Here is a 131126-nt window from a genome sequence, read left to right as displayed (position 1 = left end):
AGACACCTAATGTCCTCTTTTGGCTTACATACACACACTCACACAGACACACACTCACACACACACACACACATACACACACTCACACAGACACACACACACACACACAGAGAGAGAGAGAGAGAGAGAGAGAGAGAGAGAAACAAACACACACACACATACCACAGACACATACACACACACTAAATAAACAAATAAATAAAACTAAGCATTACTCTCAAAGGCATTACCAAAGCTGAAAGTGTTGAGCCAGTTGAACAGTTTGTAGAGTTTTGCCAGGCTTCTCTCTAACAAGTTGTATCAACTCTGTTCTGTGCTCTGACTTGGAGTTCTGCCACTTCCTGGATGCTGTGATGGATTCGAAGTGACACTGGGAATTTAGCAACTCTGCCACAAAAGATCTTCAGGATCCAGAATACAGAGGAAGCCCTCTCAGAAGAAGGGAAGGTCTCTTAAGGAAGCCTGACACTCAGGCTAGCTCTTAGAGAAGAAGCAAGAATTTTCTCCTTGACAAAGACAGAAAGAGCTTTCTGGTAGGAAGTGAGAGAAAGTTACTGTGAGGTTTTTTTTTAATTGTCTTTAATTTTATTATTATCATTAAATGATTTGTTTATTTTTTTTTTTTTTACTTAATGTGTGTTGCTCTTTGCCTGCATGTATGTTTGTGTGAGGTGTCAGGTCCCCTGGAGTTGAGTTACAGACAGTTGTGAGCTGTCATGAGGGTGCTGTTAACCACTGAGCTATTTCTACAGCCTCGTATTATTGTTTAATGTGATGCTGATAGTGAGAAAATTAGGGTTTCCTCTTGGGAATCTCACTAATAAAAGAATATAAGAATGGACTCAAAGGGAAACTTGCCAGCAATATTATTAGAGTTTAAAAGGAAAATCCCAGAGCAGGCAAGCTATAAATCCCAGAAGCTGCCTAAGGGGTGGATAAAGAGGAAAAAGAAAAAAGGCCATGTCATTTGAGTTAAGCTGGCATGGGCACATGGTGGACGAACAGCCACGTGGTGTTAGAGAAAGAATAAGAAGCTCAAGGTATCAGTGAAGGCATCTAAGCTTTGGCCAGGACACGGAAAGCCAGGCAGACCCAAAAGTACTTCATGATAGACCTGGGGCAACTGAGCTAAGGGGTGGGAATCCTGGGTAGGAAATATACACTGTCTCATTAAAGACCTTATTCCTCCTATCTCCTTAGCATGGCTTCAAGCAAACCCATCTTACTGAGGGTGGTCCTTTGAACAGGCGATGGACTTGTCCACCTGGATCATCTCTTAAAAGAGGAGGCAGTAGCATGTCTCCATCCAGATGTAGATTCCATTCTTTTGGGTCAGTGCTAATAGCTTTCCCTTAATAGTTTTACTTCAATGCTGCAGTACCAACGTCAGATGTGCTCCCAAAGGGAAACACAAGCGAGGTCCAAGACCTACTGGTTCTAGACACAGGAGATGGAGCATTGCCACACAAGGCCAGGCGAGGCTCACCAAGTTTTGTGCCTGAAGAGTGGGTACTAGGGAGAGCTGTGTCAAGATTAATATGTGAAAGGAGCCAGCTGATAAAAAGACCAGAAACCCTTAAGAGCCCACTATATATAAACCAGGAAGAAGGCAGATGCTGGGACTGGAGAGGTGGTTCAGTGGTTAAGAGCACATACTGGTCTCGCAGAGGCCTGCCTGTAATCTAGGGGACCTTCCAGTAGCTCCAGCTTCAGGTGATCTGATAGCTCTTCTGACAATCTCCTTACACACGCACACACACGCACGCACACGCACATACACACACGGACACACACGTCACAAAATAAATAAAGGAAAGCTTTTTAAAAAGAGAAGGCAGGCCAACCTTTTGAGCACATACTTTTTCTCAGCTCCCCAGTTCACCCCTGTTCTCAAGAGTACTTTCCCTTTCTTAATAAGCAGCCCCTCGTTTTATTTCTAACCATGTGGCCCTGGTGTGGTGTACTTCTTTGTCCTGGGAAGCAACCTCAGTAGTACCTCTTCCTCATCTTCTGAGACAGAAGATGGGAGTGAAGGTATAAACCTGAACCTATACTGCTGTTACCCTGACAAAACTAAGGCAAGGCAGGGTGGATGATCAAGGACTGCCTATTTTGACTGTAAACTATAGGGATGGTCTCTAATTGCCTGGCACCTGCCCTGGTTAGTGTTGCCACCTGATAGCCAGATAGAAGAGCTTTGATGAGTTCACTTGCATATTAGCTCCTGGCTAAGCCTTTGCTGCCAAGAATTTGCTAGGGTCAGATGAATTGGCACCTGGGAGCCAGAGGTAGGCTGAGCTCTGTGAGTTTGGGGCCAGCCTGGCTTGCAAAAGGAGTTCCAGGCTAGCCAGGGCTACATAGTGAGACCCCCATCTAAATTAAAAAAAATAAAAAACTTTGCTAGAACCCAAAACCAGTCTCTTTCCAGCCAGAAAGTTTTTTGTTTTTTTAAAAAGATTTATTTATTTATTATATGTAAGTACACTGTAACTGTCTTTAGACATCCCAGAAGAGGGCATCAGATCTCATTACGGATGGTTGTGAACCACCATGTGGTTGCTGGGATTTGAACTCAGGACCTCTGGAAGAGCAGTCAGTGCTCTTAATCGCTGAGCCATCTCTCTAGCCCCCCAGAAAGAGTTTTTATTTTTATTTATTTTTATTTTTTAAAGAATTATTTATTTTATGTATGTGAATACACTGTAGCTGTCTTCAGACACACCAGAAGAGGACATCAGATTCCATTACAGATGGTTGTGAGCCACCATGTGGTTGCTGGGATATGAACTCAGGACCTTCACAAGAGCAGTCGGTGCTCTTAACTGCTGAGCCATCTCTCCAGCCCTATTTTTTTTGTTTTGTTTTGTTTTGGTTTTTGGTTTTTTTTTTTTTTTTTTTTTTTGGTGTTGTTTTGTGTTTTAGCTGGTTTTTATTTCTGTTTCGTTTTTGAATGTCAAAACATGATACACAGAAGGTTTTTTTTAATAATGTAAATAATTTAAAAGCCAACTTGAATTAGTGTTAGACTCTTTTGGCAGGGACACTGGGTGGCTGGAATGAGGACCAGGCTGCTGCTTCTTCCCATTGTCATCCTCGGAGGACAAGGGTGGAGCTGAGTCTGATCCTGTGTTCCCATTTCCTGGATGTGGGGTCAGCCTGCGTGTGTTGCGGAGGCGGCTTCTGCAGGTCCTCCAGAAAGCTGGCTCATGCAGGAAGTCATCAGCACCACATTCCTCGTGTGTCCCCTTCGTGTGTCCCCTTCCCTGACCCGAGATTCTGCTTCATCCTCCTCCTCTGCACACAGCCAACGGCGATCCTTGGCGCCAGGAAAGATGGGAAGCTGTGTGCTTGGCCTCCCCCGTACCCTTCCTTAGCTTTCTCAGGTCAGTTCCCTGATTTTCTATTCCCTTCACCCCTCGTATACTTACCTCCAAGGCCTCTCTTTTATCCACTGGGTCTCATGTCCCCTGTGGCTTCCCACGACTGTGTTCCCTTGGGACATGATGTCTCAGCCCCTGAGCTTCAATGGACTCCTCTTGGAAACCCAGTGAAAACGGAACCCCAGACAACACCTTGCATTGCTTGGGTCAGTGGAAACCCTCTGTGGGTTCCAGACTTGTCCCCCAGCCTCCTTCCTGCTAGGTAGCCAGTGCTAGGGTAGTAGGAAGAGCAGGCGTGTCACAAAAGATACTCAAATCCACAGTGCCTTCTGTAGGTTGCTCTTCCATACCCCACATCCCCAAGGTTAACCTCAGGCTTTCCATATCCGACTCTGGTTCCTGCTTGGCCATCAAGCAAGCCAACTAGGCTGCAGGCTAGATTGTCTTAATTGCCAGTACCTACTTAAACCACAGGCTGAGACAGCTGGGGTGTGGCATGGAGCTATGCCTTCCTCAGTCAAAAACAGTATCAAGAGGCCAAGAGAGAGGCTGGAAAGATGGATCAGCAGTTGAGAGCACTGGCTGCTCTTCCAGAGGTCCTGAGTTCAATTCCCAGCAACCATATGGTGGCTCACAACCATCCATAATGGGATCTGATGCCCTCCTCTGGTGTGTCTGAAGAGAGCAATGGTGTACTCCTATGCAGAAAATTAAAAAAAAAAAAGAAGCCAAGAGAATAGACTATTTCTACCATGTACCCTGGAGAGTTAAGTGCAGGTACCCTGCAACTTCCTGGAGTTATGCCCTGATGAAAACATCCTGAACTGAGCACAACTACAGTGCACCTAAAGAAAGCCATAACTCAGCCACACAGTTGTGGGAATGTAAAGAAGAATGGCCCCTATAGGAGCTATATTTGAATGCTTGGTCATCAGGGAATGGCACTACCAGTGAGGGATTAGGTTAGGTATGGCCTTGTTGGAGTTAAGTGTGTCACTGGGGGTGGCCTTTGAGGTTCTTGAGGGCCCAAGTCCTGCTTCTTTCTCCTGATGCTACTGATACCTATGGACCCAAATGTAGAACTCTCAGCTACTTCTCCAGCACCATGTCTGCCTGTGTACTGCCATGCTTCCTGCCATGATGATAAACCTCTGAAAATCTAAGCCAGGCCCAATGAAATCCTTTCCTTTATAAGAGTTGCCATGGTCATGGTGTCTCTTTACAACAATAGAACCCTGACCGAGACAACAGTGTGTGGAGGAATATCAGTTGCCACCCCTTACGCTGGACAACTGTGACTCAGTGCCACTTCTCAGTGTCGCAAGACGAGTGGACCTCATGTGATTAGCCCAGGGAAAGGCTTGAATTCGAACTCTGAAGGATCCCATCTGCCGAGAGCTTATCGCTTTCATGCCGTTGTGAGGTGAACCATCACTGGGTGAAATCGTGGTTATGTTGGGGCCAGCAAAAGGAAAATGTGAACTGTGAACCAGTTGTGGATGTTCCCTACAAGTTCTTCTGTGGCTTGGAGGGCGTGGTCAAGGTTTTCAGATGACCATCCCTGGGCTGAATCCTATCCTACACACCAGGTGCCCACCTACCTCTTCATTTGGCAAGCTACACCCTGGTGTGTGAAAGGCCACAGACAACAGCAGGGGTGGCTGGGGCATGGGGTTGAGAGTTAAGTGGAGACAAATGGCTCAGGGGCAATACAGGCTACTCTATGCCAAGCTCTCAGAAGGCTTCTAACACTCTGCTTCCAGACAGCACCTGCAGAGCTCCCTAATTCCCCCAGTCTGGTAGGGCTAGGAATTTGCAGCACATTCTATGGCTAACCAACACTCTGCCCTAGATTTTAATTTCTGAGTTTTAGGTTTTAACCACTTTCAGAGAAGCAGGACTGGAGGACAGAGAGCTCCCAGACTCCTTCCTTAGCCACAGGTATAGCAGCATAACAGCTGTCACATGCACCCGACCCTACCCACTCAGCAGGGTTCTCCATTCTGTGTGTTGAGGGATCACTAAAGGGGCATGAAGTCCCTAAGCACCACTTGGACATTAAGGGGAGACCCTGCTCCCCACAAAGCACTGACTGGGTGAAGGAAGCTCTGTATAAGCCAGATGTATGCCATTGCTGGGTTTTGGGTTTGTTGGGGAGGTTTCTAAAGAGGACACTGAGCCTGGAACCCAGAACTAACAACAGAGGGTGCTTTGGGGTGGACGAGGCTGCGGTGTTGTTGGGGAGGCAGGGTGTGGTGGCTTTGGGCTGGAGCCAGTGATGAGCTTGGAATTTCCCAGGGCTTTTCAGAAGTCAGAGAACTGGGGTGGAGTGGGTTTTCTCTCCAATCTCGTCTGGTGTTGGCCACAGCAGGGAAGTCCTAGGTGGATGCTACAGCCAGCTGGTATACCCTGTACCAGTCACAGAACTGAGGTGGGACTGGGAAAAGTAAGGGGGGGGGAGGAGTGTCCAGAGCACCAAGATGAGGTCATCCCTGCTCAGCACTCAAGATAAGAATCGAAGGACTGGGGGCAGAGAAGACAGCTCAGTGGTTTAGAGCACTTACTGCTTTTGTAGAAGACCCAGGTTCAAATCCCAGAACTCACATGGTGGTGTGCAAAAACCTGTCACTCTAGCTGCATGTACATGCACACATGTAAACACACAGGGGGGGAGGGGAGAGAGAGGGGGAGGGAGAGAGAGAGAGGAGAGGAGAGGAGAGGAGAGGAGAGGAGAGGAGAGGAGAGGAGAGGAGAGGAGAGGAGGAGGGGGAGGAGTCATCGTCCAGGCAGTGGTGGTGCATGCTTTTAATCCTAGCACTTGGGAGGCAGAGGCAGGAAGATTCCTGAGTTCGAGGCCAGCCTGATCTACAGAGTGAGTTCCAGGACAGCCCGAGCTACACAGAGAAACCCTGTCTTGGAAAACCAAAAAGGAGGAGGAGGAGGAGGAGAAGGAGGAGGGGGAGGAGGAGGAGGAGGAGAAGGAGGAGGGGGAGGAGGAGAAGGAGGAGGGGGAGGAGGAGAAGGAGGAGGGGGAGGAGGAGGAGGAACTAAAGGGATAGTGAGTCAGGAAACTTTATCCAGCATTGTACATGGAGAAAGTCTTGACTGGGTCATACTTAGCCCCAGAGGGGACTGCTGTCTGGTTATAGGACTTCCCCAGTTGATCATTCTCTGCTACTGACACAGAGGATCTGAAGGAGGGGAAGATGGGGAAAACATTGCACATGGTCAGAGAAGAAATGTCCTTTCCCCAGTTCCAGACCCCCCCAAAAATCTGGGGTTCAGAGTATGGTTGAAACATTAGTAGGATCAGGCAAGTGGGAGCAGACTGGGAGGAACAAGGGTCCCTGTCCACTGACTCTGGACAGATGAAGGAGGGCCTAATCAGCTTACGCTGGTATAGGGACTGTTACTGACACAGGAAACAGGATGGTAGAGAGCCCAGGAAGGCTACTGAGGTCAGTGCAGAGAGGCTGCTATGCTTTAAAGTATCCCCTAAAGTTCATGTGTTAGAAACTTCATCTTCTAGACCAACAAGATGGCTCAGCTGGTAAAGGCCAACCCTGCTTACCTGAGTTTGATTCCCAGGACCTACATAGAAGGAGAGATCTGATTCCTGCAAGTTGTCTTCTGGCATCCATACACATATGAACATGTGAGTGCATGGGTGTGTATATGTACAGACAGACACAAATAAATGTTTAAAAACCACAAAAGCTTTCGACTCCCATGTAACAGTGTTGAGATGTGGGGTCTCTATGGTTAGGTCATAAAAGCTTGACTTCCATATAGAGATTGGTAGGCCTTCACTAGATGTGCGTCTCTTCTATGTCACAGCCTTCAGAACCATTATCCATATAAACTCTGTTCACAAGAAATGATTTAATCCTGGGTATTCTGTTACAGCAACACAAAAGGGACCAAGGCAAAAGCTGGGGTGAGCTCAGACCTGGGTGGGTCCCAGCACAAGCCAGGCTGCAGCTGGCCCAGAACACAGGGTCAGGATCAGGGCATCCGGAACCAGAATGTAGGTGGTCCAGCAGGACTGAGTCTCTGATCAGAGGCCTCTGAGGTTTCTTGGGTCCAGCCTCCTCCCCCTCGCATTTAAGGCCTTCTAAGTTGACATGTCTGACACCTAATAACTATTCTCATGGCCTCCCTTTAGATAGGCCAGGCTCCCCTGCCCTATAAGCACTCTTCAGTCTCATCTCTCACACTCGACTCTGCCTGAAGTAGTCTATTCTTACACAAAGCCTGTCCCTTCTCCAATTTTATCTCAGGAAGGCCCTCCAGGAAGCTCTTCTTGAGCGTTCCCAGCCAGAGGGACATGGAATGTCTCTGGAGCCTGGAACACATTGGCCAGTCACTCAACACAGGGATGAATTCCAGGACATAGCCCCAGCCATTCTGAAGAAAATGGCATCTGCTGACCTTGTTGCATGGACCTGCTGGTCACAGGAGAGAGGCAGATATCCTGGGGAATGACCAGACTCACCATCACGATGCTGGTGTCTGTGATGATGGAGATACACTTGGCCATTGAGGTCCTAGAGGATAAACTCTAGAATTCCAAACAAGACCTTCCTCCAAGAATGTACAGGTGCTGACCCCGAGCCCACAGCCCAGCTCCTACTGCATCTGAGCGCCTCTCGTCTTGGGTTTGAGCTCACATTGGCCTCTCTTGGTCCATTTTGCACTATGAATTAGATCCTCACCCACAAATCTCCTCCTATAAAATAGTGCAGTGTTTACATATAATGTATGCATGACCTCATATCCCTTATATGATCTCTATGTGACTTATATCTAACACAATATCATGTTTTATGTTTTAAAAATTACATTTCATTTATTTGTATATGAGAGTGTATATATATATATATGAGTGATTATACATGCATTGTGGCATATGTACAGAGGTCAGAGGACAACCTGTGGAAGTCAGTTCTCTCCTATCATGTGGGTCCCAGGGATTGAACTCTGGTCATTAGTTCTGGCAACAAGCACCTTTACCTGCTGTGCCATCTTTCTGACCCCATAAACAATTATTGTATTGTATTATATTGTATTGTATTATATTGTATTGTATTGTATTATATTGTATTGTTTATGAAACAGGGACAAGAAAATATTCTGTGTATGTTGGGTACAGACAAAATTTTTGAATATTTTAAATCTAGGGTTGGCCTTATCCTTAATGTAGACCTCAATATTTCTTAGAATAGGCAAGCCCTGCCTTGGGTACAGAGCAAGTGTGCTCCAATGCACTTAGGAATGTCTGGAGCTGAAGAGGGCTGGCATGGCTGGGACAGAGGAGGAAAGCTAGGAGGCTGGTGTCTAGGCTGGTGTCTGGGGCATGGCAAGTGGCCCAGGAAGGAACAGGAGAGGCTGCCCCACATCTCATGTGCTGAGGGGCTGGTGACAAGTTTGAGTTGTGTCCTCAAAGCAAAAGGAAGCCACCGCTAGACATGAAAGCGTGTCATAGCATAGCTGCCCTGGGAGATCATCCCTCTGACTTCTGACTCCTTCGAGTTGAAGGAATCAAGAATTGGTCCCGGGACATCGCTTCAGTTGAGTGATGATGAGGAGAAGTGGATGTGTTCGGGGAGCAGCATCCACCGTACTTGGGAGACAAGAAAGGGGAGTGCCTAAGGCTCTAGCCGAGGGGACCAGAAGTAGGTATGTCTAACCTTTTGATGTTTTGAAGTGGCCTTATTCACAAGCAGGTTGAACATGCCGGATACAGCATGTGGTCCACTGATAGAACCTCAGCAGCAGATGGATAGGGCAGCAGAGAGAAGGCATGAGCTCCTTTCCATTCGGGATGGTGAGTGGGAGGTAACAGTGGGTGACTTGCCACAGGCTCTGGTAACTTCATGGAAGAACACAGACAGAGCACACAAACCCAAGAGTTTTTATATCACCAAGTACACCAATATGAAACATTGCCTATCTTGAACTCCAAGTGTCTCCCATCGCCTCAGTCCCTTTTCCTGAGGCCCCCGCCCTCAACAACCTCATGCTCACTACTTTCAACACATGTTCAGAATGTGCTGGTACTTGCAGTGGTCTCTGCAGAAGTTTGAAGAGCCCAGGTGTGTGTGTGTGTGTGTGTGTGTGTGTGTAACTATTTGAGTTACATGTAGGCCTTTAGAACTCTGGAAGCCTAAGGACACCCAGTGGCAGTGTTGCAGAGGAACCAGGCAGATGCAAATGCAGGCATCTGGTAGGAGGTACAGGCATAGACATAGCATGTTAGTGTTCTGTCACTGAGACAATCAATGCACAAAGAGAAGTTTGTTATAGCATGGAGTAGCAACACTTGATAAAATATGCATACTCTGTTGCATAAAATCATGACAAGGATAAATAATAATGCATTACAAATTTCAAAATTGCTAAAGGAGCAGCTTTTAAATGTTTCCAGTTTTAAAAAGATCATAAGCATGTGAGGTGATAGATTTCATAATTATCTTGCTTTAATCATTCCCCATTGAAACCATGTATCAAAGTGTCAGGCTGGGCCCTGAAAACACTCAGTTATCATTTGATAATCTTTAAAGTGTGCATGGCTTTGACACCAAAGACTCAGATTCTGTCTTCCTGAGGGGAGTCATCATTTTAAAACAAGACAGATAAGAAGCAGAAGCAGCAGCTGCCTTGTGGTGCTTAGTCAAAGATGCTAATAGCTCCACCTGGTGGCACTCAGGGAAGTTACAACACCTTCCTAAAGGGCGAGTTCCCCTTCTTGGACCCAGCGTTATCTCTTCAAATATTCCTAACACTTCTGCAGAAGAGATTCTCACCTTCATCTTATTAATGGGGAAGGCAAGACTCAAACAGCGCAGATGACATCTCTAAAAAATTCCCACATCTGAGATGCTGAGGAGAACTGAATCCCAGCTCTGTTGTCTGTGCCAATGGCTTAGAAATCTGGCTGATCAATAAGACCATGCAGGCAGCCTTTGTGAACTGGTGGTGAGGCTGTTAGGACCACTCATATGCATGTGGATTTTTGCCTTCCTAAGCAAAAAATTAGTGTACTCACTATAGATGGAGATTGGGAGATGCCATCAGGACAGGGAGTGACTGGGACCAGAGATGGACTCTGAATAGTGCTCCAAGCCTTATTTTTATTGTCATTATTCTCTAAATAACACACTACAGCAATCAGTTACACAGCAACGACAATGTATTGGGTATTGTAAACAGTCTAGAGATAACTTAAAATCTATGGTGTCATAGGCATGAGTAAATGTATACACATATGTGAAGTTAGATGTCATTTTATTAAAAGTTTGGAGCATTCTTGGGGTTGGGTATCTTGAGGGGTGGCATGTAACCTGTCCAGAATCTCTATGGAGGGATGACTTTTGCACACATGTACATTTAACAAGCATGGGCAAGAAAGAAGAGAAATATCTGGAGGTTAGAAACGAACTCTCAAGTATCAACTGACTTAGCTGTGTGCATTGGCTTTCTGCTGTTTCCTCAAAACCTTACAGAAATGAAAGCCCAGGTATAAAGGTCCTAGGGTCCCCTGACATAAGGGGGAGGGGATGCCAGCAGGTAAAGTATCCCACAGTAATGGGGAGTGGGCAAATAGGGCTATGGCAGTATCCTTGGAGGTGCTCGAGACCTCCAACCCCGGGTGTATTCTGGCATCCTTCCCAGCTTCCTGGCAATGACCAGCAGTGCCAGCTTGGGAGAAGGGTGTCTGTAATCCCTGTCTGTGTCGTGATGACATCGTCAGTCAAAAAGTCCTACCCCAACATCCTGCTCCTTTCTTCCACGTAAATAAGAACAGGAGGAAGAGAGCCAGCCATTAACACTCGAGGGAAACCAGCTTCCTGAAAAAGGCAAGCCAAGAAAAGGAGACTCAAAGCTATGACCTTCACAGTCACGGGGACAGTTCCGGAAGTGGGAGAATAAATGTCAAGGAAAGCTAATTAGAATCCATGGGGAGATGAGAAGTGACGCTGAGTGCTTTGTTTAGCTAAAAGATGTCTGCGCCTTAATTTCTCTCTCCTGTTGGTTCTGAGACTCATCGCAAATACGTTAAGCAGTTAATCTGCTCCATATTTCTTTGTATTCATGTTACACTATGTACAGAACTGCATGTAAGTTGATTCTGGTTTTTTCCTCTGTGTGTTTATGTGTGTGTATGATGCATGTGTGTGCTGTGGATACATGTGGAGACCAGAAGAGGATACCGAGTGTCCGTTCTATCACACTCTGCCATATCCCCCAAGACAGGGTCTCTCACACTGAACCTGGAGCCAGGCTGGCAGGGAGCAGGCCTGAGCAATCTTCCTGACTCTCCCTCCTTCAGCTCCGGCCTTACAGACCTATGTCTGCAGTCATGCTAGGTTATTTATGTGTACTCTTGGGATTTGAACTCAGGTCCCCATGCTTGCACAACAAGTCTTCTTACCCACTCCCCCAGCTCCCTGGGTTTGATTTTTTGTTTGTTTTTGGTTCTATTCATAACTACAAAGGATACTTAGATGACATTTAACTTCCTTGGACTTCTATTTATGAATATTTGTTCTGTTTATAGACTGTTATTTGCAAAATCACAATGTATGATATATATTTATGATGTGGATTAAATTTCAATTCATAGATATAAAACCTTAGAGCAGCGCTGGTTCCCAAGTTGGGATAATTCTGTACCCAGAGGGCTGTTTATTTCTGGATGAAAGAACTGGCAGAGATGTTACTGTCATCTAGTAGGTTAGAGGCCAAGGATGCTAAGCATTCCATGATGTGCAGGGTAGCCCCCTACAAGAAAGACTTTCCAGAGCCCAGAGAGTGGAAGAGCAGGACACAACCATTACATACAAGTCCTTGTCTCAAAGCTTCAATGAAAGTTCTTTGCTTTATTGTCTGTATAACACAGTGAATCCCTTGAGATGATCATCTCTTCAAATATGCATGAAGCATTTACCAAAATCACTTTACTCAGCCATAGGGACATCTAAGGGAATTTAAAAACGTAGGAGTATATTATCTCCTTACCATGAGGCAGTAACTAAGAAATTAATACAAAGCTTCGCCTCACCCTGTTTCATCCTTACCCTCTTGGAACTTATGATAATTCTAACACCAGTCAGAAGTTCAAAACTCACAAATAACTTCTGTCTGTCTGTTTTTGTATTTTTCTTCGTCTTTCCTCCTTCTCCTCTTCCTCCTCACTCTTCTTCCTCCCCTCCTCCCAACCTTCTCCCCTCCCCTCCCCTCGCCATCCCCTTCCTCCCCACTCCATCTCCTTCTTTGTTGGAGACAGGATTTCTCCTGTGTAGCCCTGGCTGTCCTGGAACTCACTCTGTAGATCAGGCTGGCCTTTAACTTGCAGAGATCCACTTATCTCTGCCTGGGACAGGGCTGGGACAAAAGGTAGGCACTACCATGCCTGGCATAAATAACTACTTTCTTTAAAATAAAAAAAAAGTGAAACAGTAATTCTCTGGAAGTAATGCCAATTAGAATATTGGATGTTCAAAGTTCTTGAGTACTCCAAAACAAAAAACAAAACATCAAGGGAAAAAAATAGTCTCGAGAAGTTTTATAAAATGAAGACAATTGAAAACAAGAGAGATGACTTTTTCTTTCACTTGTAGAAAGAAAACGAGGAAGGCATAGTTACCAAGAGAGTAGGAGGAAAATTTCATAAAAATGAAATAAACACAAACCAAATGTGACCTCAATAAGGGCTGCTTTAAAATTCCAATAAAAATAAAGAATAAAAGAAACAAAACTCAGATTCCTCGTCTGACTTTAAAAGGAGGAGAAAGGCCAGAACTTTAGTAAGCATCACTGGGGTGAAGAGCAGGCTATGAGCACAGATGCACAGCAGAAAGGGCCAGGTGCATGCCTCTGTGTGGGGCCCTTGGTTCTCATGGCAGGCCTGGGTGTCACCTGCACATCTGCACAGAGGATTCTGCAAATTAAAAGCCCCATGAAAAATACAACAAAAGAATTAAGAAAGGGGAGCAACCCTCCCCCAAAGAGAGAGAATGAAAAGGGGGACACTTGAGTCACATTTGTCTTCGACTCCAAATCATATAAGCAAAGCTAAAAAAAAAAAACAACAACAACAACAAAAAAACAGATTTAAACTTCAAACTTCAGTATGTTGGGTCCAGGGAAATGTCTCAGTGAGTCAGCATGGAGATCTGGGTTTGAATCCCCAGCACCCATGTAAATAGCTAGGTATGGCCATCCAAGAACCTATAATACCCGCACTTTAGCGGGGCAGAAACACAGCATAAGGACCAGCAGGGCTTGCTGGCATTTGCTTAGCTCCTGGTTCAGTGACAGGCCTTGTCTCAATGGATTAAGGCTGAGAATGATTGAGGGACATCTGACATCCTCCTCTGATCTCTGTGCACACACAGCCATGCACACACATATCACACACACACACACACACACACAAACACACACACACACACACACACACACACACACACACACCTTCAAAATGCACATGCTGCCCTACAGACAGTACTATACAATGGACTTGCATCAGCAGAGTGGTGAAATCCCTCATTGTACCAGCTGTTCTGTTGGGAGTGATTAAGTCTCGTGTGAATGTATATTCACCCCAATGCCTAGACCCATGGCAAAGCCTTCCCTGGGTGAGGTTAGAGAGATGGCAAAGCCTTTCTCTGGCCCAAGTGTGAATGCCGTTGGTGAGCGTAGGGAGGTCCAGCCTTCTTCTTTCACTTGTTTACGGGCTGAAGGCTGTTCTGTTGCAGAGACTGCTCCTACAGAGATTACCTAGCCCTGCCTCCTTGTTCAGCTGTATGGACTAGCCCTACCCCTTGTTCAAATGCCCCCTTGCTCATCTTCCGTATAACTCTTGCCTCCTTGCTTACTGTATACACTAAACCTGCTCCCTGCTCAGCTGTATGTAATAAATATGCTGAGCATCCATGCTGTTGTCTCTCCATCAGCACAGCCCACCCGACCTCAAGTTTTCTGTACCTGTGTCTGTGTGTCCTTGTCCTCTCTTCATTCTCCCATCACCCCTAGTCAGGTTCCCAGGACCGAGCCATGGAAGGACATAGAACTGTTCCCCAGCTACAGCCCTAGCTGTGGCACTACCTGAGGCCACTGTCCTCAGCAGCAGTGGCAGCTTGGCAAGTCCCAGACCCTACTCTACAACCAGATAGACCTAAGGCAGTGCCACCAGCCAAGCTCAGTGTCTTCACGGTGGGGTAAAGAGACTAGGGCTTCTTCCCTTTCTCTCCCAAAGGCCACCTAGACAATGCCAAAGACACATGTGCCATCTGCTGTCACAGATGATGAAAGCAGGGACAGAAGGGAGGAAGGGGGACAGGAGGTGACACAGCAGTATCAGAAAAACAAAGCAGCCCAGGATGGTGCTGCAAGAGCTCAAAACACAAGCTATTGTCAGAGCTAAAGCCCACAAAGGGAGACAGAAGTGCACGCTAACCTGGGAGAGAGCATGCTGAAATAAGACATTTAAGGAGGATTAAAGGTCCTCTCGTCCAAAAACCAAAATAGGAAGGGTGCGGCAGAGAATCATTCATCAAACCCAGAACCAGGAAAACCACAAATTGCATTAGCGATGACAACCTATGCCAGCACTAACATGAATCAACTAACATGTTGGGATGATATGGGAAGGATTTTAAAGTACCCATCATAAAAGTGCATCAGTGGTCATTTACAAATTCTGTTGAAATATTTTTAAAAAGAAACATCTCAACAAAGGAAAAGGAGCTCTGAAAGGGTGGGGGGAGGGGGCACTTATAAAACTGGAAAACGCAAGAATTACAACTTCAAAGCTTACCAGACAGACTTAGTCACACCACGCGCGAGGCTTACCGATTTCAGTTGTTCTCATGTGGTGACAGAGGAGTCTTTCAACCTAAAGACAGACTGAAGGAAGTTATTCAGACTGAATAATAGAAAAAAACAGACTGCAAAGGGAAACTAAGCTGAGACTTGTGGTACAATGTAATTGCTCCCTGGGATCTCACTGTCCACGGTTTCAGCTATCCATGGTCAAGGGCAGTGGGAAAATGTTTGGGAAACATTAAAGAAATAGTTCCCAGCCAGGTGCAGTGGCACGACCTTTATTCCCAGCACTTGAGAGGCAGAGGCAGGTTGATCTCTGTGAGTTCGAGGAGAGCTTGGTCTATAGATTGAGTTCCAGAACAGCCAGAGCTACACAGAAAAACTCTTTCTCAAACAAAACAAACAAAACAAAACCAGTTTATAACTTTTGAACTGTATGTCATTCCAAGTGGCAAAATAAAACTGCACGCTGCCTTGGTCCAGCTCAAGCAGGAAACAAAGCATCCCTTGTCATATACTCCATGTGCATTAGTCACTTAGCAGACATTGGATGAACTGTCATGGTACTGCAGTGTCATGTTCAGCTAACCATTACATTAATTAATAATGGCTCCAATGTATAAACTTGTATTGTACAATATTGTTATAATTGTCCGATTTTGCTGTTAGTTCTTTTATTGACCTCATTGTGCCTAATGAACGATTTAATTTATTCATAAATTAAGCTTTATCATGGGAATGCATGTGTAGGAGAGTAAACAGTATATAAACTGTAGTTTTAAGCAGCAATGCTGTAAGTCTTGGAACATAGCTCTGAAGATAAGGAGAAGCTGTATAGAAAAAGAATTGATACCATAAAGTTTCTAGGAGGTGAGGACAAGATTTGAACCAGACACCGAATGACTGGATATTTCCTTGGTGAAAGATGTAAGTCTACAGATCTAAGAATAGGAATGACTCTCAAATAGAAGCTCTAAGAAGTCCATAAGACACATAATTAAACCTCTCAAACCAAAACCAACTTAAAAATCTTTAAAGCAGTTAAGAGAAAGGGGGCAAGTCCCTATGAAAGAACAATTAGAAACTGGTAGGAGTCTCGTCTGAAATGATGGGTAGGAGGACATGGCACCCCTCAGGTTGCTAGAAGAACCAAGACCCCCAGACCACACACAAGTCAAATTGTTGTTATGGAATTAAAGACAAAGAGGACACCCCAAGTAAAGGGAAATGAAAGAAGTTGCTGCTGGCATGTTGGGGCACAAAAATCCTGTGGCCACAGAGCCCTGGCGAACCAAGAATGTTAAACACACAGAGGCCTCTCCACAATGGAGGAGATAAAAATATCTTTTCTTCCCACCCAGAGGGCTGGGAGTAGATATTGCTAATGCCTATCTGGTGACCCTATGCCTATCTGTGGAGGCTGGCCTCACCCAGCTTTTGTTATAGAGGCAGACCTCACCTAAATCCCCTACAATGTTTATCCTAGACTTGCTCCCTAGCTCTCAGTTAACAGAACACATCCTTAGGGGAGGATGTCCCATGGACTTTATAGCCTGCTGACCTCTAAGCTAACTCAGTCAGAGAGCAAGCTGGATTCTAGGCCCTTTACCCATAGAACCCGCCGTCTTGGTCATATGTACTTTGCAAATGAGTTTCTAAGTAGTCACACCTTAAGCTTTATTGAGCACCTGGAATTGGAATGATTGTTGCCTGGAAACCTGGAATGGGAATGACTGTTGCCTGGACATTTTTTCCAGATTGCACTGTGTTTTAAATATGCTGACAATGCCCTGCCTGGCTTTAGACTCCCTGAAGTCTGATCCAGGTTGACAAAGTCAATCTGAAACCAAGTTCTCATTGTCATCTCTTCGTGGGTTCACTTCCCTGCCTGGACACCTGCAGAATCCCCCTCCTTGGCAGACCTACCTTTAAAGAATGGCTAAAGGGAGCTCTGCAGAGCTGCAGAAAGTGATAGCTGATGCTTCTAAGAGGAAAACACAATGAGGTGGGTAAGCAGACATAAATGTAACAGGTTCTTCACCGAATGAGTTCTCTTACTCACACTTTATGGTTAAAGTAGGATGATCAGATGGTCGTCTAAGGTGCTCAATGCATGTGGAGCAATGACTTGAGGAGATGACACATTTTAAGTGACAGGAGTTTGGTGATGGTGTGGCTCATTGGTAGACAGTGTATCTAGGACCCATAAAGCCTTGGATTCTACCTCTAGCACCCAATGGACCAAAGGATATAAAGGGCGAAATGACAGCAGTAGGTTGTAAGAAGTTGTTTATGGATATGATAATGCACTAGAAAACTACAATGGGATACAACTGCAACAGCTTTATGGATATACATGGAAGGCCAAGCAGCCAATAGAAGGCCTGGAAAAGCGAAGCAAAACAAACAAACAAACAAAAACAACAGTCAGACACACAGCAAACAGAAGGAATTTGTAAAACCCAAATATTTAAATGACTGACTTAACCCTAGCATTTCAACAGTTGTGCTAAATATTAGTCGGGGCTGGACAGAAGCCTCAGCGGTTAAGTGTGTGTGCTGCTCTTACCGAGGATCCAGATTCAGTTCCCAGCATCCTTGTCAGGCTGCTCCAGGGGGATCCAATGTCTCTGGTCTCTGGGCATTGCATTTACATGCACAAGGCCAAACACACACACACACACACACACACACACACACACACACACACACACACATACACACACACACATTTGGAAAGATGCAATAAATCTTGAAAAGAGAAAAAAATAGAACAATGGATTTTTAAAAACCATGGCCCAACTATGTTACCTATATAAGACACAAAAATAAAACTGTTTAGAGTTATCTTTCACGGATCCTTGATGTGATGTCATTGTTGGGAAGTGGTACAAAGCAGGAAGTGGGACCCAGTTAGAGGAAGTAGGTCAGTAGGTCGTGCCCTAGGAAGATGTATCTTCTTCCCTTACTCTTCTTTCTCTCTTCTTAGCCACCACTAGGTGGATGAATTCCTCTTCCACATGCTCATGGTCTACCTCATCCCGGGCCCAAAGTGATGGGTCCAGTAGCCATGTACTTTGAAACCACGAGCCACCGTAAGTTACTTCAAGTATCTGCACCACAGCAACACAAAACTGGCAAAGTAAGGAAAGTAAACAGATGGAGAAAGATAAAGGAGTCCCAGGCTGAAATGGAGTACTTCGCCAACTGTAAGATCTGTTCCTTCACATAGAAGAGGGGCACTTCCCTGATTTTATGGGACAGTTGTACTTTCATATAAAGATAGCACAAAGAAGAAAACCACAAATCCTTATCTCCCCTCTCGTATGTAAATATACCCATGGAAACATTGGCAGATCAAATCTAAGAATGAACAAAGGGAATGACATGCCTACACTAACTGGGATCCAGTTACTCAAGGTGTTTCAGCATTTGAAAATCAACAGGGGGCTGGCGAGATGGCTCAGTGGGTAAGAGCACCCGACTGCTCTTCTGAAGGTCCAGAGTTCAAATCCCAGCAACCACATGGTGGCTCACAACCATCCGTAACGAGATCTGACTCCCTCTTCTGGAGTGTCTGAAGACAGCTACAGTGTACTTACATATAATCAATAAATAAATCTTAAAAAAAAAATCAACAGGAAAAGTCATATGACTGTATTAACTTACACAGGAAAGCTGAAGATATCATGTATTTGTTATAAAACATTTATGATAGACAATCTCTCTGTGTCTGTGGGCAGGGGGTCTATAGTAGCTCAGTTGAGTAAGCATGCATGCTTAGTGCATTAGTCAGGGCTCTCGAGAGGAACTGATAGAATAAATAAATAAATAAATAAATAAATAAATGGAAGAATATATTAAAGATTTATTTAGTTATGTGTATGAGTGTTTTGCTTGAATGTATGTCTGTGTACCACGAGTGTGCCTGGTACCCAAGGAGGTCAGAAGAAGGCATCAGATCCTCTGGTACTGGAGTTACAGACAGTTGTGGGTCCACATGGATGCTGAGAATCAAACATGGGTCCTCTGCAAGAACAATTACTCTTAACTGCCAAGCTATCTCTAGTCCTCCTGAATCTCAATCTCTCTCTTAGATACCAGAGTGGCTAACAAGCTGTGGTCCAGCCAGGCCAACAATTGTTGTCTCCTGACAGAAAGGCCAAAGATCTGGTAGCTTTCTCCACAAGCTGGATGGCTCAGCTGGTCTCTCAGTCTGCATTGGAATCCTGAAGTAGGTTCTACTACCAGAGAAGAGATGCCTTAGCAGCACGTTAGATGAACTTGCCAGAGAGAATGAGGGCAAGCAGGCAAAAAACAAAACAAAACAAAACAAAACCCAAAACTTCAGTCTTCCATGCCCTTTATATAAGCTGCCACAAGAAAGTGTGGCCCAGATTTAGGGTGTGTCTTTTGACCTCAAATGATCTAGACCCAAAACTAGAGGTGTCCTCTGACCTTAGGAACAAGCTATGGCAATCTCATTCCCACATTCACACACAAACACATACATTTGATACACCATTTCATGCACATACGAAAAGATAAAAGAAAAAAAAAAGAAAGAAAGAAAAAGGAAAAAGAAAAACAAAACCCTCTGCTTGGTATTAGCGATTTGTATATGAACCCTCGTCATCTGGAAAAGCAATAAGTGTTCTTAACCATGGAACCACCTCTCCACCCCCTACTTATACACTGAAATAGTGTATTCAATAACAAGATCTTCTGGGAGTCTAATATTTGTGTTTCACAGCAGTATGTGAGTTAAAGTGGCATTTCAAGACATCTCCGATGTACTCTGCTTTGGGATGAAAATATAACTGGAGAGAGGTGGGTTTAGAATATTGCAAATGCACCAAATGCTACTGAATTATACATTTTAAAGTGGTTAATTTTTACGCAGTAAGATTTAGTAAAGAAAACAATATTAACTTGAAGAAAAAGACGATCTTCCTAACAACTGGATAGGTAATGAAAATGCCTCATGACAGTCAGGGGTGCTGCTCACCTTCCTGGGAGCTGTGCGGAGTTTCTCTTGTTGCTGAGAATATAGTTCAGCTCACAGTTCCAGGTTCCAGTCCATCAGTGTAGGGAAGTCACTGCAGCAGGAGCATCTGCAGTTAAGGAGCAGAGAGCAGGGGCTGGAGAGATGGCTCCGTGGTTAGGAGCACAGACTGCTCTTCTCAAGGTCCTGAGTTCAAATTCCAGCAACCACATGGTGTCTCACAACCATCTGTAATGAGATCTGACGCCCTCTTCTGGTGTGTTGGGAGACAGCTACAGTATATTTACATGTAATAAATAAATAAATATTAAAAAAAAAAGAAGCAAAGAGCAATAGATGAATGTATGCCACTACCTAACCCCCCTTTCCCTTTATAGAGACCAGGATCCCAGGAAGGAATGGTGCTACCCACAGTGGTCAGGTCTGAACCTAATCTAGATAGTCTATTGGCCTGCCTAGAGGCCCGTATCTAGAGTGATGCTAAGTTTGGTCAAATTTACAACACTCACACACTATTCTAGTTTCTTTTCTTTTGCTAATATCATGAAACTATACACTGAATAAGTTATAGAGGAGAGATGTTTACTTCGGCTTGTGGTTCTGATCAATATTGAAGGGACACATCTGGTAATGGCCTTCTTGAAGCCAGAGTCCAACGCTATCTCATGTGTGATAGTTTGGAACATATCCATTCACCAAAGGTCCATGTATGAAAGGCTTGGTCACCAACTTGTGGTGCTGTTGGGAGGTGTCGAGGCCTTTAGGAGGTAGGGCCCAGTGGGAGTAAGTTAGGTCATTGGAGGCATGCCCTTGAGAAGGCTATTATAACCCGTGAGCCTTCCTCTCCCTCTCTCTACTTAGCACTCAGGGTGAGCTAAGTAGCTCTCTTCTCTCTATGTTCCTACCACCAAGAATCCTTCGCCTTGCTTCTGGCAACCATGAACTGGTGCCTCTAATAAACCTTTTTATTTATATATAATTTGGTCTGCATAGTGAATTCCAGGCCATCCAGGACTACATAGTAAGACTCTGTCTCAAAACAAATCAAAGTAAAAAAAGAGTACCCTCAAAGAGAGCTGCCATTTAATTGATTCTAGATTCAATCAAGTTGACAAGCAAAATTAATCATCACACGATGCAGGATCAGTTTTGAGAATTCTCTATAATAAACACATTATAGACTCTGAGTTCAGGTTCCTTTAACACCTCATATCTTTTTTTTTTTTTTTTTTTGGGTTTTCAAGACAGGGTTTCTCTGTATAACCGTGGCTGTCCCGGAACTCACTCTGTAGACCAGGCTGGCCTCGAACTCAGAAATCCACCTGCCTCTGCCTCCCGAGTGCTGAGATTAAAGGCGTGCACCACCACTGCCCGGCAACACCTCATATCTTATAATAAGAAGCAATGTAACGGAAAGTGCTCTCCACCCAGGGGAGTATCAGTGATTAATCACTTGTAGGCGTTGGTATCTTACGTTTGAGGTGGAAGGAATCTCTGGGCTTTTCCAGCGTTGCCCAAACCGAACTCCAACCCCTCTGACCTACACATCGGAGCTGACACCAAGTCACCTTCTGGTTGCTGGGGCCGAGATTTCTGAAAACACTTAAATGTGTTGCATTTATGAAGAGATCAGAAAGATGATGGTGTCTTCATGCTTGCACAAGGAAGGGCTCGTTCCCATTGAGCCATCCTCTCCCCACCCTGCCCCGTCCGGATGCACCCACTGCCATAAATCTACAGGTTTCCTAGCCTGAAATGGTATCTGGTAGTGAAACAAAAAAAGTGCTGGGCATGTTGTTTGGAATGTGATTGACATACCTTTAAAACTCGCCTTGTTTCAAGACATTCTCAGCACATGTATTAAACCTCAGGGTGTGGAACCCTTAGACCTTAGAGCATCTCAGTCCTTCTCAGCTTGGGAGTGAGTACTTTGATCTGACAATTAAGCTTGAGGTTTACCCAAAATCCAAATGCTCAGCTTTTAGGGGTGTGGCTGAGGTAGGAACCAGTGGGAGGCACACTTCCTTCTTCATGCTTTCCTGCTTTTTAAGTTACAACCCCCCCCCCCCCATTTATAACTAACCATTCTTTTTATTTATTTCTAGTGAGGATCCAAGCCAGAGCCTTGTGTATAATGTACAAGTGCTAAACACCTGAGGTGCCCTTCAAGTCCCTAGTGATTTTTGTATAGCAATGGAAAATTAGCTTAATTCTTTGAAACCATGATGCATAGGTCAAAGCAGAAACAAACCTGCTGTCTCGTCCCGTTCTGGTTGATCCTCTAAGGTGAGTCTGCAAGGGAGCATGTTGAGCTCAGAGCAGAAGTCCTGTTTTCTGGTTTATAAGGTTTCCAGGCATCTTCTCTCAATTCTACCTGCTGGGAGTGAAACCAGGACAAATCAGACATCTTGAGAAGAGAAGAGGCTAGCAGGGGGTCTGTGAATGTAGGTGACCCAAGAGAGAATATACCTTAGGCTTCTGTGTCTTCCTGCCATTCCACTTCTGTTTCTCTTTCCCAACAGCATCATCTCATCTCATCTCTATCCCCCGCTGCCCCCACCCCCTATTCCCTCCATTTCTCCTGAATCTAGCCCAGTTACATGGGGTGTGGGCTAGATTTCCTCCTGACCAGAGCACGAAATTCTCCTGAAGATGGTATTTAGTTCAGGAATGGAAATGAAAGTCCGGCCCAGGACAAGGTCTCATTTTCTTGCTGGTCTTAAACTCTATAGAAGGTGACATTTACTTTGATTCAATATGGCTTCTCATGATGTAGTCACCATGGATGAGACTAGATCTTAGCATGTCATTAGTCCCCAAAGCAAGCCACACCTGAAGGGTATACTTTTCCTGGCCTTCAAAGCTATTTGAGTCAACTAATTCCCTTTCTTTTTCCTTAAAGCTGTTTGAACTGAATTTTGAATCGAATGAAGTCTAATATGCTAGAACTAGAGATAATAAATAATGTGAAGAAGATCGATGGAGACCTGTAAGTTTATAATACCAGATTCTATATTACTGTCCTTAGTACACGGTGATAAGGGACTGTATCAGCGTGTCAGCGATGGCCCTTGGACACTAAGCCTCCACCTTTCAGAGGACATGCCAAATTGTCAGAATTGAATACCTACCCTGGGTCCATATTTTTGGCTCTCTTGTTACGGCTTATCTTCCCCTTTGCTTACCCACTAGAAAAAACACGAACCTTCTATAATAAAGCATTCTGGTTCCTTGGCAGTTGAGTCTGTCAGGATTGGCTTGATCAGGCAGCCTTCATTACGTTTTTGTCACTGTAATCAGTTTGAACAATACCATGCATTCCTGGGGACCCCAGTCTTTGCAGGGCGAGTCTATCTCAATGGCGCTGAGTAAGTCCATCAGGCCGTGCGCGTACAACTGCTCCCTGGCTTGCCTCCTCTCTCAAATCCACACCGGGCTTGTGCTTGCTTGGTGGATGGAATACAGACAAAGAGGGATGCTTTCGAAGACTTGAGGGCTTCTGCTCCCTCCTCTTTAGATTCCTGAGCTGCCCTGATTGTGGGTCAGAATGACCTCCAGATGGAGGAGACGGTCCACAAAGCCATAAGGAAGCACTCTCACCATCGATGGAAGAGCGTTATTAAGGGACACAGAGGTGCCAGATATCCAACATTCTTCCACCTCTGTGAGGCACTGGCATGAAAGGACACAAGTGGGACGAGTAGAACTGTCTACCTAAGCATCTGATTCCAGGATTATAATGGAGTTGTTGCTTAATGAGGCTAAGGTTTTTGTTACACAACTAGGCTCCTCTGGAGGCATACAGTCACTGTCAAAAAGTGCAGCTGCCCTTGGGAAGATGAATTACACAAAGAAACCCTCTTCTCTAGGCTGGAGCACAGGTTCCCAGGGCACAGCACTGGAAAGGGAACAGGCCAGCAGGATGTCTACACCCCTGGCCCCTCCGCCTAGTTGTACCCTTTGTGTGAAATAGGCACTGAACAGCCTGAGTAGGTCAGGGCTTAAGAGTATCTTCAGGTAGCTCGTCTGCGCCTGTCATTTCCTCGTGTATGATGGGTGTCTCCATTGCCTTAACTTTTCCAGCGTCTCATGGCACTAGAAGCTTAGACTGACACTGCTATCCTGGCAAATAGCAGGCAATGATGATCTCAAGGCAATGCTGGGGCCAGGCAAACACAAACTGCCTTGAACAGAACATCTGGTTCTTGGAAAGGCTTTTGTCCCTCGCTGCTTTGCTCGCCTAGTTCTCTTCTGCCTTAGGCAACAGCCATGCAAGTCCCACATCCTGGAACGAAAGATGGGCTTCCTTGAGAGGCATTTTTTTTTTTCTTGTTAGTTCCTGGAAGCCATTTCACGCTCAGTTCTGGGCTGATCTGCCACGGAGGTCGGGGTAGCTATTTTCCTTCACACAATTCCTGTCAGTCTATATCGCCAGTGTATTTGAAGCCTGTTGGGCGTTACTCTTGCCCGTACACCATGACGCTGACTCGACAAGGTGGAGCTTGATTAATCCCTGTGTCCTGAATACCAGCCAAGTACTTTTTCCTGATGTAAGTATCATTAATCAGCCCATTCCTTTTCCGGTTTACCTGAAACCACATGTCCTGAGTAGACTATGTTAGCCCTCGAATGCAGCTATAGTTCGTTACTTAAATTAGGACCCCATAATTTAAAAAACAAACAAACCCTGCCTATTAATTATTTTTTTCCTGCATAGTTAGGGCAGGAACAATTAGTTGACTATTGAAGAGTGTAAGTTTTCTTTCTCGGAAGATCAAGACACTGGATAGGGTTAAACGTCTGAGAATTTAATCTGTGCTCCCAAGTGATTGACAGGCCAAGGAAAAAGCAAAATGAATCAAGAGGAGGAAAAAAAAATCAAGGGTAAAGTGGAGATAAAAGTGGACGAGAAAGAAAAAGAGCAACTAAACCGCGGAGAAACAGCTTTAGGAGAGGAGGAGACAGAAGGCGCGGAGAAGGAAAGGCGCAGAGAGAGCGGGAAGAGAGGCTGGGAGGGCGGGCAGGAGCGCGCCGGGCCGGCTCACTGCTCCGAGACCGGGGGGAACGCGGACGGGGCTAAAGCGTCGGGCTGCCAAGAGTCCACCCCCGCACGACGCGGGATAGTCGCGCCCAGCAGCGTCAGCCAATGAGAAGCCGGGATGTTGGAGAGGCGGCGGTGAGCGGGGCGTTCGCTGGCTGGGGTGGGAGGGGGACGGCGGCCGCCGCCATGATGCTTGTTTGCTTTCAATGAAAACGAGGGGGGCGCGGAAGAGGAGGCGTCGGCGTCGGTGGCGGCGGCGTCGACGGCGCGGAGGCGAAGGCGGCGGCCGGCGCGGCGAGGAGGGCGAGGCCGGGGTCCGAGAGGGCGGCAGAGCGTAGCGGCGGCTCGTGGGGTCCGGGGCGGCCGAGGCGGGCGGCTGAGGAGCGGCGGCCGAGGAGGGGGAACAAAGAGCGGCGGCGGAGGCGCTGCAGCAGCGGGCGGGACTGGTATGGTGGTTCCACAGGGCAGACCCCGCTGCACTCATCGGGAGGAGGCGGCGGCAGCGGCGGAGGAAGGCGGCGCAGCTCGAGAGGTGAGCGCGACGGGCCCGAGCGACGTCCCGCCGAGGCTCTGCTGCCTGCGCTCCCCCATCCCCCCCCAGGGGTCGCGCCCCGGCGGGGACCCCGAGCGCGCACTCGCGCACAACTTAGGAGTTCTCGGAGTGACGTCTGTCCGTCCCCCTCCTTCACACACAGCGATCGCCATCCCGTCGGTCCCCTGGCCGCGCCCCCCGCGCGGAGTCCCGGGGCTCGGCCTGGGTTGGGGGTGGGGGGTGGGAGTGTTGATTGACGGCAGTGCGGTGGCGTACAGAGGGCGGTGGCGTGAACCCTGGCTTCTCGGACCCCCGCCTCCGGCCGGTCACGCACCTCAAGAGAGGAGCTGGGGTGCCGGGACTAGGGACAAACCGGTGGCAACTTTGGAGAAGTGGCTGTGCTGGGGGGGGGGGGGTGTGCACTGTGCGGCGTGGAACTTGGCACTCCGTGGATTGACTTAATGCTCACCCTTTTTCTCCTAAAGTATTTTAAAGTCCGTTTAACGCAGATATTGGTAGGGGCGGGGCGGATTACGTGGCCAAAGAAGTGATTATCAGCTGAAGAGATTATTGGACTCAGGACTCAAGTACTAATTTCTGGAAGAAAATTTCCCTAGTTTAACCTAGTTTCAAAGACAGTGGTTATTTACTTTGGTGACCCCCCCTTCCCCCCCCCCCCCCCCCCCGCCTTGACTCTTTCTACCCTGACAACGGTCTTCAGAGACTGCTCATAAGCAACTGTAATTCTTTACTTTTAACTGTTTCTGCAAGTGACAACATTGTGCACAGGCCATCTTGTTACTGTGTTTAAATAATCTGCTAGAATTTGAGTACAGGTAAACCTGTTTTACAGGTAGATTGCCTGATTGACTACTAGGTCTAAATTCTTCTCTGCCTCTGCTTGGAATTTTAACTTTGGAGAATAAATGAAAAAACAATTCGGTGTGTAATAGCACTGTCTTTCCCACACTAGAAATTTTCACCATCCCGCAACCGTTCTGTAGGCTGGTCAAAAGATTGTGAAGGCGTATTTTGCTTTTTGTAATTGCTGCCAGTCTTTTGAAGTTGGCGCTTTGAAGAATACATTTTAGAATTAAAATTACGTGGAGCCAGTGGTCTAGTCAAATTCTCTGACCTGGCTCTGAGGAACCAAGCCTAGAATGAAGAGACTGGATCAGGATGTTAGAGTTAGGAGGGTAGTCATAAAGCAGACGTTAAGGGTGATATAGTTGTTAAGTATTTGGGGTTTGGAGAAGGAAGCGGGTATTTTTATCAGGTAGATATTAAAGTAGGTCAGGTAGCCATTTCACAGGTGCACAGGTGCTTGCTAACGTGGACAAAAATGTATGTGGCAGACATTTTCTAGTGTGACTGGAATATTCTTGAAAGAGAATCCTTGTATAAGTTGAGATGTATTATGGTTGCTGGGAAATTTCAGGCTTTTTTTTTTTTTTTGAACAGACATAGACGCTGATATACAGAACTTGGTCCTGACTACAAATAAAGGCATTATAGGAATTTGCCTACTATGCATGTAGTTTTAACTAGTATTTTGGTTAATGTTTAAACATTTGACTGAACCCATGTTAACTTTACAAAAAAAAAAAAAAAAAAAAAAAAAAGACATCTTAAAATACAGTCCCTGTTAGCCTGAATCTTTCTTTGTAGAATGGGCTGGCCTTGAACTCAGAGATCCTCCTGTTTGTGCCTCTGGAGTGCTGAGGTTAAAGGTGTCCAGCACCATGCTTAAGTTTTCATTCAATACAGCCTAGAAAGACAGTATAAGTAAGACATACTGGAAGAAATGCTTGGAGTATCCTTTGGTCCTTGTGTGGTGAGGGGTCAATATTTCCAGCACACATGCAGCCCTCTCCTCTGACAAGGTCCACTGGCTAGGAAGCTCAAGCTTGCTTGTCTTATCACTGTGGAGAAGAAAGATCTGTTAATTTTTTTAAAAAAAGATTTATTTGTTACATGTAAGTACACTGTAGTTGTCTTCAGACACACCAGAAGAAGGTGATCAGATCCCATTACAGATGGTTGTGAGCCACCATGTGGTTGCTGGGATTTGAACTCGGGACCTTTGGAAGAGCGGTCAGTGCTCTTAACTGCTGATCCATCTCTCCAGCCCGAGCTCTGTTAATTTTTAAAACTTTTTAGCTTCTACAAAATAAATAGTTTTTCTTAATTGTACCTGTTATTTAGGCTATGGAGGTAGCTATGTTACCAGAAAGTTAAGTGCTGACCAAACACAAGTATAACTGTATACCGTGTACGTTTGAGGACAGTGGAATGCAGTAGAGTTTGGTGTTTGAGTAAGTAGTTTAAAGATTAGAAAAGAGTGATTATTTGAGTCTAAGATGGAGGCTGATTCAGGCTGCCTTAATTTTACTCTTTGGCCTTTACTTTTTTGTTGTCTGTTTATATATTTCGGATAAGTTGTGCACTGAGGAATAGCATTTGATGGTCCTGGTGATGAGAATTCAGAGATGACCATATTCAGTTTCTGCCGTCTTGTCCTGCATAGGAGTGAGTAGTGGGTATATAGTGCTTCAAGGGATCGAGAAAGATTAAACTTATGGATGAGGGTGTGGTGCCGGTTTAAAACCAGTAACACTGAGGAGAAGCTGGCCAGGTTGGAGAAGGGGATCATTCTAGACAAAGGAGACAGTGAGCAGACTGAGGTATCGGGTTTGGGGGTAAGGCCAGGCACCATAAGATGTTCCTGGAACAGTGGGAGTGGATTGAGAGCAGCTTTAGAGAAGGGCTGTTTGCTGAGCTTTGTTTCCAGGTAGCAAAGAAGGGTCAGATTTTTTTTAAAAAGATTTTTTTTTTAAAGCAAGAAACAAAGTTTTAAAGATAACTAGGTATCAGCTTGGGGGTATAAAGACCATGCAAGTAAAATTGGAGTCATATTTGAAATAATACAAGTAGTGACTGTGTTTTGATTCAGATCTGGTGTCTGTGGCTCCTTTTGTAATGGGCTTGAGCAGTGCCCAATTGCTCTGTAATACAAGGCCATGTCAGATCAGAATGTTGGTGTTTTAGAAGATGTTAAAAGCAGTCAAAGCCGTGAAAGGCCTGAAATGATACACATGAAACTTGAGGTTTGTGGACTTTGTTTCCTAGAGCTCAGACAGGCTAGAGAACTTAATTGACGGTCAGGTCAACCTTGTGTGCACTGGAATCAGCAGTCAGGTTACTCAGGAAGATTGTGATGCTTAGGATATAGTATGTATTTTGTGAAATGCTGGGGAAGTCGAGTTTTCCCTCTACATTCCTGGAAGTAGAATATTGAGCCTTGGAAGCCATAGGACTCTTAATAAAGTGCTGTTAACAGGGTTTGTGTGGAAATCCCAGGGCTTGGGAGGAAGTGGAATTGGAGTACAGTACTCCAACATTAAAAGAACAGGAACTTGGTAAGTATGGTAGCATATCTTTCTCATGTTCAATGGCTAAGAAGTAGATCAATATTGCAGTAACTATGTACCTTACCTCAAAAAAACACCTGGTGTATCTGAGCTGCACATCCGCAGGGTTGCGCCTTATAAATGATTCTGAATTGCTAGGAGAGTTCTCTGAAAGCCTGGAAAACTGACAGTAAAGTTGAGTGGGTGTGGTCCACAACACCGAAGAAGCTGACTTACTGGGTGGTGTTCCTGTCGTGGTTCACCTGGGGCAGTTTTCTATCTTTGTCTAATGTGTTTTGTTTTGTTTTTTTCCCACAGATTAAAATAGCACATAAACAAGTGAGAAGTTTACAGTGATTGTTCATTATTAAGTCAGTCATGTTGGAACAAATTCACATTTTTCCAAACAAGTGTTGTATAGACGAACTAATTATACTTGAACACAGTATTTGAGCATAGTATTCAATTTAGAGTGAGTTTGCAGTGGTGCAGAGAGACAAAGAGTAATAAACATAGCAGGTTATATTTTAATTAGAAATATATAAACCATTTTGTGTGTTTCTTCTTAGGAAGATTCTAATTTTGCCTGGGAACCTTTGAAGGAGTTACCTCAGTGATGTTGAGCTGAAGTTAGAAGATGACTAAGGGTTGTTAGGCTGAGTAGGGTGTTGGAGAGAGAGTGTGTCCACTCAGTCACATACAAGGCAGGCTATGCAAGGATGCTGGATAGAAGGCAGGAACAACCTTGGCTATTTTTCTTAAAATGTTAGAGCATTTTCCTGTATACCGTGGGAGCCCAGTGAGCATTCTCGTGTGACATACTTGGAAAGCAAGTAGTAAAAATGGGGAGGAGACTAGATGAAAAGGGTCAGGACACACTGAAGAGGAAGTTTCTGGTTATGTGATGTACATAGATTAGAGAGATGATTAGGACTTAATGAGAGAATGAGGCCATTAGCATTGAGGGGAGAAAAACTAGGATACTCTGTAACAATTTTGAAAGTACTAAAATTAAGATAATACAGATACTGCATAGTAGCTGTTTCTAATTTCTCTAGATTTTCCTTTTTGAGTGTGGAGAATAATAGTCTTCAATATCAAGGGGTACAATATCTTTTTAAGATTAAAAAAAAATCTATCTCTTTATTTATATTTTTGAGACAGTCTCACTATGTATCCTTGACTGGCTTGGAATTCACTATGTACTCTAGACTGCCTCTGTATGGTATTAGAGGCCTACACCACTCCACTTGGCTTGAGGGTACCATTTCAGTGCATGCAAAGTGCCTGAAAAGTAGTGAGTGTGCAAAAAATATTCATATGCTAGTTCAGGGTGTGGCAATTATCAGCACAACTCAATTTTGCCATTATGCCTATTGATGTTTGCTTGGTTTGACTTTCTGTTTCTTATCTCAAGGTATCCTAGAACTGGTATTCTCAGTTCCCATGGACAGTAGGAAGATTCTTTTAGTCTGGTTTCTCGGGATTTCGCCTTCACCACTTGAAGCCTGGGTATCAATATTTTCATATTCCTGATAAGGTGGACCATAGCTTCTGTCTTGTTTTATTTTATTTTTTAACTATCACAGTTTTCCCCTTTGAATTTATATAAACATTGACTGATTATGACCTAACTTGCTAGATGCAGGACTTAAAAATATGCTCTACTGACTCCTCAATGATGTAGCAACCATATAGCACTTCTACTTTATTAGGTCTTAAAAGTCATCTGGAGATGGCTTATATTTTGTGATTTTTTTTTTTTTTTTAATAAGGCACATTCTGAAAGTTTTGTGTTCATTTGGGTTCCTGGAACCAGTCATCCTGGAATCAATCCCTAGCAGATACCTTGGGACAACTGTATTTAATACTTTGTCTCAGGTACAGTGAGAGTCAAAGTTAGTTTGGGGACAGTCACCAAAGATGATATCTAGCATGAATGAAGGCAGGAAGACAGTAGAACAAAGAAATAGATCTGAGACTGTGCAGATAACTCAGATAAGATCTGAAGGGGTGAAAGGCAGAGAATTGGTGAGAAATTTGTGTTAGAATTGGAGTCTGAATACTCATTTTGGCTTGGAAAATTGGGCATGCGTCATAGGAAGAAAGACAAGGTGGAAGGTCAAGAGGCTAAATTTCCTTTTAGACTTTTATTTTGTTCTCTTCCTACTGTAAGGTAAAAGAAATGAACGAGCTATGTAGTACATTTGATACGAGATTATTGGAAACATGAGTTATATTGTATTCTAGTATCTTATGAAGCAATTTCAGAATAGTCTTTGGAAAATGAATAAATCTAAGGCTGTGCATTGTAGTGGACTTCTTTAATCACAGCATTTGGGAGGCAGAGTCAGGTGGATCTCTTGAGTTCAAGACAGTCTGGTCTGCATAGTGAGATCCAGGCCAGTCAGGGCTATGTAGTGATAATCTGCCTAAAAACAAGCAAATACACAGGGTTAGAGAGAGATGGCTCAGTGGTTTAGAGCACTTGCTGTTCTTAAAGAGTACTAGTGTTTGGTGCCTAGCATCCATATGGTGACTCAAAACCACCTGTAATTTCAGTTTGAGGGGAACCAGCGCCTCCTTTTGTCCTCTGCAGGTGTCAGACATATCTAAGCACTTTTGTATACACTTGAAATGAAAATAAATCTTGATAAATCTTTAAGAATGTTCTTTGGAAGCCTGGCAGCGGTGGCACATGTTAAATGCTGGCACTTGGGAGGCAGAGACAGGCAGATTTCTTGAGTTTATGGCTAGTTTGGTCTACAGAGTGAGTTCAGGACAGCCAGGGCTACACAAAGAAACCCGGTCTTGAAAAACAAAAGAAAAGAATGTTCTTTGAAGGACATTCCACAGAACTCTGTTATCGCTTTGTCTAATCTTGTGTGGTGAGTATATTCATGGTTCTATGATGTAGGAAAATGGTTTGTGATCTACTTTAACTGTAGAAATAGTGACTAGAATTTCAGTGTGCAAATGACAAGAGTGTTTTGGAGGTGGAAGTGGAGCATATCTGAAGGATGTCAGTTTGTTTGCTGGCTCTGTCAAGAGTACAAAGAAAGGTACTAGGATAGAAGTTGAAAAGATAGGGCAGCTTGTTGGTTGTGGCAACCATCTTTATTCCCAGCACTTGGTTGGCAAAAGCAGGCAAATCTTTTGAGGCCAGCTTTTTCTACAAAGTGGGTGTTCCAGGACAGAGCTATACATAGAAACTCTGTCTGGAACACCCATCATCAATACTAACAACAACAAAGAAAGTAGGTACGGATTCTGAATGGTAAACTATGGAGTTTGAATTTCTTATCTAAGGTGTAGGGATTTAGTATTATTTGCAGTGCAAAAGAGGGAATGTGTGTGCTAAGTAGGTCCTCTACAGCGCTACTTTCCCATTCCAGCAGATCAGAAAAAGATAGAGGGGATGCCCTAGATCTTTACAGCTGACGTAGGATCAGAAGCTAACTGTAGTTAAGCTTTGCCATTTTAGATGCCAGTGAAGATATGCAATGAAGGCTGGCTCTTTAACGTAGTATAATTAGATAGAACTCAGCGTTAGGAAGAGTAATTTGAGAGTGGTATATAGGTCAGTTGTAATCCTAAAAGTGCGCATCGTCTAGAGGAAGCAAAGCAGTACAAATAAAGGACTAGAGTGTGGTTGCATTGCTGTAACGGTTTTGTTTTTCTCTATAGGTTAAAGCTTTCTGATTTTTTTTTCTTATACCTGACAAAGTGCTTAACACACTAAAATTTTTCAACAAATATTTTATGAATGAATGTGTAAAGAAATCTCCCTTAAAGAAAGCGTAGTTTGTCTAAATCAAATTACTTTCAGATTTCTGTGAAAATCTTTCTGGGCCACAGGAAGGAGTAAGTCTTAATCTGAGGTATCTGTCGTCTGGCCAAGTCCCAGTTTTCAGACAGGATAAATGTCCCGAGTTCATCGCATTAATTTCCCAGGCGCTTGGCTCTCTGCCGTCGAGATTACTAGGGTTGACAAGGAGGTGGGTACCAGAACGTCTGCTGGCTTATGCTCTGCAAGTAGATTGTAGTGCTGTTATCTTAGTAGTCTTTCTAGTCAGTGCTAATGGGTTTTCTAACCTAGCTTATATTCCTTACCTGAATAATGTTAATTAGGAGTTAAAAAATTGTTATAACTTATACATAATAGTGTTGACTTTTAAATCTTTTATACTTCATTTGCATTATTAGCTATTTTGTCTAAGGCAGGGTCTTCTATGTTACCCCAGCAGGTTTTTATTTAACATGTAGGAATGTTTTGCCTGCATATATGTCTGTGCACCACTTGTGTGCCTGTTGGCTTCAGAGGCCAGAGGGGGACATTACATTAGAGTCACTGGAACAGGAGTTAAAGACAATTAGGAGCCATCATGTGTGTGCTGGGAATGCTGGGAATTGAACCATGGTCCTCCAGAACATACAGGGCCTTTAGAGCTGCCTTTAGACTAGCCACAGTCAGGCTCTTTTAGCTGTTATTCTTTTGTAAAGTGGGGCTTTCCTTTAGTTTGATCCCTCTGAAATCCCTTCCTTTGTGAAGGCATAACTAGGTAAGCCTTTCTCTTTAGTACCAGCTCTCTGGTTAGTTGGCTGCTGGGTCTGTGCTGCTTGCTCTCACTCTTCTCACCCTCCTCCCTCTTCTTGACTTGATGGTTATTGGAGTGGTATCTCTCCACTGTTATCTCATTTTCTACATTATGCTTTTCTGCAGCACCTGTAGTCTCATGTTAATGTCTCGGTTTAGCATTCTTTCTTTGAAGTACTCATTTTATTGATTGTGCTTTAGCCTATTATAATTGTGGTTCTTTTTGACTAAATTATCACTATGACCAGTGAGAAGATTTCATTTAGTTCCTGTATTATGTTGACATGAAAATCCCATCAGATTTTGTTTTTTGACACTGAAAGATGCCCTAGATTCATGTTGTATTATTTCTTGTACCATATTTACAACTGTTTATCTTACAAGGAGCTTTGTATTGTTGGTAGCTTATTTTTCTGAAGTTTCAGTTGTCTGTGTTCAGTCTTACTCCAGAAATAATAAGTGGTAAATTAATAAGCTAGGTGGTGGTGGCACATTGCCTTTCATCCTGGCACTGGGGAGGCAGAGGCAGGCAAATCTCTGTGAGGTTGAGGCCAGCTTGGTCTGCAGTGCTAGCTAGTTCCAGGACAGCCAAGGTGTCTTGAGAAATAAGCATATATATTCATAAATTTTAGGTCACAAGCCATTTCAGGTGTATGATGAATACTTGTGCTATCCTACACCCAGAAAATGAATTATACCTTTATCCATACTGTATGTATTACCTGCTCATTAGTCATTTGGTCTGGCATATTAGATGAACTCTGATGGTACCTCAGTGGCTTGTGTTTAAGAAATGCTTATTTTACGGTGTCGCCAAGGCACAAGAGTACTGATACTAGCAGTTTGGCTGGTACACCAAAGAGAAGTATAGCAGTTCTCCCTCCCCCATATTACAGTGGAGTCCATTCTAAGATCACAGTGGGTGCTGAAAAAAATGGTACCAAACTCTTTATAAACAGTATGCCCACTCCCCCACATATATATATATACTTATTTTTAATTTCTAAATTAAGCATAATAGATTAGTAACAGGTGAACTGTAAATCTAACAGGATTTTTTTTTCTTAAGAACTTTTATATTTTAAGTCAAAGAAAACTACATCTCTTTGCTGTCTAAATTGGGAAAGTCATTCTGTCTAGGATGTGAGTCAGTTATTTACACAATCACTGTGATACAGTGACAGTATATTCTAAACAGCTACTAAGTGACTAGTGGGCAGCAGTGTATGCAATGTAGATACATTGCATGGAGGCCCGATTTCCTGGGATCCACAAGGTAGAAAGAGAAAGTGTCTTTTGCAGGTTTCCCTCTGGCCTCCACATGCGTGGCAGCTTGGTGTGTACATGATGTGTGCATGTACATACAAGCAGATAAATGTAAAAGACATTAAAAATGAAATTATGAATTCATGCAGTTGTGATTACTCATGTGATCAGATTTTCTTCTATTTGGCCAGTGGAACATTTCTTAAGCTAACAGCTATATTTTCTTCAACTATCACTTTTATTAGCTCCAGGGTTTAATCAGCCATATCCTAGAACTAAAAATCATTTCTTTGTGGTACTCTAGTTCTTTTGGGTAGAAAATCTATTTAATGATCCTAATATGTCTGCTTTTTAAAAAACCAATATTTTTATTTATTTGACTCTTCAGTATGTACTGACTGGTTTCTCTTTTTCATTTATTAACAGGCATGCCCAAAGAAAAGTACGAGCCCCCTGACCCTCGGAGGATGTACACAATTATGTCCTCTGAGGAAGCAGCAAATGGAAAGAAATCACATTGGGCAGAGCTTGAAATAAGTGGTAAGACATGTTAGCATGAATCTATGGAATAGAGATTAAAGATATGTTGTAAAGTTAGGTTTTCTAATACTACTGCATGTAGAAGAGCAACAGCGGTACTTTACAATGTTAGTTTAACTTTGGAGCTGGAAGGGCACTGAAAAGAAGTGTTTGGGTTGGAATTTAAGTCCCATTGATTGTCGGTTACTTCTCCTTGTGCGTGCGTGTCCTCTCACTTCCTGATACATCATAAGCTCTAAGGTTGGGGCTGTGGATTTCGGCTTTTTACTAGTAAGGTTACTGTGTTGTCGTAGTCTAATAAGGAAGCGGTGTGAGAAAACAGTCTGGTTGAGTTTTAGTGCGGAGACCGGGCTTTTCTAGAGATGACTTAGCATTAAGTTTCTTTCCTTTCTGGCTTTTTGAGTTTCTCTGTGTCCTGTCCAGAGCTGACTTAGAACTCAGAGATCTATCTGCCTTCCTCTGCCTCCTGAATGCTGGCTGGCATTAAAGGTCCACACCACCATGCCCAGCTATGATGGCTCATTAGTTCATTCTGTTTAGCCCTGAGTAATGTACACTGTCTGGAAGTACCATCAGCTCTTGCTTGCTTACTTCGAGAAGAACATCTTGGGTTCTTCCAGGTTTTGGCATTTTGCATATTGCTTCTCCAAATGTCTGCCGGTAGAGTTTGCTAAAGACCAAGGAAGTATGGTTGTCGCTCATATGCTAAGAGCGTGCTTAGTTTTTATCAGAAACTACTCGGCATTTTTTTTAAAACAAAACAAACAACCCAGTATTTTCTAAAGTATTGTGTTTCTACCAGAGTGAACAAGAACTCCTGTTTCGCAGCCTCCTTAGGATTTGGTGTCCTTGGTGTTTTGAGTCAAACTCATAGAGATTTGCCTGCCTCAGCCTCCTGAGTACTGGAATGAAAGGCACGTGCCACCATTGCCCGGTATTTTAGTATTTTGTAGTTTCTTAGTGACAGCTCTGTTGCAGTTTAAATGTGAAATGTCCCCCTCTAGGTTCCTGTGTTTGACTACTTGGTCTCTAGCTAGTGGTGTGAAAGTTCTGAGACTTTAGAAGGTGGAGCCTTCCTTTAGGCTTCATATCTAGTCTGGTTCCATTTTCTCTCCATTCTGTTTTTCTGACAAGTTGATGCTGTGCTGGCTTCTGAGTTTTGCCACCTTTTCTGCCTGCTGCCATGTCTTTTCCTTCTGTACTGGAATGGTGCTCAGAACAGTCATTCTCAACCTGTGGGTTGCAACCCCTTTGGCAAACCTCTGTTTCCCAAATTACGGTTCATAGGAGTAGAAAAATTATAGTTGTGAAATAACAATTAAAGTAATTGTATGGTCAGGGTTCACCACAACATGAGGGACTGTATTAAAGGGTTGAAGCCTGGAAGGTTGAGACCACTGCCCTAGAACAATAAGCAAGAGCAAACCTCTTCTTTTATAAATATTTTCTTCCAGTTTGTGGCTTGTCTTCTCATTCTCTTGACAGTTGAGTTCAGACTTTTTTTTTTTTAAAGATTTATTTATTTATTTATTTATTTAATATGAGTATGCCAGAAGAGGGCATCAGATCTCATAGATGGTTGTGAGCTACCATATGGTTGCTTGAAACTGAACTTAGGACCTCTGCATGAGAAGTCTGTGCTCTTAACTGCTGAGCCATCTCTCCAGCCCCAAGTGCAGACATTTTTAAAGTTTAATGGATTTGGTATTATATTAAATATGTATATTGGGAAGAACTGACATTTTGGCAATATTGGGTCTCAGTTGTGAACATGGGCTGTCTTTTCACTTATTTGTTCTTACTTGATTTCTTTATATGGAATTTCATACTTTTTCTAACTTTGTATCTCTCCTTATCTTAGTGCAAATATAAATAGTGGTGTTTTTATTTGAATTCCACTTATTCGTCATTGGCATATCAAACAGAATGAATGACTTTTTTTTTTTTTTTAAAGATTTATAAATGTAAGTACACTGTAGCTGTCTTCAGACACTCCAGAAGAGGGCTTCAGATCTTGTTACAGATGGTTGTGAGCCACCATGTGGTTGCTGGGATTTGAACTCCGGACCTTCGGAAGAGCAGTCGGGTGCTCTTACCCACTGAGCCATCTCACCAGCCCCCATGAATGACTTTTAAGTCTTTATGTTTTATAAACTTTACTCAAGTGTTCTAGTTCTAAGTCTCACTGTATGTTGATACTATTCCTTTAAATGTCAAAAGTTTTTAACTACCTAGGTTTTCCAGTGTTGTTCATTCTTAAAACATGCAGATTTCTTGTTGGTTTTGTTCTTTTGAAAATCTGGCGATAGGTCTTTTTTTTTAATTATTTATTATATGTAAGTACACTGTAGCTGTCTTCAGATACCCCAGAAGAGGGCATCAGATCTCATTACGGATGGTTGTGAGCCACCATGTGGTTGCTGGATTTGAACTCAGAACCTCTAGAAGAGCAGTCAGTGCTCTTAACCGCTGAGCCATCTCTCCAACCCCCAGGTCTCTTCTTTAGACTCTCGTTTATTTTGTGCTAATTTGAAAGATAGTCCAAGTGGGAGGAAGAGTTATCGTTAATGGTTTGCATTGTCAGTAGGATGCTCCGTCTCTTCTTGCTTAAGTTTCTCTTAAGACTACACTCATTCCTGTCCTTGCTTCTTTATCTATGTCCGTTTTCTGAGGCAATTGCTAAGTTCTTGTGCCTTTGGTTTTAAGTACTGTGATTATGATGTCTCTTTGGTGTAGGGTGTTCCCCACACCCCTCCCACTTTCTTTTGTCAACCTTTTCCTCTTTCTCTCTCTCTCTCTCTCTCTCTCTCTCTCTCTCTCTTTCTTTCTAGAATACAACAAAACAAAAACAAACAAACAAAACACAGGGAGTCCAGTGTGTATTGGCCAATTATGCCTGAACGTGAGGCTTATTCCAGACTCTGGTTCAAGTGTCACTTCATTGAAGAAAACTGATTTTCCCTCACGCAGCACCAATCAAAAGCCAATAGCTTCTTGGCAATCAGTAGAATTTTATGCCCACTACCCATGAAACTTTTTATAGAAATCTAAAATTTGATGTATACAAAAAAATTCTGCCTGAAGATGCCAAATAACCTACCTATCTGTGTATCTCTTTAGTTCTCATTTGAATGGGGCAGTACTGTGACTGCCTGCCTTGGAGGGACACCTGGAGCTTTCAGCAACTTTTGTTCCAGGCCTTTTGAGATACCACACAAAAACTATTTTTTAAAAGGTGCACCACAAAAGTCTGTTTTTCACTATTCTTCTCAGTGTGTTATACAGGTGAGAGGAAATGGACTAACCAGAGCCACACTCATAGTTTCCAGGAGATACAGCCTTGGATTGAAATTTACTGGTGCTCATTGAAAGATTTTTGAAGCAGGTGTCTTCTTGCCCTGTAAGCCTTCTGTAACATTTGCGTTTATTGAGTAAGCCTTATTTAGATTTACTTTTCTATGGAGAATAATAGACCATGACTAAAATTCTGAATCAATTTTTATATGATTTTTAGAAGGATATTATATGAAGTTCTTTTGGATAATTATTAAGTTTAGCTTGAGAATCAGGTAGCTTTCATTATGTAGTCACCTTAGGAGCTTCCTGCGATCCGTCCAGTGCTTATTTTCCAAAAGCTAAGAGTGGTCAGGCTAACGTAGGAGAAGTTCTAAGTCATCATTTGCTTGCTAGGAATTACATACCGCCATTCATTCATTCTTTGTTTTTATGAACCAATGAGTAGGTGATTATGTGTAAAGATTTCCAGAATTTTACAAACTATAGGAATCCCTGACAAGGTAGTTAAGAAACTGTGATAAATACAGAACAGAAATGCTTGAAGTGTCTTTAAGAAGGTTTTACTAGCCTGGCGGATTAAAGAAAGCATCTTAGGCTAGCAGTGTACTGAGATGGTGATGTAAGCCAAGTAGAACTGAGATTGAGGGCAGTTTAGGAAAGGGAACACACAAAAATTATTTTTTAAAAGGTACACCACAAAAGTCTGTTTTTCACTGTTCTCCTCAGTGTGTTACACAGCAAACACATAGACAAATAAGTTGTTCTATGTCTCTTTTTTGATATAAAATTATGTTATATGTATATTTCACTACTGTGGGGATTTTTGTTTTTGTTTTTGTTCACTTACTCAATACAACATAATCTCCAGTTTCACTGAGATGGCTGATCATGTCCACTACCAAAACCATCTCTAAACTGGAATTCAGTTGCTGAGCCAACCCCAGTCTCAGCTTTTCTTGTCAGCCCCAGGAGACACAGCACTCCTTCTGTAGGTATCCTTGTCTACCTCTCTCTCCTCTTGCAGATAACTTACCCTCTGGATCTTTGGGCCAAGGCCTGCTAATCTTAGAGTGATTGTGGCTCAGGGTGGCAGGCACAATCTCCAGAAGTAGGTGAAGGTGATCTCGGAGACACTAGACGCTCTTGTTTGTAAGGTACCAATAGAAATGTCTCCATGCAAACTGCTCCTTCATGTAGCCTTGAGACTTGAGAGACTGCATGGCCTTCATTACATGAAGGTTGGACTGTTTCTTATCTGACAGCTTGGAGTCTTAGGTATATGGGTATCTTTCTTGGCAACCATCACTGCTTCCTTAAAAAGGAGTTCATAGATGGCAGTCTGGTTCTTCTTAGGCATCAGTATCATGCCAGCTGCAGGGTCCAAGGCGGGGTTGGAAAGAAGCGAGAAGAGATTTTTTGTTTGTTTGTTTTGGTTTTGGTTTTGGTTTTGGTTTTTCGAGGCAGGGTTTTTCTGTGTAGCCCTGGCTGTCCTGGAACTCACTTTGTAGACCAGGCTGGCCTCGAACTCAGAAATCCGCCTGCCTCTGCCTCCCGAGTGCTGGGATTAAAGGCGTGCGCCACCATGCAGGCGAGGTTTTTTTTTTTTAAGTGGTACTTTTTCTTTTTTAATGGTTCTTTTGACAAACAATACCATAATTATTTTATATTGCCCTAATATCTAAGGGCACATAGATAAAGGGTATAGTAGTTAAAGGGGTATATGGATTTGTAGTTTTGACATGTGATACTTTGGAGATTTTTTTTTTTTTTTACATAAATTAGGGTGGTTTGATGGTTTTCTTAATCTTTTTCTGCATTAGTTTTACATTCTTACTATATCTACTAGTTATTTTGCCTTTTTGTTTGTATGATAAATAGGGCATTCTATTTTATTTGATTAAGTCCACAAAATTGGTTAATAATGCATCCTATATGCTAACAGGGACATTCTTTGTCATGTGTGGGCTTTCTTTTTTCCTAAATCCTTGTAAATGTATGAGTTAGTTGCTTTGATTTCTTGGTTCACTATGCCTAATCCTTTAGGGTTTGTTGACTGAACTGCTGGAAATGTGTGTGTGCTTTAGGTACAACAGTCTTTTGTTGACTTCTTACATATCTGACTGACTTGGGGTAGGGTGGGGCGGGGTGGGGTATGAAAGAAGTATGAGAAGTACTGGACAGTAGTGCTCCTCTTTAGCCTACTATGTCAACTAGATGTTTAGATTTTTCTTCCCCCAGAATCTTTCTAGATGTGTAAGCTTTGGTTTCTTGGTAGGTTCATTAATTATCCCTTAGCTCCCTTTGATTTCAGGGAGCAGTATTTCTTCCTGTCTCCTGATATTTAGTAATAAAATATTCTGGGAACTTTAGAATGAATTCACTTACTAGAATAAGAGTCTTAAATTTCAGCCTATCTTAAGCCACTAAATCACCCTGGAGGACAGTTTCTGCTTAACTGTGGCATGTTAGACATTTCCAGACCAAGGTAGTCACAGTTTGATCAGAGAATAACTGACATGCAGAAATCAGCATGCGTAGGAGCGGGAGTGGTTAAAAGCACATGCTAGTCTTGAGGGGGCCCCCAGTTTCACTTCCTAGCACCCACATCAGGTAGCTCAAAAAAACCACCTGTCACTGGGGATTGGAAACCATTTTCTGGCCTCTGCCAGCACCTGTGTTATCCACACAGATACACTCACTTATACATAATTAAAAATAAGTTCTTAAAATCAGCATTTATTTACATTGTAATAATGTAATCAATCTATTCTGACCTGTAGATGTGCCTGTTAGTGCTCTTTCCTGAGAAAGAACCTGTGATCCCTCTTTGTTAATGTGCCATTGCTACATCTCTTCTCTTATCCTATACAAGATTGGTGTTTTATAGCAGTTATATAAATAAAATCATTCAATATGGTTTTTGTTGTTTTATTTTTCTGGTAGACATGTTTTCTGGGTGTCCTCAGCTGACCTTGAACTTGCTATGTAGCCAAGGATGACTTTGAATTTCTGATCTGTCTCCATGTCCTTCTATCTGGGGCATTCCATAGGCGTGCACTATACTCCTGGTATGTGTTGGTACTGGGAATCAAACCCAGGAAGGACTGCATGCATATTAAGCAAGTACTTTGCCATCTGAGATTCATCCTCACCTCCAGTGTGGGACAAATACGGCTACTGTAAATGGTCCTGTTGCTGTGGGTGTAGCTTTTATTTCTCTGGGGTAAATATCTTTTGTCAAATGGTAGTGTAGTTTTAAACATGAGGCTCTTAAAGCTGTTTTGAAATAGTTCCCTCCCTCCCTCCCCCCTCCCTCCCTCCCTCCCTCCCAGCTTTACTAGGTGACTTTGGCCTCCACCCCCAGGGCAGTAGCATGTAGTGAATGTTTAGGACTTACTCTCTGACTTGTAGTGCTATCAAATTGTGGCTTTAATTCTTCTTCTTCTTCTTCTTTTTTTTTTTTTTTAATTATTGCTGATACTGAACATCTTTCAGTATGACTTAGCCATCTGTTTGTCCTTTTTGTTGACGTGTTTGTTTAAATCTTGTACAAAGAGTATTTTAGAGTTCTGTATTGTCTTAATCCTTTTAAGCTATACCACAGGCTAGATAATTTATAAACAGTTCAAAGTTGTTTTATGGCTTCCTAATGCTATGGCCTTTTAATACAGCTCCTAATGTTGTGGTGACCAGTCACCCTCCCCCAAGCCATAAAATTATTTTCTACTTCATAACTGTAATTTTGCTATTGTTATGAATTGTAATATAATTACCTGTGGGTTTTGGTTTTTTTAATGGTCTTAGGTGACCCCTGTGAAAGGTCATTTAACACCTCTAAGGGATCAGGACCCACAGGTTGAGAGCCACTGTTCTAGAGACTGAGGAGGTGAGGTCCAAGGGCTGCATCGGGTGAGGGCCAGCGTAGATGAAAGCATGAGGTAAAAGAGAGTGTGTGAGAGAGAAGATGAAAAGAGACTAAACTTTCATAAATTGGTTTCTATTATAACACATGGGCAGAACACTGGTGACTCATACATCTTACATCATGTCTTGCTTCTCAACACTGTTGCCAAGATTGATTTTCCAACATAGGATTTTTAGAAGGTGCGTCCACACCATAGTGTGTGTATGATAGACCCTGATGCCAGGTAGTACTAGCCCTCCAGCTTCATTGTGTTGTTTCTTTCTTTAGTGATCATCAGTTTTATAGTTGCTGTACACTTCACATATCTTCACTTAGCTATTCTTAGGACATGTCATTCCTCACCATTTTACAGTTTCTGTATTGTATATAAGTTGTATTTTTTTGGTCTGGTTTACTATTAACTTTCATAATTTGCGTAATATAAATTGTATTCTTTGTATTTCTAGTTGTTCATTATTGATGTTCAGGAATACAGTGCTTTTTAAAGGTGGTGATCTTACTACAGCTTTTCAAACCTCACTTAATAGTGGCATTTTCGTTTACTCAGTAATATTTTTGCATACATGATTATGACAGTGGTGGATGGGGCAGTTTTATTTCTACCTTCCAAAATATTTATTCCCTCTTCCCAGTGTCCTGGCTAAAACTCCACCGTGTAAAGTGGGAGTAATAAGAGGATACTCTTGCCTTGTTCCTGATTTTTGGAGGGCCCTTGTATCCCTTTACCACTAAGAGTTTCATAAGCTCTTTTTTCAAGGTCAAGTTCTTAATTTACTGATTTAAAGACTCTACAGTGGGTATTTTGTCAAAATACTGCTCAAATTTGCATCTGTTAGATAGTATGACTTTTTTAGTCTTATTAAAATGAGTTTACATTGATTTTTTTTGCAGTATTCGTCTTTAATTTCTAGATCAAAGTACTTGTTTATAATTTTTTGAAATGGAGTCTGTGTTTCCAGCTTACATATATAAAATCCTTAGCAAATCCTAGGAAATCAAATCCACCAGTGCACTAAAAGAATCCATCAGTGGGGCTGGACTCTAGTGAAGTTGGTAGAGTACTGATTCAGCCATTTGACCTGTGTGCCTTTATACATTTTCTTTTTTATGGGAATTTTTGTTGTTGTTTTTAAAAGTAATTATTTGTCTGGTTAGAGAAATAATGAACTTTCATTTATCATCAGTGTATGTGTTTATTGTCCAGAGTGATGGGCTTCATGAAGACATTTTTATTCATAGTCTCCCTTTCCTTCTTCCCAACTTGCCCTTCCTGCTTGTCCCTCCCTCTGTGTAGAGTGACTGAGCTTTTTGTGTTTGTGGGTGTATTAGTTCTATTTCTCTGCTATGTCAAACTACCTGACACTGACAGAGGCAACCTAAAGGAAGGAAGGGTTTGTTTTGGCCCTCAGTTTCAAAAAGCCCAGTCTTTCAGGATAGGGAGCATACAGTGTCAGGCGGGGACAGGTTGTTGGTTACATTGCTTCAGCAGGCAAAAGGCAGAGGGTTGTGATGCTGGTGATGCTTAGCCCCACTGTTCCTTTTTATCCAGTCTGAGACCCCAAACATAGAATGGTACCACCCACTTCCCACCTCAGCTAACCTAATCTAGATAGTCCTTCAGAGACTTGTCCAGAGACTCGATTCCATGGTGATCCTGAATTCCATCAAATTGACAACCAAGACTAACCATCACACTCTATAGTTTTCTTTGCATAAGGAACATTTTTCTGCCTCCCTTTCTTTCTTCCTTCCTTCCTTCCTTCCTTCCTTCTTTCTTTCTTTTTTTTTTTTTTTTTTTTCTTTCTGGTTTTTCAAGACAGGGTTTCTTTGTGTAGCCCTGGCTGTCCTGGAACTCACTTTGTAGACCAGGCTGGCCTCATACTCAGAAATCCGCCTGCCTCTACCTCCTGAGTGCTGGGATTAAAGGCGTGCGCCACCATGCCAGGCTCCCTTTCTTTTTCTTACAACAGCTTGAAGTACAATTTATGCATCAACCTTGTGTAGTCACAGATTTCTGTAGTGTTGATCTCAGTTTGAGAACATTTCCATTATTTCCTAAAAGGAACTCTGTTCTTATTAACATTCTTTTTTCTGTTTCTCCTTAGCGTCCTTTCCAACAGCTATTACTCTTCCTTTTTGGTGGGTTCTTGCTGTTTTGGACATTGTGTGTAAGGGCATTCACCAGCTTTTTCACTGAGCGAATATTTTCATGGTTGATCCTTGTTCTAGCGCATACCTGATATGCATATAATATTCTATGGTAGTGAACATTCACATCTATTCATTCATTGAGTCATAGAAGATTATTCATTGAGTCATCTAGATTATTTCCAGTTTTGAGTTTTTTGGTTTTGTTTTATTTTTGTTTTCTAAGTTTTTTGAGACAGGATTTCTCTGTGTAGCCCTGGCTGTCCTAGACTTGCTCTATAGACCTGGCTGGCCTCAAACTCACAGAGATGTGTCTACTTCTGTATTAAAACCTTCTATAATCATTTATCTGGACCTATATTTCAGTTTCTGTTGTGTATATACCTAAGAGTTAACTATCATACATTAACTCTAGATTGAACTTTTTAAGAAACTGCCATGCTGATTGAGTGAGTACCTGAGCCATTTTACACTTCCACTAACAACATGTAAGGTTTGAGTTTCTCTATTTACTAATAATACTTTCTGATTGTATTGATCCAGATGGGTTTGAAAAGTAGCTCATCATTGTGGTTTGAGGGGGCTACATTTCCATTTCCCTCATGGATAGTGATTGTAGGTCTCTTTTCATATGGATATTGGCCTTTTGTACATCTTTGGAGAAATATGTATTCTCTCTTTTTTTTTTTTCTTCTTTGAGTGTTTTTGAGATGAGATCTTACTATGGAGCACTGAGTAGCCTGGAAGTTACTGTATAGCCCAAGCTGGTGTCAGCCATGTGGTTCTGTTGCCTCTGCCTCTTAATTACTATAAACAAAGCCTGTTCCAGTTGTACTCAGATCTTTTCCTAATTCTATTTTGTAAATTGTGTGTGCCCGTGTGAATATAAGTACATAAGTGCCTCTATGCTTGTGTGGAAGTCAGAGGACAATTTGGGTATCGGTACTCACCATTTACCTGGTTTGAGTTAGGGCCTCTTTGTTTCTTTGCCACATCTGCCAGGCCTGCAGGTCTCTAAGAGCTTTGAAGGGTTCTCTTGTCCCTGGCTCACTTTCCCTGAGAGCTCTGAGGTTACACTCTCACTGTCTGGTCTTTAATGGAAGTTCTGTGAACTGGAATTCAGGCCTCACACTTGCCTGCTAAGTGCTTTACCCATTGAGCCAGCTCCCCCAGCCTCTCTGAGTTTTAAGAATATAAATGACTTTGCATATTTTTGATTTGCCAAATATTCTCCTTTTCTGTGAGTTTGTCTTTTTCCTTTCTAATGTTGTCCTTTAAAGCGCAAAAGGTTTTTCTTCCTAGACAGGGTTTCTTTGTGTAGCCCTGGCCATCTAAGAACTCTTTCTGTAGACCAGGCTGGACTTTAACTCACAGAGATCCTCCTGCCTCTGCCTCCTAAGTTCTAGGATTAAAGATACATGCTTCCACTTCTGCCTAGTTCAAAAGACTTTAATTTTAATGAAGTACAATTCAGTTGTTTTTGCTTGTGCTTTTCAGTTTTGTATCTAGTGTGAAGTAAGGGCCCAGTGTCTTTTTTTTTTTTTTTAACATTTAAAAATTTTTGTGTGTAGTGGTATTCTTGTGTGTATGTCTGTGTGCCACAAGATTGTCTGTGCTCAAAGAGGCCAGAAAAGAGCATCTGGTTTTCTGGGACTGGAGTCCTTGATGGTCCTGAGCTGCCTTATGGTTGCTGGGAATTTAACTGTGGTCCTCTGGAAGAGCAGCCAGTGCTTTTAACTGCTAACCCATCTTGGCAGCACCCTGTCTTCATTCTTTTGTATATGGTTATCCAGTTGTACCTCTTATTTCTTAATTTGTTTTTCTGCTTCCAGCATCCCTATTTGGAATCTCCAATTATAGATGCTTCTATTGTTAAAAGTTGTCCCAGACATTACTGAAGTGCCATGGGTTTTTTTTCCCAATGTGTTTCCTTTTTTTGTCTAGTTTTTTCTTGTCCTGCTTTCTAATCCAGCAATTTTCTTCAGTGTCTAGTATACTGTTAGTCTCATCTTGGCCCTCCCCCCACCCCACTCCTGCTGTTCTGCATCTTGATGTAAATGCAAAATTCTACAGGTTCAGTTTTAGTGTTTGAGCTGTCATTTCTATCTCAGCATAGTTGTTACTTGTCTTAGTTTTGGTTAATTTTTTGCTACATGAATTTTTGCTTTCCTGCTGATTTCCGTGCTTGCTGATTGTGTCTCTGGTGCCAGAAGCTGAGGCTTTTCTTCGGGGGATGCATGTTGGAAGAGTCCTCCGGCTAAGCTTGGGCATTGTTCAGGGGTGCAGTGAAGGTACTGGAAAACTGTCTGACTCTTTTGAGGTTTGATCTTAAGCTTTCTAGGTACGACCAGAGCAGCTATTAGCCTGGAGTTGATGTTGACCCTGTGCCCTCTGAGTTGAAAGGATTTTGTTCTCCCATCAGCATTTGGGAACAGCATGGCCTCCTCTGGCTCCGGCAGTTTGTTTGTCACATTCAGTGGTTAAGGGAAACCTCCATATCCAGACTGTTCTGCCCATTTCTCTCCTCTGAACTGGTTTTTGAATTCCTGCCACCACAGTGTCAGTCCCCAGAGCTCAGGAGCTTACTTGCTCTAACTGGGATTGCCCCCTGCCCTGTTTATTTTTTTGCAAATACTACCCAGCAAGTAAACTGAGAAAACTGTAGAGACCACCATGTTTGTTTCCCATGCCTCCTGGGTAACTGCTACCCTGGTTGGTGTCTTCTGTAGGATAACAAATTCAGGCTTTCTTACCCCATCCTGACTAGAAGTGAAAGTCCTTGGGGTTGTGTTTTCAGCCATCGGGATGTAATCAGTGCTCAAAGACTGGTATATTTCCACTTCACCTGTTTGTTTCATTCTCTCTCAAACTATGCCTGAACCATTGAGGAGATTATAGAGAAAGTTTGTATGTATTGTAGAAACTATTGACCTTAATCAAGGAATTCCTAAGTATAGATTCAATACTGTATTGAAAGAAGGCTGTATTTTTTAGTTACTGAACACTGTGTCTAGTGCTTGGCTAGGTCTCTGAAATGTTTCAGGGCAGATATTTTCACTTGTATATTAATAGTACAGATTTTCTTTTTTATTGTTGCTTTGGCTTTGTTGTTGTTTTGTTGCTCTCTTTTTTGGGGGTTGGGTTTGTTTTGGGAGATAAGCTCTCACTGTGTAGACCAAGCTGGTCTGGAACTCCCAGAAGAGCAGCTTGCTTTTGACTCCCAGTGCGAGAATTAAAGGTTTGTACCACTACACTGGGCTTCACAGCCTCAAAGGCTCCAACATGACACAGATATTGTTGTCTTATATGATGCAGTTATTACTTGAATAATTTACCCCTAATCTCAACTAATCTGAGAATATCTTAGCTTCCTCTTTTTTAAAGGTAAAATTTTTATTTTCTTGTGTATAGGATGAACAGTTTTCAGACATTATGTAATTTTGTGTTACATAAAGGCAGATCTTTTATAGTATCCAAATTCTAGATTTATTGCTTTAGATTATTCATAGTTTTGTTTATCATACCTGAGGTCATTTAAAGGATATTTTTTCCAGTGTGCTCTTAAAATGAAAATAGTTTCAAGTATTGATACTTTGCTTTAAAAGTTTAAATTTTAGCTTCATTCTGCTAATTAGAGTTAATCATTTAGTGCATTGTGAATTGTTCTAGAATGGATAAAAATCTTGTTAAGCCTTCTCAAACCGTTTAAAATAGTAATTTAAGTACCTAATTAAACCATCTGACATTTATTTACTCATGGAACCAATTTTGGCAGCCGCTCTATCTAACCCTTCCCCTTCCCCCTTTTTTGTCTTGCAGGAAAAGTAAGAAGCTTAAGCTCATCTTTGTGGTCACTCACTCACTTGACAGCTTTGCATCTGAGTGACAATTCCCTGTCCTGTATTCCTTCAGACATTGCCAAGCTTCACAATCTGGTATATCTGGACCTGTCCCATAATCAAATCCAGAGTTTACCGGCAGAACTCGGAAACATGGTATCACTCAGGTATGAAGATTCAGTATTGGACTTTTAGGTTCCTCTGAAACAAAAGGGAGCAAATATATAGTTAGGAAATTAAGCCATTTTATAATTGAGGAAAGGAGGCATGGCTTTGAGGTTTAGTTTTGTTTTTTTAAAGTTTTTTGGTAAGAATTGACTGTCCAGAGATAAAAGTCAGGTGGGTCCATTGCTTAGTTTTTTATTAGGATGTTATATATTTTGTTACATATTTTATTTTTGAATCAAAAAATTGTAAACAGTATAGAGATAAACAACTCTAAGGCACTGTTGTTTAATGTCCTTATCTGTGGCCCACACAGACATATTTACTCATATGGGTCCATAGTAGGAAAGCTTTGGCATGAACAAAGCTAGACTTGGTTACTGTGCTTGGAAGCCTGTAGTCTTATGGGTAGAATGTATAGTGATGCAGTTCCTTTGAGAGATTAAATTTGCCATATGTAAACTAAGTGATCTTGAACAAGCTTCTTAGCCAGAGGTTAGGGATGTTGGCAATGGTGAGTAAAAAGCAACGCACCTGGTCCAGCGTGAAGATTCAGCAAATGATAATTGCTGCTTTTCTTCTTTGTTTTGTTTTGTTTTGTTTTTTAAACCTTTGAGGGGCTGGAGAGATGGCTCAGTGGTTTAGAGCAGTGACTATTCTTCTAGAGGTTCTGGGTTCAATTCCCGCAGCCACATGGTGGCTCACAACTTTCTGTAATGGGATCTGATGTCCTCTTCTGGTCTGTCTGAGGACAACTACAGTGTGCTTGTATACATAAAATAAATAATTCTTTTTTCTTTAAAAAAAAAATCTTTTGAAGGTTTTGTTTGAAGATCTGTATAAATCCAAACCCAGTGTACCGGCTCAGAGCATGGTGGTTTCCATGGCTTCTCTGCTACCTTTTATTATAAGGAGTAAATACGTACAGACGTTCTTATCAGTCTCAGTACAGCTTTACTTGGCTCAGTTACTGAGTATTTACTATGACTTTTTTGCTAGTTTGATTTCTTTGTTTTGTTTCTGTTTTGAGACAAGGTTTTTCTGTGTAGCCCTGGCTGTCCTGGAACTTGCTCTGTAGACCAGGCTGGCCTTGAACTCACAGAGATCTCCCTGCCTCTGCTTCCTGAGTGCTGGTACTAAAGGTGTGCGCCACCACTGCCAGACTTACTATGACTTTTGAATCCTTGGAAACAAACTGGTGTACAGAACCTTCTTTCTGCTTAGTGTGTGTGAGAAAGAAACCCGCTACTCAGATCTTGTTTTTCCTATCCAAAGAAGTAACCAAGATTTGTATCCAGAGACAGAGATGGTAGAGATCATTCCCATTGAAACTGTGATTAGATAAACAAAAGTATGAACAACAGGGAAGCGACAATGTCTCAGGCGATGTTCAGTGTTTGGTTGACTTTTTTTTTCCTTGAAGATTCCTGTGAAATGTTAATGTGGTTGTAAGAAACATTAAAATAACCTCTTGCTTATATAGTTTTTACTTTTAAACTGAAAGTCTTGTAAGTTTGGTAAATATAACTGCAGCCGTTGTTAAGCTCACTCAGCAGTTTTCACAGTGGCTGTGTGTTAACTGCTTTTATTGTTGCTGTAACCAAAAACTTGACAAGAAATAAACCTAAAGGAAAGACTACCTCATTAGATTCATGATTCATTAGATCATGGCAAAGCCGTGATGCAGAGATGCACAGCAGCAGTCACATCGCCTCCGCCGTTGGGCAGTGGGGCTGGATGGGCTTGCTCTCTTTTTCCGTTTTATTTCGTGTGGGTTCCGAGCCCTGAGGCTGCCTATAATGAAGTATCCATGCATTCAGTAACTTGTAAAAATTAAAGCTTTCATCAGACTTTTTTGGTTTTTGACACAGGGTTTCTCTGTGTAGCCCTGGCTGTCCTGGAACTCACTCTGTAGACCAGGCTGGCCTCGAACTCAGAAATCTGCTTGCCTCTGCCTCCCAAGTGCTGGGATTAAAGGTGTGCGCCACCACGCCTGGCTATTTATTTTATGGTAATTTTTTCCCCCTGTATTTTACCAAAAGTGTTGTCTGTGGCAGTTCTGTTGTTTATTTTTAACTATATAGAGTTTGAGGAAAGCCAAGGCTAGATATTGGAATATGATGTGTAAAACTCTGTCATTCTTAGGTACAGATTTTCCTAGAAAATATTGTTGATTTTTCTGTTAAGATTAATTAACGTGTCTTCTGACTTCCTGGAATTTTTATTATCTATAGGGAGCTCCATTTAAATTACAACCAGTTACGAGTTCTACCTTTTGAGCTGGGAAAACTGTTTCAGTTGCAGACTTTAAGCCTGAAAGGTAGGATTTCATTTTTTTTTTTTTTTCTTACAGTTTAAAAGAAGCTATGGTATGCTTGGGTGGCAGTGCTGTCCTGGGCTTCATTGCTCTGCCTGTGTTGTGGGTGGGTTCCTGTCACTGTCACCCTCAGGCAACCCCTGTCTTTGGGTCCTTTGGCTCCTGTCCTGTCTGCTTTCTTTGCTTCGGCTTGGTGCTGCGTTACTTTTGCTATGCTTTCTCATCGTGTCATAAACAACTTTTCCTTTATGTTTATATATGTTTCCTATAATCAGCATACAGTTCCCATAAAATAAGAAAGAAAATTCCCCCAGTAAATAGAAATATTTGATTTGGCCCTGATACTAAAAATTACGTTTTTGAGGGTTTCTATTTAAAAAAGAAGTTGACTTATAGGTACTTAGTATTAGAAGTGGGAAGGAGAAAGGCAGTGGGAACTATTATGAAGTGGCTTAGGCCAGAAGGAGTCAAAAGTTCGATTTTTAAAGGGTGTCAAGACGTGGGCATGTTCTGTAATGTGATTGGTTCTTCATCAGTCTGGGCAGGTGTGGGCAGAGAGCTGTCACCTAAAGCAAAGGCTTCTGGGTAAAGTCCCGAAGAGTTACTTTCATACTTCTGAAAGATAATTATAGGGTCCGGTAATGTTCTCAGAAGCTCATTTACTGTATCATAAAACTGTTCAACAAATAAAAATACTTGTGCATATGTAATAATTTTTAGCAGCCATCAACTTTGTAAATGGTTCAAGTCCATTGCATGTCAGAGAAAGCCTCTCTTGTATATTCTTCCAGTTCAGAATCAGTACAAAGCACTTCTTTATTAACAGTCCATTAATAATCTTTATGAACTTTTGTGTACAGTGCAAAATTTGAGGCTGGAGACATGGCTCAGTGGTTAAGAGTACTGGCTCTTCTTTCAGGTTCAATTCTCAGCACCCACATGGCCCCTCACACACAGCCTGTAACTGCAGTCCCAGGGGATCCAACCCCATTTTCCTGGCCTCCAAAGGTACCAGGCATGCATGTGATGCCCAGATATAAGTGCAGGGGAAACACCCGTCCACAGAAAACACAAAATAAATCTTTTTTTACAAATTTTTTTTTTTTTTAAAGATTTTATTTATTCATTATATGTAAGTACACTGTAGCTATCTTCAGACACTCCAGAAGAGGGCGTCAGATCTTGTTACGGATGGTTGTGAGCCACCATGTGGTTGCTGGGATTTGAACTCTGGACCTTCACAAGAGCAGTCGGGTGCTCTTACCCACTGAGCCATCTCACCAGCCCAATAAATCTTTTTTTAAAGTGCAAAGTTTTTTTTTTTATATATATATATATAATTTTCAAAAGTGACATTTTTATTTGTTAAGTTATTAGGAACTATAGTGTAACATTGTTGTAATAGTATTTTTTGTGGTGTTAGGTGATTATATTTTCTTAGTTTTCTAAGTTTGAAACACTTTATTATCTTAGTTTACCTACTTAAATTTTCCCCAGGAAATCCACTTACCCAGGATATATTGAACCTCTGTCTGGAGCCAGATGGAACAAGAAGGCTACTGAACTACTTGCTCGATAATTTGTCAGGTACTGCAAAAAGAAGTAAGTGGCTGTTTGTTTAGACTTTTTATTAGGAAAACATGTAAGGATATCACCTAATTATTATTATTTTTTCTATATACATATATACCCAGTTTCAACAGAACAACCACCTCCAAGATCTTGGATCATGTTACAAGAACCAGACAGAACAAGGCCAACAGGTTGGTAGCCCTGTTTTTTAAAAATAATTTTTTATCAGATTTTGATAAACCTAAAAGTATTTTTGACAATGCTCCAGATTATGAACAATATTTAAGGTTGATTTAAAGGTTTTTATAAGTTGATTAGATTCGGGAAATAATGATAAAGATTTAATTCTGTAATGCATTGCTTCTTAACCAGGAAGCAATTTCTCTTTGGAGGACATGTGTAGAGTTTTTGCTACACTGCTATGTATTCCTGGATGGACACATGTGCATACTCCAGGAGCCACCCTGGGTCAGCAGATGAAAGACACACACACACATACGCGCGCGCACGCACGCGCACACGCACACACACACACACACACACACACACACACAAGCTTATTTTTAACTGTGCTTTTTTTAGCTCAGTGGCCGGACACTTTTAAGCCTCTCGCAGCTAACATGCCCTTAGCTTTACTCCCAGTTCAACACCTCTAATTCTTCCCTCAACTTAGTTGCCCAGTTATTTACTCCTTGCTCAGCACCCTAAATTTGCTCTCAACTTAGTTATGTTTCTAGTCTCCTGCTTGCTATCCCAGGCTCAGTTGGGGAAGGGGCCAATGGCCACTCCACCCAAGATCTCACATAGCTGGTGGCTCTTTGTCCTACCGAAACATGATGAATCCTGAATGCCTTTCCTCTTCTGGCCACTGCTAGCCTGCCTGTGGGTAACTGGAAGCCCTGCCTCTTCTGCCCAGCCATTGGCTGCTAGCATCTTTATAGATTGATCAAGAACCAATTGGGGAACAGGACCCTCAGCATTACTTGGCAATTCTGATTGTCAAAACTGGGAGAAATACAATATGGAGAAATAGGATTGAAGTCAGGGACACAGCTAAATATCCCACGGTACCTGACCAAGTCAGCCCCTATAAGAGAAAACTTTAGCCACCTCCGGCACTTGACCTTTTGTATCAGTCAGATTCACATCTTTCTACATTGGAGGTTTCCATGTGCTGATGGTTCTAAAGGTACTTAATAGTAGGGAAAATAAAAGATAGCTTTCTTACTTGAGAGAAAAAAAATTGAGCTGATGGCCTTTAATCTCTTTAACCTAAGTTTTATGGGAAGAGTTTAGTTCTCAAGAGTATGTTTAACAAACAGCATTTGGCTGATGATATGCCTGACCTTGTGCATGGGATTAAGACACGGGCTACTTTGTTTCATGGTACTTTGCATTATTTTGCTTCATAGATAGTTAAATTGTTTGGGCTTTTGTTGTAGCCCTGTGTCAGCCTAGTCTACCATTGCCATTCCTCCTGTAGCCAAGACAAAATTTTCTTAGAAATAAAATATTTCTTAGTCTATGTGTCTAAGAGAGTGCTGTTCTATAGATTATAATGAAAGACTTTTGCCTGCCCCAAGAAGCCAGAAGTAACTTCTGTGATTTGCTGTTATTACTCATTCTATTTTAGTGTTCTGAAGCCAAACTCACATACTGTCTCCAAGCTAGTCTGCAGTTAGTCTATCGGGAAAAGAAAATTGGGCAGCCTGTTAAGGAAACTGCTTGTCAAGTTTCTGTATTCTGCATTTACAGTTAGTGGCATAGAAGAAATAAGAAGTCTTGGTTTGTCCTGTTTTAGGTTCTATAGATAAGAAGCACATTGTATCCTGTTTGGTTCATCTTTCTTTACATCATTTATTTTTCTTAAGTAATAGCTTTTCAGTGACTGTATGTTGAGTGGTTAAGTCTGACTTAACATAGTGAGGACTATTGCTGAAATAATTATGGTTGTTTTTTTCTGCCACGTGTGTGAATAAGTTATCTTTCCTACAGCCTTGTTTTCTGTCATGTGCTATAATGTTCTTTGTGATAAATATGCGACCCGGCAGTTATACGGCTACTGTCCATCATGGGCACTTAATTGGGACTACAGGAAAAAGGCCATTATTCAAGAAATTTTGAGCTGCAATGCTGATATTATAAGTCTTCAGGTAAGACATATAGAAGACTCTTTTAAGTTACACGACCCTCCAAACCAAGACAAAATAAGAAGCAATTACACTTGAATACATTCTGATATATTTGAAATGCCAGCTTCAGCGGCCCTTAAAATCCTGGCTTTTTCTGGTTTGGGTGGTTCTGAGAAAAGTCAACTGTCCTGCTGTGCATCCTTCTGTGGTGTCAGATAAAACAAATGGGTTCAGTTAGGTTTTAAACTTTGGTAGTACCTTCCCTCCTTTGTACTGCATTTGAATTGGGTGGCAAAGTTACTGAAGTTGTGCCATTGTCTGGATATATTCTCACTTTACCAGCACTGTTACTGGAAAATTATGGTGAAGTGGGAAAAGATTGGACTGTCTGCACAGTCACTAGGCTTTTTTGCCCAAATCTTAGAGTAAGTAATACAGTCTTGGTCAGTTTGCTTTCTTTTTCTGGGTCTAGAATTACAATCTGTGACATCTGTAGTTTCTTCTTGTGTGGTCCTTGTTCCATCAGCTCTAAGACATGAATATACATGTGTAGGTGAACATGTCTTTCACTTTTTAAAAAAACTATTTATTTGTTTATTTTATATATATGAGTACACTTTCACTGTCTTCAGACACACCAGAAGAGGGCATCAGATCCCATTACAGATGGTCATGAGCCACCATGTGGTTGCTGGGAATTGAACTCAGGACCTCTGGAAGAGCAGTCAGTGTTCTAAACCACTGAGCCATCTATCTAGACTGTAAAGAACTAGCATTGGCAACTGGTACAGTAAAGTTTTAAGATTGGTTTTAGATAAATTACATTTTGGAGATGTTCCATTCTTTAATCTATAACTTGGTCTGTTGAAAAATATTACTTCAGGCTATACATACGGGGTGTATAGGACAGATCTTTATCTTTGAAGTAACTTTGCCGGTTATGATTTTTCAGGAAGTTGAAACAGAGCAGTATTACAGTTTTTTTCTGGTAGAACTGAAAGAACGTGGCTATAATGGATTCTTTAGTCCAAAGTCTCGAGCTCGGACTATGTCTGAACAAGAACGAAAGCATGTTGATGGCTGTGCAATATTCTTCAAGACGGAAAAGTAAGCCTAAGCTGATTTCTTAAAAAGTAGGATAATGTCCTCAGTATTTGCAGGGTGGGGCTAAGGGTGTAGCAATTTATTGATAAATAAGAGAAAAGAAAAGAAAAGAAAAGAGAAAAGAAAATGTTATTGACGAAAACATGACTATTTAAAAATAAAGGGTCTTGTTCTTTTGTTTGTTTGTTTGTTTGTTTGTTTGTTTTTGAAATAACTTGTTTTGGGGGCATATTGAGAGAACTGCTGTTTCTTTGGGTGGTTTCCTAGGGATTTTATTCTGCTGTTAATTGAAATATTTCCCATGTAATCTTCCTTCTTGGAAAGCTAAGTTTTGGAAAATAATTGTTTAAAAATTATGAGATGAAATATTTCAGCAGTGATGGTAAAGATGACCAGCTATACTGTACTAAGTTGTAAAGGTATTTCCAGGTCTTGTCTGTAGATCAGTAACAAACTGAATGCAAGTCTTCAGATCTAGGAATATACGTCAGCGTTTAGAGTCTGGGGATATACACCGGTGTTAGAGAATCTGCCTAACATGCACGGTGAATGCAATCCCAGTAATACAAAACAAGCCAGGTTAGACTGGAAACAGCCTGAAGTGAATTTGGGGAGCTTGGTACTGTGGAGAATTTTCCACAATGTGACTGAAGTGATTTTTGTATCTGGTAATAAAGTTTTAGAGAAAGACTCTTCCCTCAGAGCTAATGTCTTACTCCCGATCCCATGTTTATGCTTTGTTTCAGATTCACTTTGGTTCAGAAACACACAGTTGAATTTAATCAGCTAGCAATGGCGAATTCAGAAGGGTCTGAAGCCATGTTGAACAGAGTCATGACAAAGGATAACATTGGAGTTGCAGTACTGCTAGAACTTCGAAAGGAATTGATTGAAATGTCATGTGAGTGATGGCTTCACTGCCTGTAAAATTGACACTCCCGTCTTCCCAAATTTAATAGTTCCAATTAGATACCTTCAAAACAGAAATCTCAGTGTGTTTAATAGGCTGGTCCAACACCTGACTATTTGTCTTTTCTAAGTACATATATCATTTTCTCTATCACAAGGCTAACAGATGAGAAATTTGTTGCCCCGAAAAATCATAAACTTGAGAAGGCATAACAAACAAAGATGTTTTAAGACACTGAGGTAGATAGTAATTGACACAGCTGCTCAGGGGCAAGAATTCATATGCGCCCATGGTTTCTTATCAGCAAGGGTGCTTGGTAAAGCTAACTTTTTATGAGTCAGTAATTCTGCTAAGGGTCGTGAGTTTGGGGAAGGTTGACTACTTCTAAAAGTTAAGAGGGTTGTATATGCTGACAACTGAAACTTCCATCACTGAAGTTGCTACAAACTGTGATGTTCCTCTCAGAAGTGAAGAATATTGATAAAGCCTCTTAGAGTCTCAAATTCTGCTTGTGGAATGGACAGATCTGAATTCTTCTCCATTCGTTGTTGTGGAATTTGGGATATTTAATTTAAAGATAACACCTAGTGACTGAGGATCATGTCCCAATGCTAGTATTTGCAGAGTCTACACAAGATCTGTGTTCATTCTCCAGTTCTGAGGAAATAAACAGGCCAAAGAATTTATAACTGGTAAAAAGTACATATCTAAGAGAATTTAGATTTAATATGAGAGACTGGATTTAGTACTTCAAAAAATAGCTGGCATGAGCTGTCTCTATCTAGGTAGGCTTTAGTGCTGGAAGTATCAAACTAATGTAGAAATCAGTTCTTAGCTTTGTTGTGTATCAGATTCAGTGATTGGGTAGGAAATTGTTAGATACGTTAGATTATCTTCTGAAGTTTCAGTTGTTTTCAGACACTGTAAGAAGCTGTAGACCAATGAGCAGGTTATGTCTGTTTTATTTTTATCTAATATAGCTGGAAAACCACATCTGGGAACAGAAAAACAACTTATTCTCGTGGCTAATGCTCATATGCATTGGGACCCTGAGTACTCAGACGTGAAGTTGGTACAAACTATGATGTTCCTCTCAGAAGTGAAGAATATTATTGATAAAGCCTCTCGGAGCCTCAAATCCAGTGTATTGGGAGAATGTGGAACTATTCCTCTTGTGTTATGTGCAGATCTGAATTCTTTGCCAGACTCTGGTGAGAAAAGTAATATTTTCTATGGAATGGCTACTTTTTGATTTACAGATTTTTTTTTTATAAAGAACCTATGTGCATATCTGTGCACAAGTGCATGTGTGTGTCCAGGTTTTCATAAGGATCAAGGAACAGCTTTATGTAGTTAATCCTGCCATCCACCACCTCACGGGCTCTGAAGGTAGAACTCGGGTGATCAGGCTTTTGGGACAAGCACCTTCACCTGCTGAGCCATCTCAGCAGCCCTGTTACGTATTGTTTGTTTGTTTGTTTTTTGATAATTCAGAATTTAGTCTAAAGGAAAATTCATTTTGTAGTGGCAGCTGTGTACAGGTTTTACAATTTTTTTTCTATAAGATGGGCAACAGGGAAAAGACCATTCTGAAGTAGTAGTATAGAAACCTGTGGAAGTGATGATAGGTGTTGCTCATTCTCTCTGTGATCTCCCCTTCCTGATTCCTCACTCCCCACCCCACCCCTTTTTTTTGAGGCTGGTTTTTAAACTCAAGAAATCTTTCTAAGTAGGTACAACCACAGGAGACGTGTCACCATACCCCCAGATTCCAGGCTGATGACTTGAAATGGCTTGTTAGAAACATGTTTTGTTTTAATTTCCCGGAGACATTTATAATCCAGACTCTTTAGAAGCTGTAAAGATAACTTCTTTGGGATTCTAGCTGGTGGTAAACTATGACCACAGTTATATTTGATTAACTTACAGAATCCCAAATTTTGTTTCTTCTGATGACTTGTATAAAAAGTACATCTTAGAAATTAAGACCTTGGGGAGCTCCTTCCTTTCTTGCTCCCCGGCCATCTTGGCGGCTGGTGTTGGTTGGGGGTTGTCCCGCACCTAAGGCAGGAAGATGGTGGCCGCAAAGAAGACGAAAAAGTCTCTGGAGTCGATCAACTCTAGGCTCCAACTTGTTATGAAAAGTGGGAAGTACGTGCTGGGCTACAAACAGACTCTGAAGATGATCAGACAAGGCAAAGCGAAGTTGGTTATCCTTGCCAACAACTGTCCAGCTTTGAGGAAATCTGAAATAGAGTACTATGCCATGTTGGCTAAAACTGGGGTCCATCACTACAGTGGCAATAATATTGAACTGGGCACAGCGTGTGGAAAATACTACAGAGTATGCACACTGGCTATCATTGACCCAGGTGATTCTGATATTATTAGAAGCATGCCAGAACAGACTGGTGAGAAGTAAACAAGAAAGTTTTCCTTTAATAAAACTTTGCCAGAGCTCCTTTTGAAAAAAAAAAAAAGAAATTAAGACCTTAAAAAAAAAAAAAAAGAAATTAAGACCTTTTATCATAAAGATATCTTTGTTTTATATGATACAACAAAAAAGAACAAGACCCTTGATCTTGATTTTTGTCATCAAGTAGGACTCTGCAAGCTTGATCTTATTAATACTTCCTATGGATAAGTAGCACCGAGAATAAGCCTGGTTCCTTTTAGTAGCAAACTAGACAGTTCACTGTGTTCCAGCTCTGTTCATATTCTCATCGGACAGTATGCATGTGTAACTATACACCACCATATTAATAGTTGTCAAGTACGATAATACATTATTTTTATTATTAATTAACAGAGCCATGAGGAAGAAACTTAAATTTTGTTTTCATGGGCAACAAAAAGTGCCTGAGAACTCTAGTCCTTTAGCCCTGTGCCATCAAGTCCTCAAGCAGTCTGGGATCCTTGCTGCTTAAGAGTGGGCATTCTTACAGCTCCATATGCTGCTCCACACTCTAGTTGCAAAGTATTGGAGGGAATGAGGAATGGGAAGGTTAAAATATGTTTGTAGAGCCTACTTTATGATTAAGAGTTTAAGAAAATAGTGAACTTGCTCTTTAACTTGATGACATTCTGTTCCACAGTTTGGTGGGATAATAAGATGACACATAAAGGGCTGGAGAGGTGGCTCAATGGTTAAGAGCACTGATAGCTCTTCCAAAGGTCTTGAGTTCAAATCCCAGCAACCACATGGTGGCTCACAACCATCTGTAATGAGATCTGACACCCTTTTCTGGTGCGTCTGAAGACAGCTATAGTGTACTTAGATATAATAAATAAATCTTTTTTTTAAAAAAAAAGATGACACATAAAACCCCGAGTCAGGTTGCATAGTCCTGTGGATAGTTGAGGACATGAGGGAACCTGTATACTATTTCGATTGTGATCTTCTCTTAAGTCTGAAGTTAAGCAGGAATATTCTAGTCATCTGTTTGATTTAACCATAGAAGGATTTGGGAAGACACATCTATTTGTCAGATAGTTTTAAACAAACTAAAATGTAAAATATTTGGGTATTATAATTTCATAAGGATGAATTTGGACAGATCATGACAAATTAAGAATTTGTTTTCTGTGTGGTATATTTGACAAATGTCAGTGCATTTCTGTTTGTCTAGGTGTTGTAGAGTATTTGAGCACTGGTGGGGTAGAAACAAATCATAAAGACTTCAAGGAACTGAGGTACAATGAAAGTCTCACAAACTTCAGCTGCAATGGGAAGAATGGGATGACCAATGGAAGGATCACTCATGGTTTCAAGTTAAAGAGTGCCTATGAGAATGGCCTGATGCCTTACACCAATTATACATTTGATTTCAAGGTGAGCTTTCACAGCCTCATTTTTATCAGCATGTTTTGTAACTTCTTAAGTCTTAAACACCAGTGTATGCTCTGACTGGAGCTGAGCAGCAAGAAGGACGAGATTGGTGTCAGTCTTTCTAGATAACCTAGTAGAATGGTTTCCAGAGTAAAAAGTCAGGTGAAATGTGGCTGCAAAGCAGCCCTTGGTTATTCTTTGCTCTTTTTGACATTTATTTCTTAAATACTGGTCACTAAAAGCCAGATACTCTAGTATGTACTTTGTGTCCTTCTGTCACTTTACCTGAAATGCCTTTGAATGCCAAAAGGTGGATTACCGTAGCCACTTTTAAACATTGTGTGTGTGTGTGTGTGTGTGTGTGTGTGTGTGTGTGTGTGTGTGTTTCTGGGGAGGGTGCTCATGCTGCCACCGTGCTTGTGTTGATGTCAGAGGGCAGCTTGGAGGAGTTGGTTCTCTCCATTATATGGTCCCCTGGGGATTGAATTTAGCTTGTCAGGCTTAGCAACAAGTGCCTTTACCCACTGAACCATCTTGCTATCCTTACAGAAGTTGTGTGTGTGTGTGTTCTGTGCAGGGAATTGAATGCAGGGTCTCATGTTTACTAGGCAAGTGTTCTTAAGCTTGCCCCTAGTCTTGGTTTCTAAAGCATGCTATGTGTTCTGTTACACAGTTGCTCTCTTACACAGCTAATGGCTTGCAGCAAGGACACCTGTCTCAGTGATCATCACTTAGGTGGTGGAGGTTTATACTCACAGGCGGGTGGTTATTGGGAAGACAAGCTTGGTGACCAAAGTAGACAAGACATTTTTGTTTTGTTTTGTTTGTTTGTTTGTTTAACTGAGATGGGAAAAAAACACTTGAATATGCTTTACTGTCCTTAGCTGAGCACATGAGAGGAGGGTGAAGTTAATGGAGGCGAGCCCCCAAACCGGCATATTCACTCCTGTGTGCTGTGTTACCTAGCAGTGCTGAAGATACACAAAATGGACATAGGTCTGCACTTGGGCAGCTCTGATGGAGTGGGAAAGACATCTTGTTTTTGTTTGAGGCAGGGTCACACTACACAGCCCACAGTTGCCTCAGATTCTTCCTCCTCTTAGCTTCCTAAGTGATGGCATTACAAGTGTGCAGCAGCACACTCGTGTAAAAAGCGGACCTTGGATCAGGTAACTTCCTGTTACTGTGACAAAACGCTTGGGGTTGTAAGGTTTATTTTAGCTCTTATTTTTGAAGTTTTTTGTACATAATCAAGTTGTACTGTTGCTGTGGGCCTCTGTATTGGGAGAGTGTCATAGTGAGAACATCTGACAGAGCAAATTGCTCACCTCGGTTGCCAGTAAGAAAAAAATGGAAAAAGGAAGAGGAGAGTTAGGGTCTCATAATCCTATTTGACAGTGTATTTCTAGTGACCTACAGACCTCCCTGAAGGTTCTTGGCATCTCCCAGCAGCACTGCCTGGGGTACCAAGCCTTTAACATCTGGACCTTTGTGGGGGACATTCAATAGTCAGTCTCAACAATATAAATGAGTATGTCCCTATACTTTAACATTAGAAAGGGAAAAGAACAGTATTGGAGGTGAAGGGGTGACTGCAGGACTTGGGAGGGTTTGGTGCTTGGTAAGGAGCTAGCCAGGTGGCAAGAAGAACGTGGTTACTTGTAGGTTGTTAGGAGAGAGCTTATCTAGCCAGGACTGGTTGGTTTTGCAGAATTTGACTCTTTCTGGTTTCTGTTTTTCTTATGTAGGGCTACATGTGTTGCACATACTGTCGTTTCTTCAACTTAGCAAATTGCTTTTGTTTACCAAATAAAACGTCTAAAGCTATATCTTGAAAACAGTTGTTATTTCAGTGTTTCCTTGATTGGAGCTTACCATTTTTATTGTTGTTTTCCAGGGTATAATTGACTACATCTTCTATTCTAAACCTCAGCTGAATACTTTAGCCATCCTGGGACCTCTGGATCACCATTGGCTAGTCGAGAATAACATCAGCGGCTGCCCACATCCACTTATTCCCTCTGACCACTTCTCACTTTTTGCACAATTGGAGCTCTTACTGCCTTTCCTGCCCCAAGTTAATGGCATTCACCTTCCTGGCAGGAGGTAGTCACTTTCAGAGGACCTCAGATTTACTTGTAAACTCGTGAAAATCTGAATATAGGAGAGTAAGGTATGGCCACTAGGGATTTTTCTCAATGATCATTTGAATTTTCAGTCTGGTTATTTGATAAAGGGTATAGTATGAAAGCCAGGTGCTAGCAACAGACAAATTCTGAGCCCAGTGTACTTTATATACTGCTAGACAGGGACTGGTGTGTTTACACCTTTTAATTTGTTACAAGTAATTTTCCTGTTTCTTCTCTCCAATGTGTTTTGTCATGCCTTGAAATAGGAAGATGTGTGAGCAGTGTGCTGTTTGCACAGAAATCCACAGCACTGTTTTCTGAGGCCAGTAGTAACATCAGAGACCGTTCTTCCAGACTTTACTCCCTCTTTTTTCAGACTTGTTTGTAAAATGTAGAATTTGAATTTAGCCTTTATGATTGTATATGATCCACAGAAGACCTGATTTATGAAGTTTTGTACTAAAAAAAAAAAAAAAGCAAAATTGAAAACAGTTGTATTGTAAACTAAGGCTAATTTTTTTTAACCTGTGTCCTGTGTTCTGAAGGCCAGCTGGTAACAAAGCTGCATCCGACTTTCTCTGCAGTGATTTGCACTGTTGGGGTTGTTAGCCCTTTTGTACTACTTTATTTTTAAATTGAGAACATTACTCTTTAAATGTAAGTTTGCTTAGACCTTGGGATATTTTCTTGGACCAGAGGCAACTTATGTATGAATTCCTGAATTTCTATGGAAACTTTCTACCAGGACAGATAAGCTGATCTGTAGGCATTTAATGGACTGAAGATGACAGTTGACATATGTACATTCTGGTATTTTTAAGTCTTTAAGTTTTAACTTTTTATGTTAAAAAAATTACAGCTGCTTAGGTACAGCTTCTAAGTCCTTTCTGAGACATTTTCTGTTCTGTCTCCACTGTGCCTGCCTAAATTTGTTCTCACCGAGCACTGCCTGTGCATGCAGAGAAAATCTGTGCATCTTTTATATTTTTAAAAACTAACATTTGTGAGAATTTTATGGAAATGCTTTTGTATGAGCTGTGGCTTTTCCTTCCTCGTTGTGAAGCGTTGGATAGCACATTCTGGAACATGTTCATGGGTCCTGGGCTTGCTCACCAGACCCAAGCACTGCTTCTTGGTGTCCTTGCACCCAGAGTGCCACTATCATGTGTATTTCTTATTCTCTTAATGTTTAAAAAAAAATCATTCCTTTTTTTTAAGAAGAGTAATTTTCTGTTTATGAAGCAGTATAAATTAGATGCATTTTCAAAACAGTTTCCCTAAGACAATTGTTTGGATCATTTTTAAAGTGACTAAGGAATTTTAGTATGTCAACCAAGATAAAAGTTATACTGTACCCTATATTTTGCCCATAGTGCCATTAGTAGATTAGAGATTAAAGTCACCTTTAACTTTACAAAGTTAACTTGTATATGTTCTGTTCTCAGTCGTTAGTTCTCTCAAAATCAAATGAATTCAGAGGGAACTTGTCTGGCTGCTTTTGTTTCAACTGCAGGCAGTGGAGCAGAAGGACGCCGTGTGGCACTAAAGTGAACTGTTGAGTGTTAACAGTTTTATACAGAGACTGAGCCATTTTGGATGACTCAAAATTTTATGAGAAGACATTTAATTGCTTATGCTGTTTTTAAGAGGAAATAAAATTACATACTGTTTAAATAAATGAATTTTTTCTTTTTAAGAAATTCTCTAAAGGTCTTGATATCTTGGACCTTGTTTTTCCTTTAAGGTTTTTTGTTTTGTTTGTTTAATCGTAATTGTAATGTTGGGTTTGTTTGTTGTGGATTTTTACTTTGTTTAAGTTGTGCTGGCACCAAACACGTCCAGTTTGTAATCAACAGGTTGGTGTAGAACCAGTACATAACTTGCAATGGCTTTTTGTCCTGTCTTCCCCCACCCCCACCCGTCTCTGTCTCTGTCTTGTAAAGTGTGAATATGAGATGTACTGACTCGATTTTCTTAAACACTGTGTTGGTAGTGTGCATCATGACAATTTCCAGGGAAGGTGGACTGCAGTGGGTGGACTGATGGGACTGAGGACCCACTTTCCCTGTGACCTGCTAAGGGCAGCACAGGTCTGGAGAGTGTGGTGCCAGGAGAGGGGAGGAGCACTTACTCATCTCTGCATTTGTTAGTGGATGATGTATTCCTTTCATGGATACTGGAACTAGAGTGCACTTGTTAGATGCTAAAGGTTTGAGCTTTACACAAAACATTTCATCTGTATTTGTTACTGTCTACAATATATTTGAATTTGGGGGCAGCCTAGTAAGATATAATTGCCTGTTATGTCTTGAAAGTACTTGTTTTGCCTCTTTTAGGCATACTGCATTCTGTGGGTCAGTTTGAACATCTCCACCTTGTTTAGATAGTGATAAGTTGAACAGAGAGTGTAGATTTACAAGTATAATCTTCAAAAGAAAAATATTTTGAATCTATCAAGAAATGTTCACACCAAAATAGACTGATACTTTGTTAAGCAAGGTTTTATGTTTTAAATGCTTTGTGTCCAAAATAATTTCCAAGAAACTATACTTCTTAAAATGCATAAAACTAGTCTGTTTTCATAATGTAGATTATTTTTGAAAAATTCTGTAATAAATATATGTAATGTTTTGCTATAATGTAATTTCAGTGTTCTTGCTGATAAGTACATCTTAGGAGTGTTTTACGGAGTGTTTGGAATATGTTTCCCTTTTAAAGATGAGCAGATTGGAGGCACTCAAATCTTTGTAAATTTTATGAAGTACAGTTTACAGTATTGGTGGTAATTATTTATGCTTTGAGAATTTAAATAATGTTCATTGAAATTAATTTATGGTATAGTATAAACTAAAATTCTAGAAGTAAATTGTTGATTGCAGCTTTAATAATCCCAGAACATAGGCATCTCCAAAAATTGTTTTTGTTTGTACTTTTATTTGATTTGGTGTCAACCAGGAAAATTTATTTCATATTAGCACTTTGAAACCTAAAGATATAATTAAATTCGGTAGAATGCACTTCTAAATCTTTAAATTATAATTGAAACCTCTTAAGATTCCATTTTCCAATAATTAACATTCATGGTTTAAGAGTTCCACTTTTTCACTATTTAAACTACAGAACTCATTTCCATCCTGACTCTGAAGTTTGGTGGTCATGTCATAGAACCAAGCAGGACAGTACAGTCTTCTGATGAGTCAACCATAATATCCAGTACAGATGTTGCAGATAATTTCGAGAACATAAGCAGGTGTCCTCCAACCACAAGCAGTATTTTAAGATGTTCGCTTTATTCCTTTTGGTTACATAAATTTTAAAAACTGGTATGTTGATGTAGTGTCTAAAATAGAGTAGTCTTTATTCACAGTACATTATGTTGTGTAATGCACTGGACTAACTCTTGTTTACCATTCATGTAACAAAACCCAGCACACTTCTGCACTAAGCTCAAGAATGTCACATCTGCCTAGGCAGCTCTTGATAGGGGTGATGAGAAACTGAATTTACACCATATGGACTGGTGGTAACAAGGGCTTTTACTGTTCTTTTCAGTGGACTCTTCTTGGTCAAATTGTAACTAGCTAGTATTATATTTATATACAGGGTCTCTTTTCCTTACCGATGTATTTTCCTACTCATAGCCAACCAATAAATTCAATATCTGTTTCAAATATTTTAAAAGTGTAGTTTGTACAGCTCTAGCACTAAGGCTTCCAAAACAGGTGTTAATCAGAAGATCGCGCATTTACAGTTCAGAGTCCTCTGGGACAGTCACAGTTACCCTTCCGGGGTTGGGGGAGTGAGCCGGGGACAGGCACACACGGTACAGTGAAGTGCTGGGAACACTTTTCCTCATGGGCTGTGTTATTCTGTAACACTCGGGTTTTATTGTTGGCTTTTTTTTTTTTTTTTTTTTGCCAAAGTTCAATTTTATATTTAGGTTATGGGTCATCCTTTTACGTTTTAGGGTTTTTGTTGTTACCGTATACCCCATGGTATAAAAACGAGGTCATGTTATGGAAGGACACTGACATATATTTTAAATAAATGATTTAAATATAGTAGCAAGCGTTGTGTTGAGGTTATGATAATTATTAAAGGTCTTATTGTTAATGTCTAAATTTTGTTGTATGTATAACCTTTAAAAAGGTTTTAATTTCCAAGGTTTTCATGAGTGGATTTACATTTTAAAAACAAAACGTTGAGTTCCTTTCTGAAACTGCACCATTCTATTTCAGAGGCTGAGGCAAGAGGGTTGTGGTTTCCAATCATCATCCCTCTTAAAAAGGAGAGAGGAATGACTACTTCCATGGGCTTTGTATTATGCATGCTGAAAAAAAAATGTTTAAAATCAGAAGACTAGAGAGAATGATGTTAGGTTCTTAGAGTAAACACATATTATATAAACTGAAAGCAAGTATAAAAACTAAGTATAGTTTGTAAATTCTAACTAGTGTTTTTTTTTTTTTTTTTAGGGAATAGTTATCTAAAATATGAGCTGAAAATATATTTAGTATAACATTTTCAGCTTTTAGGTAGCAGTGTTGATGTATATCACAAATCCCCTTTTTTGAGTTTAAACTGATTTTGATAAACTGTTAGAGATAGAGATAACTACAGAGATTTAAGAGATCCTGCGATCTGCCTCTCCCTCCCCTCCCAAGTGCTGGGGTTAAAGGTGTTCTCTGCCATTCCTGACTTTACAGAGATCATTCTAACCTAACATATATTAGAAGAAGATAGGTTGTAGAAGACAGCCCTTACTAGAATTCTTGGCAGACTTGAGAGGCTGTTTGTAAGTACATTAGTCACCAGTCAGGCTCCAAGTTCTTGGTTTCTTGGAGATGCAAACTTAAACCACTATGATCTACCCCATAGTTACTAAATTTACATTGGACCCGTCAGGACAAACTTCTTTTCTGTCGACTATGATCTAAGGCACACTTAAGTAACTGTTGTCAGTATTCTCCAGCCTCTGGGCTCAGACTCGGTGAACACAAATGGAGAGAACTGGATGAATGGGGGTTAAGCCTTTTTTTTTTTTTTTTGGTATTGATGAACAATCATTTTGAATTGCAGTATTATGCTTAATTGGGAGAGGTTTACAGGAATAATCTCTCACTTGTTTGCAGTCATAACCTAATGCAGTAAATGCCACGTGCATATACTAAGGAGCAACACAGGTCAAGAGGTGACATTGTGGCTATGTTTTCAAGGACTAAGAACTTCTTTTCTAGAGGAATGAAAGAATTGTATTAAAAGCCTTTATGGACTGTCTATGACTTTGGGTGGATTTGGCACATGATGTGGTCCAAGCTCATGGAGTGCACTTGGACTACATGGGAAGTTTGAACTTTGTTTTATGTGTGGTGTAGAGATCCACACGAAGGTTTGACTGGGAAGTAGTGGACCACCATACCTACCTGGACTTAAGCTTTTCTCTAATTCTCTTTAACAAGATGGAAGCTTAGTTGGGTCACCACTTCCTTAATTCCATTTAATATCTTCAGTCTGGTTATTTCCTTGAACACAGGATTTAGCTGCATTCCACTTCCTGGTGCCCCTTTAATCCTTGAACCATACTTAAAAAAAATCTGCAAGCATTACTGTAAGCAGCACTATGGAGGAGAGATGAAGTAGTGAGACTAGTGACCAGCTGCTAGCTTCAGTATGGTTCAGTTGAAAGATGGTGAGCAATAAATGTCCATGGTGCATGTGTACACAGAGAAAGAAAACATACAGAGTAATCCTTTGTCAATCAAAGCAGTCCAAGAATCTTAAATGAGTTTCTTCTTTGAGGAATTAGCTCTGTGCCTTAGCCACCCACGGCTTTTAATGACTTGAAGCCTGGCTCTGTAACAGAGCACCATGAAATAGCTTTTGTTGTTTATGAAGCTTGACTTTTACAAAAGATTTCTTTTATAAAGACTTGATTTTTATATATATATGACTACGCTGTAAATGTCTTCAGACACCAGAAGAGGGCATCGGATCCCATTACAGATGGCTGTGAGCCACCATGTGGTTGCTGGGAATTGAACTCAGGACCTCTGAAAGAGCAGTCAGTGCTCTTAACCACTGAGCCATCTTGCAGCCCTACTTGTCACTTTTCACCTGTCTGTAATTCCAGTTCCAGGGAGACCAAAGCTTTCCAAGGACATTCACGCTCATGGTGTACATACTGCCTAACTCACACTTTGTTTTGTCTTTAGAATAATTTCTGGGTTTAATTTTTTTTTTTTTAATTTGGCTGGGGCAAGAGCTCACTGAGTACAGCACTTGCTGCAGAAGCGTGGGGACCGGCGCTAAGATCCACAGCGCCCACAGTAATGTATGCCATCTACAGGACCTATCTTAGGAATACGATAGAGTAGATAGACAAGAAGCAGATGAAAAGTGTCACATAAACACAATTAGTTGTCAGTGGTTATGCCAATCAGAAAACACAAGCTTAAATCCTTACTAGAAACTAAGAGTTTGCCTGTGATGATCACATCGCACCACAGCGCTCCAAACTGGTGGACTAAAGTCAACAATGAGGAATTGGTTCACAGAGCAGTCCTAGTGGGAACTCTCAAGTGCTGGGCTGCTGATGGCCAGCACCACAGCATAGGAAGAAGACTGTCACTGCAGAAGACCTGGATTCTGTTTCCAACACCAACTTGGTAGCTCACAGCTGGTTGTAACTCCAGTTCTAGCAGGAGGTCCAACACTTGTCCCCTCAAGGCACCAGGCACCACAGATGTGGTTTGGTCAGCACTTATAAATCAAAAGAAAAACATACTGATACATTTCAAAAACAAAAGTTATAGGGTTTCAGCTTCTGCTAGATGTAGTGTCCTTTTTTTTGTATTAATAGCCATTGATAACAATCCTACAACTAACTAGGCATGGTAGAACAGCCCTTTAATCCCTGCATTTGGGAAGCAAGGCAGGTGAGTTCAAAGCCAGCATGATTTAAATAATGAGTTCCAGGCCAGCTAAGGCTACATAGTGAGGTCCTGCCTCAAATCCTTCATCTAGCTTTTGTTTAAAACAAACTAAACAAACCCCCCTAACCTGTGGTATTCCTTTGCTTCATGTTTTGTGAAAACATCCCTCATCAGCAGTTACCCTGTGTTGGATCAGAAAGACAAGGCACATTCTTGATTATTTCTTTCATCCATTTTCAGAACAATAAGTTAGTTTCCCTACATTCTTTGATGAAAGGTTATCTAATAAGCTATTTATTGCTCAAGACCAAGAAGAACATGGATTTATATACACACTGGACAAGGTTTGTTTGTTTCAGCTATTACTATTAACATTCAAAAATAACCTGATCTCTATGGCCCGTGTATCTTTGAGATGGTCCTGGTAGTCACTGGCAATTTCCTATCTGGTATGAAAGGTTGTTACCTCTTGTATTTCCTATATGAGGGCAGTACTTAACCATTCATTCAAAGACTTCTGCTTCTTAGAGTGGGAAGTTGCACGTGGAGACCAAAACTGTATAATGCAGGAAGGAATGCTTTTAGCCACTGTCATACCTGAGTTCTGGGTCATTTCAGAGGACAGAACGGAAAATTTCCCCTCAAAGATAAAATATGTCCATGGTGTTTTGAAAGGAAAATGTTTCCTATTGTCTTGGAATTTGAATGCTTGGTCCCCTGTTTGTAGAGCTGTTTGGGAAGGCTTAGAAGGCATGACCTTGTGGGAGGAGGTGTGTCATTGGGAACCAGCTTTGACGTTTCGAAGACCCATGGTATTCCTACTTCACAGTCTCTCTGCTTGTGCTGCCCTTCAAATTGTGAGCTCACAGCTTCTCCAGTGGTCATGTTGGCTGCTTGCTACCCCACTGCTCCGACACTTAAGCCCCCAGAACTGTAGATAAATAAGTAAACCGTTCTCTAGCTTGTCTTGGTCGTGGTGTTTTACCACAGCGATGGAAAGAGTAGCTAATAAGTGTTGATAGTTCTAATTCCGTTTTCGTTTGAACCATAAGGTTTGTACTTAAAATGAATGGTCCTAAGTCAGGGCCTCCCTTTAACTTGGCCAGAACAACTTGGGTTTTGATGACACTAAACTGACTTTTTTAAGAAATAAAGATCCCTTCATCCCCAGTACTGGGAGTGAGCTCCTGAGTCTTGTGCATGCTGGGTCAGACCTCTACCACTGAGCTATATTCCCAGCTCATAATTACTCATCCAACTTAGACTGTACCATGGACAGCCTCAGGATAGCAATGCCATCGCTAGGAAAAGTGAACTGACACTTAGGCGGTTCTTGTCCTCAGGGTACAGCCTCTTGACTGACATCTTTTTCTTTACTATAGATTGCTTCTGTTGTGGCTATCCTCAGAAACAAAATTAGATTTACTTCTTACTGTCAAGTTTTAGAGGATTGTCTTTCTAAGAATACATTTATTTGGCTTTGGTAGTAGTCTCAATGGTTACAGTGGGAAATTAACAAAATAAGATTTATTTAAGGAAATAAAGCTTTTTAGTCCTTTCTCCCTGCCATTGATTAAAAAAAAAAAAAAGAAAAGAAAAAGAAAAGAGAGAGAATCACCTTTCTTAACAAATAGAACCTGTCTCGTGGTGCGTTCTCAGAGACACATGTTTATGTGCAGGGATTCTGTTGGAAAAGATAGAGAGATGGTGTGTGGCCTTTAAAAGATGAAAACTGGAAGCTGGAGAGGGAGATGGTTTAGAGTGCTTGCTGTTCTTCCAGAAGACCTGAGTTCAGTTCTCAGGATCAAGTCCGGCAGCTCATAATCACGAGTAACTCCAGATGTAAGAATTAGACACTTCCTTAGGCACTCACGCATGTGCATGCACACACACACACACATACATAAACAAAAGAAAAACATTAAGGAAAAAGAGCAAGATGAAATTCAGGTACCAGATTGGAGATGACATCTGTGTGAACGAGGAGTCATCTTCTAGAACTCTGCACACACCCTGGAGTTAACAGTTCTGCGGTAGTGTGGGAAAAATTAAGGAATTAGTATTGGGCAGAGGGGAAGCTGGGTGCTAATGGAATCACTAAGTGGTGGTCCATGGGAGTTTGAAGACCCTTCAGGTTTGTTCCCTCTTGAAGCCAAGAGGCCAGCTCTTTATGACCTACCCCAGAAAATGTGGACTTCCTCTGGCTCAGAGTTGTAACCTTGTTCTATGAGGGTGGTTCCCAGAAGGCAACTGTCAGTTGCCAAAACTCTCAAGAGCTATGGAGAGGACCCCGTGAAGGGGAAACTGGGTGACATATGGTGACATCCAGTACAGCCACCCCTTTGCACTCTCCTGACTTCTCAAATAACAGATTTGGGGATCCACCTCCTAATCAGACCAGGATTATGCTGGTCTCATTTCCCCAGGCATGAGAGCTGGTCTTGGTCTTATGCTGAATCCTAAGGTCTCCTCTAAACATTTCTTCCTCACTGTCCTGGGGGAGAGTGGCCGGTTTAAGCAGGGTAGCAGAGCTAGCTCAGACTGGGCTCTTTTTATTCAGTACAAGTCCGCCCACTCCCAGGTCTAGTGAGCTTCTGTAGTGTTTCTGTGGAAACTTAGGGTGTGTTATCAGACAATCTCCAGAGTCTGGCCATGTTATTGTTAACAAGAAGTTATCTAGGGACATGTCAGGGTGTCCCCCACCCGCTTCACCAGAGTTGGAAAACAAACAGGTCATCTATATGTGTTTGTGACTATTCAGACTAGCGTCTTCCACAAAGAGCCGTACGATCATAGGGGCAGTGTATTGAAAATGAAACTCAAGTCTCACTCGAATCCAGGTGGCTTTTTTCTCTACACTAGTTTTTGATCTCATTCATTCTCCAAATTCGAAAGTTCAAATCCCTGGTTATTTTTATAATAGGAATAGAAAATCCTAATCCCAGCCCTATGTTTGTGTGTAAAAGATCTAAGTAGCTCCAGTTTCTCCCTCTTCCTCTTCCCTCCCCTCCCCCTTCCCTCCCCCCCCCACACATACATACACACACACACACACACGCACACGTATGATACTTTTTGGCTTTCTCCAGGGTTTGACTTTGAGGCAAGAAGACATCAACCAAAGCTGTTCTAGCTGGGTTTATTAAGGTACAGAGGAAGGAGAAAGGTGTGAGCAGCAGGGTTTCCAGCTCTTGTTAAAGAAAAATATCTCGTCAGGCATCTCGTCAGGCAGAATTTTCCCAGGTTCCCCTCAACCGAACATTGTCAGGACCCCCTGGAAAAGAGAAGCCAAGCTTGAGAGTGCCCTTCACTGCTACCGAGGATTGCTGAGGAGAGGACCTGGGTACCCGAGCTTACTCAAGACAGGAAGGCATAGTAGCTGGTTCTGGGGAGGGTCTCTGTAAAGCCCATAGGGAGAGAGCCTTAGGACAAACGTCATGGCTGGCTGGCAGCCACTTGCGAAAGGTAAACCCTGAACAACTCTTTGGAGTCTTCCCAGTTTTGTTAGGATATGGCTTGCTGGAGCAGATCAGGAAGCAAGGCTCTCTCTCTCTCTCTCTTTCTGATGTGGAAGGTGTCTGGGGAGGGGTAACCACCCAGGAGGAAGTAACCACGAAAGGAAGATGCCCATGTTACCAGCAGTGACTTCACAGCTCCTACAGCCTCAGGGCCCAGCTCGGTGACACACTTCCTGGATCCCTCTATGAGAGGATCCAATGGGATGCCCATGCTGGCCAGGATGAACCTCAGGATGGCCAAGTGGCTTAATGGTAGGCTAGGCACAGCCCCTGCCACAGCCTCTGCAGCTGGAGCAAGGGCGGCCACGGGTTCTACCGCAGGCTTGGCCAATGAGTCCATGAAGAAAGCAACACCTGCCAATACAAACAGAGAACCTAGGGCCTTCTCAAAGATTCTGAAGACCTAACTCCTCCAGGGAGGGCACCCAAGGGAGAAGTCATAGCCACCCTCCTACTTCTTGATTGATGGCTGCCCTGTGTCAAGGGAGATGCCAACAGAAGTTAGGAAAGGTGGCCATATATTGGGCCCAGGAAGGAGATGGCTACAGAGAGAGAGCCATAGGAGATGGGTAAGGTTTTTAGAGTTGGGGACATTCATACTGTGCCTTGCTGATTGTGGGGACATTAACCAGGTTGAGAGCAGATGGGATGGGTGGCATCAATCCAGGGCTGGCCCTTGAAGATGTCATCAGACTAGTGGGTGAGCTGAAGGTGAGTAGGTGGATATGTGAGTGAGAGGCAGCTCGGAGGCTCAGGTGGGACTCAGGTTGCGCTGACAGCAGAAAGCTTTAAAGGATCATAGGAAAAATAGAGGAAACCCTGGAAGGGATAAGCAGAGGAGCATCTGGGTTCCCCTGTAGACAACTCTGCTAGAATAGCTCCCATCAACATCTGCACAAGAGTGAAGGCTATATGGTAAAAACCAGCTGGAGCAGTCAGTGGCCAGGAAAAAGCAGGTAACAATGGCAGATCCTCCATAGGAGATACTAAGCCCCCAAGGGAACTCACCAGAGTCACTGAGCAGAGCCACACAGAGCACTAGAAAGGTGGTGGTAAGCTTCATGGTAGAATGAGTCTCAGAAGATGCTCCCAGGACCTATAAGACAATCTTCCTGAAGCCTGGCTCCGATGGGTTCATATATCCAGGAGTGGAACCTCACCCTCCTGGGAACTGTGTTGTTTGCTCAGCTAACAGGCAGAAAGGCAGCCAACTTCCTCTTATGGTCAGTGGACCCTGGGAGGCTCGCATATCCCACCTCAGTCCTGAGGATTTCCTCTTGGCAGGGTCTCCTGAACTCAAGTGCTAGGCCTTTCTTCCAGGAACCACGGATGCCCTTTGTCTTCATAGGGCCCACCCAGGCCTACACCTTGATAATGTGGTCTGACTCCGCCTCAACCTTGTCACGGTACAGGTCAGGGGCCCATGGCTCGGTGGGAACAGGCTCCCCACGGGCGATTATGTAGGTTCTGGGTCTGGAAGCATGAAGAGCACGGGGTGAATCAGCAGGTCCCAGGGACTCTAGATCTCTCAATGAGCTATTGGTCCCTGGTCCCAGACTATGGAAATGACACACCATGACAGTCTTCTCAGCTCCTGCTGGTCTGAGAGCACCAATCCATTGAGCCAGAAAGGAATGCCTAATAGCCTGGCTGGGCAACTGGGCCTTACTCCTGGCTACATATTTAGTTGGGCCACAGGTAGCTGCTAATGATAAAGGGGGCGGGGGAGAGGGGCTGTGACATTTTTCTGTCTTTTAAATCACTCTCAAAGGCAGCAGATGAGCTTGGTATATTTCAGTTTCTCTAAAAGCCCTTTCTTGTCTACCACCCGCAGAAATGTAGTAGAGAACGAAGCACGGATACCCTTCCATTAGGCTCATTAGTGGGAAGCTGTGACTTCCAGCATTTTAGAATGGCTCCGTCTCAGAAGTTGAGCATGCCTTGACTTTTGTAGCTGGGAGGAAAGGGTCTCCCGCGGCCCCTGGGCTGCTGTGAAGACTGCAGATCCCACCTGTTTCCAGCCCGTGGCTTGCGAGCATGCTGACGTTGTCTCTGCCTATTCCTTAGTCTTTTCCTTATTGCTTTGTCTGGGAAGCGTTTGTTAGTTACCATGGAAGTAATTTCGGCGGGAAATTAGTTTTCAGCTTGTGAGGTTGCACCTCCTTTCAATGGTTTTCTGGAAGGAACGCTGCCTGTAAGCGTCCATCTGTGTGAATGTAGAGGGCGCCACTGCCACACCCAGAATACCCCGAGCCTCTTCCTCTGAAGGGCGCATCTGAGATGTGGACATTGCTCTGAAAAGACAAGCCCAGTTGGCCTGACAGCGGTGTCCCCCAAAACCATCGTTTCACTTTCTGTGACAACTGTAGTCCAAGAACATTAAACAGAAAATCCCACAACTAACAGTTCTCAACTTTCCCAGAATTTTTATCAGGTGTAACCCACCTTGCTTTCTTGCTTTTCTTCTTCTTCTTCTTCTTCTTCTTCTTCTTCTTCTTCTTCTTCTTCTTCTTCTTCTTCTTCTTCTTCTTCTTCTTCTCCTTCTCCTTCTCCTTCTCCTTCTCCTTCTCCTCCTTCTCCTCCTTCTCCTCCTTCTCCTCCTTCTCCTCCTTCTCCTCCTTCTCCTCCTTCTCCTCCTTCTCCTCCTTCTCCTCCTTCTCCTCCTTCTCCTCCTTCTCCTCCTTCTCCTCCTTCTCCTCCTTCTCCTCCTTCTCCTCCTTCTTCTTCTCCTTCTTCTCCCTCTTCTTCTTCTTCCTCCTCTTCCTGTTCCTTCTCCTTTTGTCTTTAAATTTATAATTATGAATACAGATTGTTATATGTGAGTTTTACTGTGACATTTCCATACAGCATGTCCAATGCATTGACCATAACTCACTCTTCCAATGCTTTCTTGCCCTCTGTCTTTCTCCTCTACCTAGTCACCTTGCACAGCCTTGTTATTTACTTTTCTGCTTTCAAGATGTGTGTACGTGTGTGCAAGTGTGCATGTGTGTATGCATGCATTTGTGTGTGTGAGTTGTAATTCTGATTTCCAAGTCCGAGAGAAAATATGGCAATATTCATGAAAAAGCATACTATCTAGTATATGTGTTTGTATATTTTATGATATCTCTTTCTGTGAGTTTCTGATTTTATTTTAAAGATCTGATCAGATGCAAGGGAATAATTAAGTTATCATGTATTTGTTAAGACTTGCTTTAGATTGTAAAATAATCTATTTTGGAAACGGTTTCAGGAGCTGAAAAGAAGCAAAGTGTATGTTCCTACTAGATGAAATGTTCTGTAATGTCTGTTAAATCCAGTTAATCTAAGGCAGAGTCTTTCAATCTGTGGATCACAACCCAATGAGAGTCAAACAAACAGGTTGTATATGTATCTCAAATATCCTGCATACCATATGTTTACATTGTGATTCATAACAATAGCAAAATTACAGTTGTGAAATAACAACAAAAATAATTTTATGGTTGAGGGGTCACCACAACATGGGGAACTGTATTTAAGGCATACACCTTTAGTCCTAGCACTCGGGAGCAGGTAGATCTCTGGTCTACAGAGTGAGTTCCAAGACAGCCAAAGCTACCACAGAGAAACCCTGTCTCAAAACAAAACCAACCAACCAGCCAAACAACCAACAAAAAACAAGTAAGTAAGTAAATAAATAAATAAATTCTGAATTCATTCTTTGTCCAGCATTCTGTCCATTTTGGCATTTTTGGAGTCTCAGTTACTGAAAAGCTATTAATTTTTGGAGGAGTTAAGTTATTTCCGCCCCCCCCCCCCACCAAACACACACACCATGTTTCTTATGTTTCTGTGTTGAGATTTGTGCATACGTCTCGATGGATAATGTCCAGTTGCTGGGAGGGCCTCAGTGACTAGCTTCTCTGGAGAATTCCATCCCCAGTACTGCCCAAAGAGGAAGCACTGGTAACAGCAACCACAGTAAGAATAGGCCAGACACAGTCGTACACTTTACAGAATTAAAAACGATGTTACCATTTGGCTGTGTCAAGGAAAGGCACCAAAATGTAGATAAGTGGAAAACTGAAGTTAACGAAAAAAACTGTTACTAAAAAAAGGAAATGTTAGTGGAGGAAAAAAATTATGGAAGAAGTAAAATTGTAAAATAGGAAGAAAAACGAGAAAAAAAGTTAAAGAAAAAGAAAAGTAAAAAGTCCTTGCCAATTTTATGCAGCCATGGAGAGGTGAAATCACATTTTCAGGAAATGGATACAGCTGGAAATCACTGTGCTAAGGGAAATAAGCATACAAATAGCCGTGCTTTCTCCCTTTCGCGGATCCTAGATGTAGAACTATGTTCTGGTGTGTGTGTGTGGGGGGGGGGGAGGCGGTGTGTGTGTGTGTATGTTTATGGGTGTGTGCATGTGTATGTATGTTTATGGGTGTGTGTGTGTGTGTGTTAGTTTTCAGAAAAAAACTACAAAGCAATCATGGCAGGAAGGGAGATATCATAAGAGAGGTGGTGCACGGAGTCATAGAGCAAGGAAATAAAGCAGAGGGGAGCATGACTGGGCAAAGGGGAAACAGCTGGAGGGCCAGAAGGTGGGGGCTCAGTACAGGAGGGAGACAGCAATGTATAATGATACATATGTATAGAGATACCATGAAGACAGTAACTGCTCTGGATGCTAATCTAAAAACTAACTTTAAAAACTACCATAGTTCTGAAATTCTGCATTACACAGCTATCTATGAATGTCCTTACATGCCTTTTGAAGGTGTGCGTCCACATCGCCCCCCTGTCTCTAGAACTCTTCATTTTATAAAGCCTGTGCCCATTAAATACAACCTCTGCTTCCTTCCTTCTGGTCCTTGAACATCACCACCCTGTCCTTTCCTCTTAGATGATTCTAGAGTCTGCCATAATCTCAAGGATCAAGACTTCAGACGAGCACCGGCTGCTGAAACTACACGTGGGGTTGTTGGACCATTCCATCTGTCATTTTGAGTAATCCCCGTTCTCTTCCACACCGCCATGCCATTTGCAGGCCCACAAACACTATGCATGCGTCCTCCTCAGCACTCCATATTCTCTTCCAGCAGGATTCCAGTGACCTAACTGGTCGAGTTGGGCATCTAGCAGCTGAACTTGGGTCTGCTTTTCACCATGCTGGCTGAGAACCAGAGACAGCCAAGTTCAGGCAAAATCACGAAAGACAAAGGTGGAGACCTGCCGTTCACAGGGTCCCAGGGGCTAGTGAACTCTCCTGCTGTCTGTCCAATGGCCTCCCTGTACACCCTTCCTGGGATTCTTTGTCTTTAAAACAACCTGCTAGCAGGATGTGGGGTTGCATGCCTGGGCTTCATTACAATACCCTGTGTAAAACAAAACAACAGAACAAAGCAAAACAAAGCCAGCCTTCCTGGGCTGAACCGTAGAGCACACCAGTGGAGTACTTGTCTCACAAAAGGAAGGCCCTGGATTTGATCACCAATGATGAAAAATGGCAAAAACAAAACACAATTTCCCAGCAACAACCACCCCCCCCCTTCTACTTCCTGATTGAATAGTTTGAGCGACCGTTTCCTGGCTTCCCATGAGCCTGCGGTGTGACCACAGGCCTTCACACAATTGCCAAAATACATCCTTACAGCAATGCAAGCCATCACAGCTCACCACACTTTTCCAGCTGTGTGAGGGTCACTCAAGTCGTGACTTATGCCCATCAGGCCCAATCCTTCACCGCACACTCTTCTTGTGACCGTCGTTGGTGCCAGTCAATGGGGAGAGTTGGGATCTGCCTGCATTGAGGGACAGACAGTGCCTCAGAGCTAGCGTCTGGAGGCTGCTGTCAACACCTCCCTGGTAGCTCAAGACAGTACACAGTTACTTGTTCTCTCTTCTGGAGGCAGGAAGTCCAGTGTCACTGAGTTGAAACCCAAGCGTTGGTGCACTCCCTCAGGAGCCCGTGGGAAGGTTCATTCCTGGCTTCTAGCTTCTGGCATTCCTTGGCTCTGGATTCATCCTTCTAATGCCTGTCTCTGCCCTCAGATTTGTGTGTGTGTGTGTGTGTGTGTGTGTGTGTGTGTGTGCGTGCATGCATGTATTCTCTTTGTCTATTATATGACCACATGTGATTGCATTTAGGGCTGAAGGGCTGACCCAGATAAGCCAGGAGAAGTGCCTTGCCTCAAAATAATGAACTTAATTATACTGTCAACTTTCCATAGAAAGTGACATTCAAAACACTTGACAATTAGTTTTACCACGTATCTTATCCTTCAATATCTGTGTTGTTTTGTCTCAGCCAGTGGAGTGTCTCCAGCGGGTGTCAAAGCCTACCTGGCATGTGGGAGGGAGGGGGATGGACACGGGTGATCAGTATCCACTCTGGACTTTCCCACCCAGTTCCTGCATGCCTGTTCCCTGGGGGCCCAGGACTGGCTATGATACTGAGGAAGTGCTTGGCACTTCTTCAGATAAGAGGGTCAGCTTGTCCCAGGACATGTTTGCAGGACATCCTATGGGCCAAAACAAACATTCACGCCTTGCCTATCCTCTGGGAATGCAGGAAGTGCTGGATGTAAACAGAGACTTTGAAGGCTCTGAGCATGGGCCAAACATCAACTTTGGAACCTTGGAAGGACCATGAGGACCTCAAAGCTGGTTGCCCGGCCAGTGGGATCCCTTAGCAGATGGAGCCATGAAGGGAGCTCCTTAGGCCTTCATCATGGTTCCTGGTTTCAAGAAGCGCCGGGGGAGATTGTGCAGGCATGATGCTTTGTGCTGGGCCCCACAGCAGGTTGTTGCCAACAACAGAGGCCTGCACTATCAACAGGCCCTCTGTTTGAAAGACTGGGAGGCCCGATCATGCTTTCCCCATGCTGAGATTTCTGTCCCAGGGCCCAACTTAACTCTCAGCTTGGCTCCAGAGTCTCCTTGGTCCATGCTTGGTGTCCTTCATGTGTATATACCTGGGCCCAAAATGTGGCTGTCGTGAGCAGGTAGAGATGCAGCTTAGGTATGTAGGCTTTTACAGCCAGAAGAGCAGCTCCCCGGGCCCCTGGGTTGGGGAGGGACCCAGATGGTCTCTTCTTAGTTTTTCTCCTTTCATATTTGTCAGTCAGCACATCCATCGCGAAGACTTGCCACGTTGGATCTCTCTCTCTCTCTCTCTCTCTCTCTCTCTCTCTCTCTCTCTCTCTCTCATACCCAGGCTATGTTCATTATTAATCAAACTAGGAACCCCAATTCCATCTCTCAGTGACAGTATGCTTGCCCTGCCGGAGCATGTAGACCTTCCGACTCGGCAGCTCAATTGTCATACATTGTGGGAGTTGTGTGGGGGGTTCCATGATGACCGTTTCAGTATCACCGTGGCTCATTGCCGTGTCGCCTTGCTGTGGGCTAGTTAGGTTAGCGCCTGCTTTGTGATTATTTTGTGCTGTAGGATGGGTCTTGTATATATCACTCCCAGCTCTGTATACAGCACGTGAGGGCTGAAGCTTACAAATGGGCTGTGTTGAGTTTCTTTTCATTCTCTCTCCATTCTTTTCCCACCAGGAGGTAGAGATGGATGGGCAGCCTCTGGGGTAAGTTAGTACCCAGCTTCTTCCCAAGATCCTGGCCCCTTGTTCTTCCTTTAAAAACACTTTTTATTATTTTTTTTTTTTTGCTGACTTTTCTTTTTGTGAATTTCACATCATGCACCCCAGTCCCACTCATCTCCCCCTTCTTTCATATCTGCCCTCCAATCTTGCAAGCTCCCCCCACAAAAGAAAACAAAAATTAAAAATAAAAAAAATAAGAAAAAAAAATCTTGCTGTGGAAGTCACAATTTGTCATGGTATGTCACACAGTATATCCTTTCTTCCAAACAGCTTTATTTGCAAATGCTCATTCGTCTGGTTTGAGGCCTCTGGCTTCTGCTACACCTTCAATACTGGATTCTCACCGGGACTTCTCTTGGATAGCCTGTTGTTGCCCTGTGTCATGGAGATCTTGAAGTTTTGGTCTGCAGGACCAGGCCCTTCTTGTACTCCAGCAGTTCATAGATGGAGTGGGCCAACTCGAAGGCCTGAATCTGAGCCTGGTTGGTAGCTGAGTTGGTCAGCACACCTGCTGTGCTGGGACTATGCACCAGGGCCAGCTCCCCTGTGCCCATGCCATCAAGACCAGCTCTACTGAGCTGTCTGGGTCCTTCCTACGGGTCCCATGGAGACTTCTGCTCTCAGATCATCTTTCTTCCCACCAATATGGCTTCCTTCCTAGGGATGTCCTGTGCCATGCTGATTGCATGGCCAAGGGGTGTGTCCTTCTATCTCTTTCTTGCCTAAGTAGTCACCTCAAGGTCAGGTAGGAACATCCAGGCTCAACTGACAGCTAAGATGAGGCCATAGCAGCAGGGCCCTGGACTTTGTTTAACAAGTGTAAGTGGCTTGGGGAAGAAGCCAGGATCCATCTGTAAATCTGGGGCCACTAACAGGGCCAGAGAAGAGAGGGCTGCAGAGCTCTTCCGGAATCTCTGGCTCACCCACCAGGTACACAGATGTGCTGTGCTCTCCTCAGTGGCCTCCTTCCTCCTTCCTCATAGCTCAGCCATCTGGGCCCTGGGGTTCCCAGCAGAGTCTCCAATGTGTCTTGTTAGCACTTATGTGAAGGCCTTCACTTTGGTCAATATTGATCTGGTTCTCTCAAGCACTTCATTTTTCCTCTCTCCCAAGGCGTCCTACAAAGGTCCCTACAGCGGAGACGGTGGCACAATATGGTCAGCATGATTCTTGCTGGGGGCGGGGGAAGGGGGTTCGGGGCATTGCTGAAGGAGGCAGAATGTTGACCCTGTGGTAAGCAGTGACTGAAGCCCATGGAAGGTTCTTCCTTCAGTCAGAGCTCTATCCAAGCTCAATTGGGGTCAACAGGACCTTGCCTTTTCCAGCTATCTCTCTGGTCCTGTTTTTCACATTTGTCCTTTGTCTCATGGCCAGTATCCTTATAGGGCAGGAAGGTCCCCCATCAACCAGTGCCCTTGGCTGCCTCCAGACAATAGGACCCAGGGTTAGCTAAGCTGGTGAGTTAGATAACTGCAGAGATCCTACCCCAAACTCCAACCCAGGGTGTTGGTCACATCAAAGATAGAGTCATTACTGTCCTAAAGTGAGACCCATGCAATGGCTTAAAATGTAATAGCTCAGTAGCAGCCCTCTGGCTACTCTCATCCCTTACAGGACACAGAAGGAGTAGAATGCATGAGTGAGTTCCAGCCCCCTGGAAGATGCTAGATCCTTTTAGGACAGGAGGTGCCCAGGTGTCCTACTGCACATGAGAGGCTTGTAGAAGGTTCCCAACACTGCCTCAGTAGCCAGACAGGATATCAAGAGCCACATGTACCTAAACCCCTGACCCCTTGTTTGCAAAGGATTGGCCAAGGATTTCAAGGATGCTATCCCGAGACACATTCTAAAATATCAATATTCTCCCTCTGCAGTCTCTCCGAGATTTCCCCTGCCCCAGTTTAACCCTCCATTCCTATATCGTTCTGACTCCTGTCTGGCTGTGGCAAACTGGTCCAGCTCTAACTGAAAAGCAGAGGATCTTGCATCCCCCTGCACCCGTGTCTCTGATGGATTCAGTCCAGGACAGGGAAGCAAGACACCACCTCTGCATTGGTGACAGCAATCACCTAACTTTAGATTTCCCTCAGTCAGAGACATTGACAGACAGATCCCTTAGCTGCAGGAGCCTCCTGGTTTTGTGTAACAGGAGGACCACAGGTCCTGCTGATGTCTGTTTCAACCCCAAGCTTCAAAGTCAGCCCCCCACCCCGCTCCCTGCAAGGCCCTCTGTTACTCTCAATGGCTGGCAACCCCCAGAGGTCTCTCTGTGATTGCTTGAAGGGTTGTTATGGGGAGAGAGGACCCCCTTACTCTGATGGGTAGGATAGGAGGGTGGTGACTCAGTGAGGCTTTGTGTAACAAATGACCACAGGGTTGGCTTAAACGCTACATTCATCCACTACTTGCGATTCTGCAGGCTGAAAAGTCCAAGGTCAAGAAGCAGGGACGGTTTTGTGTCTGATGAGGGCTCACGGTCTGATTTGTGGGCATGTTTTCATACGGTGGGAAGAGGGTGAAGGAACTCCTTCTCAGTCTGGGCGATCTAACTTTCTCTCCCTTGGTGTGGTAGGCTCTTACATTTGGATGCTGAGTCTGCAGCCAGTGGAACTGTTTGGGAAGGACTAGGAGATGTGGCTTTGTTGGAGGTGTGTCCCTGGGGGCAGGCTTTAAGGTTTCAAAGGCCCATACAATGTCTGGTTATTCCTCACCCCCTAGCCTCTCTGTCTCTTATTTGTGGATCAGATGTAAGCTCTAAGCTGCTGCTTCACAGCCTTGCCTGCCTGCTGCCATCCTCCTCACTATGATGGGCACGAACTCTAACTCTGCAGAACTGTGAGCCACAAAGTAAATGCTTCTTTTATAAGTGGCCTTTGTCATTGTGACTTCCCACAGTGAAAGGAACTAAGGCACTTGGTTCTTCAAATAAGGGGAAAACCCCATTCTTGAGGGCACCACTCCTTCTGGCCTGATTCCTTCCCAAAGGCTCTGCCCTCACACCATCCCCTTGTGATAAGGGTCTTGAGGGGTCACAATGGTTGAGCCCATTGCAGGTATCTAAGAGTTGAATGCGTATGTGATGGATAATTTAATCAACTTGACTGGACTGAAAAATGCCTACAACATGACATTAGTAAGACACACCTCTGTAGGTTCTATGAAGGTTTTCCCCCAAAGGATCTAATATTGAATGTGAGTGGCATCCTCTAGCAGGCTGATGTCAAGATGTAACAAAAATGGAAAGTCAGGGAGGGGGACATGCTAGTGCCACTGTGGGCATGATTTTGTGGGGACAGGAGCCATGATATGGTTACTCCCAACACCACAGGTTTCTCCAATGCTCTCTAGGTGGCAAGTAATGGAGAGACACTGAGGGTCTGATGGTCATGGATCCATCCAGGATTGCCCAGCTTCAGGGAACCTCATCTGGCCACTGCTTTCTGCTATCTGTCTTGCGCAATTCACAGTCCAGCCTGGTCATGGCTCTTCGGTTAGTGAGAGAGGAGATCCAGGGCCGGGGGACAGGCTTCTGCCCTGGGACTGATTCTGTGGCCACTTAACACAGCATTAAGTGTCAAGATGTTTGTATTTCATGTGAATTTTTGTTCTATTCAAATTTAGATTTATTAGAGAAGCCAAGACAAGATGACACCCCCAACCACTGGCAGCTGCCTCTGCGGGGAGGGGCTCTTCCCCACCAGAATGTCGAAAACTTGAGGGACAACAGGCATCACGGGGCAGGTCCAAAATGTACAGCTGGCCCAACAAAGTGGTGACCTTCTCGCGGGCCTTTGTTGGGCTCTTTTCTGTTCTCTTGGGGCGAATGGACCATAGACTATGCTGCCTGACTGTTCGTGGGCGCTTAGGTCCACCTCCAGTCTGTCCAGCTGACAGGGCTGCTGTCTCCCAGTGGCCATCGCGGCTTTCCCTCCTGGGCCCCTGGGACAGTCTGACCTCGAGACAACCTCAGGGGTGTAACTAGCCCTGCTTCCACGATGTTATTGGAAAAGGACATAGAGAATTGGTACAGAGGACTTGCCTGGAGCTGAGCTCCCGTGTCTACCACCGCTTGTGATCGTGTGGCTTTGTTGGGAGACAAGAGGGCATCGCTTTACTTTATAAAGCAAATATTAGGAGAGCGTGTTTGGAATAAGCTGGCGCAGACAGACTCAGTAGATTAACAGGTATCCCGATGTCTCTTCCGCGCCCCCTGCTGGCAGTTTTGGGGATTGTGAGCTGAGTTAGATGGGGACTTGGGCTCTGCAGCAGATTGCCCGGAGGGTGGGGGGCGGGGGTGGGGGTGGGGGGACGGGACACGACGACCACAGCATGTTTTCTTTGAGCCCAGAAGCTTTGTGAGCTGTAAGGTTAAGGTCAGAATTCGAGACAGCTTACTTAGAATCTATTCATTATAACTCAAAGACTGGCATCAAATTTATTATTATCTTTCGTTAAATATCTTAGCTCATTTCAGAACACTGCCAAAAAGGGCAGAGCACGTTTTCTTCCCCAGTACATTTCGTATGTGTGTAGTTACAAGTCAGGAGAGGTGACACAGACAGGTGATACGTAAGGGAGGGTTTGAGAAGGGCTCTGCAGCCCCATTTGCAGCCTTCGGTCCTCTGAGAGAACAGTCTCTACTTCCTAGTGGTGAGCTTGACACTCAATCCCACAGACAGGTTAGATGTGGAGGAATAGGGGTGGGGGCTCCACAGGGACAAAGAGGACTACAGTCATACATGCGGTTCAACATATCATAGGAGAACAATGCACTTAGTGGGGAGGGTCTGCTGAGCAAGCCCCTGCTTGCTGTATGGTCGCCTGTCCTGCAAGCGTTCTTTTTGGGATGGGGCTAGGGATCATCAGGGCTAATCTTCATGAAGGTTTCTTCTGGCCATGACGGAGGTGGGGGGGGGGGGCAGCAGGAGCTGGGCTGGAGGGATCGTTCAGGACAGAGGTTTGATTTGTTTAGGTGTTAAAGTCAGGTAAAAGTATAGGGTAAGCTGAAGGCAGGGGCCCCCAAGGGGACACGGGGTGATGGCTGAGTGGCCCCCAGCCATGTGGTCCTCTGTACCAGCCCCTGAAGCTTTCCTTGACAGAATCCACAGACAATCAGATCCAGGCTCTAGAGGAAAGACCCACAGTGAGGGGGGATCAGAACAGCAGCTGGTGTCTTAGGTTCTAGACCAGGCCGGTGGAGCCTGGGAGCCTTCGAGAGAGGGGGCGGGGGAAGAGCTGTGGTGACTGGCATGTTGTGTCATGTCCGCCCTTCAGTTATTGGGGACTAGGATCTAGAACAGTTATTGATTGGGCTTCTTTTCCAGATGATCTTTTGATGAGTAAATTCTTTACAACAGCGCCCGATCTTCTGATTAAAAAAAAAAAAACCAACACACACACACACACACAAACAAAAAAACGGTTCTTCTCAACACTCAGGGGCAGAGGCGTTGCCTCATTGTGATTAGTCATTGTGTACAGACAGCTACCCACGAGCTAGATAGATGCTCAGAGGAGTCCTCCCCCTCCTCCACTCCTCCTCTGTGACTTTGAGATAGAAAATATCTTTCTTCAGCCCTCCGGGGCCAGGAGAAGGAAGCAGGAAGCAGTTGGAAGTAGAGGGACTGTGTGTGTGGAGAGGATGGTTTGGGGCCAGGACATGGTGGCTCTGGTCTAACTCTTTCTTGATTCATCGTGTGACTCTCAGACATATGTATTCCTTATGAGAACCCTGTCGCCCACCAGAGCGATGAAAATAGGTGCTGGAGAAGAATTCTCTGCCAGAGTGCTTATTCCAGGGCCAGCATCTGTGGAGGCTGAGCTACAAGGCAATCGAATGTGCGGGTGAGGGTGGCTGCCCAGGGAAGGGTACAGGAGCGGTACAGAGTTCAAGGGAGCCCTCGTTGTCTGAGTTTGACTCTTCCTGGATATGGAGGCTGTAGTGGGGGTGGGACATAAAACACCTCCAGGGCTGGAGTCAGAGGAGTTGAATTCCCAACCTGGGCCTCCAGCCCAGCTGTCAGAGCCGGTTGCAGCAACGGGCAGGAGGCCTTGCCACATGTTCCTTAGTAGCTGCTGTCTGCGAAGAAGGTGGAGCCAGCAGACGGGCAGCAGTCACCTTCTGTACATGGCTGGGAGACCTCCCCATACTCGTTGTTATAAAACACCTTGCCTCCTTGTGCCCCTTGAGTGGGCCGTCGCCGCCTCCCCTGGGGGTCAGGGTGTCCTCTGGGAATATCCATGTGCTGGCCAGGACCTTTACAGCTGCCAAGACACGGAGCATAGTGTTAATGAGTAAAGTGAGCGTGGCCCTGGGTCAGGGTCTGATTGGAATCACCAGACGCAAACAGAGCATGACGCAAGCGCAGAGGCTTTGAGACTAAGACAGATTTGACACAGCAGACCGATCTGATGTGACAGTGGCAGTTTTCCTGCCCAAAGCCTGGACCCAGGGCTGTGGAAACGCTGACTTCATCCCCTCAATCCTGCTTCCTTAGGCCAAGAGAACCTACTTGCCCCAGGGCAGATGAATCTGATGCATCTCCTGATGGGTTTTAGGAAAAGCCGAGAATAGCGCCCCCTGCTGACACTTACTTGGAGATGTAGAGTCCTTAATGAAAAGTCCTGTTTGTCTTTGAAAATTTGATACTTGCTTCCCCGCCAGGATCCTTACTTTCCCGCCACTTTCTTCTTACCTCACCACAAAACATCTAAGATGTAGCACAGCCTTTCTGCTCATTGCCCATTCGGAAGCAGCTGGCTCTCAAGACCCCTGTCTTGCCCATCTCAACAAAAGGCATCTGTGTTCTCTCTAGCTCAAGTCAATGACGTGACTGTGGTCCCTGATTGTCTTCAGCCATCATATCCAGTCCACCTCCATTCTAACTGAAAACTGTCCCCACTGACACCTGTCTCTCCCAGGCCCCTCCTCCAGGGTAAGTCTCATTGTGGACTCATAGGCAAACCTCCTGGCACGGCTCTGAGAACTTTCACGTTCTCTCTGGAAGGCTTCAAAGAGATCCTTTAGTTAGATAGGACATCAGGGCCTCCTCTTCCACTCCCTCCAAGGGTCTTCCATCACTCTCGGGATGAAAAATCTAGCTTTGGGGCTAGGGGAATGGCTCAATAGATAAAATGCTTGCTGTGCAAGGATGAGGAGCAGGTTTGGATCCCTAGCACACATGTGAAAGCAAAAGCCAGGCAGCTGTGGTGGCCAGCCTGCAATTTCAATGCGTGTGAAGGCAGAGATGGGATGCCTGGGGCCAGCTAGGTAGGTAGCTGGACTGACTGAACTGGCAAGCTTCGGATTCAGCAAGAAACACAGCCTCAGTAAGTAAAGTGGAGAGATCAAGTAAGACCCCTCATGTCAACTCTGGCTCTTGTATGCATGCACACACGTGTGAACACACACACACACACACACACACACACACACACACACACACACACACACGATACATATGCATGCACATGCACAACATATGCATTTAAAAGAAACAACAACCTAGCTTCTTACTAGAGCCTATAAGGGCTTGCAGGCTCCAGCCCTTGCCTGCTCCTGACCATCCACTCTTATCTCTTATTTTCTTTAAGGTTTTTATAAAATGGAGATTTATTGCTTTTCATAGCATATCAAGAAAATCCTGATACTGGTAACTTTGTTTTTCTTTTTCATGTTTATATATTTGTTTGTTTAGTGTGCTCATGTACATGTGTTTGTGTGTTGTGTGTGTGTGTGTGTGTGTGTGTGTGTGTGTGTGTGAGAGAGAGAGAGAGAGAGAGAGAGAGAGAGAGAGAGAGAGAGAGAGGTGGATTTTAGAGGACAACCCGAGGTTCTCTCCTTCCATGTGAGTCTTGAGGATGGAACTCAGGCCCCCAGGCCTGCCAGCAAGTGCTTTTATCTACTAAGACATCTCCTGTCCCCAGAATATTTATTTCTTAAAAACCAAATTGCCCTAATGGGAAATATCCCAGCATTTTTACTCTTCTAGGTCAATCTACTTAGGTACACTTAATTTTCTTAATTAAAAACTTCAAATGTGTGTGTGTGTGTTTTAAAAGATTTATTTATTTATTATATGTAAGTACACTGTAGCTGTCTTCAGACACTCCAGAAGAGGGTGTCAGATTTCGTTACGGATGGTTGTGAGCCAGCATGTGGTTGCTGGGATTTGAACTCCGGACCTTCGGAAGAGCAGTCGGGTACTCTTACTAACTGAGCCATCTCACCACGTGTGTGTTTAATGTATGCATTATACGTGTGTGTGTCTGCCTTCAGAGGTCAAAAGAGGGCATTAGAGTCCCTGGAGCTGGAGTTAGCAGAAGATGTGGGTGTGGGAAGAGAGCTCAGGTCTTTTGGAGAAACAGTTTGTACTCTGAACTGCTGAGACGTCTGTCTAGCTCCTAGGCACACTTCTAGTCTGTAGATTCATGCCTTCTTTTATTTGTTTCTTTAAAATGAAAGCTTATTTCTGGCTTCTGAGTTTAAGACAAATATGACCTGACTCACGCTGACTTAATCTAGGGGGCTCCTGTTCTGTGCACAGCACACTTCTGCTCCTCCTCTGCACCCCCCTCCCGCCCCAGATTCTTTTATCTCTTTATTTGGATCCTTTCATTCCCTCAGTTATGCATCTGACAATTTAGACTGTTCCTGGAGTGCCCTGGCCTTCATTTTCAAGAGGATTTATCTTCCACGACCTCTCATGTTATTATTTTGTATTTTCATGTTGCCCACTTGTATTCTGAGCTGTTGGATTTCTGATTCTTGGTGCAGTGCTTGTTTCTCTCTCTATTTTATTCTCATTGGCATACTGGGCTTAATGTCATCTCTGAAGATGTATTGATTTTTATTTAATGCGCACGAGTGTTTTGCTTGCATGTATGCATGTACCGTGTCTGTAAAGTGTCCATAAAGATCAGAAGAGGGCATCAGATTCTCTGGAGCAGTGATTTGAGTCTCAGAGACACTACTGACTTCGACCACACAAAGAATATAGGAAGGCACAAAATCTTTTGTGTAAAGAGTGCCAGAGCACTGTGAGGCTTCAGCTGCTTCCATAGGCCCCACTCAGGACCCTCCCTAGGATGGCATGCCCACTGTCGGAGGCCCTTACCTGAAGCTGCCTTCTGGTCTATGCCTGCTTTCTAGCTCCTCAAACTCTTCTGAGGCCAGCACCATCCCGCTGTCTGTCTGGTTATCCTGTGGGGAGAGAAGCAGCCAAGCCTGTGGACCACATATGAGGCTTTCCTGCAGGACAGCTGCGTCACAGCCTTAGTCAGGTGTCAAGGAACCTGAGCCTTGCTGGCCTTATACCCATACCCATGGGAACCGAGTTCGGTGAATGGTTTCTAGTCCATTAGAATGTGCAGAGAGGGCCACACGTCTGACATGAAAGGAAAAACTATGGCCTGAGTGGTGGGGGCCTGGAAGGGAGGAGCTGTGTCTGGCCCATGACAGGAGTGCAACGGGCATGCGCTCATTCTGAGTCTTCATTGGTCCTGGAGACATAAGCTTAGGTATCTGTATTCTGCTCAAGGCTCCCTCACAGATGACCTCATCAGCCACCCTCCTTGGACCACAGCTCACTGACTGGGTCCAGGATCCATGGCCCCTTCTGGATGGACTTAGGTCTGAAGTCAGTGTCATCAAAGCTCAGACTTATGTTTGTCATCATACAAACAGACTCACTTGCTGAGCCTTCCCGGGCTTCACTGTACCCTCAGCTGAGTGGATCCTTGCAAGCTTCTTGTCCTCCATACTGCAACCGCTTTCAGTGACACTTGTGTGCTCTGGCTTGGTGGTGGCAATCACCACCCCTAGGGGCAACTGTGGCTCAGGCTGACTGATGCAGTGTAAGTGCTCTCTCCCCCTCTCTGTCTCTGTGTCTCTCCCTGTCTCTCTGTCTGTCTGTCTGTCTCTGTCTCTTTGTCTCTCTCTCTCAGTCTCTGTGTCTCTCTGTCTCTTTCCCCTTAATGTTCATATATACATGCATATATACAAATATACACACATGTCACAGTGTGTATCTGGAGGTCGGAGAACAACTTGAGCGAGTCAGTTATCTCCTTCCACCATGTGGATTCTGAGGAATGAGCTAAGGGTGCAAGCTTGTCTACTAAGCTGGCTCACTGCCCCCCGAGTACCCTGCCCCCTTTAAAAAGCTTGGTTTCAGCCAGGAAGTGGTGGTAGCTGTGGCTCATGCCTTCAATCCCAGTACTTGGGAGGCAGAAGAAAGGTGGCTCCTTGTGAGTTCTAGGATATCCAGGGCTACACAGAAAAACCCTGTCTCAAACAACAACAACAACAAAAACAAAACAAAACAAAACAAAACAAAAAACCAACCAAACAAACAAAAAACAAAAAACCAAACTAAACCAAACCAAACCAAACCAAACCAAACCAAACCAAACCAACCACCCAAAAAACCAAACTGCTAAAAACCCACCACCACTACCACCAACCAAACCACGGTCTCTAAAAAGCTGGGATAAAATGGTCAGGGAGATCAGCAGCTGAGAGAGGATAGCTTTGAGTGACCACCAGGATGCAAAAGTACTTGAGGTGCTGCCTAGATTCAGTATTTTCAAGGATTTTCCCCAGGAGACCCCTTCGTGCCCATATCTCGTGGTATGACTTACGCTAGGCAGTCACCCACCAGCCTAGGTGCCGTCCACAGAGGACAGAACGGGAGAATGTGGTTCGTGTACACAGTGGGGTTTTAGTCAGCCCCAGAGAAGAACAAAACATTGTTCGCAGGGGAATGGAAGGATTTGGAGGCTTGCTACGTTAACTAAAATGAGCAGGAAGAGAAATACAGCATGAGCTCTCATGAGGGAGCTAAAAATATGACTGACCTGGAGGCAGAACAGCCATTAATAGAGGTCGGCTGGGAAGAGGGAGAGGAGGTGGATAAAGAGGGGCTGGACTAGTGCACCCTAGACAAACGTCTTGAAATATCATTGCATCCATTAATATGTACAATTTACACAGCAATAAAAATTAAATAGAATGCTTTAAACGCCTTGCTTGCTTCCCTGTTACTTGTGTTGAGAATATTTGGTGCCGTCCCCCACCTCTGAACCCCCCTTGGCTTCATCTCAGCTGCACATCCCTCTTCTCTTCTCCTTCTCTTACCATGGAGGCTTTGTAGGTTGTAGGGGTCATGGGCAATTCTTCAAATGTCTTCATCCTGGAAGAGCCTGGAGTCTTAGTGCCTCTGGCCAGGCGCCCAGGAAAGGACACACAGTTGTAATATCTGTAGGGAGGACACAGAAGGTTCCCATGACTTCAGCACCGCCCCTACCTCCCAGACTGTTTCTCTCCCCCCCCCCCCCGACCCCCGTCTCCCGCTGAGAATGGCCTTCCGGTGAGAGGCAGGATGTGGGTGGGGCTTGGGTCCAAGGTCTGGACTGGTCCTCAGATCCCACCTTGGTGTCCATCACACAGCTCAGCTGACCTCGGCGTGCCCCTCCCTGTGCTGCATCGACTCTCCTGCACAAGAGAGCTCTGAGGTGGAAGGAGAGTGGAGTAGTCATCCCCAGGCTGAGTGTGGTGTGGAGCTGAGGTAGGTATTTCTCTTCAGGGTGGCCATCTTCCCGCTATTAACCACTGACTGGCCTGCCTACATATACGTGTGTGTGTGCACAAGCGTCAGTGTGCATGGTTTGTGCACAGGTTGTTGGGTGCATGGTAGAAACAGCCTGGCAAGGACCAGCTTGCTGTTCTGTCCCCAGACATGTCATTGCCCTGAGCATATAGGATAGGAGTCCCCGAGTCCCAGCTTCTCTGACATGTTTGTGAAAACATGGACAGTACAACATATTAGTGATGTAAGCTGCCAAGGGTAAGAGCGCTTAGGTTCAAACTTTGAGAAATAGGCCATTTCACTCTGGAATATGGCGAATGTGTATGTGGTCTGCACTACTCTTAGGCCTTGCCATGGTCCTGAGGACATGCTGTGGAATTGAAACATCAATCACACCCTGGGAGCATTCTTGGCCCAAACACAGTCTACTTTACTTTGCGTCTCCAAAGAGAGAGTGGCCAAGGTGGGTGCTCTCTTGAAAGTGGAAAGCACAGAGAATTGGAGGAGGCTGGTTGCTGGTTTGGATTTGGCTAGAGTGTGTCTCCAAGGTCTATGTGCTGGAATCTTCATCCCCCATGTGGGGGGCACTGAGGTGGGGCCTAGTGCATGTAATATCACCTCAGAAAGGACCAATGAAGGTCTCTTGGGACCCTGAGATGTAAGGAGAGTGGTAGGGGCCTCAGGATTCCTCTGGCTTCTGTTCTGGGAAGGGAGACATGGAGGATATACAAGTTCAATGTTTGGTGCTCAGCAGGTGCTAGGACGTAAAGGGATTCACTGCTATCAAGTTTGGGATAGCATTGCCTTGCAGACTCGGTGTGAACCAGCCTTTATTCTTCATGTATTTCTGTTGTCATGATACTGTCAGCCAGGAAACTCTCCTCAGAGATAAGCAAATGATGGCACCATGTTTGTGAAACTCCACTGATGTGAACTTCATGGACCTCTTTTCTTGATAAAGTACTCAGCCCCAGGTCTTTTGTTACAGCAGTGGACTAAAATGCTCCTGGGAAGAGATCTCTTAAGTCACTGTAAGTTGCTTTTCCTTAAGGACTCATAAAATATCCCATGTTTAAGTTGCTGTCACCATCAGACCCATTCCCAGACTCTGGGGAGAGGGAGACTGACCTGGCTGCCAGGCTGTGGCAATGCATGCTGGGTGGACTATCATCAGCGTCTGCTTCGGTGATATGTAGAGCTGTGGTGGATGCCTGCATGAAGCCATCCTCCTCGGAGCTCTGAGAGCTGTGCAGGGCCATGCGCTCCTCTTCCTCCTCCTGGCAGGAGTGGGAGACGTTTCCAGGGGTCAGGGACTACCTCCAATCCGTCAGGAGTCTTAATGCTGCACCCAAGACTACTGTGGTCCTGACCTCTGCCAGAGGGTCAGGGTGGGTTGTGTGTGTGTGATTGTGTACTCTGAGGAATAGGTGGGGCCATGCTGGGCCATGACACACTTTAATGCTCATAGCAGGCCAAGCATGGAGTTTGCTAAATGCCTGCTGGGTTAGCCTTGTTTAGTTCCCCCAACAGCCCTTCCAGGTCCAGGCAAGAGGGACAGGATGGGCCTCAGCTGGACATCCAGGTTCAAGAGCATGAGGTACCAGCCCCAAGCTGCTACCCTGAGCAAGTACCTCTGGGAAGGGAGACATGGAGGATATACAGGTTCATTGTTTTGGTGCTCAGCAGGTGCTAGGACGTAAAGGGATACACTGCCACCATGTTTGGGACAGCGTTGCCTTGCAGGCTCGGTGTGAAGCAGCCTAGGGCTCCTTGTGGACAAAGATGACCTCTGACTATCAGTATGGATACTAGAACAGATGCTGATGGTGTTTGCCCAGCTTCATGTTGACTGAGTTGGAGCTGTGGGCAATGGGAGGATAGGCCTAGGCCCAGAGATGTGTGACCTTTCCTTGGTAGCTGACAGGTGACCAGGGCTTAGAGGAGTTTGGGAAGATAGATAAGGCAGGGACCCAGGATAAGGCCATGGGTTGTATCAGAACAGGACAAAGATGGTGCTCACCTGCCAGCCTCCGCCCTGAAGCAGGTCCCCCAGGATCTCCACTAGGTCAGAGAAAGCAGGTCTTGCTTTAGGGTCTCCAGACCAGCAACTCTGCATGATGTGGCGTCTGTGGGATGCAGATGGCTGTCGACCTGTAGTCTGAGGGCACCATGACCCTCCCACCAGCCGACCCCATCACTCCTGCATCTCCTAGATCACTATGGCAGTTGGGATAGTCAGTGTGTCCCCTAAGGTTCATGTGATGGGAGCTTGATCCTAGAGTGGTTGGCCACTATGGAGGTGATGGACCTTTCAGAGATGGTGCCCGCTGCAGGGTCAAGGGGGCTTATGAATGGATTAATGCTGGTCTCTAGGGGTTGGCTCTCCAGAGAGTGGGCTGTTGTATACAATTCCCTTGCTTCCTGCTTACTATGTGATCTGTCCCTTTCAAGGGCTCTTAGCACAATGCCATCTGCCAGACTGCAATGCAGACAGGAGGCCGTCACCAGAGCTGAGTGATAGAGAGGGATGTCTGCTCTTGAACTCTCAGAACTGAGCTAAATAAACATTCCTTCCCTTATAAAGTGTCCTGTGTCCAGTATGTTATAGGAACGCAAAAAAAAAGGACTCAGACTTCTGTCCCTCATGTTTGTTCTGTTGTCTCCACTTCATTTTTAACACTGGCTGTCCTTCTGCCTGTCCCCCATCATCCTCTAGCTATCTTCAGTCCCCTCGAGTGTCGCCTCAATGTCCTCTCTTCCCCTGATCATCTGACTTTCTAGTGCTTTTCAGGTGCCCCCAGGGTGTCTGTGTCCCATCTCATTATGTGACTACCATCTGTATGTCTCCTCCAGGGCAGAGGCCTGGCCTGCTTTATGGGCTCTGGACTTACAGGGGATGGCACAGCTGTGAGGTCCAGGATTGAGGGCATGTTAGTGGATGAATGGGTGGGATCCGTGTTGGAATGACACAGTGTCTACTATATATGTTAGACCCAAGTGCTATCTCTTGCCTGCCTGCTCTCTTTCCAGGGCTTGAATTCCACCTCCTGCCCCACAACTTCATGACCCTCTTCCACTGAGTGCCCCCATGCCCACCCCGAGGTCTTCCTCTGTGCATGTAGATTTCTCTTTCTGCATTCCATCTCTTGATTGGCACCAACCCTCTCCATTACCCGTTACTGCATAGTTCTCTCTCGGTGCCTGGTGCCCAACAACTGAGTGGCCAGCCAGGAGACTCACATGGCAGGAGTGGCCAGTTCCGGGGCTCTCATTCGAGTGCCATCCTTCAGCCGCTGGCAGAACTCCTCATTGATCTGTACCCCAGGGTATGGAGAGGCCCCTGATGGAAGAAAGGTGGTGGGGTGGGTGGGGAGCAGTCTGCCCTTTGTCCAACCCAGCCTGTCTTGTCCCTTCCTCACTTGGTTTTTTGTTTTTGTTTTTTGTTTTTTGTTTTTTTTTTTTTTTTTTTTTTTTGAGACAGGGTTTCTCTGTATAGTCCTGACTGTCCTGGAATTCACTTTGTAGACCAGGCTGGCCTTGAACTCAGAAATCTGCCTGCCTCTGCCTCCCGAGTGCTGGGATAAAAGGCGTGCACCACCACGCCCAGCTCCTTCCTCACTTGTATATTGCTACCAGAGTTAGTACAGTGTCTCTACCCAGGGGCTGGGCTAGCTCCTGCCTCTATTCTAATTCTTCATCTAATTAAACAAGGATGGATGGGGCTGGAGAGATACCTCAGCAGTTAAGGACACTTGCTGTGTCACCATGAGGACCAGAATTCTGATCCCAACATCTATGTAACAAGCTGGGCATTTGCCTTTAACCCCAGATTCAAGCAGGGCAAAGATAGGAGAATCACTAGGGACTGTTGGCTTCTAGAACAGCCAAGAATGGGAGGAAGAGATGGCTCAGTGGTTAAGAGCACTCACTGCTCTTCTGAAGGTCCTGAGTTCAGTTCCCAGCACCCACATGGCGACTCACACCTGCCTGATGTCGTCTTCTGGTGTGCGCAGATGTACATGCAAAGCACCCATACATAAAATATATAAATCAACCAATCTTAGAATAGCCAAGAAAATGCCAGCCCCAGGTTCTGGTAGGGTACCACTCACATCCATGTAGTCAGAGTGCATTTGGGAGACTAGTTGCTGAGATGGGTATGCAGCCTCACAGAACCTGTTCATCAAACTCCTTCTGCATCTCTCTTTTTTTTTTCCTTCTGCATCTCTTGACCACCCTGCTCTCAGTTGTCCACTTCCAACTTAGCAGGACCACTGTCCTGGTGTCCCCTTGCTCCTCCTGGGCCACCTGCTCTACCCTGCCTCTCTATTATTTATTTATGGATGTGTTGCTCGAGAATGAATGCCCCAGTGCATGCTAAGCCTACTGAGCTGCACTCTAACCCCTCTTCATGTGGTCCAGCTCCCTCCCAGCCCCATAGCTCACCCAGCAGACCAGGGTCCCCTGTACTATCTAGAATCTTTCTGCTACTGTTTTTAGTTAACTGCTTATCATGGCTGCTGCTTGGTGACATTTATGTTTTGTTCATTGTCTTTTTCTACCCTCCATGTGGTCAGTTTCCATGTGGAGTTTGCATAAATAGGTGTGACTGAAGGAGAATGACCCCCCTTCCCCCCCAAAGTCTCATGTACTAGAATGCTTGGTGACCAGAGAGTGGATATATTTGAAAGGATTAAGAGGTGTGGCCTTGCTGGAGGGTGTGTTACTGAGGGTAGCCTTTGAGGTTTCAAAAGCCCACACCAGATCCCAGTCTTTTTCTGTTTGCTGTCTAAAGATCAGGATATAGCTCTCAGCTACTTCTCCAGTGCCATGCCTACCTCTGTACTCCTTGCTATTTTCTCTGCCATGACAATAATGGACTAACCATCTAAAACTGTAAGCAAGCTCCCAAATTAAATGCTTTTCTTTATGAGAATTGCCTTGGCCGTGGTGTCTCTTCACAGCGATAGAGCGGTGTCTAAGACACTGAATGAGTCCTGAACTTTCTTTGGAACCATGGTGAGTGAAGAGGCTGTTCTGCTAAGCATCAAAGTGTGGCCATTAGAGCCCCTTTGGCAGGCAAGTTTCTCTGGCTACCTGGGCTAGGCTGGGCAGAAGCAGGTGAGTGGGTGGGCTCTCTGTGACCCATCACTTGCCTCAGAAGACCCTGGGCTAATAGATCCATGTACAGCTATAGTTTTGTGATCAACCTCTGGAGACAAGTGACCCCTCTTCTCTCCTGGATGGGCACCTCACTCTTCACTCACCCAATGAGAAGATCTCCCACAGCAGCACGCCGAAGGACCACACATCACTCTGCGTGGTGTACACCTTATCAAAGATGCTCTCGGGGGCCATCCATTTCAGAGGAAGTCGGGCCTGGGTGGGCAAAAAGAGATATGTCCCGTGGTGGAGGAGAGAGGGCTAAGGTCAGACACCAGGATACCCACAATCCTAGGTTCCTTCTGTGAAGATTGAAGATGTCTTTCCTGTAGTTGTCCTTTCTCTCTCCCCACCCCGCTTCCTCTCTTTCTCCCTCTCCCTTTTCCCTCCCTTCCCTCCTTCCTCCCCTCTACCTTTCTCTTCCCCTTTCATACTTTTATCTTTTCATCTCTCTCTCTCTCTCCAACAGCTATCTTTTGTTCCCAGTTATCTTCATGTCCTCCCCTCTCTCCCTCCCTCCTCCTTTCCCCTTTTCTTTTTTCTCTGTCTCCTTCTTTCTGTCTCTCTCTACCCCTTTTTCTTCCCTTCCCTTCTCCCTTTTCTCTTCCCTCCCCTTCTCTTCTTCCTCCTCCCTCAAGCTCTTAATGATGCTTTTCCACCGTCAGTCTCCCTCCACCTTGTGGTTTCATCTGAGAGCCCTTCCAGACTAGTGCCTCCAACCCAGTGTTCCTAGTTCCTTTTCTTGAAATCTTGTTGGGGGGGGTGTATACCTGCCCCCTTCCTGCATTTGTCTCCCACACTTCTGAGTCAACATGAAGGACAAAAGCTTTCTATAGCGTGGCCACTCTGGGCCAGGTGGTCATCACACTGCCCTGGACTCACTGTGAGAATTTTCTCTCTGACACTGTCTGTGGAGGATTATCTAGAATAGGCTAATTGAGATGGGAAGACCCAGCTTAAATGTGGGCTGTTCTATTCCATGTATCCCAAGCTGAACAGAAGGAAGAAAAAAAAGAGAGAGAGAGAGAGAACCCAGGCAGACACTGAGAAATGGAAGCCAAGCTGAGCTGGGTAGAAACATTCATCATTGTCTCCTTCCTGATGACACCCTATGTGATGGTTTGAATATGCTTGGCCCAAGGAGTGGCACTATTAGGAAGTGTAGACTTGTTGGATTAGGTGTGTCACTGTGGGTGTGGGCTTTAATACCCTTGTCCTAGCTGCCTGTAAGTCAGTCTTCTGCTAGCAGCCTTTAGATGAAGATGTAGAATCCTCAGCTCCTTCTGCACCATGACTGGCTGGATGCTGCCATGTTCCTGCCTTGATGATAATGGACTGAACCTTCAGAACCTATAAGCCAGCCCCAATTAAATGTTGTCCTTATAAGAGTTGCCTTGGTCGGATCTGCAACCCTATAGGTGGAACAACATTATGAACTAACCAGTACCCCAGAGCTCTTGACTCTAGCTGCATATGTATCAAAAGATGGCCTAGTCGGCCATCACTGGAAAGAGAGGCCCATTGGACATGCAAACTGTATATGCCCCAGTACAGGGGAACGCCAGGGCCAAAAAAATGGGAATGGGTGGGTAGGGAAGTGGGGGGGAGGGTATGGGGGACTTTTGGGATAGTATTGGAAATGTAATTGAGGAAAATATGTAATAAAAAATATTTTAAAAAAAGAGTTGCCTTGGTCATGGTGTTTGTTCACAGCAGTAAACCCCTAACTAAGGCACCCTGTGAGCTGCACCCTCCTGTTCTAGACACTGTGCCATCTATGCCATGGTGTACTGTATGCTCATTCTGTCAGGTGTCTCATCACAGTAATAAGACATGTAAGCAGCACACTTGCTGAGCTCCTAAGAACAGTGGGTCCCCCAGCAGCTGGGCATGTATCCTGGCAGACCAAAGGTTCCTGTCACCTTGAGCCAGTGCTGCCCAGAGGACAGTTTTCCTGTGGTCTCACTCTCCCCATCCACCCTGAGTCCACTGTGTCACATGGCCTGCACTCACACTGCCCTTTCGGACATAGTCGGGGTCTTTGTAGATGTCCCGAGCGAGGCCAAAGTCGCAGATCTTCACTATGTCACTTTCTGACAGTAGGATGTTCCGAGCAGCCAGGTCTCTGTGAATGCACTAGAGGTGGAAAGAGGGAGGTGGCAATGAGTTTAGCTTCAACCTCCAGGGTGGCATCTTAGCCTACAGCTCTGAGGTCCCCTAGGGTATACCCTCCCCTGCCTGCATCCTGCTCATTTGGAGAGAGATTAGTGGAGGACACAGGAAATTGAGGACAGTGCAGCGAGTTAGGGACTCAGCCAGACTGATTCGATGGTCACTTCTTAGTGTGGAGATGTGGGGCAGGGAATTCCTCACTTTGGGCTGAGTTTCCTCCAAAATGGGACAGATTTGAATTGATACTAAGGTCACTGTGGAGTAAAATTACAACTGTGCATATCTATGGCAAGGGAGGTGTACCCTTCTCCTCTGAAAAGGTCCTGGTGGGGTCAAGGGACCTACCTTGCGGGAAGCCAGGAACTCCATTCCCCGGGCAACTTGGAAGCTGTAGCATACAAGGTCTTCCATGGTCAGTGGGCTCAGCCATAGGTCCTCAGCTGCACAGAAGGAGGGGAACTCAGGAGGCTCTGCCAGAGTTCATCTTCCATCTCAGCTCCAAATTTTAACATTTGTGAACTCAATCCTGACCATAGCTCTCCCGGCCAGGCCCCTGAACCCCCAGACACTACGTGCCCTCGTTATACCTGCTACCTCCATGCTCTCCGGGGCACCCACTTTTGCACCTGCTATCTGGCTCTGTACTCCTCCCCAACCCTGTCTGCAATACATTGCTGTTTATCCTGTGATACCCAAGATGAATTTCATTTCCTACCCCCTGGGGTGTCTTCCTCTCCTGAAGGAGAGTGCATTACAATTCTCCCATAGAAGCCCTGGCACCGAGGGCCTCAGGCTAGGTTATCCCTGGGTAAAGCCAATCGAGAGACTTTCCTGGGCCAGACATGCACTGGCAAGCGGAAGCCAGGTTCTTACCTTCTTGGACAAGTGGGGCTCGCCGTGCACTTCCTTTGCCCATCAGGAACCGCGTGAACAGGGCCCTGTCGCTGCTTCCAGGTCTCCTCCTATCAGCTTTGGCGCCTTCTACCATGGCGCGGAAGCGCCTGCGTTGCTCCGGAGACTTCTCCTGTCAAAGCAAAGTGAGGAGCTAGCCCAAGGTGACCACCCTAGCGGCACCTTGGATCTCCATTCCAGCCAACCTGGTGCCCACCCATTCTCTAACTGGGCTCTTGCAACAGGCTGGGGTACGCACTTACCGCGTAGGGGTTGAACGTGTCCCGCTTGACACGCAAGAAGTTGGAGAGGTTGCCGTATTTGCAAAACTCCACGATCACCATGAGAGGGCCTAGGGCACCACGGAGCAGAAGTCAGGCACTCACTTGGTGATGCCAGTTGCGCATAGGCAAGGCGCCTCTACCTCTGTGGTCTATCCTTTCTACTCCCTGCCAGGTTCCAATGTAGGCACACCCTAGGATCCACATGGCTCCTCCCATTCTTAGTGAGCGTGCCAAAGCCTACTGCCTAGTCCTTTCCTCAGGGCATCTCATTTCCATACCGTTGGGCTTGGTGCACGCCCCTAGGAGGTTGACCACGTTGAGATGGTTGCCGATGTGAATTAGGATCTTGAGCTCCGACATCAGGGCACGGTGCTCGCTGGCAGTAGCGCCCTCTGGAGGAGACACAGGGGCATAGCACAATGCCAAACAGGTCCTGGAATTTTTCCCAATCTGCTCAACACTCCTGAGACACTCACTGACTTAGCAACTGCATGCTCAGAGCTGGTGCTGGGGTTGCACGCTGCACTGAGTCCCTAGCATGTGCTGCTAACCCTACAGAGCCAGAGGCTTCGGGTAGAGGCTTGGGTCTGATTCCTAATGCCTTTCCGATCAACCGTGGCGGGGATTCTTGCTCTGAGCGTTTCCCTTCTTGCTCTTGAGTCAGTCTCCCCCAGAGCACATGGCCCTCCCCTGGCTGCACAGCACCTGTGAGCTCCATACCTTTCAGCATCTTCACAGCCACGGTGTCACAGCTGCTGCCTTTATTGATGCCAAAAGCTGAGGCTTCCACCACCTTCCCAAAAGCCCCGTGGCCTAGGACTCTCCCTGTGGAAGCAGGGGACCAGTTCTAGGTGAGCTGTAGGGGGGTGGTGGTGGTGGTGGCTGGGGAGTGAGGATGGAGACGGGTGAACAGCAGGGGTGACCTGTCCCAAAGAGCTTGGGGCAGGAGGAAAATGGAAGCCTCTTCTGCCAAACAGGAAGGGGATAGGGAGTGGAGTCTTCGAGAGGGAAAACTGGAGAACGGAGAGGAGAGGCATACAGGAAGGCCCCAGCATCCTCTCCAGTCAGGTGGGACAGGTCCACCCTGCTCAGAGCAGCAGGAAATGACCTCGGGGGCCTGGGAACTGGGAGTCCTGGCTGTGGTTCTGGGGATGCTGGCCCAGCTGGAACTGGTCAGGCCAGGTGGGGACCAGGAGGGCCATCCTGTGGCACAAGTTCTGGGTATGGAAGGACCTCTGTTACTTCAGCCTGACCCTGTGGCCGCTCTGCCAGGCAGTGAATGCTGGGTGGGGCAAGCTGGGTGCTGGCCTCACCGAGGTGCAACCTTTCCCTGGGGAACTCCCACTGGCTGGCGTCATAGGACAGGTATTCACACTGCTCCTCCAAAGGCACCTCCCCGGGGTCCATGATGATGGACAGGTAGCCCGTCTTGATGTCTGCATGGGCAGGCTGGGGGTGAGGGTGGAGACAACTCATTGATTTGGACATATCACTGTGGCTTGGATATATTTTGCCTAGGACAAATGGCCCTTGCTTCTGGGTTCTCAGTCAAGGATGGGGGCAGGCCAACAGAAAACTTATGCTCCATTTGGAGTCAAACATGGGAGAACGGGGAGGATTCCTAAGGCAGGAAGTTGATAGGTGAACCAGGATGGGAATCTTAAGGGTTGGCTGGTTTGAGAAGCGATGGGGACACAGGAAGCCCGATTTGGCACTGGAGAGAACCTCTGCCCGGGGCCGGGGGGGGGGGGGGAGGAGGAGGACCCTCACCCTTTTCATGTTACAGAAGATGAGCAGGAGGAGGACCCAGAAGAAAACTGCGATGACGCCAGTGCCAATGAGTATCACAATCTCCATGCTGCCTTTATCTTCAGAGCCTGGGCGGGTAGACAGTGGGTACATGAGAGGGGAAAATGTACGCAAAAGGAAGTGCCCCTCGTGCTTAGGAACTGCGTTATAAAATGATCACAGGAAAGCACCAATTGGGTGTGTGAGGTGGGTTGAACAGAGCCAGGCAGGGACGCACCTTCCACTGCCACGCTGGCAGAGGAGTTTACGCAGCCCTTGGCATTGCACACGCTGCACAGATAACGACCTGCGTCCTCCTCGCGCACGCGCTGGATGCTCAGCCTCTGATTGGAGTCTGCCAGGTCGATTCCTGCAAAAGGTAGGATGAAGAACACACACGCACAGGTTGGTATAGGGTCATCGGCTTTGCAGACCTCCGGTCTATCACCTAAGGCAACTTTCCCTACCCGACTCTTTCTCCAGGAGCCTTTCATCTTTGTACCACACAATACTGGGCACATGCGCTCCAGCCACCGGGCATCGCATCTCCAGGGAGTCACTCACGTTCACCAGGAGGTCGGTCAAGTTCTGCGTGAGCCGAGGAGCTTCCAGGGCTGGGGCAGGGGTAGAGAAGGAACTACATGAAGGCGCAGAAACCAAGAGGGTACCTTGGGATGGGGCAGCGAGGGGCTTCAAGTAGGGATAGGTGCAGCGGCGAATGCAAGGGTGAGACGGGTGGCATGGCGCTGAAAGATTAGGGGGACTGAGCATGCAAACGACTTCTACGGCTAGGCTGGGCCACAGGGGTGCTTCTGAAGACCCAGGCTTGGGATTTGACCTCCCGTTCAAAGGTAGAAGCTACGAAGGCTGAGAAACGTGGTCCCGCCCTCTCCGGCTTGCCACGCCCACCTCACCCTGCACGGACAGGTACTTCTTGTGGCAGTGCTTGTCCTGGCTGCGCCTATCCTGCACTTCACACACGTAGTCACCCTCGTCCTCGGGCGCCACTCGGGGGATATTCAAACTGAGGGTGGCGTGGCGGGCCCCGGGCTCTGCCTCCTCTAGGTTGGCCTCTAGGGGCGTGGCAAACAGGTGCACGTTTTTGCAGTCCAGCAATAGGGGGTTCCCTTGAGCATCGTGCAGTGTGGAGAGGTTGAGCCGGTACCAGCGCAGATGTTCGTACGTGTAGTTGTCCGCCCGGCAGCTGAGGCGCACGGACTGGCCTTCTAAGGGATCCTCAGAAGGCTCCGACTCGATACTGAAACCGTCCGGGATGGCTGAGAAGGGGAGAGGAACCCGAGTGACACTGTCTCTGCTTGTGGGTCTCCCTCTTCACCATTTAGTTCTCAACCAAGGGTGTACATAACGTGTAGCCAGGTTTTCACGTTGTCTATAACTCACCCCCTCCCCCGTTTCTCTCTCTGATACAAGCTAGTCTTATCCCTGGGCTTCAGCTCTTCTTGTGTTGCTTTCCCACTCTCCAAGCTACACCACAAGCAGGGAGCTGTCCACATGCTTCCTGCAACCCAGGTCCTGGAGCTCTTATCACCAGACTCAGGTGTGTGTGTGTGTGTGTGTGTGTGTGTGTCCTCGTCCTCTTTTGCTACTGACCACACCCTGACCCTGGCTTTTCCTTGGAATAATTTAATTAGCCTTTGCCAGCGCCATTCTCTCGATTTCCACCCTGCCCTTTCAGGTGACTTCATTCATAGTCCTGAACCCCGTAAGTGTCTTCTCCTGTGACCCCTGACTTTCTAGAGGTTACTAAGCCATCTGAAAATCTGAGTATATGATGGGAACATGCACACACGAAACAAGAGACTCTAAATTGAGAACGGGTGTCAGTCTATAGGCTGAGAATCCCTAATTTATCTCTTCCATTCTATGTTGAAGTGGCATGGTGGTGGTTGTTCCATGGGCTGGGTGCTCCCACGATCACCACAAATCCAGTAAGCTCATTTCTGGCACCCTAGGTCAAGTGGTGTGCCCCAGGGACAGTCTGGTTACTCACTGGTCACATAGAAGTAGATGAGTCTCTCATCCTGGCCCACTTTGTTGACGACCACACACTTGTACATGGCTGACACATTGGCATCCTGGATCACCAGCTTGCTCACCGTCTACCCAGAACAGAGGCATAAGGCTCCATTGTATAAAACCTGGACCCTCTTCTTCAAAGAGGCTATTGTGCTCACTAGTAATGGGGAAACTGAGGTTTGTGTTGGCAATGACCAAAGTCTAGAGACTGTCCAGAACAATGAGGAAAGGTCTTTGGCAGTAGAGAGGCAGCACCTCAGAAAAGCCAAGAAAAAATGTATAGGCAGCTGGCCTAGGTTGTAACTGAGGCTGGAAAATGTCCATAGGCAAGACCAGGGGAACTTATCTGTGCCATGTCTCAGACTGTAGCCATGTTGAAGGGTCAGAAGCCAGTTTGGCAACTGGACCTGTCTAAGTGAGGGTTAGAAGCCAGACTGTAATGAGTCACATCAGGGCCAGCTACTTCTGAATTGTGACTTAAGGTCAGTAGCTGGTCACTGTTCAAGGTCTTTGTGATGTGCCCACATTAGTCTGAAGGCATATAACTCTTTTTCAAGGTCCAGGGTACTGGAGGAGGTGTGTACACATATGTGTATGGAGGTATACCAATATTCTAGGAAAATCCTGCTCTCAGGGACTAGGAAGTTTGAAAAATAGGGGAGGAGAGAGGTCCATAGGCCCTGCCTATCATCCAAAGACCCCCACCCCCATCCCAAGCCGGGCACTTCCTGGCGGGGCCTGGAACAGGAAGAGGCTCTGGAGGTGTGTAGGAAAACAGGAAGTGACTGTAGGAAGTGGGTGCCTTTGTTCAGTCCCCCTCCCCCTCCTGGTCAGCAGCTCACCAGCCTTCTATGAAGACCTAGTCAGCCCCCAGCCCCATCCCCTCCCAGCCTTGGGACTTGTGGGTGGCTGGGTTCTCCTGGATCTCAGATGCCTTGTCTGGGAAGGCCTGGCTCACATGCAGGCAGGAGAGCTGAGGTCCAGTGATGGCAGGGAAGTCACCTGCGTGTCAGCTGTGGTTCCCAGAGCTCTTCAGGGCAGGTGCAAACTCATTGAAAGCAAGAGGTGGAGCTCATTCTCTACTCTGCTTGCTTCAGCTTGTCTGGACCTGGGTCTGTACCTTATTCTTCCCCTCCACAAACTCCGTCCAGCTGTCCAGACTCTCGATGGGGTTCACAGCATCCTGAGTGGTCACCTCCTTCCAGTCTCGGCACTGTGGCATGCCATCCCGCTGCTGCCGCCTCCGGCTGCCAGGGATGAGAAGGGACAAGGGCAGGTCAGGAATAAGGAAGGGAAGACCTAAGCAGGGGTGAGGTGTAGGGGTCACACTGTTGTTATCCTCAGATGTTGTCTCATTCCACAGTGGGTAAGAAACACCCCCCAGGTCTGGGAATAAGGACAATGAGGGGATAGAACATTGTTGCAGCTTTACACGGGCACTGTTCTGTCTTACATCTGCCATGTGTCCTTCCTGCAAAGTCCACCTTGGATGTGCTCATCCAACTTCCAAGAGGACCATAAGTCAACCACCACTCTGCCCCATGGACCCCATCCTAGCCTCTTCTCCCTCTCTTTTCTTCTAGGCATGTTCAGTGCTTCTGTCTTCTGCTGGCATGGGGCTAGACAAGATGTTGTCTGCCTCTATCTGAAGAGTGGGGAGGGGACATCCCAGGACTCAGTCATTTGGCCCAGAACATAATGGTAGACCACTGGAAGGGGCAAACGTCGAGGTACCAGTGTGAGCTGAAGGCCATGTGTTTCACAAGAGTCCCTTAAGAGCCTTGAATGCTTCAGACTGTCTCAGGTTTACAGGCTACTTCTCCTGAACCTCCCCCACTGATTGCTCTGGAGCCACAGCCCCTGGGCCAGCAGGTGGGGCTAGACTCCTTTCCTGCCTGGGTTCCTGGCTTCTGTTCATCCCCTAGCACAGGACCACAGAATCTTTCACTGATTGGCAAACCGGTTCTGTAATGCCTTCAAAGTTTCTGCTCATGGGACATCCTCCTCTTTCTCTCCTGTTCCTTGTGAATGAATTCATCCAGGTACTTCTGTCTTCTGTCTTCTGTCTTCTGTCTTCTGTCTTCTTCTTCTTCTTCTTCTTCTTCTTCTTCTTCTTCTTCTTCTTCTTCTTCTTCTTCTTCTCCTCCTCCTCCTCCTCCTCCTCCTCCTCCTCCTCCTGTTCCTTCTCCTCCTCCTCCTCCTCCTCCTCCTTCTTCTTCTTCTCCTTTTCCTCCTCCTCCTCCTCTTTTTATTATGCTGGCTTTGAGTTCACTATGTAACCAAGGATGATCTTCAGTTCCTGACACCGCTGTCTCCACCTCCCAAGTGTTTGCACGTGCCACCTCACCTACCCAGCTCCACTAGCCATTTTGACCCTGAGCTTGGTGCAAGGAGCATGCCTCATTTGGGCAGGCTTTGTTGCTTACAGCTTTGAGCTTGGGAAATTTGTCTCCCTTCTCTGGTCCTGATTCCTCACCTATAAAGGGATGCCGTGATTGAGCTAAGATCTTGTGTGTAGAGGAGAATGGGATGTGGTGGGGACATACTTACAGGCTGCGCTGGGCAAACGTCTTGCAGGGTGTCCAGGGCCTCCAGTGCCACTGGACACTGAGGGGTTGGGGTACTCCATAGGCGGTGCAGGTGAGGGTCTGGCGACTGTGGCGGGAGTAGATGCTGGGTGAAGAGGCTTCCTTTTCGTGGATGTGAGGAGGCACTGTGGCATAAAGCAAACGGCCAGTCAGCTGGCTCCTCTCGCTACCCCAACCTGGGTCTCATCCCTTCCCCTGTCCTTCGGGGCTATACCATTCACCACCAGCTCCAGACTGATGTTTTGCCTCAGACCAGCTGCAGAGTTCCACAGGGCGAGAGTGTAGACCCCTGCGCTGGCCTCGGTCACCTCTTTGAGCACCAGAGCATGGGGATTGTGGCGCCCAGTCACTGCCTTTCTGTCCTTGTACCTGGCAGAGGAAGGGAATTCAGAAACTGTGGGGACCAAATGCTAGCTCTGGGCTTGCATTTGCAGGCCCTCCAGTGGGAGTAGTTCTCGGTTTCCTGTTGGTCACCAGAATCTTTAATGATCGATCTAAGATACCGGATGGCATCAACAAGAACAAATTTTGTTTGAGGATGCCATAATAAATCCTCTGCATGCTAATTAAATTAATATGCATCACTTTGCATGCTAATTAAAAATAAAGGAACCAAGGCAAATAGAATCCCAAATACCCAGTGCTCAAGTCTCTCCTATAAAGTAACACAGACTTTTCACATAAGCTACCACACCTCTCTATATACTGTAAACCATCTTTAGATGACTTATGGTACTAATACATTGTTTCATAGAAGGTTGTGATCTTGACATGCTCAGGGGCTGTCATAGAAACAAAAGGTCCAGATACATTTTAGAGGCTATTTTTCCATCTAAGGTTCATTGGCCCCGTGGCTGCAGAAAACACTAATATGAAGGGCCACACATACTGCTGGAGGTGGGAAGAGAAGGCCATGTGGCCTCTCTTGACAGATCAGACTAGAGCAAGAGGCCTCTCCTGTGCTAGACCAAGAAGGGCAGCAGGAGTATGGGATGGACAGAGTCCCTGGTCTGAGGAAAGGCAGACAAAAGCTCTGTACTGGGCTGACTTATGTGGCCAGCTCAGCAATGTCACTGGCCTTGAGGCCCATCATGAGATCTTCAGTGGCACTTCCAGACTTACCCCTAAATCCTTTGACACTCCCCTCCCTACCAGTCTCTGCTTAGGGCAGCTCCACTCTTTTCTATGAACTTGGCCTAGGGACTAGGAAGGCAGCTTCCCAGTTCGTCCATGAAGTTCTTCCACACCTCTGAGCTTTAGCATCAGAGACTGACTTCACCACCCTCGGTGGGCCCTGTCTTCTTTCTCAGTGTATACTGATGAGGGAAGGAATAGCAACAGCTGAGCCCATGGAGTGCTAATTGCTTGCTTCTCGGACACCTGCCTCGGGAAGCTCCAGTGAGTTCTCCAGACCTGGACCTTCTCACAGGGCTTACTGTCTTACTGTCACCCTAGTTGGGATGCTCTTTCTGTAGATGACAATTTGCATGGCTCTCTCCTTCCTGCACTGCAGCTGGAGTATTGGCTCTTCAAGAAGGTTGTCATCTGTCCCTGCCTGCCATGTTCCAGTGCCTGACCCCCTCCCTTCCTCCCTCTCTTTTCCTCCATTCCTTCTTCCTTCCTTCCTTTCTTCCTCCCTCCCTCCCTCCCTCCCTCCCTCCCTTCCTTCCTTCCTTCCTTCCTTCCTTCCTTCCTTCCTTCCTTCCTTCCTTCCTTCCTTCCTTCCTTCAGATCAAACCAGGACCTACACTCCTATCTGGCACACTGGGTTTTGTACAAATTGGTTGACGATCCTCTCACTGAGCTGTGAGCTTCAGTGAGGACAGGGACAACTCACTGCCATATCCTGTTTACACAATACCCCACTGGGCATGTGTGGTCACTCTAGGTCTCTGCTGCAAGTGTGAGCAAATGCCTCATACCCTGGACTGTTTCTGCAGCCTGAGTCCTGGGCTTCTAGGCCCCTCCCCTCTGAATAGGCTAAGCTAGGACTCTGTGGCCCTGAAAAGGGACATCTCTTAGGTTAAAAATTCTCCTATGCCTCAGTGTCTTTATTTGACAACTGCAGGAATTGCAAAGGCTCACTGAAATAGTGCCTTCACTTTGCTGGGCACACCGGACCAAAGACCCAGCCTGGCTGGCTGTCCACTCATTGACTTAGTGTAATCCTAACACGGTGCCATCTAAACAGTGGTCACCTGTGAGACGGTGATGAACACATGCGTGCTGGGACAGCTGCACACTGCAGAGAGGAAGACAATAGCTAAGAGGGAAGAGAAGGGTCAGAGAAGGTAGATATGTTCCTGTGGAAAACTGTGCTGAGAGCAGACTCAGTCCTGCTGGCCTCAGAGGTCAGGGGACTCTGTGACTCTAAGAGTTGTAATTATGCTAGCTTCATCAGTGAATTTAGGACCTTCCCTCTAGGGCTCTATTCTATGCCACGTAGTGCTCTATGGCTCAAAGCTATGGCAGGATTTAGGGAGCCACAGACTAATTAATAACTGAGCCTTCACAGAAGCCAGCTTCCAGCCTATGGCCAGTGGGTCCTGGCTGAAGACCTTTGGCGCTTCTGTTTGTCCTGCACCGGAGCCTTTCTACCAGGTGTGAGGTGCCTCAAGCTTGGAAGGGCAGGGCTACCCTGGGTTTGACAGGAAGAGACAAAGCAGGAATTCCTGCCAGGAGACCTGGGGCTCAGGTGGGAATGCTTGTCCCTCTTCTGGCCCATTTTCTTATCTGTACAAGGTAGACGGAAGCTGCAGGAGGACTGAATCAAGTGGGTGGCTCAGGGTGTAATGGAGGATTGAGGCTTTGTACTCAATACAGAAGGTATATCACCGAGGGTCCCTCTGTGCTCTGGGCATACCCTGTAGGGAAAGGCCAACTCTCAGGTCTCCTACAGGCCTCTCACTACCAGATAGCTCAGAGCCAGGCTTATCAGTCTTATGCTATCTCAGATTTGTGGGTCAGAAGGTCCTCAGAGAAGAACTCTTCCAAGAAGGGAGCCCAGAGAACTAGCCACTGCAGAGCAGGCCCTGAGTTTGTTCCCTGCATGGAGATCCAGCTAGCAGAGCCTTGCTGAGTCTGAGGGGATGTAAGAAGCAGGAATATAAAACCCCATACTGCCAATCACACCCCGCACACCGGATCTGGTGTTTAAAACATTTTGCAGTTTAGCTGCTCCTGGGCTGAGCTTCTTCTGAGTATCTGCATGCATTCCCTTTAGGGGCTGGATTTAGGGAGGGTCCCACCTGGGTTTAGGGTATGGAGGCGCTGATGGGCAAGGATTAAATCCTCTTTTGAGATTCAGGGCTACTGATCTGATGGGGAAGGATCCTGTCCTTTTCATGCCCTGGCCAGTCCTTGGGTTAAGCCTGGTGGGGTAGCAAGGGGAGGCTGTTACCATTGGAACTCCGGTGGGGGATAAGCTGCCAGCTTCACGGGTAGCTTCACCAGCTCGTCACCGGCTGTGGCCTCCAGGACAGGTCCTTTGAGCCACTCGACACTGATGAAGGGCTTTTCTGCCAAACAGGAGGCATGAGTGTAAACTTGGGGCTGACCATCCACCAGGCCTTCCCAGTCTCTCCCTCTGCAGACTGGAGCTTTGCCTCGCTGTCCAGCTGGTAGGAGCTGGGCAGGGCTTCCCCTCAGAGCCCTTCCTTCCTTTTGACTGGCCCCTGCTGCTCAGGTGCATCATGACCTCTGACCCACACCGCATAAAGACCCTTGTTGTCCAGGTTCCATGAAACCGGACCCATCCCATCCCATGCCGGGCACAGTGACCTCAGCCTCCCAGGTCATACCGTGCACAATGACCTCTGTGCTTTCCCGGAACCGCTGAATCCCATTGTTGGCCTCACACACATAGGGGCCCAGGTCATTCTGGCTGACATTGTGGATGGTCAGGATGCTGGAGAGTTCTGTGTGGGTCTGCTGGGAACGCCGCTCAGGTACCCACTTAGCCCGCTCTGCCTGCCGCACCCAGGGGAAGCCCAGGGTCAGCAGGCAGGCAGAGACAGAGCTAACCCAGCAAAGGCCCACACCCCTGCCCAAGCACAAGTGGTTCTGGGTGCCCCGCTTCAGAGCTTGCTTTGGTATAGAAAACTTCCCCATCCATCACTTGGGTTACTGAGTCTGTATCCCCTCCACACAGAGGCACAGGAAACATGGACATGGTGACTCCTAGGGGTGATACTGAAGACAGGGCTATGGGAATGAGGACCCTGGCAGAGCTGCCGACCTTACCTGCTTCCCTGGATAATCCCAGTCGAAGGTGACACCTGAGTCGAACTCAGCCCACACTGTACAGTTCAAAACCAGCTTCTCTCCAACCAACAGCTCCATTGACTTCTTGGGGTACAGCTGGATGTCATAGAGCTCATTGCCTGGTGACACACACAGTGTCACCTCCCACAGTCCTCATAGGCTGGTACACGCAGAGAGCAGTGGGTGATAAGACTGTCTGTGATACCAACAGCCCCGTGACTGAGAACTAGTAGGACGAGGTGTTTTGTCTGCCCTATTCCCCTTGGAGCACAGAGAGTAGTGACTGGGGAGATAAAACTAGCGCCCCCTACCTGTGATGTGCACGACGAAGAGATTGGAAAGGAAGTTCTGGTCACCCCAGGTGGTCTCGCACTGCAGGTACAGGGCATCGCGCAACAGTTGAGTGGGCACCCGCATGCCCCGGCGGTCATCCCACAGCACCTCCTGCCCGTCGGGGTGCAGCGCTGAGCTTTGCTGGAGGGACATAGTGATGGTCAGCTGCCTTTCCCAAGGATGGCACAGGAGGGTGGGGTCCTGGGATCAGGCTGGGGAAGGGAGTGGTACCGAGCGCAGTGTGATGTTGAGGCCGGGAATGGACACCAAGCAGGGCACCCACATCGAGTCCTTCCTGTTGACCAGGAGCGTGTCAGGTTTGTTGATGAAAGGGTGTTTAAAGTCTGAGGAGAGGGAATAGGAGATGGGTTAGGAAACAGCTCAGGAAGTCTCTGGCTAGGGTTGGGGGTGGGGAAGTATAAGGGAGCCCCATGGGTTAGGGTGAAGTTCCAGCCTGCTGCTTCTGTGTGAGGCCCCGTATTCACTCCTGCTAGCCTGGGGTCAGCAGGGTGGAAGTGGAGTGAAGGCCCCAGGTACTCCCTCCTGGACTCTGCCCAAGATAGGCCTCACCTCTTACAAACACATAGGTGCTGGCAGCTGTGGTGCCCTCAATCCGGGCCTTGATGTACTTGTAGTAGCAGTGGTAGCTGCCCGTGTTGTTGGCGTGAGTCTGGGCCAGCAGTAGCACCTTGCAGTAGGGCCTAGCTTCTGTGCCTTCACAGTCATGCACAACCCGTGTGTCTTCACTGTCCTTCCCACCTGTGGTCAGTACCTCCTGGGCCCCTGGCCAGGTCCACTCGAGGGGGTGCTGTCCCCTAGCAGAGAATTGGAGAAGTCAGGATCTCTCCTACCTAGATTTTACCCAAGCCTCCAAGGAGCCTCCTTCAAGGGCTAAGAGCTTCACCCATCCTTATCTCTTTTCGAGGAAGAGTAATCCAGGATTGGGGTACACTCCCCAGATCCACTCCCTGAGCCCTTGACTCTCTGCCTTGGTTCTTGGGGCTATGAATGACAGGTTGATAATATAGTCCTTGGCTAATGGCTGGTACTGTGAGGAGGCCTAGGGCAAGTGACAGGTGACTGGGAATGGATGTAGGTGACTAGGAGAGGAGAAGAGAAGGCTAGGTGAGTTCAGGGTGTCTATCTGTGCCTCTTCTGGGAGACCACACTCTAGGACTCCCTCTCAGCTTCTAGGATTCTCTGTCCTGGGGAGGAGTGGCCTTCTGGTTCTTCAGCCAGACACCTCTTGTTAGTCTGGGGCAGCCTTCATGAACTGCCAGGTGGGGAGGAGCCAGGATACCTGCAGGATATGGATAGGCTGTCCCCGGTGTCAATCACATATGAATCCTCTGTGATGTTCAGGGTTGGAGGGGTCATGGAGTAACCATTTGCCAGGCCTGTGGGGGAGGGGGAGACACGGTTACTAAGGAGCTACGTCATGGGGTCACATGACAGCTCCTGTGCTGTCCAGGTACAGTTGGGCCTTCTGGGGTGCTGCCTCAAGGTAGGGCAGCCTAGTGGCTTTCAGTCTCCACAGCCTTGTCTCCCCATGTGCAGTTTGGCTACAGCATCAATCCGAAGGTCTCATGACAGCTTCCAGTTTCCACCACAAACTGTTCCTTGCTCTGGTCAAGGCCACCGGTCCCCACCACCACCCTATCACTGCCCACAGACTGAGTCCAATCCTAACTCACCATGACCGCTTCCCTGAACTTTGACCCTAAGTGAGCTGAGCTGCTGGCAGGAAGCAGGAAGAGGAGGAGCCTCCAGGTTTACTCATAGGGAATGGGGGGTAGTGGGGACTGGGGAAAAGATTTAGAGTGTGGACTGCCCAGAGCTCTGCCTGAGACCCCCTCCATCCTGAATCCCACATTTATACCCACTGCTTATGACGGTTTCATGTATCCTAGACCTATACTCTGCCTTGCTCTCTCCTAGGTCCCTGACAGTCCCTGTCTTCATGGTTTCTAGGTTCTTCTTTTCCCTCTGCCTGACTGCCTAAGCCTCCCTTGGGTTTTGCCTGCCTAGGTCTCTTCCACACCCTCAGGCCTGCTCATGGTGCGTCTCCCCAGATGCACAAATGAACCTGCTTGAGCTGGTGAACTCACCTGCAGCCTCCCCTGGCTAGGCTGATTAGGTGGGGCCTCTCTGCTCTACAAGGCTCTGTGGCTCACGTAGTTCTGTACCCACCATCCATCTCCCAGTAGGGTGTGTACATACCCATGCACATAAGTGTGTCTGCATGTGTGCACAAGAGAAGTCTTCAGTGTAAATACATCTATTTATATCTCGGTGTGCAGATATGCATGTCTTTGAGTCGTGTGTGCTGCTTTAGCTGCGTGTACAAGTATACCTGATTGATGTTCTCAATTGCATATATATGCACTTGACAGGGTGCAATCCTGATGGGGTAATGGGGAGCATGGCCTGGGGAAGGTCTGAGCCTGGAACTTTGGCAGATGCATCCTGCCAGGATCATCCTGAGACAACAGGAAGGGAGGACTGTGTGGCTGGAGGCCCAGTGCCATGTCCTGTCTCTCCCCGCCCCCTAGTCCCTGTCCTCCTGCCCGTAGCCTCATCCAGTTCTTTAGGCCCTTGGGGTTTGGAGCAGTAACTCAGACTGTTTGTTCATGAGCCAGTTCTGTGGTTCTAGGTTCTTGACTTATAGTTAGTGGGGGTAGAAAGGCAGAGCCCAGAGTACCCCACTATGTATGGTTCTATGCACCTGGATCACAAGCCACCTGACCGAGTGGTATGGTGCCACGAAAACAAACTCCGTATACTATGGTTTCATTTTAGCATCATGAAGACAACACAGCCATCAGCCAACACCCACCAATCTCTCTCTTCTGGTCACAATTTGTAACTATTTCCCTTCTTCTGTCCCTATCACCTCCCAGACTGACTTGCCTGGGACCTTATTAAGTATGTAGTCCCATGGTTCAGTCAGTGAAACTGAGGCCTCAGCTGGACTCAAGTACTGGCCTATGAAGGTAGCTGTTTGCTTGGATAGCCACTCTGACTGCTGCCAAGGTCTCCCTTTTGTACTTAGGTCTTGATGCCCAAGTCAGCAGCCCTGGCCATGGGACACAGCTCGCTCTGAGGTTCTGAGGTGAGAAGTGTCTGGAGGTACCTTACCTCGTGGGAATGCCTGAGGAGACGTTTACTGTTGGAGGAGAGAGCTTGCAGAAGGCTCAGCTCCAGGGAAATCAGAGAAGATGTCAAGAGGGTCTCTGTGGAACCGGGCTTTGTTTTCTCCAAGGCAGGGTTTCTCTGTGTAGCCCTGGCTGTCCTGGAACTCTCCCTGTAGACCAGGCTGGCCTTGAACTCAGAGATCCGCCTGCTTCTGATTCCTGAGTGCTGGGATTGAAGGGGTGTGCCACCACTGTCAGGCAGCTACTTTGAAGTAAAAGTAGGGTTTTCTCACCCCTGCTAAACACTGAAAAAATGAGTAAGGCTATCCTAGGTAGACAGCTGGGCACATATGTGGTGATTGAGTGGATGGTGGTCTGTAATCTGAGCTACAGAAGGAGGTGGTGTGATGGGCATGGGTTGTGAGATCAGGGTGAAGGTGGCTTGTGGCATATGAAGAGAACTACAAGGGCCAGTGCCCATCTACCTTGGTCCCATCTAGGAGAGAGGGTATTCCCCCGGCAATGTCGGGCATGTACATCTGTGTGCACTCCTGGTGATTGCCAGTTTCAGAGCTGTGGCAATCGGAAGCCCAGCTTTCTTCGGTGGCTCTTCTGCTTCTACAATACAGCAGAGGGAGGGGCAGGCCACTTGCTGGCTGCTCCTTGTCCCTCTGGCTTTAGCCTATGAGGGACAGGGAATCATAGCTAGTCTGTCCTGCAGTCTGGGACATTCCCATTTCCTTCCCTTCTGGGGATATCCCTCTTCAGTCTAGTTCAGTATTTCCCTTCCCTAGGGAGCAGTCACCATCGCACAGGCTTCCGCCTTGTCCCTCTCAGGGCTCCTGCTGTTATTAACTCTAATTAGCTTTAATCGTGGCTTTCATTTTTCTAAACTCCAAATAGAAGATGCACAACAAAGACCCAGAAGATAGATGGTGGATAACAGATGGAAAGAGGACGAGACAGACAATGGACCATCCTGTGAATAAGTGGGATGGATGGGAGATTGAGATGATAGATGGATGAGGTACATCCATGATGATGGGTGGTTGAATGGGTGGGTGAATGGGAGAGGGTGGGTAGATGATGGAAGCAAAGGAGCCCATAGGAGCCTCTTCCCCATCTACACTGTATCCCCCAGAGTAGGACTTCATCCTAATTAAGATTATCCATCCTGTTTCCTCCTGCTTATATGAAACCTGACTGAGGACATGGCTTCCTCTGCAGGGTTCTCCAACCCACCCCATATACCAGATGGAGAATGCCTTTTGGCCACTTCCCCTCCCTATAGCAACCCCTGGAGGCTCATGCTTTTGATGGCACCACGTTCTCCCCACTAAAGCTGTCATCAGCTTCTTGCGTGGTCACTTCCTTTCATTCTCTGCTGACTATAACTCCTGGCTCACCATCCTCCTTCCCGCCCCAGCTCATTCCATTCTCCATGACTTCAACATCCACAGGATGACTCCCCCTCCCTCAGATCCAAATCCTCTCCTTTCTCCCCCTCAGCCGCTAGCTTCCAGGGGCACACCTGGATGTGGTCACCACTCGAAATCACACCATCCCCGGATGCCTGTTACTCTTTGTTTCCTTCCTTTTCCTTCTTCCTTTCCTTCTTGCTCAGGTGTCCTTATCCACCACTGATGAATGTGTCACCTTGATCAAAATTATCCACCGCCCTCTGTCTTCTCCTGGCTCTGCCCTAGTCTGGATGCAGTGGAGACTCACAGCCTATCACCTGAATTGTCCTTCTGCCTGTACTTCTCCATTTCAGGACACCACATTCCAGAGAAGCTCAGCCTTGCTTCACGAAGCCCTTCCTACTGGTCAGGTCCCGTTGGTTTTACTCCTTGCAGACCGAATGGTCCTCGTTACTATGACTCAGAATGTTCTTTCCTTCCTCCTCAACCCTCAGCGTTCACAAGTAAGACATGAGATGGGAGGCTTTACTGCCCTACAGCTGAAGCCCATGCCAGCTTCTCCACACCTGCTCTCAGAGCAAGCTCACCTCTGTGCCCCAAACCCTAATGCCCTAGACCTAAATCTCACACAATTCATTTCTCTTCTGATTGCCAGTCTTTATGGGAAAACCTCCCATCTTCATACAAGAAATCCAACAAAGCAATTCTCCACTTGCTTCTGGCTACTGTTTCCTTTTATATTTCCCCTGTGGCCAAAGTGCCCCTCAGACCCTCTTGTGCCCCTCTGGAGTGCAGCTCCCTATTAGTCACTCTCACACCACAGATACACTGGCACCCAGGATGCTTGCAAGCTCCTGTGACCTCACTCTTTCCTTATCTTCTTCCTTCTCCTCTGCCTACCGCTGCCTGTTCCTTTCGCTCTCCCTTCCCTATGCTTTCTCTTCTAAAGGTCCAGAGAATTCAAAGAAATCTGTATCTTCAGCTCAGACTACTTCTCTCAAGTCAGCTAAAGGAGCCCAGATGCACAGTAGATTTAGCCCTGTAAACACTCCAACTTTCATGTTCTTCACCTAAAGCCAGACTTAGACTCCTTTATCCTCACCAAAGGCTTCTTCTTCTAGAGTCTCAGTGTCTCCAAATAGGAGCACCATGAATGGCCACTTCTCTCTAGGACATATACCACAAGGCCTGGTAGGTCCCTTGCGTTACATATCTGGTCTGTGCTCACCTCTGGGGTCCTACTAGCTACATTTGCCTCCTTCTCCTAATTAGCATCCCGGGCCTGCTTTTGTCTTCCTCAAGATTTCCTCCATGAATTTGTTATTAAAACACACACACACACACACACACACACACACACACGTGCACACACACACACACACACACGTGCACACACACACACACACACACACACACACACACACACACACACACACACACAGTGAGAGGATAGAGAAACAGCGCAGTGACTAAGAGAACACTGCCTACTCTTCCAGAGGACTAGGTTTGATTCCTAGCATCCACATGGTGGGTCACAACCATCTGCAACGCCAATTCCAGGAGATCTGATTTGTTTTGGCGTCTGTGGGCACCAGACATGCAAGTGGCGCACAGACACATGCAGATGAAGCACCCAAAGACATAAAAATCACATACACACACACACACACACACACACATATATATCACAAAATAAACTTCATAATATATACTTACATCGTATATATGTGATATATACATGTGTGTCTCACAATGAAGTCATATCTCATGTCTACACTTGAATTTTTTTTTTCTGTGACTTTGTACTAACTTCCTGGGAAATTTCCTGCCAGAGACCTGGTGTCCGCTCAACTTTACACACACTCATGGTCCATTCCCACCTCATAGCCACATCCTCCAGCCACTGCATTGTTCAGCAATGTGCCACGCTCATTCCCACTTTACGGCCATATCTGTCATCTATGCAAGTTTTCTCTTCATGCTTTGTGTCTCTCCAGGCCATAGCTTAGATGTGACCTCCTCACTCTTACAAGACCCAAGTTCCTTCTTCAGGCTCCACGTCAGCCTCATGAGGCATTGCAAACATTTGCTTGTCCCTGCCTTCCATTGTCCATTAGCAATAAGTTTCAATGGGCAAGGACCAAGTGAATTCTCTTTTCCATCCCCCCAACCCCCGCTCCATGCCTAGTTCAGCACCTGGTATAATAGATACACGCTGAGTAGATGGGTGCGTGGAAGGATGTGTGAGTAACAGGACAAGTGGATGAATAGATATGCTGAGGTGAGGAGAGATGGATGGTTGGATGGTGGTAGATAGATAAAGGACAGTTTGATGTGGGAATAGATGTGTGAGTAAACTGGTAAACGGAAGGAAAGACAGATGGATGGATTGAAAGGCATAGTTGGAAGGATGGATGTATGGATGTATTGATGGATGGATAGATGGATGGATGGATGGATAGATGGATGGATGGATGGATGGATGGATGGATGGATGGATGGAAAGATGGCTAAACAGATCACACTGTATCCATTTAGCCTGCAACTAAGTAACACCTTGCTCCATTGCAAAAGTAGCTTCCCAGTTTGAAGGGTCAGGAGAACCTTGAGATTCCTCAGCATTTGGACCCATTTGGGCCTGAGGTCTGCTGTGTTCAGAGGCTCCGTGACCGCCCAACCCCCACATGCAACCCTACAAAGGGTGCATCCTTCCTGCCTGGCTGTTGTCTGTCTCTGCTGTCCTTCCTTTCCCGAAGCAGGAAGCACTGTCATCCTGGCCTCTGCTACACTCCCCCTGCCTTCCTGTTCCTGACTTGGGAATTGACTTCTTCCTCCCGGGGCCAGCAGAGCCCTGACCCCCAAGGTTGCGGCAGAGCAGTAGAGGCGGGCGCCAGGCTGGGGTCAGCAAGGCCAGAGCACACACCTCCTCTTCTCTGTGCTGTCAGCAGTCCTGGGGGCACCTTCCAGCCTTGAGTCACGGAGACCCTGGTGTCAGGCTCAAGAGACTGCAGTGCAGCCACTCCCAGGGCAAAGCTGGCATCTAGCTGAGGACCAAGCAGGTGGTATGGAAGACTTTTGGCGGATTAAGGGTTTGGCACTGGCCAGGTCAATAGCATCTCACTTAGTAATCACATGAGCCTCAGAGGGAGGGGAGGATCCTGAGTCCAGTCAGTAATGAGGAAACTGAGGTAGCAGGTAGCAGTTTTAGGGCAGCCCAAGTCTATCTGAGTCTAGATCCATCCCTGCTTTGGAGCCTTGGCAGTAGGCAAAGATGCTCAGGCCAGAAAGTGTCTTCCCCTCCTCTGAATCCGTCATCTAAAGCCTTAGTGAGCCTCTCAGATGGAAAAGCCTATGCAGGAAGCCATGTGGGCAAGCTTCCTCCCTCACTCCTCTTCTGCTTCCTGTTCATCTATTTATTTAGTTTGATGGCCCAGTTTACAGCTAGCAAACCTCTTTAAAGGGCTGACTATTCCCCCTCCTTTCCTTTTCAGACAGGGTTTCATGTAGCCGATCCTAGCCATAAATTCTGTATCCTCTTGCCTCAGCCTCCCAAGTGCTGCGATCAGAGGCGTGTACGACCACACCCAGCCAAGACACATTTTCAAAAGCATCTTCCTGGAGAAACAGGGAAGACACAACACAAGAACATCTGAGAGACAGTGAGATTCTTTCTCTACTGTGGATGTCCCTGGACTGGGTGTGTCCCATAGTCCTACCTAGGTGGACCCAGATGGAAAGAAAATATGAAGAATGTCTATAGGAAGAGATATAAGACAAAGAAGTCTGGAACCAGGGGACGGTCATCTCCTTGATAAATGTGCCCAGGAACTATGCTAGAATTTCAGAGGGTAAAAAGTCTTGGTTTTCTTTGCAGGGCAGGCTGGAGGTGTTTTAGGGGAGCTGCTACACAGGTTCTGGGATGGGCCAAGGTGTGACAGAGTAAGGTACCAACCAACAGGAACACCTCTGATGCTCCTCTTCACCCTTGTCCTTAATGTCTCTTTGTCCCTTTCTGTCACTCTGAGCACTTGTTTTACTCCTCAGTGCCCAGCAGCCTCCATGGCCTTTAGCCTACTTCTAAGCACAGAGGGACATTGCTGCTTCAGGGCCCCATTCCTGGCTCCCATAGGCCATCTGGAGCTGTGGATGTCCTCAGTCTGGCTCTATCTCCTGAAAGCTTGCATTTCTTCACAGTCTGACTGAGCACATCAGGCTGACCCATCCCTTGCCTGGCTTCAGGCAATGTCCTCTGTCTGCCTTGTCTACACCTGGAGACTTACAGCTGCTCCAAGGCTTGTGTAGCTTCCCTGAAAGTGAGGCTCAAAGTAACACTTGCAGCCCAGCCTTGACCTGCAGCTTAAGGATGGCTTGTGCCATGCGATAGTGGCTAGGGTTGAGATGTTAGCAGCTCACCTCTAAGTCCCTAGGTACAGCATGACTGACATGGAATGCTATCAGGAGCTCTGCCCCCGAGCTGACTTGGAAAACAGGCTTGCCTGTGTTAGACCGACATGAACTCTCTAGGCAGCCGTGCCCAGGAGGACAAAGATGGCTGGCTGCAGACTACAGACAAGTTGTGGTGGAATGTAAGGGGACATAGCTGGCTGGGTTGAACTCAGGTTCTAGGGCACTGCTCTTAGGGCTGCCCCTGTGCATCCCCTGCCACGGGGCCTGTGCAGAAACTTGGCAGGGAGATGGCGGGAGTGTTCTATCCTGGAGTCCTGAGCTGGCCAACATTCTGTGCTTCTGAGCTCAAGGGTCAAATTGCCATCAGTGTCCCATTTCTCACATGTAGGACAGGAGCTGCTGGGGTAGAAGGTGCTGCCCTGGGGCGGGGGTGGGGTGGGGAGTATGCTTGGAGCTGGCTGGTTCTTCACCACAATGGTCTGGACCAGATTTCATTTCCCTTCTCTAAGTTCCATATGTCCCCTTGTGAGGTGCAGATTCCTCCCAAGATTACTGAGTGGCAGACCACAAGTACCGCAATCATTCCCAGAACCACTACAAGTTTAGAATACATAGTGACTGATTCATGGCTACTATAGTTCTGCTGAGGGCTTGGCTGTGGCTGCTTTGCTGGCCAGTCATTCTGTGTTGAGTCAGAGCATTCAGGGAGGGTGCTAGGGACAGGTTTGCTCCATGGGGACCAGGTAGAGTGTTTTTGTGAATAGGGTTTGTAGACCTATAAGCAAACGATTGACCCACATGTAACTTTGAAAACCAGGTAGATGGAAGAGAGAGAGAATGATGTGGGTGGTGAAGTCATAGAAAAAGGTCCAGACCCCATCTCCTCTGCACAGTGGCATACCTTGGGGACTTCAACCCTGTCCTGTGCTCCCTGATCCTTCTCAAGTGCTCTCCTGCATTTCTGTCCTGATGGGACCCTCAGTCCTCAGGCCTAGACCATATCTAACATCAACAGGACAAACAGGAACCTGGGAACACATAAGCGTCCACTCATCTGATGATCAAGAATTGAAAACACGCACTTCCTCGGGTTGGCAAGGATGTGGAGACGCAGCGGCACACGCAGCAGTAATAAAAAATGTTCACACACTTTGACCCCCCAAATTCTGCTTATGCCGATACATCCTGTTACAACAATAAAGGCAAATGCATATTTAGCACTTTCTGTGCACCCGGGCAGCACCACACTGCTCACACACCCTATTCCCATTTATATGCTCACCTTGCCAGTTAGGTACTGTCATTACCATTGTGGAGAGGGGAAACTGAGGCACAGATTGCCTTTGGGATCAGGGTTATGCCAACCTTCATGGGTGTCAGTATTACTTGCATGCACGTCTGGAGTTTATGAAACAGAACCAGCTTTCTCCTGCCCATCCTCCCTCAGCTTAGGCTGGTGGCCCAATGACGCTCGTTCCACCAGTTGTCGGTAACCACTCTCATCTCCCACAGCTAACGGGTCTCTGTATCACACCCACTCTTGGAGCTGAAATAGGCTTTGTAGACTGAGTAAGAGCCTGCTCGCCTAGGAAGATGGCAATAAGGATAGAGTGACGGGGATTCTACATCCAGTCCCTCCTCTCCTTGTCACATTGACACTGAGTTTTGTATCCAGAGTTCAGATACCTTATAGAGCTGACCTCTCTCTATTCTCCCTCCTGTCTACTAGGTCGTCTGGACTAGCTCAGGGCACCAGCCCTGGACCAATATCTTCCCATCTGCCCAGTGGCCAGGGGGGATCTTGCTGGAACACAACTCCCTCTCTGGATGAAATGACCTCGTGCCTCACTACAGCTTGGGTGCAAAATGGGTGCTCTTGACTTCTCAGTCACCCACAGTGTCTCTCTCCAGCCTTGGAGATGGTGTCTTCCCTGTGTCATCTTTGTGTCTCTTCCTCTACTTTGAGGTGTCAGCCCAGTGCCTCTTCCCCACTGAGGCTTTCTTCACAGGACCCCCCCGTCCCTCCTGTATTTGTTTGCAGCTTCGTGGAAAGTTTGGTTTCTCAGCCTTAAAACTCCTTAGTTTAAGAAACTTCTAATTTTTTTCATTGTGTTCCTGTGAGACAAACTGGATTTTTCAAATGATTAACCCCTGACTGGCTTTGGGGGAACAATACATATTCTGTAAGCATCTGCAGAGGGTAGGGAAGTGGTACCTTGCAGAGTGAAGATGCTGTGTGCACTGTAGGTCAGAGAGCTAGACCTGGGGGAAATGCAATGCCCACCACTCTTTGGAACATGCTGGGGACATCAAGGTGACAATGTCTGCTCTCCTTTCCACTGCTGTCCTAACTGCCCCACTTGCCCTTTATCTCTTTGGTCTCTATGTTGCCTTGGAACAGACACCTATTATTTTCTCGTTATAGCCAAATCACCCTGGCATCTAACATCTAGTGAGCCATTCACCCTTTTGGCCTTAATTTCCAAATCTCTAAAATGGGATCAATGATGCCTATATCACAAGAGTAAGCTCTCCATATGCTTTGATGTGAAGCAATTTGATAAATCATTTTATACTGAGTTGTATTAGCTCACTCCTAGACACACCAAGTGTGTGCGTGTGTGCGCGTGTGCGTGCACACACTTATGTGTGCTTTTGGGCATGTGACTTAAAATATATGAACCTCACATAGGAAAGCTTTGAACTTGGTATGCCAGGCTCTTCCTAAGCCCTCCTGGAAGCCTGGAATCATACTCCTGGGCACACAGAGGATGGGAATGAGACCCCTCCCCCAACCTGGTGGACCCCAGTAGTCCTCCAGGGGCCTATCTGAAGCAGGAAAGGCTCAGTACTGGGTTAGGAATACGGTGGGTGTAGGTTGAGTGCCTGTGATTCTAAGTGGATGCAAACTGGGACTTGTGGGGCTAGGTGGGTGCAGGCTGGGTATCTCTTAGGCTCGGATGCCCTTGGATTCCCGAAGGAAGAGTCTACTCCATTAGCTTATGTTTCAGGGTTTCTGGGAGAGTCAGATCTGTGTTTCAGAGAAGTTCTTTGAGGAAGCATCAGGACAAATATCTGGAAGGTGCTGGACATTAGGAGTCAGGGATGGGGTCGGGAGTACAGGCTGCTTCTGTACTCTGTTGGGGGTGCTGGAGAGGATGGAAGGGACCCTGGCACGTGCTGAGTTCCCAGCACTGGGATGGCTGTGGTTTCACCAGCTGTCCCAGTCAGTTGCCCTGGACACCCCTGGGGCTAGGGCTCTGCTCATCGGCTGGCAGGACGAGCCATTTTATCACCACAGTCCAGCTGGCTCAGAGGTGGCCCCCTAGTGCTGCTAAATCGGGGCCACCAGCTCCTGCCTCAGGAAGAGGGAAATGCAGGCAGGATGTCCTCTTTTGTGGCCGACAAGTCCTTTCCCATGAACCCCTGCTGACCTTGCCGTCCACGTGGCAGGGGGCTCCCCCATTTACCACCAGGACCTGTGCTTGCCCAGGGACAGGGTGGCAGGCTGAGGCTCAAGGGCATGGGGCGTGACTACTATTGGCACCGCCCAGTGGGGCAGGGCATGAGCTCTGAGCCTGAGCCTCTGAACCTCCTCCAGCAATGAATGCCAAACAGGCACCTTCCTGCTCCCAGACGTGTCCCCTTAGTGTGACCGGAAAACTGAGATCCCAGAGGAAGCCAGTGTCTGAAAAGGACCGAAACTCAGCAATCCCTGGCTCCGGCTGGGACATGCTGGCTGATTCTCTATCAGAGATGTCCGGACAGAGTGCAAGAGGATCTTTGGGGACATCTCCCCACTGCCTTTCACTCCCAGGAACTTCCCAAAAGCTGTGGGGTGAAAGCCAAGCCCCGGCGGAGAGACAACAGAGCGGCAGAGGAAAACACCAAACCTTAAACTAGACGCAGAGAACTTTCTTCCTTCCCTCCTCTGTGGTTGCCCTCCAGTTTCCCCATTTCATTCCTTCCTTATCTGATCTGGTTGCATGAACTGGAATCTTCAAGAAAGTCCACTTGATAGTAACACCTGGAGACCTTGCTTCTCCACACTAGCTCCTCTTCCTGGGGTCCTCCCCAGGCGGATGATCTTATCACCCACCCGTTTGCTTCAGCCAGAGTCCTGGGGCACAGCCTCCCTCTTCCTACTTCCCAATGTCCAATTCACTTGTAGGTCCCTGCTTCGCCTGGACAGTCATCTATGTCACTCCTGCCAGCTCTTCCGTCACTCCCTAGCCAACCACCCCCAAGATCTAGCTAGCCTCATCTGACCATTCACCTGTCTCTGTCTGGCATTCCTGTCTCTGGGTATCATGTGAAGTGCTCCTCACCCTGCTCAGAATACCCTTCACTGACATTCTGCAGTCTCCTTCCAGAAGTCGCTATACCAGTGGTTCTCAACCTGTGGGTTGTGACCCCTTTGGGGGGGGGGGGCTCCTAAGACCATCTGCATATCAGATATTTACATTACAATTCACAACAGTAACAAATTACAGCTATGAAATAGCAACTAAAATAATTTTATGGTTGGGGTGTGTGTGTGTGGATCACCACAACATGAGAAACTGCAGTAAAGGGTCGTGGTGGTGACAACTGGCTTCCTGTGAAGCCCACAGGCAGTAGCTGGGTGTCTCTGAGCACGTTCATCCTCATGCTTTAGAAATCCAATGCCACTTCAGTCTGGCACTTGGAAAACCCCTGCAGGATGGGGTCGTGCCCCTGTCCTTCCTGCCATCCTGAGCAGGTGATGTGTGTGTGTGGCTGTAGCTGCACAGAGTCACAGTCTCTCTGACATGCTGGGAAGTTTGCCAGACTTTTCACCACACTGTTCCAGGCCTGGCTTTGATGAGGGATCAGGGCCCCTTTTGCTACACTGCTTCTGAGAGACACTTACATTTCAGTCCCCAGAGCTCTGAGCTAGGACTAGAAGGCCACAGAAACAGGTAGATCCCACTGTCTTGGACCTGGATTATACCTAAGAGCAGGAATATCAGAGAGATAGGCAGCCACGTTTGATGTAGACCATGGCAAGGCAGACCATCATTAGATGAAGCCAGCAGTCCCTCTGTGTCACCTGCTAGCTTCCCTCCAGACTAAAGTCCCGAGACAGAGTTTATTAAAGCTGTCATCTGCCCTTTTCTACAGGGATCCTGCTGGGTTATAGAACTAGATCAGGACACCAAGCCAAGCTCAAGTCCAAGGAGCCCCTCCCGCCCTGCCTGCCCCTGAACACACGCAGGACACTGGTGCTCAGTGGGGAAAGGAGACCTCAGGACCTTAAGGACTTTGGGGCACAGCTAAGACTAAAGTGTGAGTCTGTTGCCCTTGAGGGCTTCATTTAGGGTCCCCAGGCTTCACACAGGTCTCCTACTCCTGTTTGCCTTCTCTTAGGGATTTTTTTTTCTTTCTATACCCTACCACGGAGCTATTCACCCCATCTTCTGCACTTAGAGATTTGTTCCTGCCATAGCATCCCCCACCAGGCTGGGAGCTCCTGGATCGGTTTTCACCAGGAGTGAGTGGGACCAGGCACAGGGCTCAGGGAGGCTTGGTCTCTATTTACATTGGCAGCCCTGCTCCCTACATTCCCCACCCATGCTAGGCCACCCTATCAAACTATCTCCTCTCCTCTTCACAGCCCATGTGGTCATGGGTGCCTACTTCAGGGAGCACTCCCACCTTCCTTCATTTCTACGGACCTCTGCCTGCTGCTCCTTGCATCTCTGCAATGTACCTGTCTTCCTTTCAGACCGCTTACCCCAGGATTCTAGCAATGGGGAGGGGAAAGAATTTGTACAGCTTACATTCCAGCCAATGCAACCTCCCGGAGCCTCAGATACCTTTCTTGGCTGAATGTGGGAGGTCTCCTGGGCCCAGGGAAGTCTCATTCCTCATCCATCTTGCCCAGCTAGAGCCCTGTTTACTTCTTCCACACATTCACTCCCTTAACAAACATATCCTGAACACTGGCGAGAAGCGTTATCCAGGGTTGGGGCAGTGGAGCAAGAAACAGCCAAAGGGCCAGTCATCCTTCAGTGTCTACACAGATTCAATCACATCTCGCTCAGCTTCGCTGTCTGACCGTACAGGGTGCTACAGGGTGCGAGCTGAGAGCGAGGCTCCAATATCAAAACTTGCATTAATTAGTTCCCTTCCTGCCGGCTCCTGAGGAATTGGGAGGTTACACGTTCCCCACTTATGTAAAAAAGGGTTCATACTCTTGTGGGAATAAAAGATGAAACATTCAAAGTCAATTTCTACGGCATACAGACATACAGGTTTCTCTCTCCGAGGTCTTTCTGCACGTCTCCGTCAAGCATCAGGGGCTCTGTGATGACCCAGTCACCTTGGGTTTCCAGGGACAGCGGCTCCTGAGCGGATGCCGGGCTCATCCCCCGCCTAATCCCCAGTGCTTCCTTCCTGGCCCCTCCACACAGCTCCTCTGCTTCCAGAGACTCTTCAGCACCGCAGAGCCAAGCTCTCAACACAAACTTGAACCTTCCGTTCCCTGTTCCCAAGGCTCTCCTTGCAGCCTCTGCTTTATGATTCAAATCTTCTATCCTTTCTAATCCAGAGATCCCCTCAAATCCCTGGACGCCCTGGCCCTTCACCTCGACGTGGATCGGTCTGGAACTAGGGACTCAAGATTCGGCTTAGGTTTCAACTTGAATCTAGGATCATTTGCAAGGTTCCTACAGTGGGGTGCGGGGTGGAGTGTCCCAAGTCCTCAGTCCTAGCCCAGGAGAAGGTAGACGCCCGTCCGGAGCGCCCTCTGGGGGACCTCGGGTTACCGATCTTCAGTGCAGACGCAAGGCGTCGGGAAGTGCGCACCCAAGTGCGGGGTCGGGTGTGGATCAATGGGGAAATGATTCACGCTGGAGGATCGGGACCCAGAGGCAGTGAGCCCTGGACTTCCTGGGGACTGAGTAAGAACCCGAAGGATCCAGGGTAAGGATGCATTTCACTACGGACCGGACCGTAGACTTAAGACTGGGACCTGGTCATAGCTCCGCCACCCTGTTCGTGACCCGGCTGCAGTCCTCACCCATTCTTTCCTGCTCCCCGCGGTCCCGGTCCCTAGCCCCCGGCTCCCATGACTTCCCTGGTTCCAGCGGGCGTCCTCATACCTAGGTTCCCAAACTGCCCCGTCCCTCCGCCCGCCCCGTCGGTGCGGTCTCACCACAGGCCCCTGGTGCGCAGCGGGCTCCGGGTGGTTAAGCGGGAGCGGAGGTTGGGCTGTGGCCCGGGCGCTCACCTTGGAGGAGTCCGAGGCAGAGCCACAGGCGCAGGTTCAGCGCAGCGCCCGGCTGCATCTCCGGCCCCTGGGCGCGGGTGGGACCTGCGCGGCCGCAGCTCTAGGCTGGGAGTGAGAGCGCGCGCCGAGGCGCCGGCGGGGCGCGGACCGGTCAGCGGCCCGGGGGCGGAGCCGAGGCGGCCCGGGGCGGAGCTCCGGGGGAGGAGGGTCACCGTAGCCTCAGCCCGCCCCTCGCCCCTCTCTGTCCCTTCCAGCTTGCCCCAGGAGAATCCAGCCTGGGTAGGGAGAGCGCCCACTTTGCGTACGTTAAAGGCTCCCAGTTCCAAAGCAGCCATCAACAAGCACAAACTCCAGGGCCACTGCGGGTGGGCGAGGAGTGCAGGTGACTGCACTGTCCCCCGTGCGCGTTGTGGCGCCGGAGAATGAACAAAACCGCATAGTATCGTTTTCTGCATTTCCCTTCCATCCATAAGCAGAGCGGCAACGAATATAACGTTAAAACGGCTGTACATTAAATCTTAGCAAGCGCCCTGCAGAAGCCAGATCTCTCTATAGTGTGAAAGACAGGCTTTCGCTTTAGCTTCCCCACCAAATACTTTTGCTCTGAGCTCATTCTAAGTCTTTTTTATCAGGTGACACTTCACTTTCTGTTTTGGCAAACGCTCTCGCACAGACTTCCTTTTTCTTTGTGGTTCCTTTGCTAGAATTTTCCTATTTCAAAATATATCCCAAATGACAATGACGATTTCAACCTTTTTCTGCTCTTATGTACTGCGTTCCCACTGTTCCCACGATCCCCACCTACCAGCCCGGACTCATCCTTGCCAAAAGTCAAGGCCAGACTGTTGTTGATGATGACCTTTTAAATAGTCGCCAACTCTCTCAACCACAGAACAGGAATGAAACTCCTAGGTATGCGTGTCTTTAACATCTGTAGACAGCGCTAACTAGTTTTTCATTTTAGCTTGTACTGAAATCACATTATGGTGTTGTTAATTGGCTTTTCCCTAACTGCCACTGAGGCTAAGAATATTTATTTACTTATTTATTTATCTATTTATTTATATTTATCTTTAATTCACTTTGCATCCCTATAACAGTCCCCCTCCCCTCTTCCCAGTCCCATCTTCCAAATCCCTCCTCCCATTGTCTTCTCCCCTTCTTCTCAGAGAAGGGGGATTCCACCCCGCCCCCCATCTTGGCTACCACCCACCCTGGAACATCTAGTTCCAGCAGGACTAGGCACATTCTCTTCCACTGAGGCCCAACCAGGCAGTCCAGGTAGGGTGAAGGGGAATCCAACGGCAGGAAACAGAGACTTGAGACAGACCCTGTTCTACTTGTTAGGGGACCCACATGAAGACCAAGCCGCACATTTGCTACAGATGTGTAGGGGGAGCTCCTACATGCTCCCTAGTTGGTGGCCCAGGCTCTATGCGCTTCCATGTTCCTTGACTCTATGGGTCTTCTTGTGGCGTCCTTGACCCCTCTGACTTGCTCATTTCTATCTTCAGACTCTTCCATAAGACTCCCCAGGCTACACCTGATGTTTGGTTGTAGGTGTCTGCATCTGACTCCGCCGATGCTTGATGAAGCCTCTCAGGAGACAGTTATGTTAGGTTCCTGTTTGCAAGAGTAACAGTATCATTAATAGTGTCAGTGGTTGGCTCTCTCACATGGGATGGGTCTCAAGTTAGGGTAGTCATTGGTTGGCTGCTCCCCCAGTCTCTGTTCCATTTTTATTTCTGTACATCTTGTAGACAGGACAAATTTGGGATTGAAGGTTTTGTGGGTGAATTGATGTCTGTCTCCCTCCTCTAGAAGTCCTGTCTGGCTATAGGAGGTGGCCACCTCAATCTCTATAGCCCCCTCTGGTAGAGATTTCAGCTAGAGTTACCTCCATAGACTCCCTGAATCCTCTCCCATCCCTGGCCTCCAGCTGGTCACCAGAGATACCCCTCCCTCTGCCGATTTCCATCCCACTCCCAGCCCTCTCAGACCACCCCTCCCTCACACCTGACTAACACTGCCATTCCCCTCCTCACCTCCTGTCCTACCTAGCTCCCTCTCTCCACCCACCTCTGATAACTAGTCTCCTCTTTTGGGTGAGATTCGTGTATTCCCCTGTGGGACCTCCTTATTACCCAGTTTCTTTGGGTCTGTGGATTGTAGCATGGTTGTCCTGTACTTTATGGCTAATGTCCACTTATACGTGTGTACATACCATACATGTCTTTCTGTCTCTGGGTTACCCCACTCAGGATGATATTCTCTAGTTCCATATATTTGTCTGCAAAATTAATGATGTCCTTGATTTTTAATAGCTGAATAGTATGCCATTGTGTAGATGTACCACATTTTATCTATCTTTAGTTGAAGGACATCTAGATTGTTTCCGGTTTCTGGTTATTACGAATAAAGCTACTATGAATATAGTTGAGCAAGTGTCTCTGTGGTATAGTGGGGAATCTTTTGGGTCTATGCCCAGGAGTGTCTTGAGGTAGAACTATTCCCAGTTTTCTGAGAAACTGCTAAATTGATTTCCAAAGTGGATGTACAAGTTTGCTCTCCCACCAGCAATGGAGGAGGGTTCCCTTGCTCCACATCCTTGCCAGCTTGTGCCATCACTTGCGTCTTTGATCTTGGCCCTTCTGATGGCTGAACTGAGGCACATAACTGGGCATTTGGATTTCAAGTCTTTTGCTCTAGTGCTTGGTTTTTTTTCCCCCCATCTGCAAGGAGGTTCTTCCTTCTTTTCTTTTTTAAAATAAATTCTGTATGTAAGTCCTTGGTCAGTTCTGTTTTCTCTG

At 45.7% G+C, this 131126-nt stretch overlaps 3 protein-coding genes, 1 long non-coding RNA gene and 2 pseudogenes across 14 annotated transcripts; 2 read left to right on the top strand and 4 right to left on the bottom strand.

The window, feature by feature from the left end:
* Positions 1-10493: 10493 nt before the first annotated feature.
* Gm36411 lies at positions 10494-24672 on the bottom strand. Of its 3 annotated transcripts, none has more exons than XR_388615.4 (4): positions 23423-24672; positions 22469-22594; positions 20221-20326; positions 10494-17963 (listed from the first exon to the last, which is right to left on the bottom strand). It is a non-coding gene; the product is annotated as a predicted gene, 36411 (long non-coding RNA). The 3 variants fall into 3 exon arrangements; XR_879826.3 differs by having other exon boundaries at positions 10494-15293; XR_879825.3 differs by having other exon boundaries at positions 22469-22591.
* A 70-nt stretch (positions 24673-24742) lies between these two features.
* Cnot6 (CCR4-NOT transcription complex, subunit 6) lies at positions 24743-66647 on the top strand. 7 transcript variants are annotated; one of them, NM_001363357.1, is made up of 13 exons: positions 25422-25790; positions 35490-35603; positions 48793-48797; positions 48886-48979; positions 51212-51297; positions 52792-52881; positions 52989-53057; positions 54862-55019; positions 55951-56105; positions 56849-57003; positions 57993-58223; positions 60642-60844; positions 62739-66647. In NM_001363357.1, exons 4-13 carry the CDS (start codon positions 48966-48968, stop codon positions 62949-62951), a joined length of 1374 nt encoding a protein of 457 aa, NP_001350286.1. In that variant the 5' UTR covers positions 25422-25790; positions 35490-35603; positions 48793-48797; positions 48886-48965; the 3' UTR covers positions 62952-66647. The 7 variants fall into 7 exon arrangements, with proteins under 7 accessions (XP_006532005.1, NP_001350286.1, NP_997649.1 ...); XM_017314214.2 differs by having other exon boundaries at positions 25430-25790; positions 52792-52896; positions 62739-66643; XM_006531941.4 differs by adding an exon at positions 30618-30712 and having other exon boundaries at positions 25430-25790; positions 48793-48979; positions 52792-52896; positions 62739-66643.
* Gm12192 (predicted gene 12192) lies at positions 39731-40299 on the bottom strand (annotated as a pseudogene).
* Positions 59001-59524, top strand: Gm12191 (predicted gene 12191; annotated as a pseudogene). Its single transcript, NR_028101.1, has one exon. The product of NR_028101.1 is annotated as a predicted gene 12191 (transcript).
* Positions 66648-73025: 6378 nt separating the features above from the next.
* Positions 73026-74549, bottom strand: Scgb3a1 (secretoglobin, family 3A, member 1). 2 transcript variants are annotated; one of them, NM_170727.2, is made up of 4 exons: positions 74429-74549; positions 74021-74125; positions 73539-73774; positions 73026-73176 (listed from the first exon to the last, which is right to left on the bottom strand). In NM_170727.2, the coding sequence occupies exons 2-4, from the start codon at positions 74043-74045 to the stop codon at positions 73153-73155; spliced, it is 285 nt and encodes a 94-aa protein (NP_733923.1). In that variant the 5' UTR covers positions 74046-74125; positions 74429-74549; the 3' UTR covers positions 73026-73152. The 2 variants fall into 2 exon arrangements, with proteins under 2 accessions (NP_733923.1, NP_473378.1); NM_054037.2 differs by lacking the exon at positions 74021-74125.
* A 10855-nt stretch (positions 74550-85404) lies between these two features.
* On the bottom strand, positions 85405-128465 carry Flt4 (FMS-like tyrosine kinase 4). Its single transcript, NM_008029.3, has 30 exons — positions 128317-128465; positions 113403-113499; positions 112673-112917; positions 112334-112446; positions 112081-112243; positions 111749-111888; positions 111307-111475; positions 110907-111024; positions 107721-107875; positions 107469-107631; positions 106039-106165; positions 104893-105001; positions 103796-104158; positions 103349-103495; positions 103120-103251; positions 102864-102970; positions 102407-102542; positions 101814-101918; positions 101372-101485; positions 101073-101161; positions 100792-100942; positions 100264-100358; positions 99760-99882; positions 97851-97962; positions 95824-95923; positions 94604-94709; positions 93712-93860; positions 92133-92253; positions 90112-90197; positions 85405-87259 (listed from the first exon to the last, which is right to left on the bottom strand). Exons 1-30 carry the CDS (start codon positions 128372-128374, stop codon positions 87061-87063), a joined length of 4092 nt encoding a protein of 1363 aa, NP_032055.1. The 5' UTR covers positions 128375-128465; the 3' UTR covers positions 85405-87060.
* Between the last annotated feature and the right edge of the window lie 2661 nt (positions 128466-131126).

This window comes from Mus musculus, chromosome 11 (genome assembly GCF_000001635.26).
Source record: "Mus musculus strain C57BL/6J chromosome 11, GRCm38.p6 C57BL/6J".
In the NCBI taxonomy this organism is placed as follows: domain Eukaryota; kingdom Metazoa; phylum Chordata; class Mammalia; order Rodentia; family Muridae; genus Mus; species Mus musculus.
The sequence above is the reverse complement of the archived record's forward strand: the minus strand, read 5'-3'. Positions and strand labels throughout refer to the sequence as shown.

Bases quoted from the DNA above. Each gene is read 5' to 3' on its own strand.
- Cnot6 (NM_001363356.1), top strand. From the start codon at position 35,492: ATGCCCAAAGAAAAGTACGAGCCCCCTGACCCTCGGAGGATGTACACA. The intron at 53,058-54,846 runs GTTGGTAGCCCT...TGTGTGAATAAG, and splicing joins AGACAGAACAAGGCCAACAG to TTATCTTTCCTACAGCCTTG. The intron at 60,845-62,738 runs GTGAGCTTTCAC...GTTGTTTTCCAG, and splicing joins ATTATACATTTGATTTCAAG to GGTATAATTGACTACATCTT.
- Scgb3a1 (NM_054037.2), bottom strand. From the start codon at position 74,483: ATGAAGCTTACCACCACCTTTCTAGTGCTCTGTGTGGCTCTGCTCAGT. The intron at 73,775-74,428 runs GTGAGTTCCCTT...TTGTATTGGCAG, and splicing joins GGCTCTGCTCAGTGACTCTG to GTGTTGCTTTCTTCATGGAC. The intron at 73,177-73,538 runs GTAACATGGGCA...TCTCTTTTCCAG, and splicing joins GAGCTGTGAAGTCACTGCTG to GGGGTCCTGACAATGTTCGG.
- Flt4 (NM_008029.3), bottom strand. From the start codon at position 128,374: ATGCAGCCGGGCGCTGCGCTGAACCTGCGCCTGTGGCTCTGCCTCGGA. The intron at 105,002-106,038 runs GTACAGACCCAG...TGTTCTGGGTAG, and splicing joins TTGTGGAGGGGAAGAATAAG to ACGGTGAGCAAGCTGGTGAT. The intron at 103,252-103,348 runs GTAGGGAAAGTT...TACCTTTTGCAG, and splicing joins GCTCCTGGAGAAAGAGTCGG to GAATCGACCTGGCAGACTCC.